Source organism: Peromyscus eremicus, chromosome 17 (genome assembly GCF_949786415.1).
Source record: "Peromyscus eremicus chromosome 17, PerEre_H2_v1, whole genome shotgun sequence".
Taxonomy (NCBI): domain Eukaryota; kingdom Metazoa; phylum Chordata; class Mammalia; order Rodentia; family Cricetidae; genus Peromyscus; species Peromyscus eremicus.
Genome location: NC_081433.1, coordinates 58,189,022 through 58,302,969, shown reverse-complemented (window position 1 = coordinate 58,302,969; position 113,948 = coordinate 58,189,022). Strand labels below are relative to the sequence as shown.

At 50.2% G+C, this 113,948-nt stretch overlaps 2 protein-coding genes across 2 annotated transcripts in view; one reads left to right on the top strand and one right to left on the bottom strand.

The window, feature by feature from the left end:
* Nucleotides 1–23,225: 23,225 nt before the first annotated feature.
* Eps15l1 (epidermal growth factor receptor pathway substrate 15 like 1) lies at nt 23,226–90,249 on the top strand. The gene is given in 25 exon segments (XM_059244480.1): nt 23,226–23,229; nt 23,734–23,774; nt 24,242–24,305; nt 24,308–24,330; nt 24,961–25,008; nt 28,346–28,441; nt 29,210–29,272; nt 34,705–34,830; nt 37,326–37,385; nt 39,205–39,438; nt 43,912–44,069; nt 46,229–46,385; nt 46,622–46,707; nt 47,945–48,017; nt 48,555–48,716; nt 49,173–49,370; nt 50,840–51,004; nt 56,459–56,582; nt 57,387–57,437; nt 58,670–58,806; nt 61,729–61,789; nt 62,485–62,567; nt 73,049–73,181; nt 85,123–85,328; nt 89,752–90,249. Coding segments are annotated over 25 exon segments (2,697 nt in total). The 3' UTR covers nt 89,896–90,249.
* Nucleotides 90,250–113,770: 23,521 nt separating this feature from the next.
* Nucleotides 113,771–113,948, bottom strand: part of Klf2 (KLF transcription factor 2) — a 2,546-nt gene continuing 2,368 nt past the window's right edge. The window contains exon 3 of the mRNA XM_059244597.1: nt 113,771–113,948. This exon is cut by the window's right edge and continues 368 nt beyond it. The gene's annotated coding sequence lies outside the window, so the exon portion shown is untranslated.

The following is a 113,948-nucleotide window of genomic DNA, read 5'->3' as shown; positions in this document are numbered from 1 at the left end:
GTCCGGGTGGCCCTGAAGGTGACAGGCCGGCGCGGCCCGCGGACTCTCGCGCCCGGCGACCCTCCGAGAGGCTGCAAAGAGGTGGCGGGGCGCGGCCGCGGCGCGTGTCTGCTCCGGCTGGGGCCCGGCAGGCTGGCAGGGTCCCGCGAGCCGCGGCGCGCTTCGTCTCTGCGGAGGTGGGCGAGGACGGTGGGCCCAGTCGCCCGTCTTTGTCTCCCGCGGGGTCGGGCGTCGGGGCGGATGGCGTCCCTGCGTGGAGCAGCGCGGGGATTCGGGACGCGCCCGCAGCACCGCCGGCCGCCCGGCCCTCTTTCCCCAGGGAGCCGCTTCCGCTGCCCCTGCGCGCGGTGGGGAAAGCGCAGATCTCACGTCCCCACGGTGGGCGCCAGTCTGCGTCCTCAAAGTCGCCCGATGATTTTCTTAAGAGTATCAGACGCCACAGGGACGTGCAGAAAACCCAAGAGAAGGCCTCTGTGCTTCTAGGCAGAGACATTCATTCATTCTTCAGCCCATCTCTCTGACGTGCCTGGGGTCAGGTGCTGGGAGCGCAGCAGTCTCCCACTGACAAGGTCGCTGGTCTCCTGGAGGTGACACTCATAAAAATTAGAGAGTACGTCTGTCCTGCTAATTTGCCAAATTGCCCGTTTGTCCTCACAGCATATTATAAGCACTTGCTTGAATCATCTTGCACGGGGTCATGGTTACCATGAGGAAGCACCTTATGTTCATCTCTTGGCCCCAGCTTTTTCTCTTCCTGAGTGTCCTTGAAGCAAACTTCTTAGCCTCCGCACACATCAATTACCTCATTTGGAAAACAGAGCTTTAAAATGCATTAGCGGAAGGTGAAGAATAACTATGGAAAGCACATTTTGCCCAATGAATTTAGAGCTCTTTTGTTATCATCATTAAATTTGGGTGTTTGGGACTAGAGACGACTGCAAGTAGAAATGCCTCGGCCGGCCGGTAGGAAGTGATGGGCAGGTTGGTACATGCGCTCACCTGTCCAGAGGAGAAAGAAGTAGAGTTGTAAGTCCTATAAAGAACTAGCCACTCAACACCCAGCCACTAAATTAACAATGTGGAGACCAGTGGTTATTAATTAACATGTACTTACAGCACTGTGACTGTCCTGTAAATGGTTAAGGACCAGGCAGATGTGAGGTATGTGTTGATATGGAGCCTTGCTATGTTGCCCAGGCTGGCTTCCAATTCCTGGCCTCACTCCATCCTCCTGCTCTAGGCTTCCAAGTAGTTGGGACTGCAGGTGCTTGTGACCATGCCTGGACATAAGGTGTCATTGTTAGTAGGCAGGTACTACAGTGTAGGCTCAGGTAAGGGATGTCTCAGCTAAGCCCTAAGGAGTGAGTGCTCTTGGCTCTGATTTCTTGATAAACGTGTGTGTATGTGTTCACGCCTACCTTGGATGTCCACCTCTTTTGTGACAGGTGGCCTGGAGTTCATCAGTTAGGGCAACCTGTCTAGCCAGCAAGCCTGTCTCCACCTCCTCAGCACTTAGATTACAAGTGCATGCTACCATGTGGCACTTGTGTGAACTCTGGGGATAGAGCATGGATCAGGGCAAGCATGTTACCAACCAAGCAGTCTCCTGCCCAGGCACTACCTCTGGCTTTTGGAGGAAGGTCTTTTCAAACTTTCTAATTTCGACATTAGCCATAATTTGGATTTTTTTTTTTTTAATTTGGGCCATGGTAGTAGCTGATGGTTATTGAGTGTATGGGAGTTGGATACATGCTGTTAATTTTTCCAAAACACCAGGATATCAAGGAGGAGGTTAATGTTGTTGACTCTCAACTAGCAACCCAGAAACAAAGTTCTAGGCAAGCCTGGGCTATGTAATGAGACCCTGTGTGGGGAGGAGGGGGAGTTCTGTTTTACTGATCAAGTGATTGCAGTGTAGGATGGTGTTTTTGTCACAGTGAGGTGACTGGTGTGAGAACATGAGTCAGTTCATGAGATTCACCTTCTTAGAGCCTTCTAGAGCTGGGCAGTGGTGGTGCACATCTTTAATCCCAGCATTTGGGAGGCAGGGGCAGGCGGATCTCTGTGAGTTCAAGGCCAGCCTGGTCTACAGAGCGAGTTCCAGGATAGGCTCCAATGCTACACAGAGAAACCCTGTCTCGAGAAAACAAAACAAAACAAAAGAATCTTCTGGAATAGAATCTGGATTTTTTTCTCTTCCCAGGTGTGCACCAGCTCCTGACTTGCTTGCCACATGCTATCCTTGGTACCACGATGTGGCCAATTTTCTGCTCTTCATTCTTCCTGAAGCACTCTAACCTTTCCCCTTTTGTGGTTCAGCTCCTGGTTCTTTTCCTTTCCTTTAGTGGCAGCTCAGATGTCATTCTTCCCAGAGGCCTTTGCTAGTCATGGCACAAGGCCATGTGTGTCTCACACGACCCCGCAGCCTTCCTGCTAGTCCTCAGAGACTGCTTGTCTGTTTGCTGTCTCTGTCGCCAATGGGAGGACAGGTACTGCTCGGCGAGCACTCAGGAAGTGTTACTCAAGTGGGTAGCGGGGACTGTGGCTGTAGCTGTAGCAGTTCCCACATGGCCTTTCTTCCCTGTGTTGGATGGGTTGTGGGTGGGAACAGGAGCAGTTGAGGAGCTGGTGGCCTGGCTGTGGCTCACAAGTTCAGGTTATGCCTTCTAAGCTCCTTTCCCTCCACGCTTGTATTTTGTGATGATTATTATTGTTTTTGTATTTACTTAGTTTGTCCTTGTGTATGTATATGTGTGGGCATGTGTACCATGGTGCATGTGGTGGTTGGAAGACAACTCTCCTGCATTGATCCTCCATGGAGTCCCGAGTCTTGCTGGTTGTCTAGGTTGGTCCCAAACTTGTGCTGATTCTCCTGCCTCAGCCTCTGGAGGCCTATGATCACAGATAATACCTGGCTGCTCCTTATCCCCTTGTTAACAGGCCTGGTCCACAACGCCCTCACCTGCTGCTGTAGGGGCAGTGTGCTGAGGATTCAGGGTTTCACACACACTAGGCAATTTATTCACTAAGCAATCCTTACATTTATGTGTGTGGAGGTCAGAATACAACTTAGGATTTGGTCTCTGTTTCCACCATATGAGTCCTAGGCCTCAAACTCAGGTCATCAGGCTTGGTGACAAGCATCGTTACTTACTGAATCATCTCTCTGACACTAAGTTGCCCAAGCTGGCCTTGAACTCATGGCAGTTGTCCTGCCTCACCTTCCTAAGTGCTAGGGTTACAGTGTGAGCCACCTGCTCAGCTTTTATACCTGCCTCCCCCTCTTGATTTATTTACTTATACATGTGTGTGTTTGTGTGTGTGCGTGCCTGTGTGTGCCTCTGTGTGTGTATGTGTGTGTGTGTGTGTGTGTGTGTGTGTGTGTGTGTGCGCCTGAGTTACATGTAATACATGTGTGCAGGTGCCCATGGAAGCAAAAAAGGTGTTGGCTTCCCTAGAACTGGAGATACAGGGTTGATGTGCGTGCTGGGAACTGAACCTAGGTCCTCAGTAAGAGCAGTAAGTTCTCTTAAAGGCTGAACCGTCTTTCTACCCCTCTGTACCTGCCCTTGATGCTCAGACCCAAGTTACTGTCACCCAGGTGTAAGACAAGGCCCTACCAGGCCCTTAGAGCCAAGCCTTGGAGCTCACATAGGATCACAGGGAAAACAAGGGAAGACTTCTGGGATGCCATTTGGATGGCTGAGGTGTTCTGAACAGAACACTTTGGTGTAGTTGAGCTTCCAGCCACAGGACCAGTGGGAGTCCACTGCTCTTTCTCCTCCAGTCCCAGGGGATGTTTCCTGTCATCCTCTGTGTTCCTGTCCCCAACACTTCCCTGACCATCAGACCTATAATTCTGCCTCCACCTCTCAGAGCTGATTGCACATGAGTGCCAGCAAACCCAGCCTTGACCTTACTTTCCCTTAAACCCTAGGGACCCTTCCTGCTCTTTCCAAGGCTGTGGGACAGAGCCTAAGGCCTTGTGCACAGCCTCCTCCTTTGTTCACTCAGCTTCCTCCTCTCTGGTCAGGGGCTTTTGGCTTCTCCCACCTCTCTGTCCTCCTTCCTTTCTGTTCTTTGGTCCCAGCCTCCATGCTCAGCACTCTAAACCTGCCTTCTGCAGATGCTCCTGACATTGTCTCCCCACCCCTCTGGGGCCTGCTGGACTCCGGAATAGGCTACTTCCTGAGCCTTGCAGTTCTCTGGGGGCATGAGTCTTGTTTCCTCCTTTTCTTCCTAACACTGCTGTGAGATCTTCTAACCACTCCCTTACTCCAGAACCTTCCATGGCTCTCATTCTCTTGGTGAAGGGTTAGGGAGTAGCTCAGTGGTAAAGTGCCCACTCTCTCAAAGTGAGTCTGGGCTAGTGAGCCAGCACCCCAGTCCCACTCTGCTCGGCCTTGTTGACTAGCCTTGCTATTCCAGTCTCATGTCCTGACCCTGGTCTTCCACTCACCAACAGGCTCTGTCGCCCCCAGTGCACTGGGAGACTGCTGACTTCCCTTTTGCCCTCCTGGATCTGAGATTTCATTCTGCTCACTATCTTCTGAGTCTCCTGTTCATAGTCCTGGTCCTCATACTGAAGGTCCCCTAGGCTGAAAGAAAGCACCCGGTCTCACATCTTACTTCCAGGGGATCTGCGGATACTTTCTTGAACCACGTACCGTGGTTGTAGGTTTTGATTATTTCCGGTGCTGCAGATGAAACCCAGGCCCTTGCGTTTGCCAGGTGGTGCTTTACTGGCAAGCTGTGTCCCCAGCCCCTCTAGAAAGATTCTGTTTATTGCATGGGAAGAAGCTGAGGCCCACAGTAGTCAGGTGACTTGTGAAGTCCCATGGCTGTAGGTGCCACATTGGAGTTGAATCACAGCTGCCTACTGAGGAGGCACGCCCCAACCCCATACTTCCACACAGCCTGCTGGGCACCCTGCCCAGAGCTCTGAGCCAGGCTAGTGTATATGGAATGAATGTTGAGGGCCTGGGGACACTCATTTGTCCCCTTGTGCCTGTGTTATTTTCAAGGCTTTTATCTTTCTGGAAGGCTGATGACTGTGCAGTATGCCTTGATGGACAAAGAGCAGGGGTCTAGGGGCAGATTTGGCTCTGGAAAAACCAGAATCATCTGGCTGCTTTGCTGACCTGCCTTGCCTGCTTTTTGCTGACTCCTAAGGCCCTGTCAAGTGAGATCACATGCTTCCCCCCCTCAGCCCTAGTTCCCATGCTCATCTTTGAGCCTGGGTCAGCTGCTTTTAGGAGACAAGTGCCTGTCTTTGCCTGAGATGCTGGGGAGCTGAGCATCACTTTCTGATGTGATCTCTAGGCTGTGTTGCCAGCCATGGTGCACAGACAGTACCATGGGTTACATGATTGGCCTCCTCAGCTTGGCTTCCCAGGAGCAGCCAGTGTCCCTATAGAAAGCTGTTTCATGGAGTGGGTCTAGGTGGGCAGCCTGTCAGCCAGCATTAGGGAGGCAAGGCAAGATTTCTGTGAGTTGAGGGCCAGCCTGGATTATGTGGTTCCAGGTCAGGTGTGACTACATAGTTAAACCCGACTAAACAAAAACAATATACATCAAGAGAGAAGGGGGTGGGTTGTATCTTGCGTTGCTGGGTTAATCATCTGGGTCACTCCGGTCATTGTTGTGGTTGTTTACCATGTGGAGGAGTAAGCTGAGTCGGAACTATCTGGTCCCTGGCTGGGGTTGTGCCTGGCAGTCTCACCTGGCCAGGCGCTGACCCAACTCTTTCTGTTGTGCTGCAGTTTCCTGTCCTGGAAGGATTGTTTCCAGACACCAATAGACACTGATGTCACTGGCTGCCTGCAGTGACTGCTCCTCAGAGCACCTGCCTGTTGCTTATATCCTTGTACTTTTTTTTTTTAAACATTTACATATTGGTGTGTATTTGTGCGGGCATGAGTGTGCCACTACTGTGTGTGGTCAGAACACAACTTGCAGGAGTCAGTTTTCCTCTACCATGTGGGCCCCAGGTTTGGCTTTACCTGCTGAGCCATCCATCTGGCCTTCTTTACGTTTTACATACATTGTGTACATTTTGGGGGAGAGGGTTAAGACAGGGGTTTGACTGGTATTGTCTTGAACTTGCCATTCTCCCGCCTCACCTCCTGAGTGCTGGCATGACTGACAGACCTGTCCTCCACGTCTCTCTTTGACTGGGGTGACTTAGGGATGAAAGGAGGAAGGTGTTTTGGTAAATAGGACACAGTGTGCCTGGACTGCAGATGAGTCCTGGACAGGAGGCTGACAGGCTGCTGTTTGTCTAGAGCTGGCCTGAGGCCAAGGGTCGCAGGGGGAGTGACACCTACTCACTGTCCTCAGGCAGGATCACAGCTTGCTGCTGGACAGGGTGGTGGGCTCCACTCCCTGTGGAGTTTAAGCCATTAGCCGTTGTGGCTGATAGGGGCTTTCAAGCTATTGTGCTCGGTTTGGTGTAGGAGTGCTGGGCTCTGAACCAGAGCCTCGTGTATCCTAGGCAAGTGCTTTTCCTCTGATCTCCGTGCCCAGCAACCCCAGCAAGGTTCCGATGCCACAATATTTGGGAGTCTCAAGACTCCTGCTACTTGCTGCATGGGAGAGCGTTCATCCTCTGATTCTAGCCAGACTTGCCTCTTCCTGACTGAGAGAAGGAAGAGGCACGAGAAACCCTGCCTGAGAAGGGCTGCATCCATCAGCGGGTGGCACACCAGGGTTCCCATCTCCCAGCTCTGCCTACTCTGTGGGCTGCCCTGGGGCCTTTTCAGCTGCAGTAGCTTGCCTGGAATACCCTTCCCCTTCTCCCTGCTCTGCTGCTCTTCCTGCCTCAGCTGGGCCATCTCCTCAGGGAGCCTTTTCTCACAAATGACTGACACCCTGTGTGCCACATGCCCGTTTGTGATTCCTATAATCTTACAATCTGTCTTAAAACAACAAGAACAACAGCAAATCCATCTTTTTTTTTTTTTTTTTTTTTTTTTTTTTTTTTTTTTTTTTCGAGACAGGGTTTCTCTGTGTAGCTTTGCGCCTTTTCTGGGACTCACTTGGTAGCCCAGGCTGGCCTCGAACTCACAGAGATCCGCCTGGCTCTGCCTCCCGAGTGCTGGGATTAAAGGCGTGCGCCACCACCGCCAGGCATAAATCCATCTTTTGAGACAGGCTGTCTTGGAGCCCAGGCTCTGCAGGGAAGAGGCTGGGTCCTCCTTGGCCTAGTCCATGCTGGTGTGTCCTTGCCTTTGGAATGGTGAGGCCTCTGAGCAAGTGGGCCAGGCAGAGGGGATGCTGGTTTTCACTCTTTCTTGTCTAGACACAGCTTTGATCTGGTCCTCTCACCTAGCCAGTGCACTCCTGTGCCTGTGTATGTGTCAGCTGACTGGGCCTCAGCTCAAGATGCTGGAACTCAGGCAGTAGGTGGCCAGTGACCAAGGCTATCAATGTCACCAGTGGTTGTCCAGAGTGAGAAGGAGGTAACAGGAGGGAGTACCAGGAGATTGGAAGCACCCCAGGAGGGGGCCAGATGCATTCAAACTCAAGTCCTGGGCCCTGTGTTCATCAGATAGGGGACAGCTGGCCAGGTAGGGGGAGTCAAGCTGGAAGATACAAAGTGACAGCCCCAGGGCATGGAGGAAAGGAGTCTCTCAAGGCCCAGGGCATTCTCGGGAGAGTGCTTGCAGAGTGGGTTTCTCCAGAAGGTGGGAGGTAGCCCTGGGTGTGACAGGCAAGTGAGGTACCCTTTGGGGTGATCACCCCAGGCAGAGGGGAGAGGATGGTCTCTGAGCTGGGTGGTGAGCTGTGTAGTGTCTGGAAACTGAGAAGTCATGGCACTGTTTGGCATCTGTTGACTGTCCCTGGGCAGACTCTGGAGGCTGCTTGGAGCACAGTCTTCCTTTCTACGCCTGGCGCTTTAATGGCGTCCTGGAGGGAGGCAGAGTCATCCTGCTCAAAGTCACATCTGCACCTCAGCTTCTGCCAGGGCGACAGCCACTCCCTGTTCCCTGCATTTCCTTTTGCACTTGGAGTCTGGGAGGTCAGTCTTGCTGGGGGCTACAGTCCGCCTGGTTACCCAGTGTGTGCTCCTGTGCTGGGATGAATTCTACAGCAGCCCCACAGTCCTCTCTTATCATCCTCGTTGTTGTTGTTAGATGGGGTTTACTGTGTAGTCCAAGCTGACCTGGAGCTCCCTACTGGTGGGATGATGTGTGTCATGACACTTGGCTTCTGTTTACCCTGGGCTGCAGAGCCCTGGACCTGCTGGATCCTTGCCCCATCCTTGAAGCCCCTCACTGTGTCACACAGTCCGTCTGTCTGTCCTCCTGGACTCCCTTTGCCATAGGCTGTCCTTCATGAGGCCCAGAGCATTATCATGCACACTGATTCTTAGGGCCTCATTGTTGATGGAATAAGTGAGCAGGGGAGGAGTGGTGGAGCCAAGGGCCTACCTCTGTTTGTGGGGGTCTTCTACAGAGGGTTGATTGGAGAAGCTTGAGTGGAAACAGGATAGAAGGGCACTTCTAGGAATGAACTTCCACCTGGAGCCTGTGAGGTGAATGATCAGTATAGTCAAGAACCACAAGGCCTTGGTGGTGGGATGTGGAGACTGAGGTCCAGAAAGGAGGCCCACTGTCCCAGGGTTGCCTAGCAATCCAGGGCAGGGCTAGGAAGGGAATCCACATCTGTTGGGTGGAGCCTGTACAGGACTGTTTACTTTAGCTCAGGCTTGCCTGGAACTTACAGCCAGCCTTCTGCTTTAGCCTCCCAAGTGCTAGGGTGACAGGCATGTGCCACCATGTCAATCTGGGACTCCTTGCCTTAGTGAGGCCAATTAGGGTGGGTGGAGGAGCTGCCAGAGTCAGGCAGGCTGTCTGAAAGTGGAGTTATCTCAGAGAGCTGCTGCAAGTGACCTTTCCCCTCAGGGTCATTTCTTGTAGTGGAGGCTGGGATCCAGGGTCACCTGGTAGCAATTGATGCTCTCAATTCTTGAATCTGAGCTCTGGTAGTGTGGAACAGGTGAGATCTTAAGGTTTTCCCACTCTGTTCCATGCGAGGAGGGCAAGTGGCCTCCTCCAGTTGGCGTGGGCACACCCAGATATCCTGTCCGAGATCATTCAGTTCTTGGAAGAGTTTGGGAATCTAAAGATCTTCCTGGCCCCACTTTTATCTCTAACCCTTCTCTGTCCTGTGGACAGAGAAGGATGGCCCAAATCTGGAACTCTAGAGACCATGGAAGAAGCAAGTCAGCTATCCAAGAAAGCCCTGCCAGTGTGGGCCCCACCCCACCATGTTTAGTTTTCAATCTTTGGTCTTTTTCTGAGGTGCTGGGGATGGCAGCAGGACCTTGAGCTGCATCCTGCAGTGCTGTCGAGCTCCACCTCCTCCCTTCTCACCTAGCCAGTCCTTGGCAGCCGAGTCCTCGGCTTAGGCATCCTGTCTGCTATGCTCTGTCACTCAGGAGTCATTATTGGCTTGGGCAGTCCTCAGCTGCCTGTCTGTCCATTTCTGAATCCAGGAGGGAAAACAGCCCTCTCACTCTTCCTGCCCTGCACATCTGGACAGGTTTTTCTGGTGGACTCCAGGCCACTCCTGTCCCTGGGGGTACAGATGTGTGAGCTGCTTGCTGTGCTGGAGTCTTCTGTTTGCAGTACCAGTGCTGGGACCCAGGGCCTTCCCACAGAATCGGCATTCCTCTCCCCACAAACCTCAGCCCTGCCCAGAAAGGCTGCTCTTCACCGTTAGACAAAAAGCCTGGTCCTGTTGGTGGAAAAGTTCTCTTCTCTCTCAACATCTGCAGGTTCTAGGCCTGCACACACTAGAGGGAGAGGAAAGGTAGAGGGCCAGCCTGAGCTCACCACAGGTAGCATGCTCTGCTGTCTCAGTGCCTGTCCTTCTGAGCCCCTCATCCAGCTTGTGTTTTGCTTTTCATTGTGGAGTCGGGGTCTCACTAATATGACCCAGGCTGGCCCGGAGCTCGTCATCTCCTGCCTCAGCCTCAGCTCACTGGGATGCAGGCAGGTACCACCATGCCCAGCTCAGACCTATTTCTTTAATTCCAAGGTTGTCTTTTTGATTTTTGAGATGGTATTCAAGTGGGTGAGGGCGACTTCTAACTTGCTGTGTAACTAAGAGTGATCTTGACCTTGGCATGCTCATGCACGTACGTGCGTGCATGCTTGTGTGTCTGTCAGTCTGCCTGTGTACAGACACAAACCAAACCCTGAGGTTGTTGTAGTCAAGTGCAGCTGTGACAGTGATGCAGAGATCCATGGGTCATTTCCCATCCTTACTCCATACCAGCACTCTGCCTTCCTCCCCCCCCCCCCCCCCCCCCCCAGTCAGCCAGCTGTTGCTGTGGCTTTAACCTGGTGGTCAGACAGGGAGGAGTCACCTTTTGGGACTGGCCTGTCGTGCTCAGTCTCTTGTTGTTAAATGTGGCCATAGGGTTTATGTGGTGGTTTTCTTAGCCTGGTTTTCTGCTTTATTTGCATGTTTTGCATTTTGGTCCATGATCCATTTTTCACTTTAATTTTTGTGTATGCCTATGTGTATCCATGTGCCCATATGTGCTTGTGCGTGTGGAGGCTGAGACAGTAATGTTGGGTGTCTCATTCTATTGCTCAACCTTGTCTTTAAATATTTTAATTAAACGTATGAGTTTGTCCACAAGAGTGTCACAGCATCCTGTAGAGGTCAGAGGTTGGCTTCTATCCTGGAGGTTCCAGGGATCAAACCCAGGTTGCCAGGCTTGGTGACAGTGCCTTTCCTGGCTGAGCCATGTCACCGCCAACCTTATCTTTTGAAACAGTCTCTAAGTAGACCTGGGACTGGCTGCCCACTCAGCTCTGGGAACCCATGCCCCTTAACTAGAGTTACAGATGAGGTCGACCACACTTGGCCTTTTCTGTTCTTTTCTTTTCCTTTTTTTTTTTTCTTTTTTCTTTTAAATGTGTGTGCTTTAATTGAGACAGTTGTATAGCTTGATCTGCTTAAGGGGCCCCCTGGCAGTAGGATCAGGATCCATCCCTGGTGCATGAGCTGGCATTTTGGAGCCCACTACCTATGATGGGATACCTTGCACAGCCTTGATGCAGGGGGAGGGGCTTGGACTTGCCTCATCTGAATGTACCAGGCTCTGCTGACTCCCCATGGGAGACTTTCCCTTGTCAGAGGAGGGGATGGGGGGTGGGTTGGGAGTGGGGAAGGCTGGGGAGGCAAGAGAGAGGGGTCTGTGGTTAGTATGTAAAATGAATAAAAAATTTCTTGATTGAAAAAAAGGCTAAGCCGGGCGGTGGTGGCGCACGCCTTTAATCCCAGCACTCGGGAGGCAGAGCCAGGCGGATCTCTGTGAGTTCGAGGCCAGCCTGGGCTACCAAGTGAGTCCCAGGAAAGGCGCAAAGCTACACAGAGAAACCCTGTCTCTTAACACCCAGTAGCTTCCCCAGTCCAGGACTATGCTCCTAGCTCCTCCCCTTCCCTGTCCTTTTCCCTCTGCCTTACCCCCAGCTTGTTGAGCTAAACCCTGGCCTTCAAATGTGTTCTTTTTTTGCGGGATGGTGGTGGTGGTGGTGGTGGTGGTTGGAGTGCTTAGCCTAGGCTCCCCTAGAGCTAGTAATGCCTCTGCCTCAGCCTCCAAGGATTGGTATGAGTGGCATGCCCTTGAGCTGTTTCTAACATGCTCCATCAGTGTTTGCCGAGTTGACTTTCTAGGAGCATTGGTGTGTCTCCAGCAGACAGATGGAAGTGTATAGGCTGTAGTAGGATGGCTATACACCAGCTCTTGTTGGAGAGTGAAGGCCCAGGACAGCTGCAGCGTTGTTCAATTGTGTTGGGTTTTTAGCAGTTCTCCTGCTCTTGGGAACCTACTACTTTCCCACCAGCAGCTCTGCTAGCTCTGCCTTTGCTGTGTGAGCCACCCCACAGGCTTTTAGTTTGCATTTCTGTGCTGGTTCATAGTGTCAGACGTCTTTGCACTTCCCCCCATCTGTATCTTTAATGAAACGGCCATTTTACCACTCATTGAGCAGGGTTGTGCAGGGAGGTGAGTGCTCTGCGGACACCCCCACCCGCTTACCCCCACTTGCTTGCCTTGTCTCTCTTTCTCTCTCTCTTTTTTTTTTTAATTAAAAAAATTATTTTATGTGCACTGGTGTAAGGGTGTTGGATCCATTGGAACTGTAGTTACAAACGGTTGTGAGCAGCCATGTGGGTGCTGGGAATTGAACCTGGGTTTTCTAGAAGAGCAGCCAAGTGATCTTAACCACTGAGCCATCTCCCAGCCTCATCTCTCCCTGTTCTTATGTGAACATTTGTATTTGGGAAGTTTGAGTTAATCTTTCCCTTTGGTGTCAGCTCTAAGAACTAATACCTCCCCTTCCACCCCACCCAAGATGGGTCTCTCAATGTGTAGCCCTGGCTGTCCCGAACTCACTCTGTAGACCAAGTTGGTTTCAAACTCAGAATCCTCTTGCCTCTGCCTCCCGAGTGCTGGGATTAAAGGCGTACACTGCCACCACCCGGCATAAGAACTCATTTTTATTGCTCCAGTGCTGTGGATGGAACCTGGGCACTATGTGTGCTCAGTAAATGAGGCTGGTGGGAACCCAGGTCATTGCATGCTCAGTAAGTCCTGGGGATGGAATTGGCCTGAATGTGTAACCCAGGTCCTGTGCACATGCAGCAGGCATCCTAGCTTCTAAAACTTCATCTAGCTCTAGATTCTAAAGATTTGTCTCCTATGCTTTTTCCCAAATGTTTCATATTTTTACATTTTACATTGAATGAAGTCCGTGATCATTTGAGTTTTCACCTGTATCTTTTATGTATCACTTTGTTCTGTGTTTTGATTCCTCTGGTACCGTGCTGAAAACTGCCCTTCTTCTGGCCACCAAGCCACCTTATGCCCTCACAGTCTTCAGATGAGGCTCCTGGTGTAGCTTTTACTTCTTAAAAAGAAATTATTACACTTATAGGGAACACTACAGTGTGTGTGTGGAAATCAGAGGACAACTTGCAGGAGCAGAGTCAAACTGGTGGTCAGACTTAGTGGCAAGCACTTTTAGCCACTGAAGTCTCACCTGCTCTGCTCTTTATTAGACTCTATTGGAACAGGGCTGGGGGTATGACCCAGTGATGGAGTCCAGCATGTGCCAAACTCAAGGTTCCCTTGCAAACGTGGGGGTATTGTGCAGGGCAGTCTCCCAGTGCTTTGGAGACTGAGGCAGGATGGCTGCTAGAAGTTGAGGCCAGTCTGAGGTGCATAGTGTGTTCAAGGCCAGCCTTGGCTATATAATGACATCCTGTCTCAAATGCCATAATAATAATGAGCCGACAGTTCCATCTCAGTGTGCAACACAGTGGGTACATCTAGGCTCTGTTCTACTCTACATGGTGCACACTTGTCTTCTGCCCCATTATATTTCTTTGGTTGACATGGCTGCAGAAAGCCTTGAGATCAGACACATTAACCGCTCTTCTTCCTCCTCTTCTGGTTTGTTTACTTTTACTTGTGTATGTTGGTTCCTGCATGAGTTTATTTGAAATGTATATACAGGTGTCTGTGGAGGCCTGAGGTGTCTGTTCCCTGGAACTGAAATTACAGATGGCTGTGAGCTGCCTGACCCAGGTCTTTGTAAGATCAGTTTGTGCTCTTAAGCACTAGCTGTCTCTCAGCATCCTCCACCCTTTATTCTTTTAAAGGGAGGGAGGCTGACAAGATGTTCCTGAGGTCAATCCCAGGACCCACCAAGTGGGAGAAGAGTGGGTCCTCTAACCTCCACTTACATGTTGTGGCATGTTTGTGCACACATGTACACAGTTTTTAATTGAAATAGAATTACATATGTACACACTTTTTTAAAAAAATTAAAAATAAATTAAAACATTAGGACTGCTGAGATGGCTCTGCTGCTAAAGGTGCTTGCCACCAAGCCTGTTTGATATGAGTTTGATCCCTGGGACCTACATGTGTGGATCAGAGCTAACTCTCACAAAGTTGTCCTCTGACCTCTGTGTGCACTGGCATGTACACACGCATAGGCATATATTTTAGTTCTTCTGCCTTCTGTGTTGGTCTGAGAATGATCCACAGTTAGCAGAAGTCTGGCCGGAGTTCAGGGGAGTCGCTTATGCCTGTACATCTGGGGTGTATAGATCAGCTCTTGTAGTTTTATTGTTCCACCTCCAGAGCAGGGCAGAGAATGTGTGCATGTGCTTCTGCTGGCTCTGTTCCATGCCAAATAGATAGTTAAGGCTAGCACTTATGTTTTGTTTTGTTTTGTTTTTCGAGGCAGGGTTTCTCTGTGTAGCTTTGTGCCTTTCTTGGAACTTGCTTTGTAAACCAGGCTGGCCTCGAACTCTAGCACTTCTGTAATATAGAGCCAGAAATTTTCCTGTGTCCCAGCCAGCTGGCAGTTGGGACAAATCTCTCCTACTCGCATGCCTCAAGTAAGCATATAGAGGCTTATGTTAATTATAACTGTTTGGCCATTAGATCAGGCTTATTATTGACTAGCTCTTACACTTAAATTAACCCATACTTCTTATTTATGTTTAGCCATGTGGCTTGGTACCTTTTCTTAGTTCTGTCTTGTCATCTTGCTTCTTCTGTGTCTGGCTGGTGACTCTTGAATCAGCCTTTCTCCTCCCAGAATTCTCCTTGTCCTGCTTATACTTCCTGCCTGGCCACTGGCCAATCAGCATTTTATTTATCAACCAATCAGAGCAACACACATTTACAGCATACAGAACGACATTCCACAGCACTTCCCCTTTCTATCTAATCAAAAAGGAAGGTTTTAACTTTAATGTAGTAAAATTACATAGCTGGGCGGTGGTGGCGCACGCCTTTAATCCCAGCACTCAGGAGGCGGAGCCAGGCGGATCTCTGTGAGTTCCAGGCCAGCCTGGTCTACTGAGCGAGATCCAGGAAAGGCACAAAGCTACACAGAGAAACCCTGTCTCGAAAAAAAAAAAAATTACATATAATAAAACAGTTATCAAGCAAGAATTACGGTTACAATATCTCATCTATTTGTATTTTGCAAAATTAAAGAAAATATTCTATCATCTATCCTATATTTGTGAGTCTATAAAGTTTCATATTTAATTTATCTTTTATCATAACCAAGGAAATTTATAACTGTTTAGTGTTCAGCTACAACAAAGACCCCAGAAGGATATAAGCCATTAGGTCATACAGTTCATAATTAATATAAGCCTCTGTGTGTTCATTTGTGTCTCAGTGGCTGTGGGACTATGGGGCCGCCAGAGCCAGGTGGGACCAGGAAAACTTCAGTTACAAATGGCGCCCAATGGGTTGGCTTGAGTTTCCACCTGAAACCTGAGGATACTTAATAAGCGATTCTAAACAGAGCCAAAAACAGGTCCCTGCTTCATATCTCATGCGGGCAGCGAGACTCTGCAGCATTTGGGCTTGAGCGCAACATGGCAGATTCCTGCTGCAGTACATAGTGGCGTCTCTAAGCCACACAGCACACTGCGTGACAGATTTAGCTTTTGCTAGTACAGAAAAAAGAGAGGTTTCTGGGCTATACACTGCTTTAATGGAGGCATAGACCCACTGCTTCCTAGAGTTGATGATACACATGGCCTAGAGCTGAAGGTGAATTACCTCCGCCATGTTGAAAAGCTGAAATGGACAGAGTCAGCAGCCAAGGCTGCCGCTTTTTGCCCTGGCTACTCAGTTTGTTTAGCAGTTTAAAGTCTCTCCTGGCCAGAAAAGGATTATAGATTCAGAATAAGACAGATTCAGATGGGATAAACCCTAAACAGTTTACAGTGTGTGTAAAAATGTACGTAGGCTTGGAAGAGAGAAGAAAAGGAATATAGACAGTTATATAAAGAAATAGAATGGTGTTTTTTTTTTTTGTTGTTTTGTTTTGTTTTTTTTTTTTTTTTTTTGGTTTGGTTTGGTTTTTTGAGACAGGGTTTCCCTATGTAGTTTTGGTGCCTGTCCTGGATCTCACTCTGTAGACCAGGCTGGCCTCGAACTCGCAGAGATCCCCCTGGCTCTGCCTCCCGAGTGCTGGGATTAAAGGCTTGCACCACCGCCGCCCGGAAGAAATAGAAAGTTTTAAAAAATAAAGTCTTTAAAGGGAAAATAAAAGTAATATAACAAATAAGCCACATAAAGATGGATATCACACACAGAGTCTAGATTATATTGTCTTTGGGATTTTTAACTGCAGAGAGACATTTGATTGTAAAAGCTGCTGAGTTAATATGTATATTTTAAAGGTATCTTGACCTCAAAATTTGGATCTAAGGATATGTTGCTTTGGAAAGGAGGCTCTGCTTTTGTTTCCATAGGAAGCAAGAGGCTGGATTTGTTCTAGGTTAAGATGATTCAGATTTGATCAAGCCAGACCTCCTGAACTTTAACAGATGGTACCTATCAACAAAGATTATAGCCAGTCTTCTCAGGACTTGTCCATTTAAGGACTTGTCCATAATTCTTAATTTTCTCAGGATCCCCATAAGATTGCCAGCGCCCTCATTCAGCAGGAAGTAGTATGAGAAGCTACGCCCCAATTCCCCAAAAAAATTGTTTATAAATGTTTGTTTTTATTTAAAGAAGGTTGATTATAAATGCAATCTCTTTCTAAAAAAGAAAAGAGGATATGGATATGATGGGATAAAAGGGTAGATTATTGAATCTACTCTTAAAGAAAAACTTAATTTTACATTGCTATAGACTTTAATTTATTGATACAAATTTAAAGTTAATTTTGTTATACTGTATATATTTCTACTCTTGTTTAAGGTATTTTGTTTGTGCAACTCATTTGAAATCGTAGTGTATAGTGGAGAAATACAGATTAATAGTTAATCATGTATGATAAACTTGTAGTCATATTAAGTTTCTAGGTATACGTAGATATAATTCAGTTAGGTAGGTAATCTTCAAACACTTCAAAGACCTACAGAATGTGGCATTTAAAATGTTTTAAAAACTTAGACTTTCTGGACAGTGAGACACATTTGCTCCTGGCAGCACCGATTTACTTCAAAGAGAAAGATGGGCATTGAAGACACTCCATATGGAATTATCTTCTTCTTGGCAAAAGTAGCCATTTGGGCAAGAAACTGTTCTTGCCTGGACTGCTTGACAAAATGTTGTATCGACTGGACATGCAGGACCCATAGGAAGGTGACCACTGAACTTTGCAAGGCGAGATGGTCCTTCAGGTTCCTGCTTCACAGAAGAAACTGCCAGACATTCTACAGCACACAGAAAAGCGACTGAGAGACCCTAGGCCTGTAGGCTGAAGATGGACACCCCAACGTTACAGAAGAACTTTGGGTGGCTGTCCAGACAGCTAGCTGTTTCTCTCATTCTAGATTTTTGGAAGTTGCTTACAATGCTCTTCCTGTTTACTTAGGTAATATTGTACCCTTCTGAGGTCTTTGATGTATTTGAAGACTAGATAGTTATAATTATGGTTTTCCTTGTTTATGATAAGAGATAAGGTAGATATAAAACCTTAGGCTTACAGATATAGGATAGATAGGATATCTTCTTTAATTTTGCCAAATGCAAATAGACTAGATATTATAACTATAATCCTTGCTTGATAACTGTTTTGTATATGTAGTTTTACTATATTAAAAACCTTCCTTTTGAATAGAAAGAAAAGAGGAAGTGATAAGGATGTCGTTCTGTATGCTGTGAAAATGTGTTGTTCTGATTGGTTGATAAATAAAGCTGTTTGGCCAATGGTGAGGCAGAATAAGGTTAGGTGGGACATTCTAACTAGAGGAGAGGAAGGAGAAAGAGAGAGCTGGGAAATGCTGCCAGCTGCAGCCATGAGAAGCAAGATACCGAGCCACGTGGCAAAGTATAGATTTATAGAAATGGGTTAATTTAATATGTAAGAGCTAGCTAGCGAGAAGCCTGAGCCATTAGGCCATACAGTTTGTAATTAATATAAGCTTCTGTGTGTTCATGTTGAGGGAGCCAGGCAGGACCAGGAAAACTTCAGCTACAAGGCTGTGTGTGCATTGCTTTGCTTGAAATCTCAAATGGGCAGTGATTCAAAATCCAAAAATTCCTCATGGACATGGCTCCACAGGCAGGAAGTTGCACACCTGACCTGCTGGGACCGGCTTGCATGGAATATGGTAGGAAACTCCCTAGGCGGTGTGTGCAAGGCCCCTGGGAACAGCTGAGTTCTGTCTTTAGACTTGAGTCCCATTCAGAAGATGGTGCTGTGTGGTATGAAAGATACCCATAACCTGAAAGAGCCCTAAAGCTCTGCTGGCCTGGGCACCTTATGGCAGGATGTTCTGCCAGCATAGCTGCTGGTGGGGGACATTGTCCTCCTGGCCTGGCCATAACCTGCCCTTGTCAACAGTGTTTCTCTTCTTTTCCTAATTTTTTCCTTCCTCCCTTCCTCCCTTCCTCCCTCCCCTCCCCTCCCTCCTTACTTATTTGTTGAAGTGGTGAGAATAAAACCTAGGACCTTGTCCACACAAGTTGGTGCTCTACCACTGAGCCCCAGCTCTGTCTCTTCGTTAATTAAAATTATTTTACGGTTGTGGGTGGTAGTAGGGGGAAGCATGTGCCACACTGTGTGTGGAGATTAGAGGACACAGTGTGTATACAGAACCACCCCTCTCCTGCCATCTTTATGTAGGTTCTGGGGATGGAAATCAGGTCACCAGGTGTGGTAGTAGTTTGAATACAAATGGCCTCATAGGCTCATCTATTTGAATGCTTAGTCACCAGGGTGTGGCACTATTTGAAAGGATTGTAAAGATTAAGAGGTGTGACCTTGTTGGAGGAAGTGTGTCACTAGGGGTGGGTTTTGAGGTTTCAAAAGCCCATGCCAAGCCAGAGTCTCTATCTCTCTCCGCCTATAGATCAGGATGTAGCTTTCAGTATGGCTACAGCACCTGCCTGCTGCATGTTGCCATGCTCCCTGACATGATAATGGACTGAGCCTCTGAAACTGTAAGCAAGCCCCAGTTAAAATGCTTTCTTTTATAAGAGCTGCCACGGTCATGGTGTCTCTTTAACAGCAGTAGATAAGACACCAGGCTTGAAGGAAAGTACTTTTGCCCATTGGGCCAATTTGCCAGCCCAATTTTTAAATGAAAACAAAAACCACTTTTTTTCTTTTTTTTTTTTTTAGACAGAGTTTCATGTAGCTGAGGTTGGCCTCAGACTTATTATGTTGCCGGGGATGATCTTGACCTCCCTGTCCCGTCCTTCCGCCTACCCCTCCCGAGTGCTGGGATGATCTGTGTGCTTGTAGAGTCGGAGCCAGGCTTTGTGTGTGCCAGGCAAGCACTCTACCAGCCGAGCTACCTACAGCCTTTGCCCTGTTACTGGTTTTGTGTTTCTGAGACAGGGTCTTCCTCTGTAGTCCCAGCTGGAATGCTCCTCCAGTACAGCTGCAGGTCATACTGCTGTGATCAGCTTCTCTTTCTGTTCCACTTGTCCCTGCTTCAAAGCTCCTCATTCCCAGGCTCCTCCTCAGCTCTGACGTAGACTAGAGAGAGTGTTGCTCTGGGGGTCAAACATGCCCATGTAGTGGAGTCTCCTTCTTGCCCCATGACAGATGTGGTGTCCTCCCCCAGAGTGCAGGCCAGCGTGCCCTGGGAGTAGGGCTGGGATGGCAGGACTGGCACTCATGCCTCTGCAGGCTGTGCTTTGCTTCATGTCCAGGCTTCCCTATGGGACTGCCCCTTCCTCCTGTGCCCAGGGCAGTCAGGATTGGGCAAACAGCAGGCAGTACCTGTTTTCAGAGGGCTTTTTTGTTAACTGTCTGGCCATGGCTGCTTTGGTTTCATAAAGTGCACCATTGTGGAGCCCCGAGAGTGCATTTTCCCACATCACATGCCCATGTAACTGTTCCACGTGCAGCACTGCCACACCTGGGCTGTCTTTGCAGCAAGTTAGGGTCAAATGAAAGCCTCCTAGCCTGGAGCACCTAGAACCTCAGCACTCACTGCCTGCATGGGGGAAACTACATTGTCCCACCAGTAGAGAAGAGCTAGCCTATTGTCTGCCCTATAGCATTGCCCTATAGGAAGAATGAATGAGGAGCTCAAGGCCAGCATGGTGGCATGTGCGTACTACCAGTAACCCCAGCCTTAGGAAGCCGAGGCAGGAGTTTGCTGAGAGTTTGAGGTCAGCCTGAGAAAAATCGTGAGTGCCAGATATGCCAGGGATACGTACCAAGACTCCATCTGAAAACAAATGAGATGAAAGTGCTGGATGTGAAACAGTGAGTGAACAGTGAGGAGCATGGTCCTTGGTCAGGAGGGGTAAGATGGTCTCAGGTATCTCAGGGTTCCCTCGAACTCCACATGTACCTGAGATTGCCCTGAACTCCTTCCTGGTCCTCCTGCCGCCACTTGGGGGAGAGTTGGGATGGCAGGCGTGTGCTACCATGCTCCACTATGATCTATTTATTAGGAGAGTGGATTATACATACTTTTCTACAAGTTTTAAATTCTTTATTTTGTGTCTCCCCATCCCTGCCACTTCCTCAGGGCGTTCTGAAGTCCAGCTTCAGCTGAGCGCATAGTGAGTGTGGGTGTAGCAGGAGATAACCAGGTGCTCAGGCTTATAAGGAACCCTGCTCTTGGCCAGATCCTGCCAGGATTAGGGTTGCTGTGACGCTATCTCTAGAGCACCCCCTCCACAGGGTGCTGCCATGTTCCCATATTCTCTAATGCAAATGGACTGTGGCGTTGCAAAGCTGCTTCAGCAGCAGTGTGCAAAACTGCTCCAAGGCCTCTCCCTGCCACCTCAGCCAGCTGGAGGAGAAGTAAAGGGACACGTGTGGTGTTCTGGCCGTGTAGTGGGCTGTAACCAGCTGCCTACCCCAGCAGCCTCTTGCCTTCAAAGCCCTGTCCTCTGGCTGGTCCCTCTCATTCTGTGCCTCTCCCTTTGTGGTGAGACTTGCAAGCATAGCTTGTGTGGCAGCTGTGAGCCCACAGAGGGCTCTGTCCCAGCTTGGGAGCTCGCCCTGGGGACCACTGCCTATATCACGAGCTGGCGGTGACTGAGATCTCTGCTCATGCCTGCTTCATAGATTGGCCATGGCTGAGGCTTGGATGGTGTCACAGTGAACACTAACACAGCCTGCAGGTGTGGCTTCAGTGTCCCCAGGAAGCCATGGCATAAGAGGAATTGTAACTCATATCTAACATCTGCCCTGCTTCCTTGTCTCTGTCCACAGCACTGAAGTGTGAGCACTAATGAAACCTTTGCTGTTGCTGCCCTGCCCCTGGGCTTATAGGCTGTGGCTTCTCAGGATGCACAGCCAGCCCCAGGGCTGGAACAAGCTTGAGTGGGCCTGGCTATGGCAGCCTGGATGCTGGGCTGTGTTTCTCTTGAGTGTGGATTTGGCGATTTGCTTGGTTTGGCTTTTGTCTTGACCAGGACCAGCTCTCTCTTTGTTGCTCAGGCTGGTTGGTCTTGAACTCATTGTCCTGAGAGTGGCTCTTGTCACTTGTAGGCCCTTGGGAAGCAGCCAGACGTAATAATTGAACATGCACCAAACCTACTGCTGTCTGTCACTGAGCCACAGCACCTTGGGAGTGGATGCTTGGTGTGCTTGGTTAGAATTGAACTTCTACCTCCAAAACCTTGAGGAAGATATTTGCAGTCTGGACTTTGCCAATGAGACCTGTGGGGTTAGATGAGCTATGGCAGGTGATATGCCATCACCACCTTTTCTCACACATGACAAACAGCCCATCTCCTTTCTGTCAGTCTTACTGCTCTGGGGAGGTTCTTCTAGAGGCTTGCTGAAGTATTTAGTTATGTATGTGTGTGCATGCGTACTGCATGTGTGAAGAGGTCAAATGATAACTTGAGGGAGTCCATTCTCTCCAACTTTGTGGGTTCTGAAGCTCGAACTCAGGTCATCAGACTTGTACAACAAGCGCCTTTACCTGCTGAGACATCTTGCTAGCCCCACATAGTGGCATTTTCGTAATGCTCTTTCTTCAGCGTTTGCTCCAAGCCTCAGGTCTTTTCCTGCCATCCAGCCTCTTCCCCTTCCTCTCCCCTGCAGCCCTCTGTACTTTCCTCCTGCCTCTCTGTCTGGGTATTTTGCTTTGCTTACAGGTGCCTGGTTCCCCCAGAGAAGCTGACTGTACTTGCATTGTTTTGAACCTGAAATGATCTTGTGCTGGGTAGTGCTGGTTCAGAGCCTGGGAGTCCTTTCCCTGACTTATCCTTATGCAGTCACAGGACAGCATCCCTCCTGTCTCAAACTCTTAACCGCCAGCATCACAGGCAGGCCAGACTAAGGAAGTTTGTTTATATTATTTGTTTTTAAAGACAGGGTTTTCACTATATGTAACTTTAAGTGGCCTGGAACTCATTATGTAGAATTCAAACTCAGATCCTCCTGCCTCTGCCTCTTGAATTTCTGGGATTTAAAAGTGTGCGCCACACTTAAGGAAGTTTTGAAAACCCCTCAGCAATGCTCAGTCTCTCAGTCTCCCTGCGGCTGTGTGGTTAACACCCTTCTTTAAGTTAGCCTCATCTCACTTTGTTCACTCAGCCCTGGTGTGTTTTGTGCTGAGTGTCTAAGGCTGGGTCATTGATCAAGAACAGATTTAGCTCTTGTAAGCTCTGATGGTTGGGAAGGCCAAGCAGGACACCTACAACTGGCCAGGCAGAGGGAGTGGGCAGGACACACACTGCTGTCGGGACAGGGTGATAACAGCTTGATGCTTCAGAGTGTGGAGCCCCTGCCTGACTTCCCAGTCCTCACTGGGGTTGATGCTGCCTGCATTTGAACTTCAGCCTCCATAAAGTACCAACATAGGGAAGCCCTTTTCATACGGTCACTTGTTTGTTTACTTGTTCTTTTGTTTGCGACAGGGCCTCACTACATAGCCCATGCTGTCTTGACCACCCCTCCTCCCAGTGCTGGGAGACCCCACTGCTACATAGTGGCTGCTTACTTCCCCACTGAGGTAGTTTGCTCCCCTAGATGACTTCTTCCTCTCCATAGAGGGACATCCTGTTGAGGCCAGTGAGGGAGGGAGGTAGTGTGGCTGGAGCCTGACAGGTGACCTTAGAGTTAGAGTCCTGGGCTGAACGAGGGGTGTCCTTGGTGCTGAGTGGAGGACTCTTGGCTTCTCACACAGAGGGAGTGGATGCTTTCAGCGTGTGGTTGTGTGCATCCTGGAGGATGCCTGCAGCATGAATCTCTGTGCTGTCACTTGTCAGGCAGCTGGTAGAGGACAAGATGGGTGAGGACTTGAAAACAGCCAAGTGCATTATGGTGACTCAGGGTCACATACAGAAACTCCACCAACACACAGGGTGAGGAAGGAGGCCCATCACTGCCTCTCCCTAGGCAAGTTTCTGTGTGGGGTTTGGCATTGCTCTGGCTGTCAGGTACATACATTTTTACCAGAACCGGGGTGTATTTTAGTGATGGTGAAACATTGAGTATTGTCACCTCCACTTAGGAGGCTAAGGCAGGAGACCACTTGACCCTAGGAGAGTTCAGGAGGAGTTTGGGGCTAGGTGCGGCAGTTCCTGCCAGTAATATCAGCACTCAAGAGCCAGAGTCAGGAGGATCACCAGGAGTTTAAGGCCAGCCAAGGCTCTCTAGTTGTGCCTTGTCCCAACAAAAATGAAACAAAACAACTAGAGACCAGCCTGGACAGCACCTGAAGAGGAAAAAGACCAAGACAGGAGGGTGCTTTTGTGTACTTGTGACCACTTTCTGACTCTTCTGTTTTGTTCAGATTCCAGTGGAAATCCATTATATGAATCTTACTACAAGCAGGTATGTCTAAGTGCATCTTTTTACATTTAATTTACTGTGCTGTGTAGGTGTGCACGTGTTCACCTGTGCCGTGGTATGCCTGTGGCAGTCAGGGCACAGCTCTCAGGGCCAGTTCTCTCCTTTACCATGTGGGTCCCAGAGATCAAATTCAGGCCATCAGGCTTGATGGGAGGAGCCTTTGCCCACTGACCATCTCTCCAGCCCACTAGTGCCTTTTTATGTGTTTTGTATGTACTCATGTGTGCATGTGTGTGTTGGTGCTGGGGGTGGAACCCAGAGCCTCTTACATGCAGAGCAGATCAGCCACTGAATTGCACCCAGCCTCCCGTCATCTTTGTAGTTGACCTTGGAACACATGGCCATGGCGTCTGTAAGTGGTGGTGTCGACTCCTGTGGACATACATGGGGACGGCGCTGATACTTCTGCATCTTTAAGTGTTGTGTCAATTCTTGCTGTCCTGTTGCAGGTGGACCCTGCCTACACAGGAAGAGTTGGGGCCAGTGAGGCTGCGCTGTTTCTGAAGAAGTCGGGGCCTCTGACATCATCCTGGGGAAGGTAGGGAAGATGAAGCGTGGTCTGCTGCACTCCTGAAATGAAAGCCAACTGTGTAGACCCTCCTGGGCAGGGCCAGAACATCCTGGGTTTCTTTGCTGTAGCTGGTGGATCTGAAGGCCTGATTTCTTTTTCCTTTAGAGCTGACTTTCTATGCCATCCTAGCACTTGAGAGGCTAAGATCACAACTCCGGAAGGATCATGAGTTCCAGGACAGCCTGGGCTACATAGTATGACCTGTCTTTGAAAAGACAAACCAAAGTTATAATGTGAGGCATGGTGAGCTTTCCTTTACTCCCAGCACTCTGGAGGCAGAGGGCTATGGATCTCTGGAGTTTGAAGTCAGCCTGGTCAGTCTCAGATGGTGGTCACCTTCAAGGTGTAAGCAGCAGACTGGACCAGAGGCTTTTGATGTCTCGATAGCTCTGGGCTTACATTGCCATGTAATGACTGAATAGGGAGCTAAGTGGGCATAGGGGGTTCTTTTGGGCCCTACCACCAAATGGCTGTGTGCCTGGCAGGGCTATTGGCCCCAGTGCCCATGGCAGAGAAACGGTTGATTGTGACTCCTGTTCCATCCAACTTGGCTGGTGAGTGACAGTCACACTTACGGGCACTTTTATGTCTCCACAGATATGGGACTTGGCGGACCCCGAAGGTAAAGGGTTCTTGGACAAACAGGTATATATGCACACACAGAGCAGGGGAGGGGCTGGGCACCCCTGAGGCTGGGTAACTTGTACTTTTCTTCCACTGGCTGCTATCATCCACACACAGCTGCCAGGCTCAAGTGAGGAACTCTCACTTTGGAGTGCAGGTCTGTAAGTATGCCAACCCCTGACTCAGTGACATGCCCTTGACTGTCTCGAGACTGTCTCAGCTTCTTTACCTGCTGCTGTGATAAATCGCCCTGACAGAAGCAGCTCTGATGAAGGGCCACCTGTGGCTCCCAGTTCCAGGCACAGCCACTTGGGGCAAGTTAAGGCAGCAGGAACCTGAAGCAGCTGGTCACATCTAGTCAGGAGCACAGGGACCAAATGCTGTCTCCTTTCACTCAGCCTGGGGTCTAGCCCAGGGGTGGTGTGCCCACATGGAGGGTACACTTTCCCATCTCATTTAACCTGGGAACCCATCACAAGCCAGCCTAATTGAAGCAGCTCCTCATTGAGACTTCCTTCTTGGGTAGTTCCCATTGTGTCAGGTTGACAATCAAAACTAAATACCAAGGGGACTGAGAGAGGACTCAGCTGGAACTGAGTTCAGGTCCCAGCACCCACATTTGGCAGCTTACAACCACCTATAACTCCAGCTCCAAGGGATCCAATGCCCTCTTCTGGCCTCTCAGAGCACCCACTCATACCTACATGTATACATACACACACCTACATACCCACCTTTAAACAAAACAAAAAAAAACCCCAAACATCACAGTGAACTTACCAGTGATTGAAGCGTTTTAAAGATTTAAAATAATTTAAATAAATTGTACTGTGTATGGTGGCCCATACCTTTAAAACCAATATTCAGGCAACAGAGGCAGATGGATAGATCTCTGTGAGTTTGTGGCCAGCCTAGTCTACATATGGAGAGCCAGGCTACCCAAGGCTACACAGTGAGACTTGGTCTCAAAACAAAAAAAACCCACAGGGGTAGGGGGACCAGAAAAAAAATTTGTTTATGTATATGTGGCCCATGGAGGTCAGAAAAAGGTGCCAGATTCCCTGGAGGTGGGGTGAGGGAGCTACCTGATGGGGTGCTGGGAACTGAACTCTGGTTCTCTGCATGAACAGCATGTGCTCTTAACCACAGAGCCATGTCTTACAGCCTAAAGACTAATCTGTATCAAAGTAATTTTAGAATTCTGTAAAGATATCAAACACAGTTTAATGGGTTCCCATACACCCCTTCTAGCCCATATTTATAGCCAGCTCTCCCCAGGGATGCTCAGTCACACAATTCCAATGCTGTGTCAGATTGCTGTGGTCACAGCATTAACCAGGGCCTGCAGTCAGGCTGGCCATTTCCTGGTGCCCTCTACCATGGAGGCATGTGTGCCAGTCAGCCCTGACACTCTTAGGCTTCCCCTTGGAGCCCTGGGCTCTATGCTCTTCAGAAATATTATGAATGGGGTTGTGTTTGTCCCGCAGTGTTGGCTGTGGGAGCTTTACAGCAGGCTTTACCGTGCTGTGCTCACAGGGCCTGGGTGCAGGTGAGTTCCCCAGCTCCTCCCCCAGGCACTGTCTGAGGCTGTTCTGTATCCTAAGGCCTCAAGCCTGTCCATCTGCTGGCCACCGACCACCAGCCACTGGTACCTCCCTTCCTTGTGGTTGGGGTTGCTCAGCCGCTTAGTGAAGGAGCTCAGGGACCTGATTTGGTTCGTCTGGCCACCATCCTGCCCCGTTTCCAGCTTCCCTCTGACACCATGTGTTTCTGCACAGTTTCTGTGGACATCCCCATGAAAGGCGTAGCTCTCCCCATGTTCTTATGCCAGCAGAGAAGCTCCGCTGTGGGGTACATATTTGCCCCTGCTTCTGTCTGATAAAACTGACCAAAAGCACCTGGAGAGGAAGGGTTACTTGATTTACAGATTACAGTCCATCACTGAGGGAAACCAGGAACTCCAGGCAGGAACCTGGAGGCAGGAACTGAAGCAGAGGCCATCGAGGATCAGTGCTTGCTGGCTTGCTTCCCTGGCTTGCTCCATATATAGAATTTAGGACTACCAGCCCAGGGATGGCACTGTCTTTGTGAATCATTAATTAAAATGCTCCGTAGACACATCCACAGGCCCGTCTGATGGAGGCAGTTCCTTGATCAAGGCTCTTTCTCATCCGATTTTAGTTGTGTCAAGTTGATGGCTCATCACAGAACACAGGTCATGCTGGCACTCAGGAGGCTGAGGCAGGAGGATTGAGAGTCCCCCTTCAGACTCAGCTGCATAGTAAGAACCTGTTTCAAAAAAGGAGGCCGGAGAAAAGGCTCAATGGTTAAGAGTGCTTACTGTTCCTGCAGGGAACTGAGTTCAGTTCCCAGTACCCACAAGGCTGCTTACAGCCATCTGTACCTCCAGTTCCAGGAATCTGATGCCTCTGGCCTCTGTGGGTGCACCCACACTTGTGTGCACACACTCATAATTAATAGCAAAACTATCAGGGCTGTGGTGGTGCACACCTTTAGTCCCAGCACTCGGGAGGCAGAGGCAGGCGGGTCTTTGAGTTTGAGGGCAGCCTGGTCTACAGAGCAAGTTCCAGGACAGCCAGTGCTACACAGAGAAACTGTTTCAAAAAACAAGACAACAACAACAAAAAGTATCAAAACTGAGTATTAAAAAAGAAAAAAGGAGGTCAGTGAGACAGTCCCTCTGGTGAAAGAAGGTCCTTGCTGACAAGCCGGATGACCTGAGTTCAGTCCCTGAACCACGTGGTGGGAGGAGAGGGCTGACGTCCGCACTGGGTGCACGTGACCCTCCTCCCAAATAAATACTAGTAGTTTCTTTAAAAAAAAAATTTGTTTTAAATCCAATACCTGGGCTGAAGTACAGCTTGGGAGAAAAGTGCTTGCCTGGTATTCCTGAAGCTTCAGGCCCCACCCCTACCTCACAAAACCAGACAACAACATAGGCTGTGTGTATTTTTGACCCATCAGTCACTGTAAGTGTATGGACTGCTCAAGCATCTCGTTGCCTTTGGGAAATCCCTTTACTTGAATCTTTTTTTTTTAAATAATTTATTTAACTTTATTTTATATGCGTTGGTGTGAGGGTGTCAGATCCCCTGAAACTGGAGTTACAGACAGTTGTAAGCTGCCATGTGGGTGCTGGGAAGTGAACCCAGGTCCTCTGGAAGAGCAGCCAGTGCTCTTAACCTCTGAGCCATCTCTCCAGCCCCTACTTGAATCTTTTTAATGCTCAGTATTTACTACTGGCTGCCTACTGTGGTGTCTGTGGTCATCACAGTGGAAATGAGAGCTGTCCTGTCCTGCCTTACAGGGTTAACGCCACCTCTTTCTGGGTCCACAGGGTTTCTATGTTGCGCTGAGATTGGTGGCCTGTGCACAGAGTGGCCATGAAGTCACCTTGAGCAATCTGAGCCTCACCATGCCACCACCGAAGTTTGTGAGTGTGCAAGCCATCATACTCTCTTGGTACTGTGTGTGTGCGAGTATATGTGTGAGTGACATCTCCATGTTTTCTCTTGTTTTTCCGTGTTTTAGTTAAGGTGAAATACATATACCATAAAATTTACCATTTTTTTAAGTGCACAGTTCAGCTAGGCATAGTGGCTCACACCTTTAATCCCAGCACTCGGGAGGCGGAGGCAGGCGAATCTCTGAGTTCAAGGCCAGCCTGGTCAACAGAGCTAGTTCCAGACAGTCAGGGCTACACAGAGAAACCCTGTCTTGAAAACAAAGTAAATAAAATGCTCAGTTGGGTAGCACTTACATATCAGCCTGAGTTCTAGTTCTCACCCCGTAAAGGAAGATACTGGGCCCGTCTTACTCTCTGATTCTCCGTCTCCCAGTCCTTGGTAGCCACCCATCTTTTTTTCTGTGCAGAGTTGTCTTTTTCTGATGTTGCTCTCAGTGGAGTCTTGTGTGTGCGCCTTGCACTCAGTCTACCCAGATCAGGATACTTTGCTGTTGTGACTGTGGCTAGGCACTGCATACCTGTCTGTCTGCTGAGCTCTGTGGTGTCTCCTGCACCTTTGACTGTTGGGAACAGCGCAGCTGTGAAGGGTCATGGATTTGTGTGTGCACCTGTGGGCCTACACCTGGGAGGGAGCTGTGGGGTCCTAGCTCATTCCCCATTCAGTGACCATCCCACTTTGGAATGAGATTATTTTGGTTGTGTTTGCACATGTGATCTCGTCCTTTTTTTCCTCAGCATGACACCAGCAGCCCACTGATGGCCACACAGCCGTCTACAGAGACTCACTGGGCTGTGCGGGTAAGTGAGGGGACAGTGCCATAGTTGATGCGCTAGCCATGTATATCATTTGGAACATTCTGGAGCACCTTTGCCATCTGTATGTCTCCACAGAATCTGAGGGTCATATCTGTTTTAATATTGTTTTTAAGATTTTATTTTATTTTTAATTATTTGTATGTCTATGGGTGGGTATGTTTTCCCTTGGAGGCCAAAGATGGGGGTGGGATCCCCAGGAGCTGGAGTTACCTCCTAATTTAGGCATTGGGAACTGCACTTGGCTGCATTAAACTCTGAGTCATTTCTCCAACCCTCGTTTTGTTTTGTTTTTTGCTAATTGAGAAAGGGTCTTATGTCACCTAGGCTGACGTCAAGCTAACTTGTAGCTAAAGCAGCTTCCAATTCCTAATCCTCTGCCTCTACCTCCCCAGCATGGGGATGGCAGGCAAGCCACAGCACTAGGCTTGAAAAATCGATTATCAAATTCTCTCACCATAGCTAGCGGCTATGTCTAGGAGCAAGGAACTAAGGACCTGAGGTTGCAGTTAATTCCTGTGTTCTCAGGGCGCATCTGGGGCTGTGTTGCTTGTATTGGTTCTTCAGGATAGAGAAGAGACACACTGCCTATGCAGCCTTCCAGCCAGCTCCCTGAGGCCATTCTTCCCTTTGTGAGGTGCCTACTGCTCTGTAAAAAGCCTCACCTAGCACTTTAGGTGTTCCTTTTCCATGCAGAGGGCAATGTGGTCCTGCCTCTAGGAAGGAAAAACAAGCATGGTGGCTGTCTTAGTCCGTGTCCTATTGCTGTGAAGAGACACCGTGACCACACCGGCTCTTACAAAGGAAAGCATTTAATTGGGGCTTGCTTACAGTTTCAGAGGTTTAGTCTGTTTATTAGCATGGCAGGAAACATGGTGACGAGCAGGCAGACATGGTGCTGGAGAGGAACTGAGAATTCTATATCTGTATCCACAGGCAGCGAGAGGGAGGGAGAGATGGGGGCGTGCCACTGGGCCTGGCTTGGGCTTTTGAAACCTCAAAGCCCATCCACAGTGACACACTTCTTCCAACAAGGCCACACCTACTCCAACAAGGCCACAATTCCTAATAGTGCCACTTGTTAGTGACCAAGCCTTTAAATCTGTGAGCCTTTGGGGGCCATTCTCATTCAAACCACCACATTCCACTCCCTGGCCCCCATAGTCTTTTAGCCATACACCTTCAGTCCAACTTCAAAAGTCCCCAGTCTATCACAGTCTCCATACCGTTTGAAAGTACAAAGTCTCTTCTGAGACTCATGGCAATCTCTCTTTTTTGAGACAGGCTTTTCTCTGTGTAGCCCTGACTGTCCTGAAACTCACTCTGTAGTCCAGGCTGGCTTCGAACTCAGAGATCCGCCTGCTTCTGCTGCCTCCTGAGTGCTGGGATTAAAGGTTGTTGCCACCACACACGGCTTCATGGCAGTCTCTTAGCTGTAACCCTCTGTAAAATAAAAATGAAAAGCAGATTACATACTTCCAGCATACAGTGGCACAGGATATACATTGCTATTCAAAAGCACAGGGAAGGGAGCATAATGAGGAAATACTGGACAAAAGCAAGCCCCAAACCAGTTGAGCAAACTCTGTACCTCCATGACTGATGTCAAAGTGCTCTTCAGATCTCCACCTCCATTCAGCTTTGTTGACACTTCTCTCTCTCCCTGTTAGCAGCTCTCCTCAGCAGGTATCCCTTAACTCTGGCATCGCTAACATCTTGGGTTCTCCAAGGCAACTCAGACTTCACCTTCACAGCTTCACACAATGACCTCTTTGAGCATCCATGCAGGGACACCTCTGATACATGCCTGGCCTCAATGGCTTTCGTTAGTCGTGGAGGGAGATTCCATAACTTCTTTCTTCTGTCCTTGTCTCTAACGCCAGAACCATGTGGCTGACGCTGCCAAGTTCTGCTGCTTGCTGAGGCTGGAACATCCCCCCACCCCACTCCCTTGTTCAAAATTTTACCAGTTTTCTGTTTTCAAGGGTTTCCTTCAGTGCCTAAACTTTGCTGTCCTGAAACTTGCTCTGACGACCAAATTGGCTTCGAACTCAGAGATCCACCTACCTCTGCCTCTCAGTGCTAGGATTAAAGATGTGCACCACTGTGCCTGGCCCTAAAATTTTCTTAATTCCTCTTCACAAGTTGGAAGTTTAGCTACTTGGGGTCTCACCTTGAAGCCCCCACTCCATTTCATTTAGGATCTCCCGAGCACTGGACTGCTCCATCACACTCTGATGCTCTTCTCCTCACACTGGACCTTTTGTGATTGTCCTTGCTCAGCTCTGCGGAAGAGTGACTGCTAATAGCCAGGCTGTGGTGGCCCACACCTTTAATCCTAGCACTTGGGAGGCAGAGGCTGGAACATAGATCTACTTCTTGCCCCTATCCTGGACATGTCCTGTTCTTTCGTGAAACAACAGTTCATTTCCTCTTGTGGGCCCCAAGAATATAGAGATTCAGCTGTGTATTAAAGCTATACTTTGACCGGCCAAGGGTCTGTCAAAAGGCAAGCCATTTATTATGAATATTTGGTGTTACCCAGTTTTTAATATTTCAGCTGTCTTCTGCTATGAAATTCTTGTGTGTCCAAGTACTTCCCAACCATCTGGCAAACAGCTAAGCTTCTCAGACACTGTCCCACTAGGTACTAACTCCCCTGCTGAGCCTAGGAGACTAACAGGCTACTAGATGCATAGCTTTGTTTACTGTGCAAATCAAGTTCAGATCTTCCACTGCCCCAGAGCACCTTCTTAGATCAGAGGGGTTTCCTCTCACCAAGTGCTTCAAGCTGTGATGCAGATTGACTAGCTATCAGTGCTCCTCCCACCCTGTCAGAAAACTGGTAGCAGTGAAAAACAGCAGTTTTATTTTTAGTGACTTATAGATTTCTTTACCCTATCACCTGTAAGTTTATAGTTGGAGCACATTTATGATAGACTCATAACGTTTTCACCTAACCACAGTAAGGATATGTTCCTGGCACATAAATTCCTTCTCTGATTTATTCCAGCTCCTATCTAACTCCACCTTTATTCTCTCCCCCTTTTGGGGGTTGCAAATGAAGTTGCCAGGAAGCTTCTGGTGGGGACCTTGCAATTCTTATGTTGTATTGTACACATGAAGATGTTGCTGTCTTGGGAAAGATATAGACCAGTCCCGATAGAAGCGGGAGGAGTTACGATGGCAGAATGATGGTGGCGGAGGAATAAACGAGTGGGACAAAAGAGCTCCGTGCATCTAGATTCATTCCTGCACCACTGGTGGTGTCTCCTCTGGGCCCCTGTGATACAAGGCTGGTCCTATAATATTGTATGAAAGTTTTCCAGGAATTTGAACCATTTATATTTGCCTTGATGAGAGAAGAGAAAGGGTCCTATGACTGTCCCAGGGCAAGTAAAAAATCAGAAAGCTGCGCTGGGCAGTGGTGACACACACCTTTAATTCCAGCATTCTGGAGGCAGAGGCAGGTAGAGTTCTGTGAGTTCAAGACCAGCCTGGTCTACAGAGTGAATTCTAAGATAGCCAGGGCTACCCAGACAAACCCTGTTTTGAAAAACCAAAAAGAAAAAAGAGAGAGTGACCACTAATAACCATAGGACAGAGTCAATACTGGGCTGCCCTGAAATCTCCTCTGCTGACACCATTAATCCAAGCTTTTAAATTTAGCTTAAGGTAGATTTTTTTGGACAAGGGCAAAAAGCAGTCACTTTCCTCCCCAAAGTATCACAAGAATGGTCTCTAGGCCATATACTAACATTCTTCTCTTCTGAAACCTCTTGAGCCAGGCCCCTACAGTTCAAATCCCCCTCAGTACCACGTCTTCCGTGGTTCTACTAGTATGGCCCATTGAGCCCACCTTAAAGCATTCCACTGCTTTCCTGATCCAAATCCCAAAGTCCACATTCCATCAACAAGAAGCATGGTCAGGCTGTTAAAACAATACCCCACTCTCTGCTACCAACATCTATCGTAGTGTTTTATCACAGTGACACATGCTTGTCATCTCAACATTCAGGAACCTGAGGCTGGGGGACAGATCACATGTTCAAGGCTGGTGTGGGTCACATAGGGAGAACCTGTCTCAAAAAAGAAAAAGATGGCCGGGTGGTGGTGGCGCACGCCTTTAATCCCAGCACCTGGGAGGCAGAGCCAGGCGGATCTCTGTGAGTTCGAGGCCAGCCTGGGCTACCAAGTGAGTCCCAGGAAAGGTGCAAAGCTACACAGAGAAACCCTGTCTCGAAAAATCAAAAAAAAAAAAAAAAAAAAGAAAAAGAAAAAGATGGGGCTGGTGAGATGGCTCAGTGAATAAAGGCACTTGTTGTCAAGTGTGATGGTCCTGGAACCCACGTGATGGAAGGAGAGCTGACTCTCTCAAATTTCCTGACTGCCACAGTGTGTGTGCTTGCACACACAAGTGTATACACAATAAATACATTAAAATTTGAGATACGTATTTGCAAAACCTAAGTGACTCCTCTGGTAAGCCAGAGTTGGTTCTGCAGCTGAGTGTGGGCTGTGGATGCTCTCAGAGAATGGGAAGCAGACCCTCTTCCCTGTACTTCTTCCTTCCTTCTTGATCCTGCTCTCTGTCTCTTTTGAACTTGGACAGACCTTGAGCTTCTCAGGCAAGGGCTTTGCCACCAAACTGCCCTTAGCCCTGTCTAGTTGTTTCTCTAACACAGGGTCTCCATAGCCCAGTCTGACTTCAAACCTCAATGTAGCCAAGAATGACCTTGAACCCTCACCTTCACCTTCTCAGAGCTGGGATTGCAGGTGGGGCCTGTGGTTTATACAGTGCTGGGGATAGAGCCTGGGGACTCTTTTGTGTTTGCTGTATGGGCACTCTACCCACTGAACCACAGCACCTTTTCAAAACCTTTTTTTCTTAGTGGTGCAATTAGAACCCAAGGATTCACTGTACTGAGCCCCATCACAGTTTATTTTGGATTGTGAGAAGTAAGACTTGTGCTCTTGAAGTTGACATTTGAGACAGGGTCTTCCCATGTAGTACAGGCTGGCCTCAAGCCCTCTATCCTAGCTCCATCTTGAGTGCTGGAATGAGAGGTGTGTGCCATTGGCCCCACTGGAGGTTGATTTGGCCATGTTTGCTCCCAAACTAAACATCTAATGAGGTTCCTTGAGACACTGCAAAGGCGTTGCCATGCTGGCTAGGCTCCTTTTGCCATTCGGCAGAACAAGATGTGGACCAGCTTCTCTTCTGCTCACTGTGGCCCCTAGGCCATGGTGCCAGGGAGCTGTCCCCCCAGGCCATAAGTTCTCCCTGGAAACTCAGGCAGCTGGGCTTGCTCTAGGATATGTCGCACCCTCTGGTACAGTTGAGCTCTGTGTAGACAAGTCTGGGTTTGGATTTGAACTGTGTGCTCTGTTCATCCCAGCTCCTTTGTTCCTGGTAGGTGGAGGAGAAGGCAAAGTTTGATGGCATCTTTGAAAGCCTTCTGCCAGTCAATGGTCTGCTCTCTGGAGACAAGGTCAAGCCAGTCCTCATGAACTCGAAACTACCTCTGGATGTGCTGGGCAGGGTAAGCGGCTGCGTGCTTTCCCACCCTGTACCGCAGCATGTCTGTCCGTTAACGGTCACCTTTCTTCTCCCGCGGAACACCGTACCCCCCGTCTTGTGTGTGTCTGCCTTTTCTGTAGTTGGAGGAGCAGGACTGCTCTTCTGCTCCTGGGAAGATGCTGGCATCCATCTACTTACGACAAGAGGCAGGGGCAGACGGGTGATGGCTACTTGTCCCTGTGACAGCAGAGCCTGCTCCAAGCCCAGCACCAAATCCCCTTTTCTTTTGTCTCTCACTGGTCCTAGAATGTACTAAGCTGATGAGCTGGCTGGCTAAGAGTCCAGGCATTACCCTGTCTCTGCCACCCCAGTACTGGGATTATAAGTACACGCTGCCACACTCAGCTTTAAAGAACAAGTTACATTGAAAAAAAAAATTTTTTTTTTTTTTTTTGAGATAAGGTTTCATTGTGCTGCTGTGGTTGGCTTGGAACTCATTATGTAGACAATATTGACCTTGAATTCATAGAAATCTTCCTGCCTCTGCCTCCCAAATGCTAGGATAAAGGTGTGTGCCACTGTGCTACCTACATTTAAAAACTTTTAGAACTTTTAGTGTGTGCATGTACATAGTATGTGTGCATACCACTGTGTATCTGTGAAGGTCGGAGGACAACTTGCAAGATCTGGTTCTCTCCTTCTACCTGGGAAATTGACCTGAGCTTTCAGGCTTTGCGGCAGGCACCTTTACCTGCTGAGCCATTACAGTGGCCTTTGGCCTGTCAGTCTCAAGGTGAAGGCACTTTCAGCTCTGTCACAGGTTTAGAAATAGTTTTAGTTATCCCTTTTTTGATTTTATCATGGGGTCTCCTATCTCCCATATTGGCTAGGGGTAACCTTAAACCCCGAATCTACCTCCATAGTGCATTCCTATTTGTTTGTTTGTTTAAAAGTCTCAGTTTCGGTGGCTGTGGCCATGCACACCTATAATTCCAAGAGGCTGAGGTAGGAGGATCATGAGTTTGAGGCCATCCCAGTCTGTATGGCAGGACCCTGTATCAGGAGCCCCTCAACAAAAATGAACCTCAGATGTATTCATATTAATACGAAGTGTTTGGCTCCAGATCTCCCACTGCAGGCATAATTCCTCTAGATGGATGTGGCTTAAGTCTTCATCCTGGCAGCCTGCTTCCTGGTGTATGTGGGCCAGGCAAGCTTATTGTCTCTGTGGGGCCTTTCTACAGAGGGACCGTGGTTGTTCAACCAGAGCCCAAGGCCCTGGCCTTCAACAGAGCCTAAAAACAACAAACATTGTCCTTAGAGGTTCTCAGAGACCATTTCCTAATGCCCATTAGATGTGCTTCTATCTCCCAGGTTCTAGAATTATAGGCACGTGCAACATTTCCAGTTACATTTTAAAATAGACTTTAAAAATCTCTGATACTGGGGCTGGAGAGCTGTCTTATGGCTTACGAGCGCTGCAGTGACCCCAGTTTGATTCAGATTTCAGTTGAAAGCGTTTCCTGGGATGTGGTTTTCATCCTGGCCTTCGTCAGCACAGTGAGCATGCTACTGTAGGAAGGATGTGGGTCTCAGTATTGGCCCTCAGCTCCCTCAGAGAGCTGCAGGGTGTCAGGATTATTGTTTGTTTTGATTTCTGTAGGAACTTAGTATTCTGTTACTGTGAAGAGATACTATGACCACAGCAGTTTTTATAAAAGAAGTAGTTTAATTGGGGCTGGCTTACAGTTTCAGAGGGTTAGACCATGGTCGTCATGACAGGAAGCATGGCGGCAGGCAGGCAGGCAGACGTGATGCTGGAGAAGTAGCCGAGAGCTACATCTGATCCACAAGTGGAGATGCAAGGAAAGATTGGATCTGACCTGGTGTGGGCTTTTGAAGTGACACAACTCTTCCAAGACCACACCTCCTAATCCTTAACAGTTCACCAACTGAGGGCTAAGCATTCAAATATGTGAGCCTATGGGGGGCATCTCTGGTCAGACCCTCACAGATAGGCTCTGAGCTTGGAACTCTCTATGTACTCGAGACAGGCCCTGAGATTCCAATCCTCCTGCCTCAGCCTCTTGTCATAAACTAGTTCTTTTTCTTTTTTTAAAAAAAAAACTTATTGATTTATTATGTATACAGTGTTCTGCTTGCATATATCCCTTCAGGCCAGAAGAGGGCGCCAGATCTCATTACAGATGGTTGTGAGCCACCATGTGGTTGCTGGGAATTGAACTCAGGACCTCTGGAAGAATAGCCAGTGCTCTTAACCTCTGAGCCATCTCTCCAGCCCCACAAACTAGTTCTTAAATGCTTTTCCTTTTCTTCTCGCGCGCGCGCGCGCGTGTGTGTGTGTGTGTGTGTGTGTGTGTGTGTATGTACATATGTGTGTAGGTGTGTGGGAAGACAGATATACAGCTCTTTAAGTGCCTCTGATTGCCTGGCCTTATTTACTATTGACTCAGATGTTACTTGTGCTGGGTTTACGGATCTGTCTGGCCCCTGCAGGTCTGGGACCTCAGTGACATTGACAAGGATGGACATCTGGACCGAGATGAGTTTGCTGTGGTAAGTTCTCTGTGTCCTGTTCCTACCTTGCTGAGGCCTCATGGGGTGGGTAAGGGAGTCTTTTGTGTCTTTAGTTTAAAAGTATCTATTTTGACATCTCCCAATACTTAGAAAAAGTTCAGGGGTCAGGAGAGTCCAGAGTCGTCATCACTGATCCAGTATGACCTTACAGTGCCTGCTTCACCATCCTTCCTCCTGCTCTTCTCTGTCTCTTCCTTATCCCCCCCCCCCCCCCACACACACACACGAATTTTTTCCCTTGGATCGTTTTCAAAGAGATAAATTGCAAACATAGTGCTTTTATTTTTGTGATTTATTTATTTATTTATTTATTTTGAAACAGGGTCTCAGATAATTGAAGCTGGCCTTTTTTGTTTGTTTTTGTGTGTTGTGTTTGTTTTTACACAGAGACAGGGTTTCTCTGTGTAGTCCTGGCTGTCCTGGAACTCACTCTGTGGACTAGGCTGGCCTCAAACACAGATCTGCCTGCCTCTGCCTCCTCAGTGGTAGGATCAAAGGCATGCACCACCACTGCCAGGCTTGAAGCTGGTCGGAACTCCTGATTCTCCTGTCTCTATCTCCCTAGTTCTATAATTATAGGCATGTACAGCACCCGGACTTCCAGTTACATTTTAAAATAGACTTTAAAGTCTGTGATACTGGTCCTGGAGAGATGTCTTAGGGCTTAAGAGCACTGCAGAGGACCGGGTTTGATTTCCACCTCACACATGGAAGCTCACAACAATCTATAACTCCAGTTACAGGAGATCTAATGCCCTCTTCTGGCCTCCATGGGCACTGCACAGACACATAGGCAAAACACTCATAGATATAAAAATAAATCTTCAAAATCTGTGATATTGCCAGTGTGTGCCTGTCATCCCAGTACCCAGAAGACTGAGGCAGGAGGATTGGGATTCAGGTCCAACCTGGGCTTCATATCAAGACTTTGCCTCAAAATAAATAAATAAATACATAGACACGATTTAGAACGTATCCCCTGCTCCCCCTGCCTGTCCTCTCTCTGTCCCCTCTGGGGTCATACTCTGTATCTCCTGAGTATTTTGAAGTAGAAGCTCCTCTTGGGGGTCTGTGCATCTCCAGATTTCAGAAATTTGGAAATCATAAGCCCTGGGGCTTGGTGGTCATACTGCATGCTGACAGAGCTGCAAGTGCCTGGTGTACTCAGCCAAGTCTGTTACATACAGGTACTTCACTTTTCCTGTCTGTTCTTGGCTGTTACGGTGTTTTCATTGGTAATAGATTAATAGCGATTGTAATAAAGTAATTGCAACAAAGACTGACGCTGTAGCTCAGTGAGTAGAGTGCTTGTCAAGCATGCACAAAGCCCTGGGTTCGTCCTGTGCCACATAACTCAGGGGTGGTGGCTCATGCCTGCAATCTCAGCACTCTGGAGGTGACCACGGCAGGAAGATGAGTTGTTTAAAGTCTTCCTCAACTCTTTAGTGAGCGTGAGGCCCGCCTGGGAAACGTGAGACATCTGTCTCAAAACAGTCATGGCAATGTGCTATAATAGACGTGTTATGAATGTGGTTTTCTTTGTTTCTGGGATTTCCTACCTAACATTTCAGACCACAGGTAACTCAAATCTTGGCAAGGAACCCTCAGAACTGGCTGTGTGGTGTCTGGATGGCTGCCATCTATGCTCACTTCACTCACCTAAACTCAACATGTCTCAAGAAGCTGCGGATTCCTTGGAGCTTCTTGGGGTCCCCATGGCTCCAAGACTGCATGAGACTCTTTTCTGTTATGTGGCCCCTGCTCCCTCAGTTCCCTTCTCTTCTCATTGGCACCACAGGCCATGCACTTGGTGTACCGCGCCTTGGAGAAGGAGCCAGTGCCCTCTGTCCTGCCCCCATCCCTCATCCCACCCTCCAAGAAGAAGAAGACGGTGTTTGCAGGTGCTGTGCCTGTCCTGCCTGCCAGCCCCCCACCCAAAGACAGCCTCCGCTCCACGCCATCCCATGGCAGCGTCAGCAGCCTCAACAGCACAGGCAGCCTGTCCCCAAAGCACAGCGTCAAGCAGACTCAGGTCAGTGTTCCTGGTTCTGTTCTGCACCATTTCTTGACAGCAAAAAGGAGAAAACTTTGATCCAGTTTTCTAAAAAATTTACTAGAAGTATTGGGCTGGAGGGATGGTTTAGTGGATGGGAGCACTGACTGTTCTTCCAGGTTCAATTCTCAGTACCCATATGGCAGCCCACAGCAGTCTGTACTTATGTATGTGATGCATAGGCAGTAATAAAATAAATAAGTAACCTAGAAGAATTGTTAGAAGGATTCAGAATGAGCTTTCTTGCTCACTTGCAGGTAAGTGAAATTGTTCCCTGGTGTCTGTGGAGCTTGAGCTCCAGGAGCCCCAGGGTACCAGTGCTCACCAATGTCAAGTCCTCATCGAAGTGATACAGTGTCTGCACAGAGCCTATGTGTGCCCCTAGACTCACCACATTAAGAGAAAAGACCCACTTGGCAGCTCATAGCTGTCTGTAACTCCCGTTCCAGGAGATCCAGTGCCCTCATACAGACATACCTGCAGGCAAAACACCAATTAAAAATAAATTATTAATGGGCGGTGGTGGCTTGCATGGCATAAGCCTTTAATCCCAGCACTTGGGAGGCAGAGGCAGGCAGATCTCTGAGTTTGAGGCCAGCCTGGTCTACAAAGAGAATTCCAGAATAGCTAGGGCTACACAGAGAAACCCTGCCTGGAAATAAATAAATAAATAAATAAATACATACATACATACATACATACATACATACATACATACATAAATTTAAAAAGGTGAAGAAAGAGCCAAGATTTTAACTCAGGAAGAAGGGTGTGGGGGAGAAAAGACTCATTTATTTATATTCATTCATTCATCCACCCATCCATCCACCCATTTATTTATTTATTTATTTATGCACCTATTTATTTGTTTGTTTATTTGTTTATGTGTGTGTTTATGTGTTTATGTGCATGCATTTGTACAAGTATGTGCACACATCTTTGTTTGGAGAGCAGAAGAGGCTATCAGATGTCCTCCTCTTTCACTGAATTCCTTTGAGGCAGGATCTCTTCCAGACCTGGGGCTCTTGTTTCCTGCCTATGCCGGCAGCCACGAACCCCAGTGATCTCCCTGTCTTTGACCCCCTTGGAGCAGGAGTTGCAGGATGCTTGCTACGTCATTTTGGGATCAGTACTGCCATCCTCAGGATTATGCAGCAATCAGTCTCAATCAAAACTGATCCAGTGCCCAGCCCTGGCCCCTTGGTTTCTCTGACCATTTAGAGGCTGCTGTGGCTGCCACGCTGTCCCCATCTTCAGTGTGCGTGGACTGATGTGGGGGACAATGCTGCCCACATGCTTAGTGCACAGAGTTACTTGGTGAACAATGAGAAAGACACCTGTTGGTGTTGAACTCTGTAGGCGCTCTTCTTCTTCTCTCATTTTGAGACAGCAGCTTGCTGTGTACCCCAAGCTGCTCCAGAAGCCTCCATTCCCCTGCCTCAGCTCCTGAATTCTAGGATGACAAATAAGTACCTGGCAGTATTTTTCCTGGGGTGGGTGCAGAACCTGTGGGTATGTGGGGTGACCATAGTACCCTTTTTCAACCCCCCCCCCCCACACACACACACCCCTAGGTGCCCTCTTCCTATCCCTGCCCAGCTGTGGCTTAGTCCTCAGCCCCAACCCTCTCTTCTTGGCTTCCATCCCCGCCCAGGTCAGGAGGCCGTGTTCCTCAGCTCAGTCGTCCCTTCCTTAAGCTTACACTTGGCCAGACATGTGGCATGGCCTCTGATTGATGTCACGCAGAGCCCTCCTCCAGTCTGCACAGTCCCCCTGGAACATTCTGGGGCATCCAGGGCACTCAGTGGGCACACACACACACACAGGAGAGTGTGCCACAGCAGGCGTGTTGGTCAGGACAGCTTGCAGGAGTCGGTTCTCTTCTTCCTCCACGTGGACTGTGGAGATCAAACACGGGTTGTCAGGCTTGGTGGGAAGCACCTTTACCCACAGAGCCATGTCTCTGGCCCCTTTTGTGTTTTGAGGATGAATTTGGGCAGGCAGGTGGACAACACCTTACCCTTTATCAGAACGTGAGAATGACAGCAACAAGGGCAGATGAGGTCAGTGTGCTCTCTCTGGGATTAGTGGGGAAGGTAAGTGCTCAGTAACCTGGGAGGCTCCTTGTCGGAGAACTTGTAGGACATGGTGCTGCCCTAGCATTTCAGAGACCATTGGGAGGATGGACGGCATCATCACTGGGAACTCAGCAGTCACAACTCCCGAGGCCACTTGATGTTAGGTATGGGGGTGGATGGAGTTAAGCTCAACCCCCTGAGTATCCCCTAGCCCAGTGTTCACTGCTCTCCCTTTCCTTTATTATTTCATGTATGTGCACACAACATGCTCCTACAGTTCTGGGAATGGAACTTAGGTCTTACATATGCCAGGCAAGCATCCTGCCGCTGAGCCACCTCCCAGCCCCTCACTGGAGGATTCTAGGCGGGGCTCCACCCCTGAGCCACGCCCCCAGCCCCTCACTGGGGGATTCTAGGCTCCACCCCTGAGTCACGCCCCCAGCTTTTCCACTTCTGGTGTCTTTTTTTGTTTGTTTGTTTGTTTTGTTTTTCGAGACAGGGTTTTTCTGTGTAGCTTTGGAGCCTGTCCTGGAACTCACTTTGTAGCCCAGGCTGGCCTTGAACTCACAGAGATCCACCTGGCTCTGCCTCTCGGATGCTGGGACTAAAGGCATGTGCCACCACCGCCGGGCTTCCTCGTGTCTTTTTGCAGCCACACTCAAGAATGTCATCAGAGTGCTCAGTGTTTCACAGTGTCATACAACAATCTTCTGTTCTCACATGTACAATAAGCAAATTGGTAAACTGAAGAAGTGCAAGGAATCGGGTTGGACCCCTCCATAGATAAGCCAGCTGGAAGGGTCCCAGCAAGGTGACATCTGAGCTGAAATGACAAGAAGCCATTAGAAAAGCAGCCATGGCTGGGCTGAATTAGAATACTTCGTGCGCTCTAGAACAAGAGGAGGCCAGGGCAGTAGGAGCTGGACACTTGTTTAGCCACTCCAGCTCACCAGTGAGCCCTTGCCAAGAGAGAGCTGTTGTGAGCAGAGGCCTGGGTAGGTGTTTGGCTGGGAAGGAAGCAGCTGAGGCCAAATTATCTGGCACAGCCTCAGGCATCCCCGGTTACCTCCAGATTTCTCACCAGGCCAGTTTTTTTTTTTTTTTTCTCTTTCTTTTTTTCTTTTTTCTTTTTTTTTTTTTTAACCTAAGATGGGGCATTTGTCATGAAAATAGGCGTTTTCTGGGACCCATAGTCATGATCCCTCAGGGCATCATGCCACCACAGGAGGGGCTCCAGTGCCCTCCTAGTTCCGTGCCCTGGTGGCCTGGGTGCAGTGTGGTACCTTCTAGCCTCAAGTGTGCCCTCCTTCACTTATCACTAATACACTCACATAGTATGCCTGGCCCCAGCACTTAGGCAGAGTTTTATTTTGTTGGTACTGCACACAGGACCTTCTCCATCCTAGAGTCTTAGTTTCTTGGGACCCATCTGTTGAGAAGCCCGTCTGCCTTGTCAGTTCAGTTCAGCTTGTCTGATGCCTGTTACCTTTCCTCTACTCTCTGGCTCCAGACACCAGCCTGCTGCAGCCCCTTAACTCAAAGGCAGCATCCTGTCACTGTAACTGAATCCCACAGCCAAGGTCATTTATAAAGAACAGAGGCTTATGGTCTGGATGCTGGGAAGGCTTCCTGGCAGAGGACATCGTTTGGCAAGATGAGCATTTAGGACAGAGAAATAGTGTACTGCACACAGCTGTGACATCGAGTTAGGCATTTTTAGTCATGTTAAGATGGGGAAAGTGTTTGGGAGGATGTGTGTAGGGTCTGTGTACGCATTGAGAAAGCATTGAGAGTTTTGGCATCCATGAGGTTCAGTAGCTGGCATGTACTGATAGGCCTCTTGGGGCCAACAGAGGCTGTGTAGGGAGGGCATGGCTGTACAGCACAGAGCAGTCACTAGCAGATAAATATGTCTGGTGCCCATTAAAGACAGGGTCTCACTATATGTAGCCCAGGTTGGCCTGGAAATCGTAATTTTCCTGCCTCAGCCTCACCAGAGCTGAGGGATAATTATATTAAAAATCAAAACAACAGAAACTGTCAGTGTGTGCAGAGACTAGCAGCTGCAGTTTCTTCCTGCTTGTTTCTAGCCTGAGACGGTAGCTTACACACATACCCATACACCCATACCCATGCTGTGGTTCTGGATTCAGAGGTAGCAGTTGTGGTAGCAGCAGAGAACCTCATGCGACTTGAACTTCCCTGTACACTGTCTTTGTGTCCATCCTTTTTCTTTATTCCCTTGCTGCCCCTGGCAAGGGTTCTGGGACCTGAGCTGGATGGATCTGACACTATCTGTGAGAGCCCTGTAAGTAGAGCCTCGGGGTGGGACAGGGCTCACAGGTAAGTAAATCACCGTTGTAACATCTTTCAGCCACCAGTGGCCTGGGTGGTGCCTGTGGCAGATAAGATGCGCTTTGATGAGATCTTCTTGAAGACGGACCTGGACCTCGATGGCTATGTGAGTGGCCAGGAAGTGAAGGAGATCTTCATGCACTCAGGCCTCACACAGAACCTTCTGGCACACATTTGGTAAGAACGGAAGCTGCGGTGGAGGTGGCTCTGAGAGGCGGGGAAGCGGGCAGGCGGGAGGGAGGGCTCCAGTTTCCTAGGTGTCCGTGTACAGGGAGGTCGAGTCAGCCTGATTGGAGAGTTCTATTGGCACAATCCCTCCACAAGCCTTACCTTGCCTCAGCCACTCGTGATAGTCATTCTGCCTGCCACTTGGGTAAACCAAAGAGGGCCTTGACAGTTCCAGTGAGGTCCCACTTGGAAGGGCAGCATCTGCTTTCAACAGGGAGGAGGGTAGGGAGTCCTACCCTGTTTTGTTCCTCAGTGCTGTGGGAATCCTTTCCTGGGGAGATGTAACACCCTTCCCCGCATGGGGCACCAAGGACAAACCAAATACATACCACTGAAGTCCAGTGGGGCACCAGGGAGTTGATAGGGCTTGCAGTTCATAGGTGAGATGCTTTTTACAAGAGATGGGGGGGGGGGGGCGACTCCAGAGAGGCTGATGACCCCCACAGCTGCATTGATGGAGTCCCCTTCAGTTAACTTTCCACACTCAGTGGATCCTGGAACCTCCTGAGACCACAGGCTATGTGAGATTAGAGCAGAATTACATACAGTGGTTGGGAGGTATAGATGAGGGTCCAGTGACCCTCCCCACCCTGTCCCCCTATGGAGGACTGATTTAGTTAGGGTTTCTATTGCTGTGATAAAACACTGTGACCAAAAGCAATGTGGACATGGTTTATTTTTGCTTACATTTCCAGATAACAGTCCATCACTGAGGGAAGTCAGGCAGGAACTTGAGCAGGAACCTGGAGGCAGGAACTGATGCAGAGGCCATGGAGGAGTGCTGCTTACTGGCTTGCGCCTCATGGCTTGCTCAGCCTCCTTATACAGCTCAGGACCACCTGCCAAGGGTTGGCACCACCCACAGTGAGCCTCCCTCCCCCATATCAGTCATTAATCAAGAAAATGCCCGCACAGAGCTGCCTACAGGCCAATCTGATGGAGGCATTTTCTCAAGAGTCATCTTCCCAGATGTGTCTAGGCTGTGTAAAGTTTACAAAATCAGCCGGCACATGGACAGTCAGGAGCCATCAGGCTTGCTCTCAGGGTCCTCCTGCAAGCAGTCATAGCTGTTCTGGTTAGATGGTGGCTACTGTGTAACACTTGGTGCTGGGTGGAGGAGCCACCTTCATCCTCCCTCTGCCATCTCAGAATGGGGCTTCTGTGGCTGCCCTGGCCCAAGGCATTGTCAGCTTGTCCAGGGCCAGGGCCTTGAGTGACTTCCTGACTGTAGCAGGGAAACTGAGCCCGTCACCTGATGGCCACAAAGAACCATCTTGAATAATCCTAGCCGGGCAGGGAGCAGAGCCAACGAAGGGGCAGTGGCCACAGAGTTGCCTCCTCAGGCAGGACGCCGGCTCCTTCAGAGCTGAGCTGCCGCACTCAAGTAATGGAGGCGCCGCCGACAGCAGCCCGAGCCTGCTCTTCTTCCCCAATGCTCTGCAAGTAGCTGCTGCCAGAGCGGGCACTTGGAGACCGTGTGCCCTGCCTCTGGCAAACGACTGCATTTGAACAGCAGCTGCATCGATCACCAGAAGTGGAAGTGTTTGTCCCTCACGAGGCCATTCACTGCCAGCTCAAGTCTGGGCACTCCTGTTCTCTCTTGTTCCACACTGGGCAGAGAGGCCAGAGGCAAGCTTCTGGTGGCACAGACGCTGTGGGCAGGGAGTGTCTCCAGGCCTCCACAGTGCAGCTCTTGTCCCCACTGACTCACACAACCTCCAGATCTGTAGATTAAACAGGAGTGAGAGTGTAGCCCTGCCCCATCTGCACAGGGGATTATGGGCAACTGCATCTCTTCAGTACCTTGCACAAGATGAACCAAGAAAGCCTTGACCCTTACAGCCAGCTGGAGGTGTGTGTGTTGGCAGGGGTGGGGGGAGGGAGTGTCCTTTCTGAGACCAGACGCCTCTCAGCTCAGTAGGCCAAAGCCTCATTCCCACACTGTGAGGCCTGTGATCAGCCTTGGGTAGGTGCTCATCAGCACTGGGGGAAACATGGAGGCAGTGCCCGGGGCTTGCTCTGGTCCTGGTGGGCTTGGTAAGCGGGCTTGCTCGGGGTAGGTGGTACATGCAGCTGTGGTGTGTAATTGCATCCCACGTCTCTCCCAGGGCCCTGGCTGATACAAGACAAACGGGGAAGTTAAGCAAAGAGCAATTCGCGCTAGCTATGTATTTCATTCAGCAGAAGGTCAGTAAAGGCATCGACCCTCCTCAAGTCCTCTCGCCAGACATGGTGCCACCCTCGGAGAGAGGCACTCCTATTCCAGTGAGTAACCAGACACCCTTGTTTCTGTTGTTTCTGCCACCCACCAGAAGGTGGCGCTGGTGCCCCAAGAGCCCCACAGCCCTCAGTCCCCAAGCACAGGTTGGGGATGGGGTGGGGCATACTGTGACTGGGCCACCTGGAGTGTTTTCAGGCCAGTGGCCAGCACTTTGGTCCCTTGCTGTAGCAGAGATGTGGGCTGCTGGCTCCCTGTGACTCTGTCTGACTTTTGATCCTAGGATAGCTCAAGTGCTCTTGGGTCAGGAGAGTTCACTGGTGTAAAGGAGCTGGATGACATTAGCCAGGAGATCGCTCAGTTGCAGAGGTATGCCACTACCCTCTTCCATGGTGACTCCTGAGGGAGGACAAGTCTTCTCAGTCTGCTTCTGTTTGGGTCTTTGTTGCTCTGAGTCCACACTGTACGGGTAGCCTCAGCAGGCGGTGGCTACACAGCTGCATAGGGACACAGCAGCAGAGATAAGCAGAAAGTCCAGCACATAGCTTAGGATATAAAGTCTGGAGCGCCTGGTGTGTACAGTGGGCCAGTTCCTCACTGCCCTTTACCACAGGCAGGGTGACTGCTACTGCTTTCCATGTCACTCCACATGATTCCCTTAACCCAGCTTTGTTTTCCATTCGTGTCCTCCAGAAAAGTCTTCTACATACATCCTCATTCCCATAGTACCTCCCCAGAGTCCTCTGTTCCTTGTGGTACTGGTAGGTGTTCATGTGCAGGTGTTTGTCCCTAGTGCCCCCCTACTCCTGTTGAGCAGACCTTCAGTTTCAGACTACTGAGTAGCATTTGATTGGGTATGGGATGTTGGGGATGGTGTGTCTCTGTTGGACAGTCACAGACTTGAACATCGTGGTAGCGTAAGTATATTAGCTCACAGGAGGGGGTCCAGGAGCCTGTACCAGCTGTCGAGGGTGTTGGAGCCCATGGAGAAGGTGTGTGCCTGGGCTTCTCTCTGGGTCCTTGCACTTCGGGCCACGCTCTCCATTTCCTTGATGTCAGCTTGAGGGTGGGGTGGGGTGGGGTGGGGTGGGGTGGGGTGGGGTGGGGTGTGCTAATGTTGGAGACCATCTCTATTCCTCCCTGTTTGCCTCCTGAACCTTCAGAGTTAGTAAGGGCTTGACAAGTCCTTGTCACACATACAAGTCTCCATTTTCCTTTTTGGCCATCAGCTGGAGAAGATACTGCTCTCAGGCAGTGGGCACTGGGAGGGAGGCCTGTCATGTGCAGATTCCACTGCATCCTAGGGTGGGGGATTGTTGGTTAGTCCACGAGTGTTGCTGTAAAAAGTACCTGAGGCTAGGTGATGTATAAAGACAGGGGCTTCCTTCCCTCAGTTTTGGAAGCTGATCTATCTGGCCTCTGCTGAGGACATCAGGATACATGCTGTCACTGTGACATAGTATGGCAAGTCTGAGGGGTCAGGACACATGGAGGGTCACAGGGTCATTCTGTCGGAGTATAGGATCAGGCCTGAAGTCAGTCAGGGTGACAGCCCTGTACTGTGCAGTGTCACCTCTGTTTTTATGCATTGTCTTTAAACCTGCAGAGAGAAATTCTCACTGGAACAAGACATCAGAGAAAAGGAAGAGGCAATCAGACAGAAAACCAGCGAAGTACAGGTGTGGATACTGCATCCTGACTTGCACTTTTGGGGTTTTTTTTTGTTTGTTTGATTGATTTTTTTTCTCCATTTTTTCGAGACAGTCTCTCTGTATAGCCCTGGCTGTCCTGGAACTCCCTCTGTAGACCAAGCTAGCCTTGAACTCACAGAGATCCACCTGTCTCTGCCTCCCCTGTGTTGAGGTTAAAGGTGTGTGCCACCACCACCTGGCAGCTTGGGCCTGCTTCGTGCTGAGTGTAGGGACCATGGGAAACAGCCTTGGGATTGCAAAGTGTTTTTGTTTCCTTGGTGGCATTGGCAATGGAACCTGGGGTTTCACTCATGCTTGGTAGGCAATGAGGGTCAAAACCTGGTCTCACCTGTGCTTAGATGCCAGACAAGAATCCAGGACCTCATGCTTACTCTCGGCCAGCACGGTGATGGAGCCTGGCCCCACACAGTTCCTACTGCAGAGCCACAGCCCAGCCCAGAGTCTGTTTTTAATCTCTCCTTGTTCAGGGCCAGTTACCAGTCAGCATCCATCCATTTCCCATAGGAACTACAAAATGACCTAGACAGGGAAACCAGCAGTCTGCAGGAGCTTGAGGCTCAGAAGCAGGACGCCCAGGACCGCCTGGATGAGATGGACCAGCAGAAGGCCAAGTTGAGGGACATGCTGAGTGACGTGCGGCAGAAATGCCAGGATGAGACCCAGATGGTGAGTCCCACGGTGTGGAAGATGTCCCCTGACCAATGCTCTCACTGAAACGTGAGCTGGAAAACTCCAGGCATTTGAGACCTGACCTATGAATGATCTCTCTGTTCCTAGAGATGAAGTTGCAGAATTGCATGGCTTCAGTACCCATGGCCTGGGCACCCTGCTGTGGTCTGTGTCCCACAGCAGGGAACAGGGCTCCAGGTGCCTCTCTGCTTTTACCTCTTTTAAAAACTGTTTATTATACTTATTCATGTTTGTAAGAGGTTATGCGTGTGCATGTAGAGGTCAGGATAGCTGTGGGACTTGGTCCTCTCCTTCCACTCTGTGCTCCCGGATCTTCAGGCTTGGCAGCCAGCACCTTTACCTGCTAACCGTCTCCCCAGCTTCACACAGTGAGAAAGTTTGGTGTCTGTCTTTCTGTGCTCTGACTTGTGAGTCCTTTGGCTGTCATTTCAGATCTCATCATTGAAAACCCAGATCCAGTCTCAGGAGTCAGACTTGAAGTCCCAGGAGGATGACCTCAACCGGGCCAAGTCAGAGCTGAATCGGTTGCAGCAGGAGGAGACACAGCTGGAGCAGAGTATCCAGGCTGGGCGTGCCCAGCTGGAGACCATCCTCAAGTCCCTCAAGTCCACGCAAGATGAAATCAACCAGGTACTTTCACGGGGCTGGCAGCGAGCTGAAGCTGGGCCCCCGTGCGGCTGCACTGTTACTGTGGCTTTTTTTGTCTCACTTGCTTGTGTGCTGGGGTCACTGGTGCTGAGGAGATTAGCTGTGGAGGGCTTTGTGCAGTGTGGCTCAGGGTGCCTAGTGCCCTGTCCATGAATGCTTGGCCTCTTCTGGCAGCTGGGAGAAAGCTCTGACCCTGCCCTATCCTGCATATGGTGGTCATTGGTCTTCGTGGTGGTCTCTGGGATGCAGGCCACAGAACAGGATGGTACAGGGCCTTGGTACATAGGAAAGAAAACCTGTGTCCTCTAGACTGAAAATGTCTGCTTGTCTGCAGGCTACAGGCTGACAGAACAATGTGGGTGCCTCCTTGTCTCAGTGCCTCCTTGTGTCTTATATATTGTATTTTATAAATGTTAATCCTGTAGGATTATTATCAGGCTTTTTCCTCCTGCCCTCAGAGTCTTACATGGAGATGGCCCAAGATGCATGTAGAGTTGCTGATAGAAGGATGATGGGACTAGACAGGTCTCACTCTGTAGCCCCTGCAGGTCTGGAATTCACTATGTAAACCAGGCTATCCTTGAACTCTGTCCTTGAACAGACCCTGCCTCTGTCTCTTGAGTGCTGAGATTAAAGGTGTGCACCACCATAGCCACCATCATTTTTGTTGTTGTTGTTCTTGATACAGAGTCTTATCATGTAGCTCAGGTCAGCCTTGAATTTGTGATCTGTTCTCCTGCCTCAGCCTTTGCAGGCCCTCTTCTGGTGTCTCCTCCTCTTCCTCTTCCCCTTGTCTTTCATTAACAGATGCTACACAGTGAGTGTCATTTTGACATTCCCATCTTGGCCTTCCCATCATTCACAGTATTTCTTTTTAAATTAGAGGAGACAGAAAACAATAACAACAGTAACCACAAAAAGCTGGGCATGGTGATGCACACCTTTAATCCCAGCTCTTGTGACACAGGCAGGTGGTTCTCTGTGAGTTGGAGGCCAGCCTGGTCTACATAGTGAGTTCCAGGACAACCAGAGCTGTGTAGAGAGACCCTGTCTCAACAAAACAAAACAATAGAGAAACAGAGGTTGGGTCCAGGCCAGCTGCATGCACCAAGCTGTCTCCTCTACGTGTGTCACCCTCCCTCTCCACGAGTTCTTTGTCTGGGAGTGAGGGAAACAAGCATGTAGTAAAACCCTGAGAAGGAACAGATTGCCAATCCAGATTCTGTCTAATTATAGTTGGTTGAGAATTGGTTTGAGGGAGCAAGTGCTCCTCTGGGGGCTAGGCTGCAGAGGTCTGGAGCAGTAGGGTGTCTTGGTATTCATGGATCAGGGCATCCTGTCTGGTGTACAGCCTGTGCAGGGCAGTCCTTCTGTGTGCACGATTCCCTGGGCAAGGCATCTTGCTGACTGTACCCCGTGCTCCTCTTATGTCTGTGGTGTTTGTCTTCCAGGCGAGAAGCAAGCTGTCACAGCTGCAGGAGAGCCGCCTAGAAGCTCACCGGAGCCTGGAACAGTACGACCAGGTGCCTGATGGGGTCTCGGGCACCAGCCTGCCTGACCTGGCCACCCTGAGTGAAGGCATCTTGCTGGCAGAGAGAGGCGGCTTTGGAGCCATGGTAAAGGTCGAGTAAGCGTCTCCTGGTCCTCGTGGGCTCTGCTGCACCTACAGATCTGCACACGGCACTGCCTCCCTCAGTGCATGGCACCCGTTGTTTTTGATGGCAATCTGCACAGGGCCCAGGGCTGGCGGTTGAGTTTATCCTGCTGTCTAAAAGCTGTGAGGCCCAAGTGTTCATTTCCTCAGAAGTGTTTCTATTGGGCCAGTCACACAAATGTGGAGGGCAAACCTAACCGAAGCCCATGTAGTCCCATACTGTGGAAGCTCCATACTCCACGGATGGCAGCCTTGGGGTGCACATGTGTTATTCAGGCCAAGTGATTCTGAAAGATGAAAAATCAGCTGGAGCTGGAGCTTGTAGTAAGCACTGAAGGCCCCAGGTCCCATCCTGCAGTGCACACTGAGAACACCACAGCTTGTCTGCTTTCCGGGTGCTGCGCAGTCAGCTGTTGGCCGGCCTCTCTGGGAGAACCTCAACACTGTGTGACCCTCTCTGCTTGTGAGCCATCAGCCTAGGCAGTGTGACCCTTCTCTCGGGTTGTCAGTGCCCCTTGTTGGAGTCATCAGCCCCCGTCCCGGGATGTCTCTGTGGTTGGGCCTGTAGTATCTGGGGTGCTATGCTACTCTTAACCACTTGGCCGCCTCATCTTCCAGGGCTCTGCCTTGCTCCAGCCCTGCTGCTGCTTCTTCTTGGTCCCTTCCCTCCTTGCCTTGTGCTTTAAACACAGCCACCTTCCCCTCTCTTCTCTGTGTTTCTTTCACATCCAAGAACTCACAGGGAAGACTACTTCCCCTGGACTACTTAGAAGGTGCTGTCTGTAACCCTGCCTGTCCCTCGTGTCTGCCCGCAGAGGTCCCGTTCACTCTTAGACGCACAAGCAGGTGGCTTCCTGCCCACCATGGGTATCTCAGGCTTCACTGTTCCATGGGATTCCCATGGAATTCCCTGCTTTGTGGCCTGTAGCTGGTGTGTGTTTCCATCTTGTGACTGTGCTCTCTATTCTATCTCACCATTGCTCCCCATGCAGCTGGGTTGTCCTGTGTCCTGGGCCAGGGGAAATCATGGCTTAAGCCTGCCCTTGTAGACTGCTTGGTTTGTTGTTCTCTCGTTCTCTCTCTCTCTCTCTCGTTCTCTCTCTCTCTCTCTCTCTCTCTCTCTCTCTCTCTCTCTCTCTCTCCTCTCTCTCTCTCTCTCTCTCTCTCTCTCTCTCTCTCTCTCTCTCTCTCTCTCTCTCTGTTTTGAGACAAGGTGTCACTGCAACCCAGGCTGGCCTGGAACTCCGGAGATTCCAGTTGTGGGGATTAAAGGAGTGTGCCCGGTTCTCTGGGCTTTTATCAGGCTCACATCCTGGGCTGCATCTTGGCAGTGGATGACAGTCAGGTAGCTGGTCGTTTCTGCTACCAGCTGAGCCTTTCGTACCTGGTCATTTTTGTCCATTGTTGAAGCAGGCAGAGTTTGTTTGCGTGGTGGACTGTCACGTGTACAGTGTAACTATCAGATACATTACCTAGAAGCTCAGGACTTGTGTCTGAAGGAACCCACATCTCTTTGTACAAATAGTTTTAAGATCATTTTTGGGGTTGTTTCCATTTCTTAATAAACACTTTGAAGCAAGGTCTTTGTTCAGTATTCCATCTGGGGACTGTCTGGAGCAGAGTGTGCTCCGTCAGTTCTCTTTGTGGGGTGCAGCTAGGCACTGTGCTTGTGGAGAACAGTGCAACCAGGGTGGCACATCTAGAACTTTCTGTAGGTGATTCTTGAGTCACAGAGCTAAATGTAAGTTCCCGTGGTGGAGACATAGGATTCTTAAGACCATGTTCACTTCTGTGTGTATACCCTTAATTACTTTTTTCTTTCACAGTGCTGTAGGTAGAGCCCAGGACCTCACATATGTTAGCACAGGTGGAACCCAGGGCCTCACACATGTTAGCACAGATGGAGCCCAGGGCCTCACACATGTTAGCACAGGAGGAGCCCAGGGCCTCACACATGTTAGCACAGGTGGAGCCCAGGGCCTCACACATGTTAGCACAGGAGGAGCCCAGGGCCTCACACATGTTAGCACAGGAGGAGCCCAGGGCCTCACACATGTTAGCACAGGTGGAGCCCAGGGCCTCACACATGTTAGCACAGGAGGAGCCCAGGGCCTCACACATGTTAGCACAGGAAGAGCCCAGGGTCTCCCTCACACATGTTAGCACAGGTGGAACCCAGGGCCTCACACATGTTAGCACAGGTGGAGCCCAGGGCCTCACACATGTTAGCACAGGTGGAGCCCAGGGCCTCACACATGTTAGCACAGGTGGAACCCAGGGCCTCACACATGCCAGCAAGTACTCACCACCGAGCCTTGCACCCAGCCCAAGGCCATGTTTATTTCTTGTGACTGATGGGAGCCTCTTCCTGGATACCCAGCCAGCCCACCCAGCAGAGAGAAAGCCGTGCACCATCCCATTTGTTACTTTGACTCATCAGGACAGGTTGGGTCCTTGGCCACTTGAGCCTTGGTAACATTCAGGGGCCAAGGTTATGGACTCCCAGCAAGGATTTATAAATGAGAGACGCTTAGCTGGTAACTTGAACTCAACTGAGGATGGGAATACTTGCATCAGTACAGTTAGCAGGAGCTGCAGCATTGGGCACCCACCCAACACACTTCGTTTTGTTGTGTTTTGTTGAGACAAGGTCTCACGGTATAGCCATGGCTGGCCCGGAACTCATTATGAAGACCAGGCTGACCTTGGGCTCACAGAGATCCATGTGCCCCTGCCTCTGAGTGATGAGATGAAAGGGATGCACCCCACACCCAGTCCCCAACATTCTGTAAAAGGCGAGGATGTCACAGAAACTTCTTGGGTGTCCTCTGTGACCTGGTCCGTACTCTGAAAGCAGGCAGAGCTTAGGGCTAGCTGCTGCCTTGCTTTTGAAGGTGTTTTCTGCAGCTGGGCACGTGACTCAGTAGTGGGGTCTTGCCCAGTGTGTGTGAGGCCCTGGGTCCCATCCTCCATGCTGCAAAACCTAGTAATTAAATGAAAGTAGTTACTGTGTTTTAGCTCTGTGAAGGTACTTATCACCCACCCTAATGTAGTTACATCACCAAGTGACCACGTGACTCGATGCTCTGAGAAGATGGCATCTACTAGTGGCATTGTAAATTCATTTATCCTCTTCTATGCACACAATGATAGAATGTGTCCTGCATTTGGAAGTGCCACAGGCCTGTTCTTGCCCTTATATTCTGTCTCCCAGAGTGACATGCCCTTCATTCTCCTGGCTGGTGGCTGGCCGTGTTCCCATTTGTGGGTGGGGAAAGGCCCTCTTTCCAGCTCTGTTTCTTCCTTACTGTTAATTTGAGCCAGTGCCTTGGCTGCAGTGCTGGGCTGCATACATGCTCAGTTAGTCTTTGCCGCTGAGCTGCACCCAGCTATGCTGTGGCCCCCTTTGGGGAGGGTGTCACAGTTGCACGAGGTGTACGATTCCTTCTGACATCACTGCATAGGTCCCGCCATGCCACCATGTGAGAACTGGTAGTGTAGTTCACAGGCACATTTGTGCCATTGAAACCCATTCACTCCTCGTCTTCCCTTCAGCAATTGTAAACAACAGATAGTCAGTACCTAGGCCTGTCCATAAATGACATGAGCTTCCTTTCTGAGACCAAGCTCCATCCCTCATCCCTTTGTCTCTTGAAACACAGCCCATTCCTCACCCAGGGCTAGTACAAGAGTCTTCTGCCCGGTTCAGGGCTTCCTTAGGTCATGACCTTCTGCCGGTGTCTCTCCGTCCTTGAACCCCAACAGCTGTGTGTCCTTCCTTTGCCCATGGTAGGGCAGAGAGGTAGGTCTGTCTTCTGCCTCAGTGCACGGGCTTCCTTCGGTCAGAATCTCCCATCGCATTTCTCTCCATCCTGAACCCCAGCAGCTGCACTGGGGTGTGTGCCTCTCAGGGCTGGCAGCACCCAGGTGTCTTCAGCAGATGCCACGCTGGCTGCATCTGTGCTTAACCTCCCTGAGCGCCAGGCCTGGCTTCTCTAGGAAGGCCTGTGCCCAGAAGCTCCAAAGGATCAGTCCCAGGTAAGAATATGGCCCACCACTTCTTCCCCCAAGTCAGTGACTGATGCTTCCTGTTTTATCTTTGTTTTTTTCATTTCCTGAAGGAAGCTTGCTGTGTGACCAGGCTGGTGAGGAACTCTTATCCTCCTGCTTCAGCCTCTCCCAGAGCCAGGGTGCTCCCTGTTCCTATCTAGTGGCTTCCTCTTAACCCAGTCCCTCTGGGCACCATTCTCCTATCCCAGGTGCAGGCAGCCTTGTTAGAATGCGTCCTTTTAGACCACTCATGTCATTTCTTCAAACCATTGTCTGCTTTCACAGATGTCCTAGCTTAGAATGACTGGGTCAGGGGAGGAATGACAGTCCCTTCACCCAGCTGCAGGTGTCTGAGAAACCATCTGCTGGTCATGGTAGCCCATGGCCATCTAACCCCAACAGTCAGGGAGGCAGAGGCCGGCTGATGTATGAGCCCAAGGCCAGCCTTGTCTACATAGTGAGTTCCAGGCCAGTCAGGGCTGCACAGCTAGACCCTGCCTCCCTAAAAAAAAAAGTATTCCAGTTAAACATCCCTGTTTCATGGAGGATTGTGTCTCTGTTAAGCAGAACAGATCCCTAATTCTCAACCCAACATTCTGCTTACAGGGGTCACCCTGCCCCACAGGCCATTTCCACTATGGACAAGCACTCTTAGAAAGTAAATGGTTTTTTTTGTTGTTGTTCTGCTGCTTTGAATACACTTTCCAGTTTCTAGAAATAAGCACCTTTTTATAAAAATGCAAAGTGCCCTGCATGCTTTAGCAGCTCCCACTGCACCAGTGTCACCCCAAGCCCCACTTCCCACTCAGGCAGAAACGGCCCACTTGTTTCTTGACATAGAACTTGTCGGGGTTGAGGGTCGATGGCACTGGCCCCATCATTCCACTTTCTGTCCCTGTGAATGTGGTGACTCCAGGGGCTTCGTATGAATGGGATCACACAGCATTTATCTCTCTGTCACAGACATCTTATTTCCACTTAGCTTCACATCCTCAAGTCTCCTCTTTTTACAGCAGAATTTTCATCCTCTTCAAGGCTGAGTATTATTCCACCATGTGGGTGGGTAGATTCCATCTATTTGTTCTTTCTCCTCAGTGGCTTTACTAGAGTTGTTTTAGATTTATTGAAACACTGCAAAGCTATGGTGCAGAGTTTCCATGAGTTCACACCTGGTCTCCATTGCTTCCTCAGCAAATAAATTCATGTCCAGCGTTGCTTTTAGCCAAAATCTCCACTTGTGTGACTCCTCTCAGGCATTCTGTTTTAGCTCACACTGCATCAAGTGCAGATCTGAGTTAAGCGTGAAATCCTGCACTTGGCTTAGATCAGAAGTAACTCAGTGCCTGTCCTTTCTTCACACTCCTAGGATGACCCTTTCAAAAACAAAGCCTTACTGTTTAGCAACAACTCACAAGAACTACATCCAGACCCCTTCCAGGCGGAGGACCCCTTCAAGTCCGATCCATTTAAAGGAGCTGACCCCTTCAAAGGTATGCCCCAGCCTGCGTGCCCATGAAAGGACTATTGTTTCTTTTCTTTTTGAAATACTTTCTTGTGAATGTATGGGTCTTTTGCTTGCATGTGTGTGCAGTGCTCCTAGATGGCACAAGAGGGCATCAGATACTCCAGAGCTGGAATTACAGATAGTTGTGAACTGCCATGTAGATGCTGGGACTTGAACCTGGGTCCTCCGTAGAAACAAGCGATGCTTTTAACTGCTAAGCCACTGCTCCAGCCCCTTAACTTTAAGGTTTTTATTTGTTTGTTTGTTTGTTTGTTTGTTTTTTGAGACAGGGTAGATGTTTGTGTAGCCTTGGCTGACCTGGAACTTGCTATGTAGACCAGGCTGGCCTGGAACTCACAAAGATCCTCCTGCCTCTGCCTCGCTTGTGCTGTGATTAAAGGTGTGCGCCACCATGCCTGGGGAACTTTCAGATTTTGATCTTAGGTCTAAGGGACGGATCCAGCAGCTTTGGCATTGTCATAGGTCATCATGACATGGCCAGGACAGCCACTGTGTCCCTGTGCTCTTACAGAGCAAGGTAGGAAATGCAGGGATCCAGAGTGGAGAAAGAAAAGTGCTTTCTCAAAGACTAGTTATTTCTGCAGCTGGCCAAGCATCTGGGCCAGCTTAATTAAGTGTTTTCCGGCCTGGGGCTCCCACTTTTTACCCATGACCCTCTGTGGCAGGGCCGGGGTGCAGAGGGACCACTTCTTCCTCTTGAGCCAGGCAGAAGGCCTGTCTCCCCGCTGTCCTCCCTCCACTCCCCTGACTGCTGCTCTCTCTGCTCCAGGTGACCCCTTCCAGAACGATCCCTTCGCAGAGCAGCAGACGGCAGTCACAGGTAAAGGCTGCCTTCCTTGTGTCCCTGACAGTGCTCAGAGTCTCTCCAGACCCAGTTCATTTGGGGACACGGTCACTTGTGCCATAGCTGCCTATGTTGGGTGTGTGATGTAAGTGTCACACATGGTGGGGTTTCCCACCACTCATGCCAGGGACAATGATGTCATAGCAAAAGACAGCCATCATGTGTCGTGTGTGACTTCTTTCTCCTGTGTTGGCATTGCCTAGTGTGCCCGAAAGCCTGAATTCCATCCCTAGCTACAGAAACAGAAAAGATTTGGAAACTTTGCACCCCAGCAGAAACCCGCATCTGTCACAGTAGCTCCCATCCTGTCCAGTGCCTGGCGCCACCAGTGTGCTTCCTGCCCCTGGTCCCACCAGTGTGCTTCCTGCCCCTGGCCCCACCAGTGTGCTTCCTGCCCCTGGCCCCACCAGTGTGCTTCCTGCCCCTGGTCCCACCAGTGTGCTTCCTGCCCCTGGCCCCACCAGTGTGCTTCCTGCCCCTGGCCCCACCAGTGTGCTTCCTGCCCCTGGTCCCACCAGTGTGCTTCCTGCCCCTGGCCCCACCAGTGTGCTTCCTGCCCCTGGCCCCACCAGTATGCTTCCTGCCCCTGGCCCTGGTCCCACCAGTGTGCTTCCTGACCCTGGCCCTGGTCCCACCAGTGTGCTTCCTGACCCTGGCACCACCCACATTGCTTATTAGTGTTAAATGCAGCTTTATTATGGAGCATGATGTACACATCACAAAATTCTCCTTTTAAAAAAGTTTTATGAACTGGGCATGGTGGCACACACCGTTAATCCCAGAATTCGGTGACTCAGTAGGCAGAAGCAGGTGGATCTCCTGAGTTCAAAGCCAGCCTACATAGCTGGTCTACATAGCAAGATCCCGTCTCAAGAAACTTTTATTTAACAGTTGTGTGTAGGTGTGCCATGTGTGGCGGTCAGGGCACTTGTAGGAGTCTGTTTTCTTCTTCCTCCATGTGGGTCAGGCTGTTAGGTTTGGCAGCAGGTGCCAGGAAAGCTTCTGACAGATGTTTAGAGGTTGAAGGACGGTCGACAGTCCATCACCCTGAGAGGTCCTGACTCCGGGGCAACTGACCAGTCACCACAATTTCTATCTCATCCTGAGTTTTTCTCTCCCTGGTGTCCACTCCTCACCTTATCTCCCTGGTGTCCACTCCTTACATCTCTCTAGTATCATTGCTCACCCGTTGTACCCTCTCTTTCTAGACCCATTTGGAGGGGACCCTTTCAAAGAAAGTGACCCATTCCACAGCTCAAACACTGATGACTTCTTCAAGAAGCAGACAAAGAAGGACCCGTTTACCTCAGACCCCTTCACAAAGAACCCTTCCTTACCTCCAAAGGTGAGTGGTCTCTGGGCCCACTTGAGCAGGTCTGGTCTGATGTGTGTTTGGATGGGTCCGTGGTGTCAGGAGGCTGGCTGGCTTGGCCAGGAGCTGGGATTACAAGCCTGGTCTCATTCCTGGTCAATGCTGTCATTGCCAGGCCCTGTCTTGTGAGCCAGCACACTACGGCGCCACGTCGGGGCCAGGGCATCTCCTCTAATAGCTCTTGTCCCTTCCTGTCCCTCTCCTCTGCTCCCAGCTCCACTCCGTCTCCCACAGCTACAGCAAAACACCACGAGAAGCTGGGCATGGTGCCTGCACCTGTTGTCCTGTCCGCTCGAGGGGAAGCTGGGGGAAGACTTGAGTCCAGGCCGTCCTGGACAACACAGCGAGGCCCCGCGCCACACACATAGAGCCCACACATTCCCTCCATCAGCCTGCCCTGCCGTCTTTTTTCTTTTAAATTACATTCTTATTTATTTTCTTTTTAGTTCTTTTTTAAAAATACACATTTTTTATTATGTGTGTATCTACATGAATTTATGTGTACCACATGTGTGCAGGTGCCCTGGGAGGCCAGAAGAAAATATCATATTCCCTAGAGCAGGAGTTCAGTCTGTTGTGGGTTACCTGACATGGATGTTGGGGACCAGACTGTACGAGAGCATCAAGAGCTCTTAACCACTGAAGAGTCCACAGCCACTATTTTGTATGTGTGTGTACACTTGTGAGTGCCACAGCACATGTTGATGTCTATTTCCACCAAGTAGGTTATTGGGAACAAACTCAGATTGTCAGCAAACACCTTTACTTAATAAACCATCTCGTTGGCTGTGCTCTGGGATCCATCTGGTGCAAATCACTGATGGCATCATTTGAGTTAGATAACTTAGAGGGTGTTAGCCTGTTTTCTGTTACTCTAACAAAATTCCTGAGGCTGGACACTTAATAAAGCAAAGAGGTTTATTTTGGTTCAGAGTTCTGGAGTAGTGTGGCCATTGGTTTTGTTGTGGGTGCAACATGGCAGAAGCCAGAGAAGGAAACCAGCCCTGCCCAGAAGGAGTGGTTTTCGTGCAAGTGAGGAACCAGAAGTCTGGGAGGCGCCAATCTTGCTTGCTTTTCCCTTCATGTAACTTTCAGAGGACCTAATCTGCCCCTGCCAGACCTGACATCATGATACAAGTGCAGAGTTCCACATCTGACCTCATGTGGTTTGGATATATATATAGCCAGGGTGCAAGTGCACTTAGAATGCTGTGCGAATTTCCCTTCAGGCTGTGTATAGAATATAAGAAACAAAATTCCAGGCCAGCCTGGTTTTTATAGCAAGTAGTAAGACACTGTGAGACTCTGTCTAAAAAAAAAAAAAAAAAAGCCAACAAACCGCAGGGTGGGTGGCGGTGCTGGGGTGCTGGGGTGCTGGGGTGCTGGGGTGGTGGCTCAGCAGTCAGGAGCATGCCTGTGCAAGCCCGAGGTGGACATGGAGACCCCAGCACCTGTGAAACAAGCTGCCTGAGATCTTAAACATCACAGCCTGCCCTGAGCTGGGTAGAGACAGGAGGATGGCTGGGGCCTGCTGGCCAGCCCAGCTCCAGGTTCAGTGAGAAACCCTGCCTCAAAGGAGTAAGGCAGAGGGCGATGAGATAGGAGGCCAGGTGCCTCTGGCCTTTGCATGCACACACTCACCCCACACACGTGCAAACAAACCTCACACACGAGAGAAACAAAGGAATTTTATGTTGAGACTGGGGTCCCATCCCCAATCTAGCTCATCATGCATGCATATTTCTACATGTTCTAGAATCCAGTTCCTTTGCCCAGCATGCTGGAGAGTGAAACACAACCTATAATTGCTTTTCTGTTGGGATTTTCCTTTTTAAAGATTTTAAGAAGTTTTTATTTTAGTTTTGTACGTGTTTTGCCTGCTTATCTGTCTGTATACCACGTGAGTACCTGGTGCCTGTGGAGTCCAGAAGAGGGCATCAGATCCCTGCACCTTGAGATACAGGTGGTTGAACCACCTTGTGGGTGCCGGGAACCAACTCTGGCCCACTGGAAAGGCAGCCAGTGCTTGTAACCACCGAGCCACCCCTCCAGCTCTGAATTTTTTGTTTGTTAGTGTATTTTTGTTTTTATGAGGCAGGTACTCTCTGTGTAGCCCTGGGACTCAGAAATCTGCCTGTCCGCACCTCCATGGTGCTGGCAGCATTTATCATTTTTGCTTTGATCCTTTTTATGTGGGTCTCTCTCCTCTGTTTCTCTTTTCTTTTGAGGCATAGTCTCTCAGCGTAGTCCCAACTGGCCTCAGAATTGCAGCAGTCCTCCTGCCTTGGCCTCCTGTGTGCTGGGAAGACAGGTGTGAATTTAAAAGAGTTAACTACTCTTTTTAATTTTTATTATTTATTTTTGGCTTTTTTTGAGGCAGGGTCTCTCTGTGTAGCCCTGGGTGTCCTTGCTCTGTAGACCAGGCTCACCTTGAACTAAGAGATCCGCCTGCCTCTGCCTCCCCAGTGCTAGGATTAAAGTTGTGCACCACCAAGCCCGTTGAGTTAAGTGCTCATACGATTGGCCAGGCATGTGTCATTTCTGACTCTCTTCCTTCCATTGAAAGACAAACTTCCCTCCCTTTATTGAGCCATGCCCTCAACCCCTCTCTAGGGGATTTTAGGCAGAGACTCCACTTCTACCAATCTTAATGCCCTCTGTGTCTGTGGCGTTAGTTCATTTCTCAGACCTTCAGTTCATGGTACTTTGTGGGGACTATAGCATTCATCAGTGTTACCTGCTGCAGGGCATCTGTTGAGGATTCCCCTGCACTACCCAGGTTTGTCTGAGTCACCCCACTCTCTGATGTGTGGTATTGTTAATGGCATTTGAACATGTTGGAAAGTACATTGAGTGGGTAGATGGCAGAATAAACTCTTCTCTTTCCTCCCTCAGCTCGACCCATTTGAGTCCAGTGATCCCTTCTCTTCCTCCAGCATCTCCTCGAAAGGATCAGGTGAGACTTGAAGCTCCCACCCTCCTGACCACATCACGCCTCAATAATGTCATCAGTCTCCACATTAGTGTAGCTCGGTGGAGCGTGATGCCTAAGTGGATGCCCTCATCTCACCCTCACAGGCCTGTCTGTCCCAGCAGAAGCTGGCGTCCGTCCTTCCAGACAATTTATCTGTTAACGCTGGTGCTGGGGGCCATTTGCTCATTGTCCTTAATGGGAATAGTCCACAGTTTCCCAAGCATGGTGGCACTCACCTCTGACCCCAGCACTAGGAAAAAGCCTAGAGGATCACTAGTTTCAAAACAGACTCAGGCATGGGAGTACACATCTTTAATAATCCTACCACTCAAGAGTCAGAGGCAGGGGGATCTCTGTGAGTTCCAGACCAGCCTGGGCTACAGAGTGAGACCTTATCTGAAAAGCTGGGGGTGAGGGAATCTCTCCCAGCTGATGGTCCACACGCACACAAACTGTGGTGTGTCCAGCCACCCTCTAATGGCTCATTCTCTCCATGTCACCTGTTTCTCCTGGACTGGTAGGACAGCAGGAACCAATCCCTCATTTGATCACTGTGAGCCATCTTCCCAGAGACATTCACAGCCCTGAGTCTCCTACTCCTGGATCCTAGGACTGCCCCTCGATGTTAGGCACATCTGCCCAGACCCTAACCCCAGCTGTGTTGGTGCCCCTTGCAGATCCCTTTGGAACCCTAGACCCCTTTGGAAGCGGCTCCTTCAGCAGTGCCGAGGGCTTTGCTGACTTCAGCCAGATGTCCAAGGTAAGGCCCTCTCAAGAAGTCCCAGCCACAGCCTGTGTCCACATGCGTCTTTTGTGGGTAGCCAGATGTAACTGCTGCCACATAGGTGTGTGCCTGCACTTGTCACACTCCTTGAGTATAACCTTACACAGCAGAGAGTGGATAGGGTCTGGAAAATACCCTGACCTGGGATAGGATAGGTCACCTTGTGTACACTCGAAGCTGCCATAGCCCAGGTCCCTCCTGGTGCCGTCAGCCTAGGCCCATCTTGCTCAGGTCTGATCAAACAAGGTTCAGATCTCAGGGCATGAAGTGGTGCCTCTGTGGCCAAGCACACTCAAGGTCAGGGAGTGGCCCAGGGCTGTACATTTGTCTGTCTGCCAAGGACCTAGGGAAGGAAGAGATAGACATGGTGGTCCCAGGAGGCCAGGGGGACAGACCTCAGGCTTGAGGTGTCTGGAGAAAGTGAACCACACAAATGCCTAGAGCCTCCAGGGACCAAACTCTTGAGGGTATTGAATGGTAAGGGCCAGCTCACAGCAAAGGTGAATGAATATGCATATGAAGACAGCTTGCACTACTCAAGGACAAAAGCTACACCCCTGTCCTAAACAGGGGCTCTGAAAAGCTTCCCTGACTGCTCTGGCTCCAGGATGCACTGTGGCTGATGTCACTCATCGAGGGGACATGTGGTTTGAGAGCCACATCTTGAGCTCAGCAAGTAGTCACCCCACAGTGCAGCAGCTCAAGGCCCAGGTGGGATGCATGTCTTCCTCCAGCACTTGGTAGGCTCAGGTGGGAGGACGGCTGTGACTTGGAGGCTAGCCTGGGCTACACATGGAGCTAGACCTGTCTGAGAAGAAAGCAGCAGGGCTCATCCTTATGAAGAACTTGCTAACCTGGAGTCATGGTCTTGGTGAGAGAGACTAAGTCACAGGTCCTTGCCCAGCACACCAGTGCATGTGTTTGAGTCGTCTTTGGTAATAAATAATGAATAAAAGAGTCAAGCCAGCTGTAGCAGCAAACCCTGGAGACTGAGGCAGGAAGATGGCCAGCTCCAGGCCAGCCTGGGCTATTCAGAGAACACTGCCTCAAGACAGTTAAGGAAAGTAGTGCTACAGGAGTGCTCTCTCTCTCAGCCACTGCCCTCCTGTCCTGGTGGCACCCTTGTCTATTCTGCCCTGTCCTCTCCTGGCAGGGCATCAGCTCTGTCCTTAGAGCCACTGGTGTGGTGTGCCTTGCAAACCTTTCTCATGGGGCACAGTTTCCCTAACAGAATTCACCCTTCTACTGGGGCCACCTGAAGGAGGCAGTAGGAGGCCATTCTGAGGGTGGAGGCATCCCTGGTATCCATAAAGGTGTATTGCATGATGCCCAGAGGATATCAAAATCCTCGCTGTCATCCCTCTTGTGACATAACTCAGTACCACAGACTGCACATCTGGGTGGCTTCGAGTGTCTCCCAGGATGTGCTGTGTCTGCATCTCCATTGTAGTCCCAAGGAAAGCTGTCTGTGTGCGCTCAGTGCTGATGCAGTGTTTTTCTATCTTCAGTGTGAGGTTGGTTGAATCCTCAGATGTGGAACCCCAGGAGATGGAGGCCAACCACAGGTGGTAGCCAGTGTCCAAGCATGGGGTCCCTGCCCTCCCCCACCACGCCCTCTTCACTAGTATCCCAGTATTATCCCGATAATTCTCAGGTGCCAAAGGCTGGCAGCAGTAACAACATGCAATGTGACATGCTGCTTCCAAAAAACACTTGGCATGCTGCAAGTTTTCAGCACAGTGACAGACGTACACAGCGGCACAGGGAGGCCTGGCTTTTAGCAGGAGGCCTGCAGTTGGCCCATTCAGGAGCCCTGTGCATGCAGCTCCAGGAGCACCAGTACTGTAGGCAGCCCTGGCATTGGAGAAGCAGAGACAGCATGAGTCCTTGGAACCTAGCTCCTGCTCTCAGGACATTTTGGCCACACGGGGGCGGCAGCTTACAAAGGCTGGTGATCAGAGCTGTCTGAAGCTATGGGCTCCTTTCTGAGGAGCCCCTCTCTAGGCTTGGAACCTGTTCCCTGCTCATTGTCAGCCCCATAGAAGGCCTGAGCAAGTGTACACGGTACCTGTAGTTGTAGGCTGCTGATGAGAAGAAAGTTTTCTCTGCTCACTGTGGCCACTGGCTGTTGCCCATGCTCATTCAACATGCCCTAATTAAGCTCAGTCACAGAAAGAGCCTGCAAACCAAAAATGTGGAAGTAGGAATGAAAAAGGAGTTTGTGGGGAGTGGGAAGGAGTGACAGGGCTACAGGAATACATCACACACATGTGAAAATGTTAGCTCTAAGTGTTCATTGAGAGACCGTGGCCATGCAGGTGGCTGAGGGCCAGGGCCTGGGCCTGGGCTGCTCTTCACTTCAGATGCTGGGATTCGAGGCTGGAATAGGTACTAGCTGCCACCCCTATTTAGTCCTTCCCTGTCTCTCTGCCCAGCTACCCTCTAGTTGCATAGCCCCCCCTTCTCCTGAGGAACCCCCAGATAAGCCTGTGTGTCCTCCCCATCCCCCCACAACTGGGATAGGAAAGCCAGGCCCACTTCCTGTTCTCGGCACCAGGCCAGGACACAATTGGCTAGGGCTGTGGAAAATCCTGTCCCGTACACTGTTTACACCATCCTTGGGGCTCCTTGACTTCAAGACACTTGTAAAGCCTATGTTGGCCCCGCCCCTGCCCCCTACTGATTTTCCTCTCTGGTCACCTTGCTAGTTTTCAAGAACAACACTGGGTATAAATAAATCCGGAGGGAAATGAAAGTAGAGTGGCAAGGGCTTCTTTCTCTTAGCTTTCTTTTTTCTGTTTTTAGCCATCACCCCAGCCCTTTCGCACCTGATCAGGGTGGGGCAGCAGTGCGTGCCATTCCTGGCTCCTAGAACTAGAGTGCCCTACACTGGCACAGCTGTGCTGAGGGAGGGGACAGCAGGCACCTCTGAGAGCCCTCCAGGCCGTGCTAGTGGAGGGCTCCGTCTTCGGGCTTCTGTTGCTGCAGTGAAACTCCATGACCACAGCAAGTTGGGGAGGAAAGGGTTTATTTGGCTCACACTTCCATGTCACTGCTCATCACTGAAGGAAGTCAGGACAGCAACTCACAGAGAGCAGGCACCTGGAGGAGGAGCTGATGCAGAAGCCATGGAGGGGTGCTGCTTACTGGCTTGCTTCCCCTAACTTGCTTAGCCTGCTTTCTTATAGAACCCAGGACCACCAGCCCAGGGATGGCACTACCCACAATGGGCTGGGCCCTCCCTCACTGATCACTAATTAAGAAAATGAGCCAGGCGGTGGTGGCACACGCCTTTGATCCCAGTACTCAGGAGGCAGAGGCAGGCAGATCTCTGTGAGTTCGAGGTCAGCCTGGTCTACAGAGTGAGTTACAGGACAGCCAGAACTGTTTCACAGAGAGCTCTGTTTCAGAAAAACCAAAGGGAAAAAAAAGAAAAGAAAAGCCCCATAGGCTTGCCTACAGTCAAAACTTAGGAAGGCATTTTCTCAATTGAGGCTCCCTCTCTGATGACTCCAACTCTTGTGTCAAGTTGACATAAAACTAAACTATCCAGTACAAGCCGGGCGGTGGCAGCACTCCCAGCACTCGGGAGGCAGAGGCATATGGATCTTTGTGAGTTCGAGGCCAGCCTGGTCTACAGAGTGAATTCCAGGATAGGCTTCAGAGTTGCACAGAGAAACTGTCTGAAAACAAACAAACAAAAAAACTGTCCAGTACAGGTTCCCAGAGGAATATTCTAGACAGTTATTGAGCCTCGGTGACATTTGCTTGCTTTAAAAATGAGTTCCCCCGACTGCAGGTGCGATCAGTGGTACGAGCCTGCAGAGCATGATCAGGGCCCTGGGTTCATCCCAGCACTCCAGCCGAAAAGGAAATCAAAGTAAGTAAGTTCTCTAAAGTGTGTTCATAGAGCACTTCAGAATGTAAATAAGTCTAACTTCATTTACCTTTTCCCCACCCACACCCAGAAGAAAAGCCACCTGCTCAGTAGTGGGGTGGATGGCAGCCCATTTTCAGTGACTTTTCAACCTTGTCGTGGTTTGTTTGTTTTTTTTTCTTTCTTTTTTTAAATCTTCGCAGTGGTGCTGATGGAACACAGGGTCCCCTGCATGCCAGGCAGGAGCTCCACCCCTGAGCCATGCCCCTAGTCCTTTTTGGTATTCCTCACCCCTGCCTCTGAGTTCTTGCTGTCGTTTGGAAGCATACTTTGCTCTTGTCTAGTTCCCAGCCTCTGCGGGAACCTTTCTGAAATACAGCCTGCCTTGAATCCACCGTGGCCTGAGGTGGAAAGAGCCAGGTCCCAAAGGAGTTTTAGTGGGAAGGAAACTAAAGTCATCAAAACTGGGTCTAGAAGCTGGGCCTGGTGTCGCACACCTTTAATCCCAGCACTCGGGAGGCAGAGGCAGGTGGAGCTCTATGAGTTCAAGGCTAGCCTGCTCTACAGAGTGAGTGCAGGCCAGCCAGAGCTACATAGTGAGACATTTCCTCAAAAAAATAAAATCATAAAACTGATACCGGGAAATTACCTGAGCAGTGTGGCACTGGACAGGATGGACCACGTGAGGGCAGCCAGGCTGCCACGGTTAAGCCCCAGGCGGAGGTGGCACAGCTGTCTGGCCTGAGACGTTGCTGCTAGCCAGAGGACCAGACAGCATTGTGTCAGCAGGTGTCGGGAGCTCAGAAAGGAGAGCTTCTCAGGCCCCCATCCTCCTGCCTGTGATTTGGGGCTTCCCGAGTCAGGAGACCAGGGAAGCACATCCACACTGCACCCTCTCCTCAGGCTTCTATATTTCAGGCCCCAGAACCAGGACTGCATCACACAGGCCCTAGCACTCACACCTTCGGCTAACAAGTGGCTTTTCTTTGGGGAGGGTGGCACGTGTCATGGCACCCGTGTGGAACTCGAGGATAACCCTGCTTGAGTCAGTATTTTTTCTACCATTTGAACCTGAGGAGCAGACTCAGGTCTCCAGGCTTGCCTCTAAGTACATTGAGCCTCTCACCAGCATCCAAGATACTGAGTGGTGCACCCCTCTCTCTTATCCTGTGTCTTGTCTGGAGGCTGGAGAAATGTGTATAAGAGCAGCCTCAGGTTTATGGTGAGACCCTGTCTCAAAGAAACAACCACTAGCCCGTAGATGGCCCTGGTCTACCTCCAAACCCCGGAGGCAGGAGTTGAGGTTCTGTAGACACAGGCTTCAGAAAGAGATGGGATCCTGCCCTTCTGCCTCACCATACTATTAGCCTGTGGAGCCCCATCCTGGAAGCCCTCCCCCAGTGGATGCCTGAAGCCTGTGCTCACTGTTCCTCTGCACCTGTACTTCTGACGTAGTGTGACTAGTAAACAAGGCACAGTTGGGGAATGGATAGTTACAGCACTCCACAATAAATTATTTGAGATTCAGGAATTGTTTTTCTGGAACTTGCCCTCCATGCTGTCAGTGTGATAGCCTGTGACAAGGTGGGGGCTGCTGTATTCACTGTATGTGTGCTGACGCGTCCAGTGTGTGGTGGCCTTTCCCTACCTCTGACTTCCGGGGACGCTCCTGACAATGAGGCCTGGCGCCTCTGTTATGTCACAGGTGGGAGATCAAGGCAGAGAACTGGGCTGCGATTTCAGCCCAGGTTGGGCAACCCAACTCACCTCTGACCATAGGACTTTGCAGCCTGAGCAGGCTGGTGTTCTGGAAACTTCCAGGACAGGCTCTGAAATAAGACTGTGTCATTTGCATAGAAAGACTCAAGTGTTCTTGGTAGAGGAGCTGCCTCCTCCCTGCACTACAGCCTTCCAGCCTGCCGGCACACTAAATCAGAAGGGAGAACTATCAAGGGGCCCACACCTAGGCCCCCAGACAAAGAATGGCCACTAATGACTGCTGAGACAAAAAGAGTTAGTCTTTCCCAGGGATGAGTCCCCTAAGCAGTTATATAATATCAAGTGGTCAGTCCTGAAAACATATACATACAGTCAACACTGATGGATTCATCATGTTGTATCTATATATTTAGGCATATGTATGTGTGTACGCATGTATAACAATAATAAAAGAAAAAGTTCCAGCTCAGGGACCTCTGAAGTACACCGTGTCTTTAGTAATAGATGCCTTTGAGGAACAACCAAGGATAATAGCAATACCTTGTAATGGGAGTTTTGCTTGGACAACTCTGACCAACATCTCAAAAAAGGGCTTCTCATGCTTGGTGTTAGGGTTTTTGTTGGATGAGCTCCCAGTACAGGAGGTGGGAGTAGGGGGCTTGTTAGAAAGTAAATCTGGGGCCTGCAGGGTCCTGTTGTGCGTTTGTGCGTGTGTGCGTGCGTGCGTGCGTGCGTGCGTGCGTGTGTGTGTGTGTGTGTGTGTGTGCATGAGTGCGCGCGCACACTCTCCCCAGAGGTCAGAGGTCAGTGTTCGGTGTCTTCCTTAATCACTCTTGCTGTTGGAGATGGGTCTCACTGAACCTGCAGCTTGCAGCTTCACCTAGGCCAGCCAGCAGTTCCTCTGGTCTCTTCTCCTCCTGGCTCTGGGTTACAGACACATGCTATAGATGCTGCAGCACCTGGCCTTTCCTGGAGGTGGTAGGGAGCTCAGGGACGTGACCCGTCGGCTGTGTCTCCAGCCCCAGACCCCTGTTTTCCTTTGGAGGAGCTTCCTTCTCCTGGTGTCCCCTCCTGGCTCTGTTTCTCCCCTGAAGCCTTGTGTGTTTCCTTCAGCCTGAGGACGGGTAGTTCTCAGTGCCTGCCCTTCAGACGGTACCACAGAGTCCAGGCCTAGGTGGTGGACAAGCTGTACTAGCCCTGGGTCAACATTGACCCATGGTGTAGTCTGGGCAAGCCACATTGACTTCCTGTGCCTCGTTTGCCTGTGTGTATAGCAGGGGTGATGATAGTAGGATTCTCTCACAAGCCCTAGGAAGAGAGTAGTAGAACATCCATTTCCTGCCTGGAGCCAGAAAGCACTGGGGCCTGGGGAAGGAGCTGTCAGCTTGGGTGCCAAAGCCACTGCCTCCCTGCCACACCTGCTACTAAGGACGTGTGAGTGGCTGGAGCTGGCTTCTTCTCTGGGACTAGGGAGGCTGCACACTCTCCTCACCTCTCCAGCAATTGGATGGTGCTGTCTTGGGTCCAGGGTGCTCTGGCTGACTTTCTGTCCTTGGCCTGCCCTGTGGGAGGAAGTAGAAAGCGCCAACCCTCCTCTCACTCTCTGGGCTCTGTTGAGGAGTTTGCTGTCATTTTTAGTCCCACTTCTGCCCAGTGCTGTGAACGGACTGTGGTGGCGGCCATGCCACCACACCTGGCTTGGTCCTTCTGGTTTGTCAGCAGTGCATTTGTTTGACCTGTACTTTACTTACTATGTTATATGTTGGGCAAAATGCATTCTGGTATACTCCATTAAACATTTTGCTCTTTTTGAGAAGGTCTATCTTAGTTAATGTTACTCTTACTGTAATGAAACACCATGACCAAAAAGCAAGTTGGGGAAGAAAGGGTTTATTTGGCTTACACTTCCACATCACTGCTCATCATTGAAGGAAGTCAGGACAGCAACTCACAGAGGGCAGGACCTGGAGGCAGGAGCTGATGCAGAAGCCATGGAGGGGTGCTGCTTACTGGCTTGCTCCCATGGCTTGCTCCCATGGCTTGCTCAGCCTGCATTCTTATAGAACCCAGGACCACCAGCCTGGGGTTGGCACCACCCATTTTATCTTTTTTGTTTGTTTGTTTGTTTTGTTTTGTTTTAAATTCCAAAACAAGGTCTTTCCTTGTAGCTCTGACTGTCCTGGAACTCACTCTGTAGATCAAGCTGGCTCCAAGTGCTGGGATTAAAGGCGTGTGCCGCCACCACCCAGCTGGAGGCTCCCTCCTCTTAGATGGCTTTAACTTATGTCAAATTGACATTAAATTGTCCATCACAGGGTCTCACTATGTAATACCCTGGCTGGACTCAAACTCAGATTTGTCTGTGCTGGGATTAAAGGCATATGCTACTGTGTCCAGCCAGATATTTCACTTAAAAAAGAATTATTTTATGTGTATGGTGTTTCGCTTGCATATGTCTATGCACCATGCTCTATTTGGTGCACCCAGGTCAAAAGAAGGAGTAGACTCCTGGGGCTGCAGTTACAGATAGTTTTGAGCCACCATTGTGGTGCTAGGAACCAAACCCAGGACCTCACCAGAGCAGCCAGTGCTCTTGATTGCCCATTGCCCAAGCATTTCACTTTAACTTTTTTCACTATATTTTATTTGTATAAGTGTGTCAGATGCCCCAAGGTGCACATGTAATTGCAGGCGTTTCTTCTTTCCGCTCTACAGGTCCAGGGATCAAACTCAGGTTATCAGACTTGACGGCAGTCCCTCTTGCCATCCCATTTCACTTTCCTGTTTGCTCTCCCTCCACCAGGTGTGGTAGTGCCTGTCTGTCCTTCTAGCACCCAAGAGATTGAGGCAGGAGGATCAGGAAACGCAAGACCACCCATCAAAAGAAAGCAGTGTTTCTTACCCACCCTTCCCCATACACAGCGATTTTTCTCCCACATGGGATGCTCCAGCTCTTTCCTGCGAGCATCTCAGATGATCTGGCCACTGTGGTCTGACCTATCTGTCAGCGGGTGTCTCCCTCGTAGGGAATAGGCACATTCCCTGATGCTGACATACAGGCACCTGCCAGCCACAAGCACTGACCCTGAACTAGGAAGGATGCCATGAGTGGTGGGAGCCCTGTACCAGCAGGGAGGCCCAGGTCCACCAATGAAACAGGGCCGAGATAGAGTGATGATTGACAGGCAGGGCTTGGACCAGAGTGGGGTCCAGCTGCTGAACTTCCCCTGGAGTCTCCAGGACTTGGCCAAGTCCCCAGGGGGGCTCACAGAGCTCCACAGTGCATCATACCTAGCCTTATTTATTTATTTATTTGTTTGTTTGTTTTTTGAGAGATGGGCTTAGATGAGGCCCAAGACCTGGCACCTATATGCCTCAAAGAGTACTTAGAGTATGCTTGTTACATCAGCCTGTGGTGCTGTCTGTCTTTTGTTTACCCACCCAGCCACTCTCTCCACCAACAGCCTATCTACCCTCACACCTACCTCTTCCTCCCTCCTCCCTTTCTCTTTATCCATCCATTCATACTTCCTTCATCCGCCAGACTACCTGCTGTCAGTCCACCTATGTGTCTATCTACTCTCCGTCTGCTCATTATTCCATCCACTGGTCCTAGTTTTTTTCATGTTGCTATATAATAAAATATCCTGGCAAAAGCTACTGTAAGGGAGGAGTCAGGTTAGTCCATCACTGTGGGGACTCCAGGATGGGCCTTGAAACAGCCAGTCAAGAGCAGGGGATAAATGCATGCATGTTAGCTGGGCGGTGGTGGCGCACGCCTTTAATCCCAGCACTTGGGAGGCAAAGTCAGGCGGATCTCTGTGAGTTCGAGGCCAGCCTGGGCTACCAAGTGAGTTCCAGGAAAGGCGCAAAGCTACACAGAGAAACCCTGTCTCGAAAAACCAACAACAACAACAAAAAAAAAAAAAAAATGCATGCATGTTTTGCATGTTTGTGCTTAGCTCTTTCTATCTCTACTTAGAAAGTCCAGGATTACCATCCACAGAGGGCAGGTCTTCCCACCTCAGTTCATGTAATCAAGACAGTCCCTTCCCCCATGCCTACAGACCAACCTTATCTAGACTTTGAGCCCTCCTTGTTAAGAATTTCTTCCCCAGTGATTGTGGATTGTGTCAGGTTGAGCACTTAAACTAACCATTGTACCATCCATCCACCTACACACCCGGGCATCTACTCACCTATTTACCCACATCAATCTATCCATTCATCCATCCACCCTCACCTACTTGTCCCATCACACACATGCTCCATCTGTGGTCACCCACATGTCTGTCTATCCATCCATCACTCCACACATTCATCCACCTACTCACCATCTATTTGTAACTGTCTTATTTCAAACGGGAATTGGGGCTGATTTAATTGAGATGTAAACATTGGATAGGGGAAACAAGCTTAAGTGGAAGTGGCTACCAAGAGTGGGTAGAGCTAATGGAGGTAGTGTGGCTGTGCCAGCAGATGAAGGGGGCAGGGTTTGGAGCAGACACTCTGGCCTGAGTGTCTGGGGGCATAGAGAGAGCCTATCCCAGCACCAGCCAGCAGCCAGCAGAGGCTGAGGCCATGCGCATCTCTGAACATGAACAGAAGTCCCAGGGACCCATGTGTGTGTTGAGTTGGGAAAGACTCCTTAATGGAGCAAGAGAGGCCATTGGGGATAGGGTTACCCTCTGCTGCTTGTATTGGTGGCTTCCCTGTCATACAGAGGGCCTGGCTTTTGAGGGTGGAGGAAAGCGGGGGCTTGAGAGGACCTCAGTCTTGCCAGGGCTCTTGGTGCGGGAGCATTTGCCCGGTGCCTTCCTTTTAATGTCTATTTTTGCCTCTTTCGTGTCCTCTCTTACAGCCCCCACCTTCTGGCCCCTTCTCCTCCTCCTTGGGAGGCACAGGATTCTCAGATGACCCCTTTAAAAGTAAACAGGACACTCCCGCTCTGCCTCCGAAGAAGCCCGCTCCTCCACGGCCCAAACCGCCCAGCGGTCAGTACGCTTCCTCCTCTCGCGGCACCCGCCGGTGGGGACAGGGCGGCGGGCACAGGGCCCCTGCATTGAGCAGCCAGAGTAGTGCAGACCCCAGGGCAGGAGGCTCTCCCCTCTGCCCCGCTGCCCCACCCCTTTGTGTGTGCTGTGCCATTTCCCTGTCCCGAGGTCCACACAAGGGTCCCCACGGAAGGCGCCTGCATCAGTGTCCCTGCATCCGCACCTCAGCATCCAACGGCCTCCTGGCCTCCTGCTGTTCCCACAGTGGCTCAGGGAGGGCCTGGGGTGGGCTGCAGCAAGGGCTCAGGGTAACCCTGGTCCCTGAGTGTTGGGGTAAGGTGGTGGCTCTCTTGGCTGTGTTGATAAGCAGATGGCCTTATCTCCCTTACTGGTCAGGAGAAGGCTGCAGAGGAGTTTCCCACCCTCTTCCTATAACCTCACTGTCCTGAACCCTGCTCTCCAGAGAGGGCCACTGTGCCCTCCCCCAGCAGATTCTGAGTACCTGTGACTCCCGTGTGGAAGGCTGGCGACAGAGCTCAATGGCTCAGCAGTGGAGCACGTGCCTTGCATGCCCAAAGTCCTGGCTTTGATATCCAGTACTGAAAAAAAGGACACATTTCTGAGTGACGCGCATATGCAGTGTCTCCTTTCCAGTCCCTAATAAGAGGAGGTGGCCAGCCACAGGGCCACAGCTGTTCCTGCAGGCTCCCGTCCATCATCCATCCCACTCTACTGTCCAGGCTGTTGCTGGCAGCAGGACACCTACACACTCCCAGCCACACCTGCTACCAGGCCACAGCAGCCTTCCCAAGGCAGGTGACAAAGTGACACACACCTTCCAGCCCAGTATGTACCTCTGTGAACCTACCTGTGACTCCATCTGTGGCCCTTGGAAGGACCTAGCCTGCCCCAGCTCATTCAATCCTGTGATCACCCCTTCCTACGCAGCCCACCTGCAAAAGAGGGAGGGTTACCCTGAAGAGGCTGCCCCCCCGCCTCCTGTCACCAGTGTCCCTCAGGGACCGTGCCCAGGTCGGCAAACTGTATGATGACAGCAGCTCTCTGTGAAGGGGTGGGAAGGAGCAGGAGTCTGAAAGGCACTCCATCACCCCAGCAGCCTCATGTAGCATGTACACACACGTGCACACCTACACATACATGCCCTTGATTCACAGGCAGTGTGTGTGTGCGCTTATGCACTCTCATACACTATGTGCCCACATGCATATTTCATCACTCAAGGCTCACATGCACTTTGAAAGCAAAGGCTTGAACATGTGCGCACCTGTGTTCATGTTTTGTGTATGTGCTCATGATGCCAAACGTTCGAGTGTCAAGTGAGCATGCGTCCCCACAGCGTGAGCCACATTGCCTGGGTCAGATGTGCCACAGGCATTCACTTACACACTTGTAAACACTACCCACTCACTCCTGCATCATGTGTATCCACAGGCACACTCTCTTTCATGGAGACACACAAGCAGTGCTGACACTGTCCCACGTGGCCTTCTGTGTCCTCTCCTCATGCTGGATTTAGAGAGCAGGGTCACCTGTGTAATGCCGAGTGCTCTGTGGCCTCTGGTACCTGGTGTCAGAGTTGAGTCTTCGTAGCATGGATCCAGGATTGGGGCCCCAGGGCCCTCAGTCACCCTGTTTGAGGCTCTGAACCTGGCTCCTTTTCAATGATGCAGACTGGGTTCTGTCGGCCATTGTGCCATGGGTGTGCCTGTGTGCTCCTGCCATCTGACCTTGACAGGCCTAGTGTACCCCTTATCTCCTGTGACGCTAGTGAGACCATGAGATAGACAGGGAGGCAACGTGATGCCTACGTGATGCAGAGGAAGGGGAACAGAGGGCATGGGGCCACCAGAGTCCCAGGGAAGATGGCATCTGCACCTGGACTTGGTCCCCACCTCCCCACCACTTTCTTTGGTTACTTGCCGTTTGCTCTTACATCAGCAGTCAGGAGAACCCAGCCAGGAGGGTCCCGGCATCCTGAGAATTGGCGCTCTCGTGCACTGTAATCCATGAGCACCTGAGAGCACCTGTGGGGGCCTAAGCATTTTTCATTTCACTCTCCCCAGAAGCAGCAGCTGGACAGAAAGGCGCGGCAGTGTACACGCTGCTGGGTGGTAGGTACAGATGTGTGGGTGCATGTGAGCCCAGCGTCCCGTGCTGTGGTTGTGTTGACCTCATGCTAGCTCTAACATGCAGGCACTGCCTGGTACCTGTGCACAGCTCAGGACACCCCCTGCCTTAGCTGACTTGCTAATTAGCCCTGTTTGATGGGGAAGCATTTGGCGTCACATCCCTGGTTCATGCATGGATTTGGAGCCCAGCCATACCACACATACCACAGCTACTCTCACAGCGGACAGGGTAACAGTATAAACTGACCAGCTCCATGGCTGTACTTGCTCAGAAGCCAGGGCACTTCTGCCTTCTGACCACTTAAGGGACATAGCCAAGCTGAAGTGGGACCTTTACCTTATTTTATGTCTGAGACAGGATCTCTGTGATAACCTGGAACTCAACAGTCCTCCTGCCTCAGCCTTCTGCCCCACTGTGCCCTGTTTTTGGGTGGTGCTTTTCTGTCTACCCTTTTTCCATTGAGGAAAACCACATAACCATTGTACAACAGTAACCACCTTCAGCTGCCCCCATGCCATCATTCAGACCCTTGGGATATCCGATGTTGAGCTCTGCAGTGGGAGGGCTGGTCCCTGAATGGCTAGGAGCGGGTGGAGAAGGTGGGAGCATTCTGTTCCCAAGGAACCCCATGGGTGGTGGACCTGGCAGAGAAAGCGTGGCAATGGTGGTACTTCTCCAGACTCAGTGTTTTGTCTGGTTCAGGCAGGAATCATGAGCAACAGTGGGTTTCCTCATTTTGATGGCATGCCTGTGTGTGAGATATGCCACCACCTTCCTAGCGTATTTTCTAGCCCAGGGACAGGGACTTTCTGAAACCCTACTGGGTCCCTGTCCCTGGAAGTGGCCACTTAGCTTTGGGCCACCTGTCCAACAGGAATCTGAGGGGTTGTTCAGTCAGGCTGCTTTGGGGACGTGAGGGCCTTGGGCAGATGTTCCTGGGCCGCCCTGGACACATGCCCATAGCTCACCCAGCCTCAGTTTCCCACAGCCTGGGCCCAGGCTTGTAAGTAAAGCACTTGTCATGGTGATGTTGTACAGTACCTGCATTGCATTGTGTGTCCATCCCCAGCCCCCCCCTCCCCCCAGCTATCCCCAGGTACAGGGCCCGAACACAGATGCCAGACTTAAAAGCCAGCCCTGGGTCCCCTGAGGGTCATCACTCAGGATGTGCCAGTTTGGGCCTGGGTGGCATGTAGTTACATGCTACCTTCTCCCGGCTCCACATCTCCTGGGATCTGCTGTTTGTCCTCTCAGTTTCCGTTCACATAGCTGCATCTATTGTGGTACCCCCAATGCCAAGGATACAGTTCTCTCCTTGAAGCCATAGACTGTATGCCCTAGGCTGCTGGGGTGTGCACAGAAGTTGGATGTTTTGAAAGCGCTGCATTCTCGTGCCTGGAGATCTTTTCTAGAAAGGTCTATCAAGGTATTGAATAACCTGCAGGTGTCTGTCTGAGCCTGAGGCAACCGACTGCTTTCAGACACATGCAAAACAGCCCTGAAAACTGCCCGTTGGAGTGAGTGCGCACCTCCCCCAGGTAAACAGTGGTGTATTTTCTGCAACGGACGGAGAGGAGATCAGTCAGAACTCACCGCTAAAGTTTCTAGGTAAAAGTTGTTGATTTGCAAAGAGAGAAACAGATTTTTTTAAGTGCAGGAAACGGCTGTGTGGGCGTCAGTGATTGGGCTGCCTGAGATAGCGGGATCCTGGCGGGCCCCACCCTGCCACTTCCTGCCAGCGCTGCCCTGCGGCTCCCAGCAGAGCCTACCCGCTGCCCCAGCTACACTCGCTCACCAGCCAGTCACCTTTAACCTCTCCCCAAGTTAATGATCATCTTTATTACTACTCATGACCTCCCCCCACTTCTATAAGGCCAGGCGCATGATGGAGATAAGGTCATGGCGACTTTTTGCCCCTTCCCCACAGTGCCTCTGACAGTGCACTTACGTTAGCAAGCAGCCCTCACTCAAGCCACATGAGAATGGTCTGGCCTTGTGTTGAATTCGATGCCCCTTCCAAAGCAGAAGCAAAAAGTCATTTCTCCCGTGACATACCCTTCCTCTCCCACCCATGTGAGATCTATGCAGAGTGGCATGAGTTCCTCACAGGGTCACTGTGGCCTGCAGGGTACAGGCACAGGGAATGTTCTAGGGCTGTAAGCAGTCCACTCCAGTGTGTTCTCAACCCTCCTGTGAGGTACCAGGCCAAGGTCGGAACCTGCGCGTCTGGGCCCTGGTGCTGGCCGTGTTGTGCCCGAGCGTCCTGTTGCTGTGTATTGTCAAATGGCATCGCCATCTGAGCCTGTGGTTAGCACCTCTGCCCTGAACGTAACTACTTTAATTCCGTTCCCACGATGGTGGCAAAGAGATAATGCAGTGGGTACACTAGAGAGTTTAGAATGGGACAGACTTGTTCCATTTCAGGAAGATTCTGGCGTTTGCCAGCCAGCCAGGATGGGCAGAAGGCACCCAAGCAGCCCGAGACACCTAAACTGGTGGAACATCACCACCCCCATCTTGCCCTCACTCAATGCACTCACTGCTCTGCTGTTATCAAGGCAGCCCTGGAGTGTCGTCCCAGGGCCCGGTATGTATAACCAGTGCCTGCTGAGGATGCTGGCTGAGGAGGCACTGTGTGCTACAAGGGCTGCTTTCCAGGCTACCGGAGAATCCATGCTTCTCCAGCTAGTTTCAGTGACCTGGCAGTTCCCGCTCTTGAGAGTTAGCAGAACAATTTGAAAATACCTCAGCACACCCACCCTTCTGTACGCAGCAGGGTGGATCCAGTGGGTGTCTTGTAACTCCATTACCTGGTATGCAGTAGTGGGTAAATGCCCCTCCAGGGGTGGATCACAGTCTAGACATTGGAGTTCCTGGGGGGGGGGGGGGCTGCAGGATGTAAGCCCAGAGAAATAGGGCCTTCCTTACCATCTGTGTCTGCAGAGGTGAGTGGGCAGAAGCCACTGACTCCTAGGCCCTCACAGGGTCCACCGTTGGTTTACCTAAAGGATTCAGGCTAGGGCTGCAGATACAGCCTCCCCAGCCCTCTGGCAAGGTCAGGGTAATCACTCACAGCTTGTCAGAAATCTGACCATAAAGAGAGTGAAGTAGGGGGTGCTAGAGAGATGGCTCAGTGCTTTAAGAGCACTGGCTGCTCTTCCAGAGGTCCTGAGTTCAATTCCCAGCAACCACATGATGGCTCACAACCATCTGTAATGGAATCCAATGCCCTCTTTTGTCATGCAGTTATATATGTGAGTAGAGCACTCATACATAAATTACATGAGAAAAAAGAGCCAAGTAGGGACCCTCCCCTTAAACCCTCCCTGGGCTCCTCTGTGGGCCTGTGACCCTTTCCACCACAGGGCATTCGTTCCCACTGCAGACATCACAGTCTGTGGTGACTTTGTTAAATGTGGGCACTTGTCTCCCTGCCCTTCACAGAGGTAGCATTCTAGCTATGTTAGCCCTTGTGGGGAAGAACAAAGAAGGGCCCTGGCAGCCCCATGGCTGTGCATAGCCAGCACTTAGGGTCCCCACCACCTGGCTTCTCTGCAGATAGCATCTCCCTGAGCACCCACTGGAACAGAAGGTCGTATCAAAAGTGACTTCTCTGAATGCAGTGGGAGACCTGTCGGTTTGTATTGTTGCGCAGTGAAGACTGACAGGTGCCAGCATGGTGGCTTATGCCTGTCATCTCAGCACATGGGGGCACAAGGTCCCGCTGAGGCTGTAGAGTGAAACCCTGTCTTGAGAAACACCAAAAATGAATGACAGAACACAGGGCAGGTGGTTTGTAGCTATTCATGTCAGCTCTGCCCCCAGCCTGTTTTCTTCTGTAGGCTAATGTCACCCCTTCAGTTCCTTGTTAGAGATCAGAGCAACCTTTGTGAAAACTAAAAGAAAATTGTCATCCTCACTTCAAATCTATTTGTCTTTTGTGCACCCAAAGCGAGTGGCCACCTTCTTCCCTTTCCATAGTGGAGTGATAGATACATGTCCACCGGGCCTGCCAGCCCCAGAGATTCCCATGACCCCTGCCCGTTTCACAGCAGACAAAAACAGCCAAGCACAGGTGGGGATAACAAATATTTGTTCAGCTTTTCTCCTTAGCTCAGACCCAAACCTCATCCTGTCCCCTCCAATGCGCCAAGCAAGTTTCTCAAAAATTGGTAAATATTTTTGGTGGGAAATGTCGGCACCATGATGTGATCCGGGACCTCAGATTTTTATCTCCTGGGCTGTGCTGCAGTGCTATGCTCTGATCTGCCGGTGTGCAGGACTCCTGCCTGCAAGCCCACAGTGGCCCGGGCACCAAGGCTGCCAGAACAAGTCATCTGGAGAACAGAGGTGTGATCAGAAAGGACTCCTTTCTTGTTACAGTTGAAAGTTTGAGTCAGGCAGTCTGATTTCTCTCTCCTCTGTCCCCGCTTAGTCTTTGTTTTGCTGTTAAGCTGGGGCAGAAAGGGGTGAGATCTCTGGTGACCTCTTAGTCTCTGCCTGGTGTGTTCCTGCCTGGCGTGATGTCCCTCACCGAGTTCCCAACAGAAGGACTCCCAGAAGCCTGGCAGTATGAACAACCAGTGCTGTTCGCGGTGAAGGACACTTGACGGTGTGTGAGTGCCCATGTCAGGGTGCATAGCAGTGTGGGAGCGACCTGGGTTGCAGAGGGTAATGGCTGGGGTGGGGCAGCTGCCCTGACCACAAACCTTTAGTCTTTGTTTTCTAGTTGTCTTTTTTGGGGGTGTTTTTCCTGTATTTATCTTTCATCTGCAGAACTGCGTTTTCTAAGTACAGCGATGATTTGTGTTAACAGAACTGAAGAGTTTGACGGGGGCAAGCACACACTCTCTGTTTTGTTTCGTAAATTTTCCCCCTTTCACAGCAGGATGTCTCACCCTGTAGCCCAGGCTGGCTTGCCTGGAACTCATGATCCCCCTGCCTCAGCCTTCAGAGTGCTGAGGTTAGAGTTGTACACCATTCCATATGTATGTGGTGCTGGTGAGAGCTCAGGGCTTCCTGCGTACCAAATAAGTTAAATATTTGATATTCTCCTTAATCAGATTTCTAGGGACCCTGCACCCCAGACCTCTGACTGTCCTCTTGTATCACCCCTTGAATGGAGAGAGTCACCCTTCTTGGAGCTGATTATTGAGATCCCAGTGCATTACCCGAACCTGGCTCTGGAATGGCTCAAGGGATCCCTGAAAAGCAAGCTAAGGTCAGGTGAAGGCGATTCCCTGACCTCTAGTCTCTAGGTGTGCTGGCTCTGTGTACTGGGCGACAAACAGCTTCGAAAACCTGAAAAATAGAAAATTAAAGAAATTCTTACCAGGGTGGGGCCGGCCACTGAGTAATTTTTTTTAGCAGAGTGTGCTGTGGTAAACCATGGAGTTGGTGTTGTTTTTGCCGAAGTCAGTGCTGTGTGTGGTTTCGGTACACCGCTCGGGCGGCTGTTGAAACTGCTGTGGTTTCCACTTAGGGCCTACTGTGCCTCTTCAGTCCCCTCAGCTAGTCCAGCGGGCCAGGGGGCATGGGCCAGGGGTACCATGCCTGCTGTGGCATTGATTACCACACACCAACCTGCTAAATTTTTCGTGTAACTTTTTTGTTGTTGTTTGTTACTTTGAGGGGGGCATCTCACAGGCTGTCTCAGAGATTCCCCCTGCCTGAGTGCTCCGATTCAAGGTGTATGCCACCATGCCTGGCCAAACAATCGTTTTATTGCTGTTGTTATTAATGATACTTAGGAACTTTGTTTTTATTTCTTTTCTTTTTTTTTTTAACTACATTTATTTGCTTATGTGTGCACATTCGTCAGTGGCACACAGGTCAGGGTTCGAGGGCAGCTCTCAAGGGTCAGTTCTTCCATCATGTGAGTTTGGGCATTGAACCTAGGCTTGGGGGCAAGCAGCTTTGTCTGCTGAGCCGTCTTGCCAGTTTTGTCTTTGGACATGGCCTCAGCCTTTCTGAGTTTATTCTGATCCCTTTACCGAGGCCATCTCTCCATACTCACGTCCCAAGAGCCAAAACCACTGTGACCTTGCTTCCTACTGCTGGGACAGACAGAATGATTGTCACGCTCAGGATCAGCTCCACCTCAGAAAATAGGGAAAGCAATTAAGGAGTTAGCAGAAGTGGTTACATAAAAGCAGGAACTAGACCCAGCCTTGAAACAATACAGCCACCAAAAATAACTGGGTGCCAAGTGGGAAGCCGTGGCCAGGGGCTTCCATCATTGCTCAAGCCCTGGCACAATCCAGGGCCACGCCAACCTGCAAGTGGCAGGGACTTGCAGCTTCTGCACACCAGCACCCAAAAAACCGGCACTCAAGAGAAAACCGTTTCTCTCCTGAAAACAAGAGGCAGCAGTTGCTGCTGTCGGGTTTCATGAGCGCAGTCGCGATTTCTAAATAACGGTTTCAGCTGCAGCGAGTCTTGGTGTGAAAGCCTCTTTTCATCTCGATCACCTCTGTGCTCTCAGAAGCCTTAGCCTCACTTGGCTGCAGCCGGCTGCGTTCCTGACGGCCCCTCCCAGCAAAACAGTTCTTTGTATATATTTTTTTAAATCCCGCAAGCCAGAGGAGAAAGAGTTCTTCATCAAATAGATGAAGAGGTTCAGATCTGCCCAGCCTTGCCACACCCTTTAAGAAATGTCCTGCTCTTAAATTCTTATTGTTCATTGTTTTTGAGATGGTGTCTCATGTAGCGCAGGCTAGCCTCAGACTCTAGGTAGCTAATGATGAACTTGAACTCCTGGTCTTCCTTGCTTCAGCCCCTGTACTTGAATCAGAGGCGTGGTCGACCACACCTAGTTTTTAGTGGGTAGGGAATGAAACCCAAGGCTTTGCTCCGGGCTGAAAAAGCACCCCACCCTTGTTTTTATTTGAAACTGGGCTGACTATGTAATACAGTCTAGCTTTAAGTTCATAACCCTGCCTCAGCCTCCCAAGTACCGGATGATCATCCATATAACATGGTCAAAGCCAGCCTCGGCTACATGAGACCCTTTCTCAAAAAACAAACAGTCCTGTTTCCATTAGTGACCTGCTCTGCATAGCTGGGGGTCGGGACTTCTAGCCATGGACTTGATGGTAGAATATGGTGACAAGCTGAGCTGGCAGCACAGGCTGGGTGGGGATGTGTAGAAGGTCCCTCCACTCCTCGTGACCCTCCAAGAGTCAGCTGGTTCAGCCTCTAGTCTAGGACCTTGTCAGTACTAGACCTGCACAGGCATGAGTTAGTGTGTGTTTGTGCATGGTGGGGGTGGGTTTCAGAAACCATGATGGCATAAGATAGCATCTGATTTTAGAGTGCCCAGGGTTGGGGTCACTGCAGAAGGCTGGGAGGAGAGTTGGTGGTCCTGGGGCTTTCCTGGTACTCAGGTACCTTGGGAACTCAGGTTTTGTGCTATAGAGAGCCACATTCAGTCAAAGGCGCTCAGCCCTCCCTCCTAGCTCCTGGTTGGGCACTGAGGATGGGGGGGAAGGTCCAGACTCAGGGATAGAAGTTCCAGCCATTGAGAAGAGAATGAGAAAGCACACAGTAAGTGACTTAGCCGCCAGGCTTTAGTCACAAGGGCCACAGAGGCAGTGATAGGTATCTGAGCCATGCAATGAGTGGGTACTGGAGCAGCCTCCACAGGATGACCTTGGATGTGGATGAGGTGGAGTTCATCATGGGTAGGTGGGGAGGTCTCTGGCAGGAGGGGGTTTGTTTAGGGTGGAAGTTACAGAGGCAGTGAACAGAGAGGGTGCCCAAAGGAGGACAAGCACCTCTCCATGTCATTCTCTTTGCCTGGGTTCCCTTGCCTTAGGCTCCCAGAACACAGGCTGTGCTTATGTTCCCAGCAGTCTGGGGACTGAGGAAAGGGGCCCAAGACAACAGTTAGACCCTGTGTTGGTACCACAAGTGTGCTGGTTCCTTGTGAGCCTCCCCAGCCTCTGCTGCCTACCTGCTCTGGGGGGCCAGGAATACAGGTGGCCTTGGCTGCCTGTTCCTTCATCTCTGGTGGATGGGCCTGCTACTGGCATGCAGGGAGGCTGGAGGTCGGCAGCAGGGCAGAGAGAACAGCAGGGGTATTTGGGAGTGGGAGAGAGGTAGGCATTAAAGCCACAGGGGTTGGGAACCAGGTGTGTATCTGCCCTTCTGATAGGGTCTCCAGGTCTGTGACCATGACCTTGGCAGAAACCTAAAGGGAGGCTAGGTGTGCCTTTAATCCCACTAGTCAGGAGGTGAATCCCAGGCTAGCCTGGTCTACACGGTAAGACCTTACCATTTTTTTTTTTAATCTTTTTTTTTTTTTTAAGCAGCAGCAGCTGAAGGGACAGTGCAGCGATGCTCACTGGACTCCTCCCGTGGCCATGCACCTGCTCTGACTATTGCACTTTACAGCTGTGTGGGCCCAGGCTGCCATGGATGCTTTCAGAAGACTGCTGTAGCCAGGGCCCCATCAGGTGCAAGCCAGGCACAGCAACAGACAGCTCCCGAGTACCATCCTGACAGCGCCCCCCTCCCCCCCCAAGTCTCTCATTCCTGCACCACACATGAGGAGACTGAGGCCAGCCAGGCCTCAGAACTTGTCCTCCATGAGCCCTATACAGCTGGAGGTGGGTGGGAGGTTGTTCAGTGGTCTGGGGGAGCAGAACACGATGTTAGGCCTTTTCCCCTTGCATTTATTCATTTGCTGGGGGGACGAGTGCTGTGGCACACACGTAAGTCAGAACACCTGACAGAGCTGTCTCTCTCTGGGCTGGTGCCTAGGGTGGCTCAGCTCGTCAGGCTTGTCGGCCAGCGCTTTACCTGCTCAGAAATAGTGCCAGCTGGACTGCCATTAGGCTGTGCGCTGGTTGTGATGGGTGGGAAGCAGGTGTCCTGGGCTCAGGTGTGCTGCCGCACAACCAGGTGTTTCTTTCTGAATGATGGCTTTGAAACCATGAGAGCCAGTGTGGGTAGTTCGTTAACACCAGGGAGCTGTGCTGGCCCGGCCCTTGGGCTGATGTTTCAGCTATGGATGTCTGGACCCTGTGTGCCCTGGCAGAGCTGCAACCACAGGAGGCAGGGGTACCGAGCTGACCTTGCCTGGAGAGCCAGGCAGAGGTTCATCTCTTGTGTGTGGTTGGTGTTGTCCCCTGTAATCATGCCCTGTGCTCTGGTGAACTGGAGGCTATGCCTGTGACCTCGTCACCAGGGAGTCCTCCCTGCCCCTTCCTGCTGTCCCTCTGCTCAGCTGTGATGGGAAAGGTGTGATGGGCTGGGCTAAAGGAAGTCCCATGCAAACAGCCTGCCAGTCTCACCCCACATAGTAACTGAGGGAAGTGTGGACTTGGGTACTGGGAACCAAACTTGAGTTCTCTGCAAAACCAGTGTGCGTCCTTAACTACTAAAGACAGGTCTAATTTTATGTGACCTAAAGTGATCTTGGGCCAGGTGTGGTGCCACACACCTGTCATCCCATCACTTGGTAGGGTGAGGCAGGAAGATGAGTTCAGGCCCAGTCTGGGGTACATGAGACCCCGTCTCAAAAGTAACTTTAAAACAATTAAATCACTCTTCTGGCATCGCTCACAATCTTGTTGCTCCTCTGCTCCGGGTTATTATAGACTGTAACTCCAAGCTGTAACAAGTACAGAGTGGGCATGGGATCGTGGATTCCAGACACACACACACCCCAAAAAAAATTCAGAGTCCCAGGGCCAGCACTCCACCCTGTCGTAGTGAGTAACTTGTGTTTCCTTTTTTTTTTTTTTTTTGTCTTCTGTTTTTTGTTGTTTTTCCCTAAACTTTCCAGGTCAGAGTACACCTGTAAGCCAGCTGGTTTCTTCAGCCTTCCCCGAGTCCCCCGATCCATTCCAGCCACTCGGGGCTGACAGCGGCGACCCGTTCCAAAATAAAAAGGGGTTTGGGGACCCATTTAGTGGCAAAGATCCATTTGCCCCCTCCTCTTCAGCTAAACCTCCTAAGGCCTCTTCCTCCGGCTTTGCCGACTTCACCTCTGTAAGTTGAGTCCTCCCTCGGCCGCCTTCCCGCCTGGCTTGCTGCTTCTTGGGGGTGGGAGTCCCTCTGCAGCTACAGACACTGCTCCTCCTGCTGCCGGCACCTCCCACCATCCACCTCCTGCTTTTGTTGTTTATTCTGCACTGGCCTCTCTAAGGAAAAGGTTGTTGATAAAGCTGAGAACTACGGTTGAATGACTACAGGAAGATGAGATTCTCCCGGGAGGGTGACACGGAGTGTGCCTGCCTCTGTTCAGTGACTGTGTGACCTTTGTCCCTCGGGCAAGGCTGCTGTGTTCACTGAGTTTCTGTTGGAGACATGGTCTCTCTATGGAGCCCAGGCTGGCCTGGAACTCACAGTCCACCTGCCTCTGCCTCCTGAGTGTTGGGACTAAAGGTGTGCACCACCATGCTGGTCCATTGAGTTTTGGAGGCTGAACATGCAGTCATTTCCCAGGACTGATTCTGAACATTTCATCGGGTTCTGCTGCCTCCAGAAAGGTCTTTGAGTGCCAGGGTCGGTGGTCCTGCCCAAGTACATCATGCATGTAGGAGAAGAGTCCAGGCAGGATGTCCAAAAATGAGGGATTTGGTTACTTTTGTGTTCTGTGTTTTGTTTTTTTTGTTTTTCCCCAATTTCTATTTGGTTTATTAGCTACAGTAAAAAAGAACTCAGCCCAGACGACCGCCCTAGAGCCTCTTCTCTTTCCCAAGGGTTCAGAGAGGCCACTTGCCCAGGCCAGAGGCTTCCTGGCATCCTGACCAGCGCTGCCCTGCTGTCTGTTTAGAGCCAGCCCCAGCTCCTTCAGGGCATTCTTAGCGCCCTCCACCACCTCAGGGCAGCCTGTGCTCCGAGTGTGCTGTCTTTCCATAATCCATTTCACCCTTCCGGGTGTGGACCTTTTCCCAAAAGCTTTCCTTGGTGTTTGTGAAGTTCCTCACTGGGCTGTCAGGGGAGACATTGGGATTACTGCTCTGTTTACTTTTTTACTTGCTTTTGTTTCTTTGAGATAAGCCTGGGCCTTAGTTTGTAGCCTAGAGTGACCATGAACTACTTACTGGTCCTCATGCCTCCAAACAGTCCTGGAGGGCTGAAGTGTGGCTCAGTGGTGATTGACTGGCAGGGCCCACATAGGACCCTAGGTTCCATTCCCATTGCAAAAACCCAAAAAACAAAGCACTTGTATCAGGGCACAGTGAATACCCAGGTCCTCCCCAGCTGTTAGTGACATCCATGGAACGTGGCTGTGCTATGGCTTTATTTGAGTTGCTTAAGACAGAGCTGGGCCCAGTGGTACTCATCTCCTATCCCAGTTCTGGGAAGCTGAGGCAGAAGGATCTCAGGGTTGAGGTCAGCTTGAGGTATATGGAGAGACGATGTCTAAAAATAGTAATAGTGATAATAATATATTGGCCCTGGCCCTCTTGTGGTCCCTGGGGACCTGTGACTTTTCCGAACTGCAGCTCGTTCATTTCTGTTGACAGTGCACACAGTGTGTGCCTTCAGAAAGGCAGCGTTATTAGAAAAAGTCAGAGACAGAAGCACTTTGAGTTTTTTGAATAGCACCAGGTTTACTTTCTGGTGGGAACTGTTACTGACAAGACCAGGGCTGGTGCCATGCGTGGAGTGCATGCCCAGCTCCACACCGGCCCTCTATCTCAGCACTGGGCAGGTGAAAGCAGGAGGCTCAGGAGTTCCAGGTCAGCCTGTGCTACAAAAATAAAATAGTCCGTTTGAAAAAACAAACAGAACGGCACAGCTGTTGCCACGTGACTGCAGTGCTCGGTTCGGGCAGGGAAGAGTGGTTGTGGAGCTGAGCCACAGTGTAGAGAAATGACTGTGGCCTTTCTGAAAAGCCTGCACTTCCTGTGCCCGCACCGGCGGAGCGCCCGTTCCCCTACACCGTTTGGTCGTAAACACCAGGTTCTGAGCTGTGACCGGGCTAACGACTCAGTTGTCCCAGAGTGGTTACTGGCTTCAATTTTATTTTTCAAGTGTATCTGTTTGTTATTTGGGTCTTACCGAGGCTGTTCTCAAACTTGCAGCTTCTGGGTGCTGGGGTGTTTGGTACTGTACCCATACTTAGCTTAACTTCTGATTTAAACACTCTCGTCTCCAGATGGGAAACTAAATTCTGTCCTGCCCTGGCCTGGCCTGTGTTCCCATCAGCACAGCACAGCACAGGCCTCCCTGATGGCAGAGCCCCCGTGGGGACAGCCCTCCCTCCGTGAACCTGCTTTCCAGGCTCGTTGGGACTTTAATACTGTGAAGCTCAGAAAAGGCTATCGTCACCTGTGGGAGACAGCCTGATCGGTTTGGGTTTTTGGAAACTGATGTCACCCACGAGGGCTGGCCATGCTTTCCTTGGCACCTGCTGTGGTACCCCAAACCTTTCTGGTGTTGGGCCGTTTCCCTCGGTAGCTCTTTCCCTTAGCGGAAGCTTCTCCCTCCGGGCTGGGGCCGTAGCTCAGTGGGTAGTGCTCACTTAGCGCCCACGAAGCCCAGGGCTCCATCCCCAGCACCCAGGAGTTAAAGGTCATCCTCAGCTGGTTCAAGTCCAGCCCGGGCTACAAGAGACCCTGTCTCAAAAAAAGGACATAGTAGCCAGCACCTTTAATGCCAGCACCTGGGAGACAGAGAGACAGGTAGATCTCTGAGTTGAGGGAAGCCTGGGCTGCATAGAGAGAATTTTTCTTGAAAACAACAAAAAAGTTTCTTTACATCCTGGCAAGCAGGGCATGGCAGTGCCTATCGGAGACCCAGGGAATTCAGGGTCATCGTGGGTTGCCAGAGTCCTACCCTACAAAACAGCCACAAAGAGCCATTCTGCCTCAAGCCACTCGTGTGTTCCTCAGAAGCAGCGAGGGGTGTGTCTCGCAGAGTAGCTGACATAGCCTGCTAGCTTCCTTAGGAGCCAGGTGGACGTCAGCCCGACCGCTCTGGGCTTTGCAGATGCCTCCAGGAGCAGACGGGAGGGGGCAGAGGCTGTCTGCACGCTCGCTCCATGCAGGCGCATTTCTTCAGAGACACAAACTCTCAATGGTGAAGGTGTCTGAGAAAGGTGGAGTCCTCTCGGCTCTTTGGGGCCCTGAGACAGTACAGAAGGGAAGTGGCACCCAAGCTGCTGTTCCAGGGCACCTAAAACACCTCAGGTTCAGTTCACCCCTATGTGACCCAGGAGAACCAGAGGTAGCCTAGTCCAGGCATCTCCACCCAGGTCTAGTCAGCACTACTGAGGAAATACCCTTGCGGGAACGTTCTCTCAGCCCTAGTGCACAAGGCAGAGCTGTGTGGGATTACCTCTCTTGGCCTCCAGCTATGAAGCACCCCAATGTGTGGGATGAGTGAGCGGGGCTTGCCCCTCATCTGGGGCTGGGGAGGATGAAGCCCTTCACCCACTGCCCATCTGCTGCTCCTGGAGTCATTTACCCCTGCATTTTTTTCTTCCTTATTTTGTTCCCCATGAAGTTTTAGGAAAATTCCCCAAGACAGGGAGGGGGCAGTGATCTATGACCTGCCTGTGGGAATAGATGAGGGACCCAACCTCCTAGGGATGTCTTAGACTCCAGACTTGTCCCCTTCCTGAGCCCCTGTGAGGGTTCCTGGGCTCCACCCTTTCCCTGGAGGCCACACCCCTACTACCAGCAGAGCTGAGTAATACTCCAGTAGGCTCCTTGTCACTGACTAGGAAGTCACAGCCCTGTCCTGGGGTTCTTAGGTCCCTTGTGGCCCTGATTTCTCCCACCTAGAACCTCCCAGGTCCCCAAGCCACTGTCCCCACCAGTTCCTGGTGGCAGCTTGCACACAAGTCCTTTTGAGGGCCCAGTGCTCTGGTGAAATAACTGCCTGTGTCCTCTGCACCTCCTTCCTCCTCTCCCCAAGGAGGCTGTGGCCCTCACTCGTTTGACTGCTGGTGTCTGTCTGCTCCTGAGGGCTAGAATCTTACATCACAGAAACCGAATTCCCTGGAAGAGACAGTGATTAGGGAACTATTGAAGTCCCTGCACACGCAGTGGCTCCCTGGGGCCTTGAGGTCTCTCAAGAGGGCATGGAGCAGAATAAGAGTAGCAGGTAGGGTGTGTCAGCCAGCTGGGTGGCCGAGGCAGGAGGATTGGCTATGGTTGTAGGCCAGCCTGGGCTACATAAGGAGACCCTATCTCTAAAGGAGAGAGAAAACTGATGGATGTGCCTACAGAGTTGGTGGACCTGCCTGCTAGAACCTTCCAGCACCAGGCCGGGCTGCCCTCTCTGCGGGGGTGGGTGTCTAGACCTCCAGTTGGCAGCTCAGGTTGGATGTACTCGGCTTCTTTTTACGTGGGGTGAGGTCAGGGACCCTAGCATGGGCTCCTGGTTCTTACCTGCCCAGCGGCCCCTCCGCCCACAGTCTGGGCCCCCCTCTCACTGCCCCAATCTTCCTTTGTAGTTTGGCAATGAGGAGCAGCAGCTGGCTTGGGCCAAGCGGGAAAGCGAGAAAGCGGAGCAGGAGCGGCTGGCGAGGCTGCGGAGACAGGAACAGGAGGACCTGGAGCTGGCCATCGCCCTCAGCAAGGCTGACATGCCGGCCTAGGCGGTGCAGGGGAAGCCACTGCTGTCCGTATGTACACACCCATGCTCAGAGCGTGCCCGCTTCAAGCCGTGCCTGCCACAGCCACCACAGTTAAGGACAAGCTGGCCACCGGGCCTGGGCCTCGGGGCCTTCTTCAGAGGCAGTAGACGCAGCTCACCCCTGTGAGTGGACCAGGTAGGCAGCTGTAGGCAAAAGGCCTGGAAGCTGCCGGTCTGTCTGAGGTGTGATGGCGGTCAGTCAGGCTCCGCCTTCCAGAGCGTTCAACAACTGGCCGAGACAGCCTCCAGTCTCCTGCTGCAGACAGGCCCCGCCCCCAGCCCCTCCCGCATCCATGAGACACCCCCACATGATGTATGCATTCGTTGTATAAAAATGAAGTTTGAATGATTAATATAAAATATTTTAATACAAAACATGAAGCTATCTTGTTTTCAGTTTAGGAGCTTGGGTCAGTGGCTCCCTGGCATGCTGAGGACCAGGTGCTCCTGCAGCAGGGGTAAAGAGAAGTGTTGCATTGTTTGTTTGCATGTGTGTGCATGTGTATGCCTGTAGCTGCTGGTAGGGGCCAAAAGGAGTGTCATATCCCCTGGAGCAGTTGGGAGCTGCCTAGTGTGAGTGCTGGGACTCCATCTGAGTCCTCTGCAAGAGCCGTGCACTACACACTTCTTATTTATTTATATTTACATTCTATTTATTGTGTGTGCGCGCATACACAAATCTGTGAAGCATAGTGAAAGGGCAGAGGTCAGTTCTTTCCTCCAACCATGTGGGACCTTCAGATTGAATTCAGGTCATCAGGCTTGGTAGCAAGTGCCTTAACCCAGTGAGCCGTTTTGTTTTTGATAGTGGTGGGTTTTGCTTTTTGTTTTGGTTAAATGTGTATGACTGTTTTGTCTGCATGTATGTCTGTGCATCCCTGGTACCCATGAGGTCAGAAGAAAGTGCGAGGGCCCCTGGAACTGGAGTTACAGATGGTTATGAGCTACCATGTGGATATTGGGAATTGAACCCCGGTCCTCTGCAAGAGCATCAAGCACTCTTAATCCCTGAGCTGTCCTCTACACCTGCTCAGCTATTAAGCTTTGAAGGCAATTTATGACCATAGAGAAGCCAGTTTGGCAATTTTTTTTTCACTTTCCGGAATGCATCCTTCTTTTTTCCTCTGCAGGGGAAAAAATGCTTTTGAAATGCAGGTTGCTGGCACACCCTGAGGCAGGGGCAGGCAAGGGCAGTTGGCCAGCCTGGTCTACATGATGAGTTCCAGGACAGCAAGGGCTACATAGAAAGACCATGTCTCAAAGAAAGTGATGCAGGTCAGACACCCCAAATCAGAAATGCTGCTGGATATTCAGCTTTCTGAGTGAATATAAAACATGGACACTATGGCTACCTAATGCTGGGGTAGGTGGAACTGTTGGCTGCCCCTGTGAAGGGCCTCTGGCCATGGCAGGAGATAGCCTTGTGTTTTCCTAGAGCTCACATTTTATTTCATGTGCTTAAAATCTAACTTGGGGGTGAGTGGGGAGCTGAGGAGATGCCTGCCCCTCTAGCAGAGGACCCACGTTTCATTCCCAGCACCCACATCAGACAGTTCAGCTACAAGTGTCCCCAGCTCCAGGGGACCCAATGCCCTCTCTGGTCTCCTTGGACACTCACCCACACACACATATAATAAATTTTTAATAATCTTGCCAGATGTGGTGGTACATGCCTTTGATCCTCCTGCTTAGTAAGCAGAGGTAGATCTGAGTGTGGGCCAACCTGGTCTACATAAGGGCTTCAAGGCCATCAGGGCTACATAGTCAGACTGTTTTGAAATAAATAAGGGGCTAGAGAGACAGCTTAGGTTAAGAGCACTGGCTGTTCTTCCAAAGGATCTGGGTTTGATTCCCAGCTTCCACATGATGGCTCACAACCTTCTGTAACTCCCCTCCAAGGGATTCATCACCCTCCTCTGGCTTCAGGGACACCAAGGACTTATGTGTTGCACATACATGTATGCTGACAAACACATATATGCAGATAAACACTTACATTTATATATATGCAGACAAACACTGTTAGGTGTTTTTTGTTTTTGTTTTTTGTTTTTGAGACAGGGTTTCTCTGTGTAGCCCTGGATGTTCTGGAACGAACTCTGTAGACCAGGCTGGCCTCGAACTCACAGAGATCCACCTGCCTCTGCCACCCCAGTGCTGATATTAAAGGTGAGTGCCACCACCACCTACCTCCAAGGAGTTTAATCTGCTGTTCATGGGATTTGGGGTCCCATACAGAGGTGGGTCAGCCATGGTTATTAAGGGCTAAAGCTAGCCCAATATAAATTGTAGTTAGGCTCTGGACCTGCAGCATTCCACCCTCTCCATACCCCTGCAGCTCTGTCAGCTGGACAGCCTCTGTGGACACAGCTTCTTTCCAGGACTTCCCCATTTCAGTTGGATCCCTGGACTTACAAGTCTGGGAGAGCCTCACCCACACAAAATGAAAGAAATGTAATTTTAAAGCATCAGGTAAAATATGGGGCTGGGAGAGGGCTCAGGGATCAAGAGTACACACTGCTCTTGCAGAGGACCCCAGTTCAGGTCTCAGAATCCATGTTGGGTGGCTCACAACCACCTGTCACTGTAGCTCCTAGGGACTCGACGCCTTCCTCTGTCTTCCTTAGGCACTGCACACTCATCATACACACACACACACACACACACACACACACACACACACATCAAAATAAATCTGAAAAAAATCTCACTGCCTCCCCTTCCTGTTCTGATTTTTTTATTATTATTATTTTGTTTTGTTTTGTTTTTTGAGATAGGGTCTTACTCTGTAGAGCAGGCTGGCCTAGAACTCAGAGACCTGCCTGCCTCTGCCTCCCTGGGATTACAGGGAGTCAGCTACTGTGCCTTGTTGAGTTATGTTTTGAAGTGTTTCACATCATAATGAGGTTCTGGGCCTTGGATCCAGATCTACACAACATCCTTCATGTGCTGTATACACATAATGAGGTTCTGGGGCTTGGATCCAGATCTACACAACACCCTTCACGTGCTGTATACACATAATGAGGTTCTGGGGCTTGGATCCAGATCTACACAACACCCTTCACGTGCTGTATACACATAATGAGGTTCTGGGGCTTGGACCCAGATCTACACAACACCCTTCACGTGCTGTATACACATAGCAGCTGGGGAAAGCTCCGTGGAGGCACTGCATAGGCTAGTTATTCTTAACTTTTTCCTTTCCTGGTTTTTTAAAAAAGTGAATTATTAGCCAGGCAGTGCTGGCGCACACCTTTGATCCCAGCACCCAGGAGGCAGAGGCAGGCGGATCTCTGAATTCGAGACCAGCCTGGTCTACAGAGCGAGGTCCAGGAGTCCTCAGGCAGCTGTGGGATGCCTCCATCATGGTCTTTGAAAAGCTCTTGGTTTGTGACTTTATTTGGTTACTCTAAAAGCTTCACAAAACTGCTTGCATCTGGAAATATGGAACTCCAGGTGACATGATGTCTGTCATTCATTTTTGGCTCCATAGTGCCTCTTGTCTCCTTTGAGGTGAGACTGTTTTGGCATCCACTGGTTGACACAGCTCAGGTAATCAGACTTGGCGACAAGCATGTCTACCACGCCATCTCTCCAGCCTTTCACTTTTCTGTTTTTGTTTTGGTTTTTTTCGTCGTCGTTGTGTTGTGTGTGTGTGTGTGTGTGTGTGTATGTGTGCATGTGTGGTTTCTTTTTTTTTTTTTTTTTTTTTTTTTGGTTTTTCGAAACAGGGTTTCTCTGTGTAGCTTTGGAGCCTCTCCTGGAACTCACTTTGTAGACCAGGCTGGCCTCGAACTCACAGAGATCCGCCTGCCTCTGCCTCCCGAGTGCTGGGATTAAAGGTGTACGCCACTGCCAACCGGCCTTCACTTTTCTTTTTTTAAGGACCATTTTAGATTTAGGATCACAGAGATAGAATCCAGAAGCCCCTCTCATCACGGCCGTTCTCAGTGTCCTACATCTGTCGAGCAGTTCCCCAGCCAGCTGTCACCTCCTGAAGCTGCCTCTGCTTGCCCTCGGCTCCTTTCCCTCACGGATCCCTGTCAACCTTTAACCCACAGTTTCCTTTGCTCCTGTGAGCCCTGGAAGTTCTCAGGCCTTCCTGCCTTCCCCCCCCCCCTTTTATTTTGTGTGGGGGGGGTGTTTGGCCTGTATGTGTGTACCATGTGTGTGCAGTGCCCTCTGAGGCCAAAAGAGGGCGTTGAATTCTCTGGAACCTTCCCAAGCTGCCATGTTGATACTGGAACCTGAACTTGGGTCCTCTGCAAGAGCATCGGCTGCTCTCAACCCTGAGCCGGCTCTACAGCGCAGCCAGCCTTGAGTCTTTTTTTTTTTCTTCGAGACAGGGTTTCTCTGTGTAGCTTTGCGCCTTTCCTGGAACTCACTTGGTAGCCCAGGCTGGCCTCGAACTCACAGAGATCCGCCTGGCTCTGCCTCCCGAGTGCTGGGATTAAAGGTGTGCGCCGCCACCGCCCGGCTCAGCCTTGAGTCTTTTAAGGCTTAGAGGCCAGGTGTTCTGCCCATGCCCCTCCTTGGGATTGATGTTGTTCACAACACTAGAGGAGGGTGACCGCTTCGTGGGAGGAAACACACCGGCGTGAATACCCTGCCATGCCCCTTTGGGATGGAGCGTCTGGAGGGCTGCGAGATGGTCCAGTCAGTAAAGCACTTGTCGTAGAAGCATGAGGGACTGAGTTCAAATCCCTACAAGCTCTGTTAAATAAATCCAGGCAGGATGGCGCACCTGTACCCCCAGTGCTGGAGGCAGAGACAGGAGGATGTCCGGCTCGCTAGCTACCGGGGCTAACCTGTGTGAGCTCCAGGGTCAGTGAGAGACCCTGTCCTTAAACAAAAACAAAAGCTGGAGAGTGACTGAGGAAAACACCTGACATCAGCTTCTGGTCTCTGTAGCCAGGGATTCACACAGAAAACCACACACAAAAGAAGAAAGGGTCCCCACAGCCAGCCAGGTGTGGTAGTGCACACCTGATCCCACACATTGGAAGCTGGGGCAGAACTAAACAGCTATGTGGAGATGCCTTGTCTCAAAAAAAAAAAATAAAATGAAATAAAATAAGAAATAACAAGAAAGTCTTTTGCCTGTGGTCAGCCCTGCACTCCATCCCCAGAAGTACAGAAACCAGGTTTGGGGATGCGGTCTGTCATCCCAGCACCCCAGAATCTGAGGCAGGAAGTTTGGGAGTTCATAGTCATCCTGGACTACATGAGACCTTGACTCAAGAAAATTAATGTTCAGTAATAAACAAAAAGCTGGGCAATGGTGTTGCATGCCCTTTAGTCCCAGTACTCGGGAGGCAGAGGCAGGGGAATCTCTGTGAGTTTGAGGCCAATGTGGTCTACAGAGTGAGTTCCAGAACAGCCAGGGCTGTTACATAGAGGAAAACAGAAACAAAGTAGTAGTAGTAATAATAATAAAGTAAAAAGGGTGTGGGTGGAGCCCAGTGGCAGAAAGTCCTCAGGGCTTGGGCTTGGGAAGAGCCCGGGCCAGGGTAACCCTGGCAATGAACTGACCCCGGGTTCTGAGTCAGGACTCCCAGGTAACGCTTTGCAGATTCTGAGATTCACCTTGCGGATGGCACCGGGTCACTTGGATGGGGAGGTAGAAAGAGTCAAGAAGCAGCTTATCACACGAGGTCTGACTCCTGTGAGATGAAATCCCAGCTTCAAAGCTGGTTTTATGGGAAGGCCATTCATGTCCTGAGCCCCTTGTGCGGGGCTATTTTAGGACCGAACAGGAAGCAGCCAGAAAACAAACCTGCCACCAAAAATAATAGACTTAATATTTTGGTTCCTTATCAGATTCAAACGTGGGCCTCCCTCCCCCACTCAGTGATTTTTTTCCTCAGTAAAAAGTTCCTAGGCACTGAACAAATTGTATCAGGAGGTGAGATTGGAAAAAAAAAAAAAAAAAGAAAAAGAAACGTAGGGGGAAATGGAAACATGATCATTATCTCTTGTTTATTCCAAAGAAATTCCATGATGGGGCCATGCCGAGCTGTGTGGACACTGTGTGGTTCTGTAGAATGGACTTTGGTTTGTTTTGTGGCCGATGGACATCTTTGCTATTGTTTCCTTTTGTTTGAGGGGAGGGTTATGTAGCCTCCAGCTGTCCCTGTAGCTAAGGCTGGCCTTGAACTCCAGATCCTCCTGCTTCAGCTGCCTGAGGTTTACCATCATCTTTACTAAAAACCCTTTGTCAGGGACGGTGATATGGTTCAGTGGGTAAGGTGCTGGGAGCTGGGTTCACTCTCGGGGACCCACATGATAGAAAGAGAAAACTGACTCAAAATTTTTCTTCTGACATCACACATGCACACATGAGCTATGGCATGTGCGTTCATCCCACAATCAAGCAATCACTATAATGATTTTTAAAAAACTTTAAAGAAGACAAGACTGTTAAATGTCTGTTTTGTCAGGGGGTAGTGGTGGTGCACACCTGTCCCAGCATTTGGAAGGCTGAGAAAAGGAGCGGGAAAGCTTGAGGCTAGCCTGGGCTACATAGCAAGACCTTGTCTTAAAAAGCCACACACACACACACACCCATTTAAAAACATATGTGATTAACTTCACTGGCTGCCTAAGGGAGAGGCGCGAACACTAACTCAAACATCAACTCTGACATGGTGTGTGATTCCACGTGATAAACACAGCCTGGAGTCGTCTTTCTGAACCAGAGCAGCGTTGGTTAGGGCAATGTATGTCACTGTCATCTCGGCCCTGGGGAGGTGGAGGCAGGAGGATCAGGAGTTTAAGGCCAGCTTGGGCTGAAACTTGAGACCGTCTCACATATAATAAATAAAAATGAATAACTAGGGATGGAGGCGAATGCCTTTAGTCACAGCACACGGGAGACAGAAAGAGGCAGATCTCTTCAAGTTAGAAGCTAGCCTGGTCTTCATAGCAGAAGGGCTACGTAGTAAGACTCTGTCTCCAAATAAGTAAACAAATCTCACTGGCCAGTGAGATGGCTGACTGGGTACAGGTGAGCACTGCCAAGCCTGAGGACCGAGTTCTGTCCCTGGAACACACGTGGCGGAAGGAGCTGACTCCTGCAAATTGTCCTCTGACCTCCACATGTGTACCACGGCCCTCGAACATGCGCGCACATACTAAATGAATAAATAAATGAATGTCCTCCCCACCACAAAAGTTGGTTTTATGTTTTTAATGGGGATTTGTTGTCGTTTTTTTTAGTTTTTGAGACAGGGTCTCAGGTGTCCCAGGCTGGCCTCACGCTGACTATGCAGTTGTGAGTGACTTTGAACTCTGGATCTGCCAGCTCTGAAGGGCTGGGGTGACAGCCTGCAGACAGAAAATGCTTTAAAAGGGGCTGACGGAAGAAACAAACGGGGCTCATGGGTTAGGGGAGCAGGGAGATGGGGTCTCACCACACTCCTGGCAGTCAGGCTGGAGTGCCACACCTTATACCTCCGCTCTATAGTTTTGTTTTTTTTTTAAAGGGAAAACATTGCTAAAAAATAAAATAAAATAAATAAAAGGGAAAACGTGCAGATTAGTCATTCAAAGTTACTCTCTTTGCAAACTAGAAACAAACAATAAGAAAAATCTGGGCTTAACTTTTGTAGTTAGCCTCTTTTGTGTGAGGCTGAGGACTGGAGGAACTCTCTTTGTTATGTCAACTGAACTGACAAGGTTAGGTCCTGGTTCTTCCCAAGGTCAAGGAGCCGGTCAGTCCTGGCTCACAGACTGACCTCTTGGGACCCAGTACAACAATGAAAGCAGGACCTGTACGTTACTTCAGAACTCTCCTTCCTGGGTGAGGCCTGGCCACGTTGCGGAGCATGCTGGTTATGATGTTGATTTTTTTAAACATGTAGCTCAGGCTAGCCCTAGTATGCTACATAGCCATGGATCATTTTGAACACATGATCTTCCTGCTTCCATTTCCTCTGTGCTGGGATGACATGGGTGTGCCACCTGGTTGATGTTGGGGATGGAGCCCAGGGCCTGGTGCATTCTGGGAGAGTGTGCTACCCACTGATCCACAGCCCCAGAGCAGTGCTTGTACTTGCTCACGAATCTTCACATTTCTATATCTAGCAGGTGGGAGTGTGGTCCCTTCTCATCAGGAGTTTGAGACCAAAGTGGGCATCATTGTGATACTCTACCAGCAACATAAAGTACAGCCAGGGCTGGCGACAGGGCTCAGCAGTCTCAGGCTCTTACTGGCAAGCCTAAAGACCTGAGTTCCATTCCCAGGCCCCATGGGGTGTGAGGGAAGCAGGTTGTCCTTGACTTCCTCAATGAATGAATGAACCAAGGAATGAACAAATAAACAAGTAAATGGAAACCAATTCCCAGAACTAAGCAGTCACAAGGACCCTCACTGTTTTTCCTGTCAGGTCATGTGACAAGTTGGCTCTCCCACAGAGAACGCTTCCTCTGGCTGCCCCCAGGGCTTCATCCTCCCCCTTGGAGAACTCCGATTTCTTGGGGTCCATTGATAACCAAAGGGAGGGCACAGACAGAAAGGCCACGGGGGATCAGGAGTTCAAGTCCACTCTCAATTGCATAGCAAGTCAGAGGCCAGCCTGGGCTGTGGAAGACCCTGTCTCAAACAGCAGAAAATGGGCCAGCTAGATGGCTCAGCAGGTAAAGGCACTTGCAGCTAAGCCCTGTGACCTCAGTTTGATCCCGTTGACACACGTGGTGGATAGAAGGAACAGACTCCAGCAAGCAGTCCTCTGACTTCTACATCTGTGTGTAAGTGTGCACGGGGTAAATGTGAAAAAAAGGCAAATCCAGCCCACATCCTGTGTGTGTATGAAATTCAAACTAACTAACCCAGCTCGGTGCAGCTCAGGTGCAGGGCACGTGTGTGCCTGAGGCTCTGGGTTTCACCCCCATCACCTGCCAGGAAGGTGGAGAGCGCCCAAGTCATCCCCAAGATAGTAATAAGTAATGCACCCAGAAAATAAGTAAGCCAGCAAGTAGACCGTGAGTGCTGTGTGTGTGTGTGTGTGTGTGTGTGTGTGTGTGTGTGTGTGAAGAAAACTAGTGTAGCAAATGACGTGAGTGGCACTGATCTTGGGTCTTTAGTAAAGACAAAGGGCAGAATCCCCACCACAGGAGTCCCTCCAAGAAAGACAGTTGTAGCAATTGTCCCTCCAAGAAAGACACAGTTGTAGCAATTGTCCCTCCAAGAAAGACACAGTTGTAGCAGTCGTTCAGCCAGAAAAACCAGCGTCAATGGAAGTGACAGCAGATGGGCAGGAGCTCCAGACTCCCGTCCTGGTTCTAGATCCTGAGATAGGATATCCCCGGCTCCACCTTGGGCTGCTCACATGGCTTCTGCTGCTGTCAGTTTCTCTCAGGATGGGTGTCGGGGTCAGAGGACACCTTTCAGAAGCTGCTCTCTCCTCCTTTCAGAAGCTGCTCTCTCCTCCAGCATGTGGGTCCTGGGATAGAACTGCAGTGCTCAGACTTGGTGTCAAATGCTTCTACCCAGTGAGCCGTCTCATCAGCCCCTCATCTTGACATTTTCCAACGTATTTGTAATAGACCTAGGTCGTATTCACCCCCATTACCCTCTCCTGCCCCCTCACACTTCTCTTGATCCCCTTCTGTTAGGGGTGATTCTTATGCCAAGCCAGATCCCCTTCTTTTGTGCATAGGTGCTCGTGTGTGTGTGTGTGTGTGTGTGTGTGTGTGTGTGTGTGTGTCTGAAGAAAATGTCTCTCCCTCCCTCGACAGCTATGAACCTACTAATTGCCTCTCGTGCTCAGGGATGGACAAGCATCCTGAACCCTCCCTTGTCTGTGATGGAGTGTTGAGGGGCCTAATCTGTGCAGGTGATGACAGCTGACCAGCATTCAGGAGGACAAGGACCACAGTATCATACCTGGAAGACGACCATCAACAGTTCTTTCTCTTTCTCTGACACAGGGTCTCACTGTGTAGACCAGTAGACCAGGCTGGCCTCAAACTCAGAGATCCCTGTGCCTTGCTCAGGTGCTGGGATCTAAGGCTACCACACCCACCTGGGAATTTGACTCTGATGGGAACCAGAATGGGGCTGACGATGGGAGACCCTGCCTGCTGCTTCCCGGGTGATGCTGCAGGCTCATGGGTGCTGGAGACCAAAGAGGCTCAGTATCCTGAAAGCCTTCTGGGATCTGACCATTCAAATGACCCAGTACCCTTGAGGTTGGGGTGTCTAAAACCAGAATGCTAACTTTAAAGGCTGAGGCTGGACCAGGAGACTTCCCCCTTGGGGCGCAGAGGCCACTGCCCTTCTGTGGCATGGCTGGGCAGCATCACAGCTTGTCATGACTTCCACGGTGGTTATTTTTGTAGCTGACAATGAGACTTACTGGAAGTGGCTTGGCACTCAGACTTAGAAAGTGCCTGCACTGAAGCTTGAGCACTTGGAACACATAAGCCCCGGGAGCCCATGGCCTCTCCGGAACTCGGCCCAGACAATCACTAAGCGCTTCGCTGCAGCAAGCGTGGTTCTGCCTTTGAGCCCTGGTTGGTCCTCCGCTGTACCTGCCCATCTACCCTCTTGTCTTCCTTAGGGCCGCAGCCTCCTGCCCCTGCCCAGGAGGCATTCTGACCCATAGAGGGAGAAAATGCTCCTTCCAATTTCCTGCTTTTTCCTTCTTTTTCAAGACTGCAGATGGAACCCAGGGCTTTGCACAAACTGGGCCATGCTTCTTCCCCACTCCAGCAGAGCACAGAGTCCAAAAAGGCAGCACACACACACACACACACACACATACACACACACACGTTAGAGCAGTTGCAGGGATGCCCTGCTGTCGGCTGGTGGGAACGGGCCCTGCCGCTGTGGCCACCAGCTTCTGAGATGACAAGCCTTCCTTCACAGACTCAGGGATGACTCAGAATGATCCTCGGAGCCCCTGGCAATATGGCCCAAGTCACCCCGGGGCCACGCTGAGGAAATGAAGCATCAGGATGTGTTTGAGGTTTTGGGGTTCAACTGAAGCGCTCTGGGAATATGAAGAATTCTGTTCCCAGAGCCCAAGTGGATGCCTCTGGGTCTGTGTTCAAGTCAGATAGGAACTAATTTGCCCCTAGCTCCTTGTCCCAGGATTCCCTCTTCTTTCTGGAATACCACAGAATACAAGGGCTCTGCTTGCTGAGTTTGTTTCTCTTGATCTTGGGACAGTCCCCAAAAGGCCACCCTAAGGTTAAGGTTGAAAGCAAGGTTGATTGAAGTGAAGGGCAATTCAGGATGTACTATAGCAGGCAGCATAGGAGCCTGCTGAGCAGAGCAGCTTCTGCTCCCTGTGGGAAAAGAAGTATTTCACGGTGGCAGTGATGATTTGTTCTCAGATGCAGACACCAGCTGACAGCCTGCAGCACCAGAACACTGGTGCTCCCTCGGGACTCCGGTGTGCTCTTGCAGGACTCCAGCATGCTCCCTTGGGACTCCAGAGTGCTCTTGCAGGACTCCAGCATGCTCCCTCAGGACTCCTGTGTGCTCTTGCAGGACTCCAGCATGCTCCCTCGGGACTCGGGTGTGCTCTTGCAGGACTCCAGCATGCTCCCTCGGGACTCCAGTGTGCTCTTGCAGGACTCCAGCATGCTCCCTCGGGACTCCTGTGTGCTCTTGCAGGACTCCAGCATGCTCCCTCGGGACTCCTGTGTGCTCTTGCAGGACTCCAGCATGCTCCCTCGGGACTCGGGTGTGCTCTTGCAGGACTCCAGCATGCTCCCTCGGGACTCCAGTGTGCTCTTGCAGGACTCCAGCATGCTCCCATGGGACTCCGGTGTGCAGTGCCAGGACTCTAATGCTCCAACACTCTATGCTGTGCCTGAACTGTGGTGCTCCCACAGGACTCTGGTGTGCTCCCCACACTCTATCCAGCAGCATCTTGGGCTTGATATCAGAAATTCTGTCATCCCAGGAATTCTTGGATGCTGGGCTTCTGTCTCTCTCAGGGACAAAGTGGCAATGACAGGCCATGCTGCTGTGTCTCCTCTGTTGGCATCAAGTAGTCATGACCCCTCTCTCTGATGGTGCCTGGGCTAGCCCAGGCCGCAGAGCCCTCATGGGAACCAGAGTGGGTTTCCCAGATGAGGGATGAAGTGGAGCCAGGCCATGGCTTCAGGGAAGGGCTTTGTGGTGTAAGGAGCAGTTTACAGAGAAGTGGTATTGGGGCAGAGCAGAGGGAAGAGAAGTGATTAGATGGGAAGTGTCTCTGCATGGAGAAGGGGTAAGGAAGTGAAAGGCAGGAATACAGAATGAAGGTGTTTCTTCACTGTTCTAAAGCTTCAAGCTCAGCCAGGCGGTGGTGGCGCACGCCTTTAATCCCAGCACTCGGGAGACAGAGGCAGGCAGATCTCTGTGAGTTCGAGGCCAGCCTGGTCTCCAAAGCGAGTTCCAGGAAAGCCCCTCACTGGGGGATTCTAGGCAGGGCTCCACCCCTGAGCCACGCCCCCAGGTCCTCACTGGGGATTCTAGGCAGGGCTCCACCCCTGAGCCACGCCCCCAGCCCCTCACTGGGGATTCTAGGCAGGGGCTCCACCCCTGAGCCACGCCCCCAGCCCCTTACTGGGGACTCTAGGCGGGGCTCCACCCCTGAGCCACACCCCCAGCCCCTCACTGGATCTGCCACTGAGCCACCAAATCCAGGGTTTCTTGTACAGGCCTGAACCCCAGCCCCAGCCACTTTCACACTTTTTCTTTAAAACAGAGTCTCATTTATTCTGTCCAAGCTGTCCTGGAACTTGTGATCCTCCTGCCTCAGTGTTTCAAGTTCTGGGAGGACAGGTGTCACAGCGTGTTGAGGGCCTTTATTCCTGAGCCTCCCTCAGTTCCCCCAGTAGCATGTGGTCCAGGCCTTTTGAGGCGTCCAGGCCACACTGAGCAGGGGAGGGCAAGTGGGCTGGGTGAGAAGAGTGCTTACCCCACAGGCCGCTCCCAGTTCCAGCAGCCCCGGCTGCTGCTAACCCGCAAGTTCCGGGCGGCACCCAGAAACTGGGCCACTGTCCGGGTCTTCCAACACCCCCCTAGCTGTCACCCCGTTTCATAGAAGAGGAAACCAAGGCCTAGAGTGTGGTGGGACCCAGCTGGCACTGAAGTCGCTTGGTGTGAATCCTCAGCTGGCTTGATGAGACTTCTTCATGTAGCCGTTGCTTGTTTGTTTGCTGTTGAGACTTTTGTAGCCCAGGCTGCCCTCACACTCACCCTGTAGCCTTGAACTTCTTACCCTGCAGCATCTGGGACTGGAGAGCTGGAATTACAGGTGTGTGCCACCACACCTGCGGGATGTGCTGCCGGGGCTGGACCCCAGGGCCTCGTGCATGCTGGGAAAGTGCTCTATCCACCGAGACAGCCAAGACCGTATTTATTTCTTCTTTTTTTTTAACGTTTTTTGGTATGTGGTGAAGGGCATTGGTCCCCAGGCAGGCTGCGATGGAGGTACAATTCTCGCCTTCAAAAAACAGCCCTTGTTGTTTTCAACTTTTTATGCTTAAGGGGCTGGAGAGATGGCCCAGTGGTTCAAAGCACACGATGCACACGATGCTTTTACAGAGCATCCACATGGGGCAGCTCACAGCCACCTATAACTCCAACTCCTGTGTACACCGGCACATACTTACATAGACACACATCTATGCATAAATAAATACATATTTTTAATTTTAAAAATTAAAAAATTTGAGACAGTCTCATTAAGCTGTCCAGGTAGGGTCTTGGACTTGTAATCCTCCTGCCTCAGCCTCCTGAGTAACCAAAGTGATTAGCCTGCACCACCACACCCAGTGACAAATTTGCTTTTTTATGTGGATTTGCTGGAGACAGGGTCTCACGTATCTGAGGCTGGACTTGATCTTCTGGCCTCAGTCTCCCCAGTGCTGGGATGATAGGTATGCACCACTGGGCCTGTTAAGAGTATTGTGACATGTTGAGTGTGTTGGTGCATGCCTTTGACGCTGGGAGGCCTGCCTGGGCTACATAAAGAGTTCCAGGAGGGCCAGGACTACTGTGTTTATTTATTCAGTTACCCAGTCTCCACTTACAGGTACTCCCTGGAGAAGCACATTGGCAGAGACAGGAAGTAGAATTGTGAGTGCCTGGGGCTGGGGAAGGGAGTGAATCTGGACAGAAGGCCAAGTACAGGGACACATGATTATCATCCTAGCTCTCAGAAGGAGGCGGGAGAATCAGGAGTTCAAGACCACTCTCCTTTACAAAGTGAGTTTGAGGCCAGCCTTGAGCTATATGAAAGCCTTTCAAAAAAAGCTGAGCTTGGTGGCACATGCTTTTAATCCCAGCACTCAGGAGGCAGAAGCAGGCAGATCTCTATGAGTTCAAGGCCAGTCTGTTCTACAGAGCAAGTTCCAGGACAGTCAGGGCTGCACAGAGAAACCCTGTTGCAAAAAAAAAAAAAAAAAAGCATGGTTTCAGTTTGGGAGGTGAGAAAGTTCTAGAGATGGAGGGCGGTGGTGGTTGCATAATAATAACTCGGTGCACTGAAATACGCACTTGAGAATGGTTCTGGGGCTGAGGAGGCAGAGCCTTTGGGCTTCGGAAGTTCTGGGTACCTCACCAGCACAGCAAGAGTAAAAACGGTGACAGGCTTTATGTTATGGGTTTTTAACCACAATAACTAAGAAAGAAAGGCAAGGCAGGCACATGCCTGCATCCAGCTACCAATAGGCTGAGGCAGGAGGACCAGGAGGAGTTCAAGACGAGCATCGCTATATGACAGTGGACTCAATGCTGGCCTGAGTGGCTCGGAATAAAGAGGAAAGGGTGCAGAGGTTGTGGTTCAGCAGGTAAGCCTCTGCTCTGTCTGAGGACTGGAGTTCCGATCCCAGCACCCACACCTGGAAACTCTCAAGCTCTGAGGGATGAGACACCACTTTCTGGACCTCAATGGGTACGCACTCCCCCAAGCCACCACTGCGTGCCCACACACACAAGTAAAAATGAATCTTTTTTTAAAAAGCGAATGAGTTAGGGGCGTGGCTCAAGGGTGGAGCCCCTGTCTAGAGTCCCCCAGTGAGGGGCTGGGGGCGTGGCTCAGGGGTGGAGCCCCTGCCTAGAATCCCCAGTGAGGGGCTGGGGGCGTGGCTCAGGGGTGGAGCCCTGCCTAGAATCCCCCAGTGAGGGGCTGGGGGTATGGCTCAGGGGTGGAGTCCTTCCTTAGCATGAATGATATCCTGGGTTTCATCTCCAATACTATTAAAAAAAAAAAAAAAGAAAGAAAAGAAAAAGAAAAGAAATGAAAAACTTCTATAGGTACAAGCTGGAGAGTGTGGAGGGATTTCTGTGTCTTCATTCCTAGCTATCTCTTCCCCAGTTTCAAAATTCTTCGCACGGTTGTGGAGGTAGCTCCCTGTGCTGACAGGAACTTGGCCTAGTATTTACCCATAGAGTTCCAATTCAGAACCAACAAGGTCTTCTCCCAAAACTCTAGAACACATAACCCTTTGATACACAATGGGAAGGGTGTGATGTGTCAGAGGGGAAAGGAGGGGCCCCTCCCAGCTAAAGGTCATTGCAGAGGAACCCTGTCACTGGACACTAAGCTGATGACCATCCTCTTCCCTGATCCCTCCGTGGCTCCATAGTGCCACCCACTCCTGCAGCCCTGGCGTATTCCTTTGCCTTGGAATACATTCCTGTTGGCCGACCTCTACCCTCAGGCACCACAAATAAACAGGCAGCTCCTCTCCCACTCTACCCCAGGAAGCGCAGGTCACTGCTCTGCTGGTGGATGGGGAGACCCCTCAAAGACAGAGACTGTAGGACTCACTGTAAATATGTTGAGAGAACATGTTGGAGAACAGGTGACGTGGGCAGTGTGAAGGTCCTGGTGTGAGAGACCAAGAGCCATCACTGTATCAGACCTAGGGTCCCTGGGGGCAGAGGAGGGAATCCAGGGGCTGGGAAGTTCAGACAACACCTACAAGGGGGGCCAGTGAGGCAGTGGTCCCAGTGAGTCACAAGTAGTGGTTCTGGGTGTTGGGATGTGTAGGTTTCTGCATTCCTGGGCAGAGAGCCCTTTGGCCATTCCTAGCTTTGGGCTGTTTGGATGGCTCAGCCCATGACATGAGCTGGCAGGTATCTCCTGGGCCCTGTATCTGAGGATGAGATCTCAGAGTCACACATTCATTGCACTCTTATTCTTTAGGAAATGCTCTGAGGCCTTGGATGTCTTATTTCAGTGTCCCAGGGACTCGGGCTGAGGCCTCTTGGCCTGTCCTGTCCTGGTAGATTTTCCTGGAAAGTGCATTTCTTCTGGATGTTCAGCATCTTGCAAGAACACACAGGGGTGGGAGTGGGTCAGCAAGATGGTTCTGTGAGGAGAGGAGCTTGCAGCCAAACCTACAGAGAGGGCTGCAGAGAGAGAGGTGCAACAAATGAAATAAAATATAGGGGAGACCTGGTGTGGTAGTGCATACTTGCCACCCTAGCACTCAGGAGGCTGAGACAGGAGGATGACAAGTTTCAGGCCTCTCTGGTTTACATAGTGAGATCATGTCTCAAAAACCAACAGAAGCTAGGGAGATGGATTGGTGGTTAAGAGCACTGGCTGCTTCTGCAGAGAATCCAGGTTTGGTTCCTGGCACCCACATAGCAGCTCACAGCTGTCTCTAACTCCAGGTCCAGGGGATCTGATGATCTCTTCTGGCCTACAAGGGCATCTGCATGCACACACATACATGTACACATGTTGTAGAATAATCTTATTGTATGTTGTGAAGATGTATCACTCAGATTGGCTTAATAGAAAGCTGAACAGCCAATAGCTAGGCAGGATTTTCGGGGCAGAAATGACACCAGGAAGAAGGCGGAGACACCGAGAGACAAACAAGACATGCAGGAGAGGTAACAGCTACGAGCCATGCAGCAGCACATACATTAATAGAAATGGGTTAATTTAAGTTGTAAGAGCTAGTTAGTAACAAGCCTAAGCTATTAGCCAAGCATTTATAATTAATAATAACTCTATATCATTGGGGAGATGACGGTCTTGCTGAAAATGTTCAGCACAAATGGTACCCAACATGGGGCCATGTATTTCCATATAAGACCTGAGAAAGCTTAAAAAAGATTCCAAACACACAAAACAGAGCCAAACTCGGCTTCCTAGTCCTGCAGTCTTTCATTTGGGCCCCAATACAGAGCCAGGTCTCTCAGCTACTGCCTGCAGGCTTGAGCTGCCAGCACACCATGAGCTAAGCTGTGAGGTTGTTTAAGATTTTGCTCATGCAGACAGGAAAGGTTACAAATATGCAGTAAAGCAGGTTCAGACGGAAAAAATTCTAAACAGGTTATAGTGTGTTTAAAAATGTGTATAGGCTTAAGAAAGAAAGGAAAATAGGTATAGAGAGTCATAGAAAAAATAGTTTATAAATAATAAAAAAAAGAAGCCGGGCAGTGGTAGTGCATGCCTTTAATCCCAGCACTTGGTGGACCCCAACAGAGCCAGGTGGATTTCTGTGAGTTCGAGGCCAGCCTGGGCTACCAAGTGAGTTCCAGGAAAGGTGCAAAGCTACACAGGGAAACCCTGTCTTGAAAAACCGAAAAAAAAAAAAAAAAAGAATAGGCCACATAGAGATGGGAATACACAGGAAGTCTGGATCCTGTATGGTGTTGTATTAACTCTGAATTTTTTGATGAGCAAACAATAGCTGCTAAGAGACATTGGATTATAAAACTACAAAATTAAACAAACCTATAATTAAAAAAAGTCTTAATTTCAAAATGGAAGTCAAAAAATATGTTACTTTGGGGAAGAGGTTATGCTTTTGTTTCCCCAGGAAACAAAAGGCTGTGGATTCATTCAAGGTTGATAGAGATCAGATTTGATTGGGGGAGACCCCCTGAAAATCCTGGCTATAGACATAAAGAAATAAACCTAGAAAAACTACAAGACAGATGACATATATTTTACCTGCTCAAACATAAAACAAAATATCATCTTTGGCTGACTTGTATACAATGCACAGTCCATAGTTGTGTTAATGCAGATATCTATGTTTCCTTTGAAAGTTTATGTGTTTTCAGAGCAAGGGGACCAGACACCAATGAAAATGGGTGGCCCAGGTGATCCAGCCTCCCAGAGTACCTCTGTTGTAGTTTCCTGAAAGTTCTGCATCCAGAACAGCTTCAAGGCTGCTGGCTGAGATGGTCCAGCCTCTCAGACTAGTCTAGCCAGGACTTGACCATTATCCTATTTTTCTAAGGGTCCCTCAAAGATACTAGTGCCCCCAGACAACAGGAAGCAGTTTAGAAAACACAACTCCCACATTCCCAAGAGATGGGGTGGATGGTTTTTTTTGTCATTTGGTGAATTATGGATGTTTGTCATTGTTTAGTGTGGTTGGTTACAAATTGTTATTGGTCATGGTTAGAAAAAAAAACTGAACAAAGGAGATTAGATTCAGCAATCTCTTTCTGAAAAAAAAAGGGGGGATATAGTATAGAAAGGATAGGATAAAAGGTAGATTACTATATCTACTTTCAAACTAAAAAAACAACTATTAGTCTCAAATATTTTACATTGGTATGGATTTTTTGTATATTGATATAAATTTAAGGTTATTTTTGTTATAATGTATATATGTGTGTGTGTGTGTGTTTCTACTCTTGTGTAAGATATTTTTGTATATTGATACAAATTTAAGGTTATTTTGTTATATTGTATTATGTATGTGTTTCTATTTCTTATTTAAGGTGTTGTATTTATGCAGCTCATTTAAAAATGTAAAGTTCTAGTCCTTGAAAGCTCTTTAGGATGATAAAGAAAGACAGGTTACTAGTTAATCATCTATAACAATCAAACTTATAGTCATGTTAGGTATATTTTCAAGGTCAATCAGAGACATATTTTAAATAGATTGATGGTTGTAAAAGACTTCAGAGACCTACAGAATATGGCATTTTAATGTTTTAATACCATAGGGCTTTTCCTGACAGTGAGACACATCTACTGGCAGCATCAATCTACTTCAGAGAAGATGATGGGCATTGAAGAAACTCCTTATGGAGTTTGCTTTCTTTGTTGCAAAAGCTAGCCATTTGGGCAAGAAACTTCCTTTGCCTAGACTGCTGATAGAATGCTGTCCAAATTGGACATAAAAAAAAAATAAGTAACTGCCAAACTTTGCCAAGACAAGGCAGGACAGTCCTTCAAAATTCCTGCTTCACAGAAAAGTCTGTAGGCCAAAGATATTGCCCCAATGTTGCAGAGGAACGTTGGGGTGACTGTCCAGGCAGCCAGATGTCTCTGTCATTTCTCAGTTTTGGAAGTGGCTTGCACTGCACTTCCTGTTTATTCAGGTAATATTATATCCTTCTAGGGTCTTTGCTAGAATTGAAAACTAGATAGTTATAGTTTTCCTTAGTTACAATAGAAGATAATAAATTAGGTATAAAACTTTGGACTCATAAAGAGAGGATAGTTATTGGAATATTTTCTCTGAATTTGCCAAATACAAATGGACTGGACATTGTAAATGTAATTCTTACCTGATAATTGTTATTATTGTATATAGTTTTACTATGTTAGACTTAAAACCTTTCCTTTTTTTTTCTAGACAAAAAGAGGGAAATGTTGTTGAATAGTCTTTTAGTCTTTTTGTACACTGTGAAGATGTGTCACTCGGATTGGTTTAATAAAAGGCTGAACAGCCAATAGCTAGGCAGGATTTTGGAAGCAGAAAGGATGCTGGGAAGAAGGTGGAGACACTGAGAGGAGACATTCAAGAGGAGAGGTAACAGCAATGAGTCATGTGGCAGCACATAGATTAATAGAAATGGGTTAATTTAAGTTATAAGAGTTAGTTAGAAACAAGCCTAAGCTGTTGGCTGAGTTTTCATAATGAATAACAAGTCTCTGTGTCATTATTGGGGAGCCAATGGTCCTGATGAAAAAGTCTGACTACACACACACACACACACACACACACACACACACTCTTTAATCCCAGCACTCAGGAGGCAGAGGCAGATGGATCTCTGAGTTTGAGGCTAGCCTGGTCTACAGAGTGAGTTCCAGGACAGCCAAGGCTGTACAGAGAAACCCTGTCTCCACATAAATAAGTAAAATTCAGGGTGTTTATGTTGTCCTAGGCTTGCTGAGAGGGTAGGAAGTTGGTTTGTTGAGGATGTCCAGAGTGGCTGCACCATGAGGAATCTGGAGGGGCTACAGGTAGGTCTGAGTTGGTCAGTGGAGTGATGGGTACTTGGCACAGGCTCTAGGCTGGGGCTGAAAGCTGGGACAGTCTGAGTCACTCCTGATTGTCTGTGATGGTGGCAGGAGACAGGGGAGGAGGTCTCGGGAGTGAGCGCTGAGTGGATGAGTAAATGAATGGGGACAGAAGGGGAGGCCGATTATGTCATCACATAGGGAGGAGGATAGATGGGTCTGAGGCTAGCCTGAGCTACATAGCAAGACCTTGTTTCAACAAAGAAAGAAAGGGAGAGGGGGAAGGATGGAAAGGCAGCTGGCCTTGGCCTCTCTATGTAGCTGGGGTTGACCCTGAACTGATCTTCCTGCCTCTACCTGCCAAGTGTTGGGACAAGTGCGTGTCATCATACTTGGCTCTTCTGGTTGTTTTGAGACAGGTTCCAAAGACAGGTTCACTCACCTTGAACTTGCAGTGATCCTCCTGCTTCAGCCACCCCACACTAGTCATTCATCTCTGCAGGTCAAGTCATGACAGGTCCACTCCTAGCCCTCAGCATCCCATATGACCCCTAAGAGATAGGAGATGCCACCTTCTGGTAGTTGACCAGGATGGGAGGATTGGGTGAGGAACTGGGTGGGGGACCAGGGCTCTGCTCAATATTCAGGTCCTAGAGATGACCTGGAGCCCCCTGTCAGTCAAGCTGAGATGGAGACACACTGGCACAGGGGACCAGAGCCTCACACTACCTGTGTCTTGGTGAGTCAGCTCTGAGCTGTGGAGAGAAGAAAGGACACACTAACACTCACAGCTTTGTGAAAGCAATTTAACCATGAACCAGGCACCTCCACAGACCAGAAAGTTTTGGTAGGGCGTGTTTTAGAATGTGAGATTTTTTTTATAGTTAGCATTTTATGTTTATTACATTTTAATATATTTCTTTTGTGGGGATGTGGGGGTGGTGCAGGTGTCATGGTGCGCAGGTGTGGAGGCCAGAGGTTAACGGTAGAACTCAGTTTGCTCTCCCGAGCATGAGCATGTGGGTGCCAGGGATGGCACACAGGTGGTCTGCCTTGGCAGCAATGACCTTTACTACCTTCATCCACTGAGCCATCTTGCCAACCCATGACATTTCACATTTTCTACAAGGCATGGATGGCCTGCCCAAGGTGCTGCCTTTGGTCCCAGCACTCTGGAAGCACTGGCAGGCATGTCTCCGAGTTCCAGGCCAGTCAGGGCTACACAGGGGGAGCTTGTCTCAAACAAAACAGAAAACAGATATGAACAAGGCTGTGGGCAGCTTTTCTGCAGGAAGGAAAATGGTCCGATGTCCTATTTCTTTCCAGTATCCCCAAAAATGGTGACAGAGGTTTTCCTCACACTCCTCTGGGTCATACTGCTCCCAAACTGGGCCACCTCTTTTTTAGCATCCAGAACGGGGTGTTCAGCCTCAGCATGACTCATAGTTGAGGCCCGAGGGCATCTCTGTGGTAGGCAGGGGCTGCCCAGTGTAGATGCCAGCCAGCTGGAGCCTTAAGGGTGACAATCAAAAATGGGTCCACATTGGGTCCCCCTCCAAGTCCAAAGCCAGCCAGAATACACGTGACCACAAGTTGACATTTATCTGAGAGGGGCAGAAGAACAGAGGCAGGATGCTTCTGTGTTAGCCCGTGGGGGCACACTACTGCTCAAACCCATTGCTGGAGGAGCCCCCGACCCATCAGCAGCAGCAGCAGCACATAGGAAGCAGTCCCGCAGCACCTGTGGCTGCTCAGCTGGCCTGTTTCGGCCTCAGAGCCCTCCAAGAGGACAACTGGAAGTGTTCGAGAATTAGTAAGAAAAATGGCTCTACCCAGGGCTGGGAACAGAGCAACGTACTATAAACTTGAGGCCAGCCTGGGCTCCATGAGTCCAAAAAATAAAAACAGTTCAAGGATGTAGCTTCAGGGAAGACTTCAGGGTTGTGCATGTAGCTATTTACATCTGAAGGGCTCAGGGTTTGGCTCAGAGGCAGAAAAGAACACTGCTTTTCACCAGCAAAGCAAAGCAAACCAACAAAAACCAGATGATTGGGGTGGGGATGGGGGTAGGGGTGATGACACGTGCCTTCAACCCCAGTACTCGGGAGATGAGGCAGGTGGATCTCTGAGTTCAAGGCCAGCCTGGTCTACAAATCAAGTTCCAGCCAGGGTTACACAGTGAAACCCTATCTTGGAAAACAAAACAAAAAACGGAAGATTAAGTCATGGTTGCCTGGTAGTGTAGTTCTAGGGTTCTGACCCTGGCACTCAAATCTCCACAAGAGGTAAAAACAAATAAAAAACACCAACCCTCTTAGGGAGAGCTTTCCTCTTCCAGAGCAAGCTCTGAGCTAGAAGGGCAAGTGCTGGGGCTGAGGGGCCGCTGTGGGGTTCGGGAGTTTTGCAGAAGTGGTTCACAAAGGGCACAGAGAGCTCAGCCGCCCTCCCTCTGCGGCGGAAGTAAGCCCGAGTATTTACTCTCGAAATATGAATCACATTATCATCCTCATTTCTGCTTTTCACAGATTACCAAAGAGTTGTCAGCTGTTTCCAGGGCCAGCGAGGCCCCGGGGAGGGGGAGGATGGAGAGGAAATCCCTGCTTCTGTCGCAATGAGGGTGAGAGTGCGTTAAAACTGGGCTCTGCCTAAGGGCTATTTTCACTTTCTGGAAGTAACTTGGGCAATTGTCAGTAGCCATGGTTACTGGGGCCCTGAGCGGAGGGAGTCTTCCAGGCAGAGGCACCTGCTAATGAGAGGGCGAGGTTGGCCGACTACAGGCATTGCAAGAAGAACCCAGTCTCCCAACACAACCCAGGTGGGCGACTGCAAAACCGCTGCCGTGCGGGCCATGAAGCACACGTCATCCCAGCCTGTCCAAAATAACAAAAATCAAAGCCAGGTGGCACATGTCACCGTGTTCACATGCCGTTAGTTCAAAACCTTGCTCAGCTGTGAGACCTTGAGTGAGCCAGCTCAGCTGGGTAGGGGCGCTTGCAGCTAAGCCGGAAGACCTAAGTTGAATCCCCCGGACCTACAAGGGAGAACATCTCAAAGCCGTTTGCTGGTCTCCACATTGCACCGCAGCATGTACAACCCTCCAAAACACACACACAAAAAGAAATGTAGTAAAACACTTAACCCTATGAAAAGATCAATCCCAACACTTAGGAGGTAGAGGCAGAGGAATCTGAGTTTGCGGTTAGCCTGGTCTACATAAAGACCCTGCTTCCAAAAATAAAAATTTAAAAAAAGCAACGAAACACCAGCATACTCCTTAAGTTTGGCTAAAACCCCAGAAGTTACCAGGAAAGGTCTTTAATTTTCCTTCTCTCCCCTCCCCCAGTTTAGAGATGGCCACATCAGTGGGACCAACACTTTTCCCAGCTCTGGGGAACAGGGGGGCAAATTATGGCTCAAAGTAGCTGCCTTAAATAACGCACGCTCAATCCTAAAACTCCTGTTTACATTTATAGAGAACCCACAGGCCCTGGCAGCTGGGGGCTGCAGCTGGTGACCTTGGCCACAGGCGCGCTCTCCCTCAGGGCCTCCCCCATCCCCAGCCACACCACTGCGGCGGTTCTTCAAAGATCCGAAACTTTTTAATTAAAAAAAACAAAACACCAAGTCTTATAAAAACGAAGCAGGCGACAAAGATGCCATCGTCTCCCTTATAGTAATACAATCTGCCAGTCACTTATATACAATATCATAAAAAACGACGCAGGTGACAGTACACTCTAAGGCCATTTCTCACAAGGCATCTAGCCTCGATCCTCTAGTGGGGACCCGAGGGAAATAAGTCAATTATTGCACCATTTTGAAAACATTCTTC